Below are 144179 nucleotides of genomic sequence, written 5' to 3'. Positions count from 1 at the left end.
TGAAGGCCACAGCAAGTGTTTTTTTTTCTCATGTAGAAGTTTCTGAATAAATTCCGCTTCATATGAATACAAAAATAGGTCTGGTAATAACGTGGCACAATTTGTACCCACGTGAATTCCAACAGATTGTTGTAAGACCTGATCTCCAAAAACTACATTGATATTGTCAATCAGAAACTCAAGCATCTTTTTAATATCAACTTCAGAGTACTTGTGCGTACAATCAGAATGCTTTTTAACAAAATAATTTTGTAATTGACCAATGACAAGGTAAGTATATTTACGAGTTCCATTTTTATTGAAAAAGCAGCTGTCTTTAATGTCAAAAAGTCTGGATTTCAATTTATCGTGGGGAATGATTGTATAAAGTGTTGAACATTTGTAGGTTTTGATGTTATTGATTTTAGTAAAATTTTAAGATTTCAAAATTTCTAAACGTTCCTTGGAGTTTTTAAGTATCCACATCTGATTTACACCACTTCTCGAATATACTGTTGTACTGTACTCCTGAAGTTTCTCCTTCATTACAGTAATTGTAACAATAATGTTACACGGACGCATAGATTTCAGGATTTAAGCAATCAATAGTTTTTGATATGGTAGGGACATTCCTGGGTGATGGAAGTGGAATTTTCAATTATGCGAAGCACAAAAACAAATATTGTCGGAATGATCTCTAAACGAAATTTTCATCTTTTTCCTACATCATCGATCTCTCTCAAAATTCATTTAAAAAATGCTTCGTATAACACTGTACATATATCTTATGTTTTAATATAGCTCTTAACACGAATATTCTTTATGTTTGCAGGAGACGGAATTTCATGTACAAATATGTACTGCAACAACGATGCGGAATTTTCGACCTTTGATAATGATTATGATAGCGATCCCGATAGTAACAGAGCTCAGGCTTGGCGGGGAGCCTGGTGGTATAACCTGGGACATATGACAAACCTCAATGGCGATTACGGCAATAGTAACCATGGTCAAGGAGTAAACTGGTCTCCTTTTAAAGGATTGAGCGTAACTTTGTCACTTACTCGAATGATATGCTTAGGCGGGCCTGAAACGTCCATAGTTGCTGCAAAACTTTTTTTCAATATAAGAAGTTGAGAAAGATTTACATCAGCATGAATGAAGATGATGTTACATAAAACTTTAACTTGTAGAGTCTCCGTGTGGTTTTATTTATGCTTGTCATCTTCAGTTTTTACAAATCAAATCATCATATTCCATGAACAATTGGACTACAGTGTGTTTTTAATGAATTCCAGTAGCTCTTTAGAAAGTAAAACTAAACATTCTAAATCTATTTGCGTGAGGAAATGTATGAAGTGTAGAAATAAATTATATATTTAACATCATCTAAAGACAGATGCCATGAAATACTTTCTTTCACGAAAAGATTCCTTAATTATTGGTTAGCCTTATTAGTGATGTATATTTTCCTATGTCTCACAGGAGAGATGGAAGTCCCCGAAAGCTCCCAGAATCTAAAGATTTTGTAGGGAAATAATTAAATCTTTCAAGTATACTTTTTTACTATGACCTGTCGTCATGATTCTTGATGAGAATAAATTAAATTGGGGGTATGATTTAGTATTCATTAAATTTGATTTTATGGTACGTGTGCGGGGTGAAGGTGGGATTTACACATTCACCCTTATATCCTCAAACCAGAATGATAAATTAACTTCGATCAAAAACATATGTACAGCTACATTTCTTGGCTTTACAAACCTTTAAAGCATGAATTAATATATTTAGTGATTAAAACTTACTGCAACAAAAATAAAGATTGTTTCGCTCATATCCATATGATACGCTTGGCATTGTGTATAAAGATAGTGTACAAGATTGCGTATAATTATTTCTTTGATTTTGATCACCTCCAGATCTATGTTCTGTTTATTTCACAAACTACTGAGTATAATACTGATTGTTCTTATAATCATAGGTCTTGTGTTGTTTTTGTGTCAATTCCGATGTTATCCTGTGACATAATTGACTCATAAGATGGCGGTGGTTCCATAAACGCCTCATTTCCAGAACTGAGCTCTAACGGCACAGATTGTACGGAGAGACAGTGCATTGTATCTGAAATGACAAGATTAACATTTAGCATTCCTTTTTTTTTTACTTGAGAATAATCATTCGGGGTGCAATTCGTTAATTTTATTTGGAATATTTAAAGATCATTGAATACACACACATTCATACACACTGAAGTGTTTACGTGTAATAGTCCTTTGCTATAATTTTTTCCCCAAAGAACTTTCTTTTGCACTCTTTTGCCTTTTGCACTCACTTAATCGATCTTAATACTATAACACTAAAAAACATGATGATGAAATCGTTTTTGAAACATTATGATTTTCATCAAGCACCAAACATAGATAAAAATCAACTGATATTAAATCAAACATTGTTTCAAATACAAGTATAATCATTTTCGTCATCTTAATATGTTACCTGTATTAGAGGCTGAATACGACGTGTTTCTAGGCCGGTTTTGAATATTGAAACTGGCACTAGAACCTGTGCTCCACATAGGTTCTCTACCCGTGGCAGAGGTTTCTGCTTCCTCTCCTCGATTCTTATGCCTTGTAAAGAAAGTAGAAATTATAGACTTTAATTATTCAAAATTAGTTAAAATATTCATATGCTTCAAATGGTCCTTTTTGTGATATCTATCTCACGACGATCTCTGGCCTAAAATATCAAAAGAGCAAATGTATATTTATTGACTTTTTGATAAAGTATTATATTATAACCAAATGCGTGTTTAATTTAGTATTAAATAGAATGTAAAACGTGATAAGTTCTATATTAGTGATTATTTTCATGCATGGCTTATACAATTTGGAATAATTTGAGTAATAATATAAGTTTTATGAATCCTAGCTTTTTGTAAAAATATTTTTAAAATTGATAAATATTTTTAGTGCTTCTAAGACTTAGTAGTGATTTTCTGGCTGTGCGACAAAATTGGCTTTATTAATTTTTTACAAGCGTTTGAATGTTTCTTTAAATTAATAAAATAAAAATTTCATGCATCAAGTTTTTTTGTTGCGACGGTAACACATAATAACTTGCCTTGCTCCTCTGCAAACGCAGCAGAAAATTATGAAGCATACTACTATTCCTAACATACTATAGCCAGCAATATTCCAGTAATTCCATTTTCCTTTTCCTTTTTTACCTAAAAATACATCAACCATCACCACACGTAAAAACAGAAATAAGAGACAACTAACAGTTATGAACTCATGAGTCCTTTAAACTATAAGAATCATGAACAGGGCAAAAACACCAGTGGTGCGATCAGGGATCAGGGGGTCGAAACATAAAGGGTACTTAAGTCTAAGACCATACTTAAGTAGGACTTAAATACAGTCTTAAACTTCAGACCTTAACTAGAAACGTGCTAAGATTTGACAATCTTTGCAAAACTTAGGTGGCCGGTAGAGGTGACTTAAGTAGTGTCAACTTTCTTCAACATATATTTAGAACTATTTAAGGTTGACTTTCTATGCTAAAACATTTCTCTATTTATATTATGCATTAAAAAATAATTTTCTCTATTTAATATACTGGTATAAGATTTTTAGTTTTTCGTCGGGGGTGGGGATGTTATTCATCAATTTTTCCATTATCACTCTCTAAGAGAGATATTTCCTTATTCTTCTCTAAACAATAGTGAAAGAATTCTTAGACTTCATTGCTTCCATTGAAATTGACCGGATTAGACAACTTTCCAGATTAGACAACATTTAAAACATTTGAATTTAGGAAATAAAAAAGGTGAAGATAACGAACAGTGATCGATCTAAAAAAAAAAAAGAGATATATTATATCTTTCTTGAAATTGTTTATGCCTGAAGCTTTATTTCTATTGCTAATATTTGCTTGTATTGAGTCAAAGAACTTGGAAATTTCTCCATATGTAACATTTTTTGAATTTCTGTAGAATTTTATTTATTTATTGTTGACTTTTTATTCTTTGTCTTGATATTATGGTTTTTTACTTCCACCATTATTGTTTGTTTGATTTGAGTATGTATGAGAGTGTGATATATGTTTCATTATTGTTTGTTTGATTTGAGTATGTATGAGAGTGTGATATATGTTTCATTATTGTTTGTTTGATTTGAGTATGTATGAGAGTGTGATATATGTTTCATTATTGTTTGTTTGATTTGAGTATGTATGAGAGTGTGATATATGTTTCATTATTGTTTGTTTGATTTGAGTATGTATGAGAGTGTGATATATGTTTCATGATTTTTTCAATTAATCAACTGTATGGTACTTGTTAAGGTGTATCCATAAGCAGATTGTTGGACAATAACCTCGTCTTTAGCACAATTGCTGAATTAGTGCAAGGTAGAGTTTTCAGACAAAGTGTACATAATATTAACACAGGGATCAATATCAGAGTCAAACATGTCTAAGTTACCAATGTCTCCGAAATTCATAATGCTTAGAGCAGATTCTACATTTACATTGTACTTGTAAAGTAGTCTTTATTGTTTTTTCTGCTTTCATGAAGAAGACAAACATTTGCACATCAGTTATGCTACTATTTTTGTCCCCCGTTTTCACTGAAAGTTGGGGATATTAATTTGGGTCTGTCTGTGCGTCTGTCTGTATTTCTGTCTGTCTGTAACACTTTCGTTTCCGCGCGATATCTCGAAAACCCTTTGAGCTTTCGCAATGAAATTTTGCATAGCACCTTCCTATGGCCTAAAGAAAAACCCTATTTATTTTGAGGTAAAAAGGTCAAAGGTCAAGGTCATAAATTCATAAATTCTCTCTGTTTTAACACTTTCGTTTCCGCGCGATATCTCGCGAATTCTTTGATTGATTGATTGTTTGTTTGTTGTTTAGCGTCCCTCTCGAGAATTTTTCACTCTTATGGAGACGCCACCACTTGCCGGTGGAGGGCTACAAATTCTGACCTATACTCGGCACTTACGGCCATTGAGCAGTGAGGGATCTTTTTCGTGCCAGCACCTACTGCGACACGGAACCTCGGTCTTATCCGAAGGACCGGTCTCCACGTCCAACAGTGGGATTCGAACCCGCGACGTAAGGATAAACCCTTTACTCCGCGACTCTAGAGCAGACGCTCTAACCACTGCGCCACGCGGGTGACGCGAATTCTTTGAACTTTTGCAATGAAATCTTAAATAACAACTCCCTTTGGCCTAAGGAAGACCCCTATTGATTTTGAGGTCAAAAATCAAAGTTCAAGGTCGTAAATTCATAAATTCCGTCTGTGTGTAACACTTTCGTTTCCGGGTCATATCTCAAGGCTTTTGAGCTTTTGCAATGAAATTTTATACCATAACTCCCTATGGCCTCTCTCGCCCCTCTCAAAGTGTCCCCTCCCGTTTTTTTTATTTCATTGTATTAAAAGTCGCTTGGCACTATTTTTAGCACAGGGGCATATGGAAAGTTATTACGTATAATACAGGTTGTCGGCGGACAATATATTCCAATTACATCTGTTAGAACTGTTTAGTAAAGGCTAAATTACCCAACATGTATTGTGTAAAATTTTGACAATATCGAACGTGAATATAAACATTATATGTGACCTAATGTTTGCATTTAATTTGCTGTATAATCAAGTGCCTCCGTGGCCTAGGGTATGATGCTTGCTTAGCAAGCGAGAGGCCCGGGTTCAACTCCCGGACGATTCTTTTTTATGGTTTTTTTTTTTTTTATTTACTAAATGATACTATTCAACATATGAAATGAAAAAAATTATGACGTCTGGCGTGTCCAAACTCATAAAATCATTATTACAGTGTGATAAATATTCTATATATTAAAAAAGAATCTTCTATACACATATTAAAGAATAAGCAATCAAATCTTTATATCCATATTGGCATTTTTTATTTGCTTAAATATACATGTATAACATAATAATTCTACAAATCCGGGGGGGGGGGGTGACCCCCCTGAACTGCGCATGCTCTTCTTTTTTTCCCAAAGCGGGGGACACAAATTCTCTGAATTAGCTTGTTAGGTACAGTAACAAATATTGAACGGCTAACCAAAGTACGTCATTTCCTCATTTTATTCAAAAGCTGTGATCAATTAGTTGTCCAATGCAAGTGAAAGGGAACATTTAACAAATATCTTAAGATCCCATTTAGTTCTTTTTGCAACCAACCTTTTATTAAAGTGAAAAATTCATTATCGCATTAAGAAGCACATACATGTAAAGACCGATGAAAATGAATAAGCAACAATTACAAATTCTTTTGAGAGTTATTCTTCTGAACATTATTTTCTACCATATGTATTTTGTCTGTACAACATGTACAAGATTATGTATTCATTTCTGCATCGTGTACAGTAAAAACAAGTAAGAAACTATCCTGTCACTGTCTACTTCCATAGAGATATAATTATAATGACACATCATAAAATAAATCTAGATACTTACTTGAATTTTCTGCAGTAGGAGTGGTGATGATGTATTTCCTTTGCCTATCTATAAAGAAGCACATACCCTGTACAAGCTATGATTAAACGCCTTGTATCGAAATACACATTCAGTCTTGCTTAATTTTACGATGAAATTTAGTACAAACTGTCATTAAATGAACGTTATTGCTATTAATATTATAATACAAATGAATAAGTTGTTAACATAATAATAATTTTGATTTCTTTTTTCAAAACTAAAAAAAAATGCTTTTAATATAGCTATTCTGGTATAACATGTAATATTTACCGTGCTTTAATGTATTTATTTTGTTAATGACCAAGTGCAAGCATGGCATGAAACAGCACCATTCGGTCAATTGAATTTACACGTAAAGCTCTGGAAAGGTAACCGAGAGATAACTTTATGTCTAAATATACCCCAGGAAAATGTGGCATTAATCTTACTGTCACACATTGTCATTTGCAAGTTTTGAAGATTTTTTTGACAGTTTATCTAATATATGTCTAATTGTCTAAAGTCAGGAAGCATGGAAATTTTGTGCAAGATATACTGAAAAGTAAGTAAGAGTAAAGTTTTTTTCTCCCTTTTCGGCCTTTTTTGATTCCACGAACGTAAAGAAACTGTTAATTTGCGTGATGTTTTGTATTTGTGGCTTTTGGGGGAAAAACAATAAGTAAATGTTGAAAAATAAATGTGTGAATGAATCTAACTAAACTATATCGGGTAATTTTGGCCTTGCCAATACTTGGCGAATTTCTTTGATCCATCAAAAAATCCAACCAATTTGCAGCACGCTAAACTTAATTCTACAATATGTAGTTCCAAGGCCTTGATACTTACCACAGTTGAAGCCATACCATCCATGTTCACAACTTGTACAAAATCCAAGTTCACAGTCAAATTTAGGTACACAATGGCAAGGCGTCTGTCCGTTTGTTGGGCGATCTAAAATCAGCAGCATGAAAGCATTTTTGTTAACTATAAGTTTATCTACTGTTTTATATATGAAATATAAGGATAACGAACAGAAATCAAGCTCAAAAGTTCATTGAAACCATAGGCACTTTCTTATTTTAAAAAATAACCACATGCTTAATAATTCACAAGGTACACATAGACGCCATCTTGAATTTTTCTAGGTTAAGCACATCAGCTTGTAATTTCGTCTGCATGAAACTCCGTGATATTAATTCCCTGAAACCGTATTAATTCTGTAGTCAGTCTTTCGAGGTCTCAAACGGAGAGTGCAACCAAAAGAGTACATCAGACGTGCAAATAGTAAAAATATCTCGTCAACCTCATTCTAGATCTACTGCTTTAACAATCCGAAAAATCGCTAAAGGGGGGACGGAAGTTTACATCAATATGCTAATGGAAATTCCGTATTTGTCAGTTCTTGGGTAAATCTAAAGCGGCGTGTTGTAATTACTTTGAATTAAAACAAAAGTTTTTGATATTAAATTGAAAGAAATGCAAAATGTGGAGATTAAAACATTTGTTGTAAATATGCCTTGTAAAATATACAGATCGTTGCGCTTAACAGCCTTCATAAAAAGGGGGTTGCATGAATTTATGAAATAAAAAAAATGATAAAAAATCAATCGGAACGGATTTTCTAAGCATTAATTTACCCTGTTGCAATACATGTGCTTAAAATTTCAGTTCTCAACAATCACTGGAATAAATTGAGAGTGACACCCCGCCTAACACTATTACTTTATTGATTCAAAATACATTGTAAACATATTCTCACGAGTCATCAATAATGACAGTGGTATTAATTGTTTTTAGAGCGCGTAAGTAGGGCCTTAACGTTAAGCCGCATTCATTTCGACTCAGTATTTTGTTTCACAATAAAATTTTAATCGAGCCAATTTTCAACATTTATATGTATAACATATGATCGTTTTGATAAATTATATCAAGATTATTTTTTGGGGAAACAAAATGAATGTTCCTATATAACGTTTTGTTATACCTTTAAAAATTTGTTCCTATATAAATCAATACTAATAAAAGTCTAACATTTCCAATGTTTTACTGAGCGGGCATAAAAAAAAAAAATCGATGTTTGACCGCAGAGTGAGATATTGGACCTGTCGATGAGATGTTGGACAGCTTACGTCACATAATGGGCGGGTCAGCTAAATCTCATTTTCATTCGTGGACATACATGTATGTCAAAAAAAATAATAAATAAATAAAAGGTATAACAAAACATTTATTGACTGTGTTCTCGGGCAAAATGCGTTTTGTCGACCCTTCGAACCAAACTGTTTGCCTTCGGCCTAACGGCCTCAGGCAAACAGTTTGGTTCTTGGGTCCGACAAAACGCATGTTGCCCCCGAACCCAGTCAATAAATGTATAATATTACTGTCTAAAAGATTTACTTGGGATCTGTACAAAGTCAAACTGGTTAGTTTTAAATATTAATCTTACAAATATATTGACTCATTAAAAAAGGGCTTTCCCTAAGAATTTCAAGTTGAATGTAAACTTCCGTCCCCCTTTAGCGACTTCTCTGATTGTTGAAGCAGTAGATCGAGTTTGACGAGAGATTTGTACTATTTGCACGTGTGATGTGCCCTTTTGGTTGCACTCTCCGTAAGTTGAGACCTCGAAAGACTGACTACAGAATGAATATGATGAATTCAGACAAAAAAAAAAGCTGATGATACTGACCTACAAAAATTCAAGATGGCGTCGATGTGTGCCTTGTGAATTACTAGGTATGGGGTATCTTTTTAATAAAAATATATGTAACTTTAAGCGACTGTGATAGGAACAATACAAATTGGGAGCAGAGTAAACACTGGCCTCTAAAACATTAGATGTGGGATCAGGTGCCACGGAGGAATAAGTATCCTCTGTCGACCTCCTCGTCATGATCGGACAAACGGAAAAACAAGCTGTCCTAAGACAATTTCTTGTCAAAATAATGGCCTAACAATTTGACGTAAATGTAATGCATTGATATTCAAATCTTAAAAATATGATCATAAACAAACACTAATGAAATGGAATTAAATATCATAAAATTACGTAAAACGCATTCTTCTACGATAAATAAAACATATATCTTTATATATTTAAAATCAGTAAAATCGTATCAGAAATAAAATATAAAATTCTATAAATAGCAGATATCTTTTATTGATAATTTAGGCATAGCATAAATTTTGTGAAATGCATACTAAAACAAAAGAGATGCTTTTAAACTTTTGCAATTTTCCTAAAACTCTACAAAAAAGTATTTGAATGCATTTACAATATTTACAAGGAAATTAATTTGGAGACACTTTACGCTTGATTGAGAAGAGGCTGACATCAATTCAAAATGCAATTCAACGAGAGAGAGAGAGAGAGAGAGAGAGAGAGAGAGAGATTACCACAGAACAATCCTTCCCATCCAGGTTTACATCCTCCTATGCAAATGTTTTCTATGAAATCCGGGGAATCGAAACAATCTCTCTTTAACAAACATCTGCATAAATCTGTAAAGAAGAATCTTACGTTTTAGAATTGGTCAAAGATTTTCTGTTAGGTTTGGCTGCTCCCGATCACAGTTAATTCTATGTGCGGCATTCAGAATGTACTTCATTATGCAAACATACAACAGAAGGACTACTTTGTGTTATTCAAATGTTGTCATTAGTTGAGGTTTTCAATATATCAAAGAGATTTTTTTTATCTGCGGTTACATTTCTATTTAATTTTAAGGCAATTTTTTTTTTTCGTCTTCTATCATTATTTCTCCTTTACTTCTCACGTACAAAAACCGATAAGAAATATAAACATGCTAACGCTTCTCGTTCATTCCTTAACAAAAATACTCGTCCAATATGAATTCATGAGCATTGTCATCGGTCATGGTATTCTAGTGGTAGGACATTCGATTCGTGATCGAGGGACCCGGGTTCAATTCTCTTTCGCCGTGCAGCGTCAAACCTAAGACGTAAACATTGGTACTGAATGTTTTTTTGCCAAGCACCCGTCATTAGAAGTGAAAGTCACGGGTCTTTAGGAAGAGACTTTAAAAATCGAGGGCCCGTCTCACAGTAAGCGTTCACCCCTTATAATTTAATTTTCCATCATTTTTTGGGGTATAAAATGAATAAACAAAGATTAAATACTTGTGCCGATTGGTATGTATATCAACGACCATTACATATCTAGCGTTGGCCCGATTAAAAGCCCTCACTACTCAATGACTTGAGTGACGAGTATAGGTCTTTTGAAGCCCTTCGTCGGAATATGGTGAATGAGTGAAAAAAATTCTCGAAGTGGACGTAAAACAACATACAGTCAACCATACCTTTGTGAAACCTGCATGTTTATTATATAATTAATATTATGATTTTTTATGATGCTATAATAATTTGCCTTATGAGGTAAATACGGTCTTTACGCAACTAAAGGAATAATATTCATGCACACCCATGGTCTATAGTGAGTGTTCTAGTGTTTGTCGTTAGAAAACAACCGATCATATTTACCCAAGGACAAAGAAAATCGAATTTTGTTTAGTTTAACATGTCATATTTACAGCTAAAAAGAAAATACAGCCTGCGACACATTTACGGCCTGCTACCCTCTGATTTATAGGCAACAAAAATAAAATTTTAGGGAAAAAAATGGATATAATTACAGTGTGGATTGATCAATATTATGTCCTTATCCAACATTAAAATGTTCTGTAAAGTTTAACAAACCTGCAGCTTTGGCTGGTACAATGAAATGGAAAAACACAATCAGAATAAATCTCAATAAATTCATGTGTTCCTTTTTCCGTCTTTGAATTTACTTCACAATCACTTCTTTCTGTTTGTTTGTAACACTCAAATTATCATATACCGCTGCATAAACTGATGACATGACTTTGATATCTATATCTATTCATTCCTATCAGATAATGTAAATACAACAGATAAAACTGAACTCTATTGCAAATTAATAATAAAATGTCAGAAATAGTTAAAATAATTAAGTTTTGTTTAAAAGAAATAAAGAATCTAATCTTCATTAATGAATTTGAATATAAAATAAATCCTTGCAAAAAGTATTTTTATAGGTACGGAGATAATTAATCTCGAAGATAATTACTCTTAAGATACACCACAATTGTTGAATATCTAATATCTTTAATTAAAGCATTTCACATAGTGCTACCTGAAACATGGAGAGCCCTTTCCTGATACTCAGTCTTTGTCCTGGGTACACGGGGTGTATTTGAATTAGAATTTTTTGCTTGTCTCAGGTTAACTTCTGATACATATTTGAAAACATTTACACAATCTTGCATTAATCCTTGTTACACTTTGTACATAATGTTAACTTTTCTATGGACAAAATAATCTGATACAGGCTTTAAGTAAAGATATGTAAGCAAAAGACAAAAGTTTTTGTTTAAATGTTAAGAATGACCCTTGCAGCACGTTTTTATAATATTAATTTTTTTTTCACATTTTCCGTAGTTTCTTGATTGCTCGATATTGTGTAACAATATGAAAAAAAAAGAGAAATATTATAGTTCTACAAAAACGTCAACAGCTAATCGTTTAACATTGAATAACATTAACATTGAATATCTCATTCTTCTTAAAATACCAATTCTCTTGGACATTTTAATATAAAATTGTTTCTTTATGACTTTCTCAGGAAAACATTTCACCAATATATAATAATAACATCAAGCAATTTCAACTTTCAAGCACATTGTCTGACATGGTTGTTAACCACAAAATTTATTTATTTATTTATTTATTTATTGATACCAATTCTCTTGGACATTTTATTCAAAATTGTTTCTTTATGACTTTTTCAGGGAAACATTTCACCAATAATAATATCAAGCAATTTAAACTTTCAAGCACATTGTATGACATGGTTGTTAACCACAAAATTTATTATTATTATTATTTTTTTTTTTTGCTAATCTTTGTACAGATCCAACAAGCATACATTGAATTTTAAACAGACTGATGCGTACCTATGGTCATATAAGTCACAACTGCTATCTTTTTGGTGTTAACATTTGTCTTATCTAAACTTTTTTTTTCATTTTTTATACCTTTTCTCCATGATCACTGGGCTAGACATAAACTACTGGTATACTCTACTCAAAGAAATTAAGGGTGATAGAAATTCATGTTTCATTACATAGGGACCCTCCATCTCTATCGTCATCATCACTTTCTGTGATTTTATCTAAAAAAAACAAATAAAAAAGCAGCACCCCCTCCAGTAATCAGTAATTTCAAAGTATTTTTTAGGCGCTTTTTAGAATATGTAGAGGAAATTACATGCTTTAAAAAAAAATCAGATCACACCCTTTGACACTGCATTTATCTAATCGTGTCGCCTGCAAAGCAGAGTGGCACTTAGGAATCACTTTACCCGGCATTTGACTGTCTGACTGTCTGTCACACTTATGCGGCTTTTTTAGAATGTGTAGAGGAAATTACATGCTTTTAAAAAAATCAGATCACGCCCCTTGATATTGGGTTTATCTTAACGTGTCGCCTGCAGAGCATAGTGGCACTTTAGGATCAAATTACCCGTTATTGTCTGTCTGTCTTTCTATCTGTCTGTCACACTTCATACCTCGAGAACTGTAAGAGGTATGGATTTAATATTTTGCATATATATTTTTGGGCCTTAGGGCGTTTGTAAAATACCATGGTTACTGAACTCCTGACCATTGAACTTGACCTTTGGCCTACTTTTCAAAATGCATGTAATTCATGGTGCCGATATACAGCATATTTTTGACAGTTAAGAGATAAATCTATTACGATATATACATGTACCATGTGTATTCTTTGTCATATTTTTTTAAAAATACCAGCGTTTCAATCTACTTGACTTTTGACCTACTTTGCTAATAATTCATGTACTAATTTGTTTCTCATTAATTATTTTATTTCGGTATATAGAGACAGGAAGAGACTTTTCATAGACATTAATTACTTAGCATGTCATTGTCAAAACATTTTTGTGTTTGTTATCTCGAAATATTATTTGATATTTTTCTTTACTTTTCATTTTTCTATAGTCTATTTTTTTTTCTTCATGTGTGTTTATTTTACAACACATTTCCATGGATATAATAAACATGCCATTAATGTTTAAAAAGTATATAAATGAGATCTAGAGGAGTGTAGGTACCGATATGTAGTCCTACTGTTTGAAGACTTGAGATCAGAATTTTGACCATTGAATCAGTACATGTACATGTGTGTATTTCTAAATATATTAAACTAAGATAATACCAGCAATACGTATACTTTCCAGCGCAATAACCCGGATAAGAACTAGTAAAACAGACGGAACAAAAGCAATATACATGTAATACACTAAATTCTAAGGAATATATATATACAAAAGGAATCCATCTCAGCTCATTGCAGGCGAGAATAACTGTATCGAGTAACACAGAGTGAATAAGACTTGTCCTAGAAGAAAGTGTGCTATACTGAGGTATAGTTCCGCTTGACTGTGTTTCAGTTACAATGGAGTTTACAGTTTTCTTTTTATTTATTAGAGTCTTTTATATCAATAATGAACATGCATAAATGATCGATAGTTAAAGAAAAAATAGACCCCCCCCCCCAAAAAAAAAAGTCTTTGAAAAGGCAAGAATTTAAAACTATAAAATTGTGCCACCAGGTGGATTCGAACTACGACTCTAAAAAGTATCCGCAGAGTTATTATTCAGCTGTTATACCAACTTAGCTATTCTGCCTGTAAAAATACCTGGTATAAATGTGAACCAGGTTGTCAAAAACGGAATTCCTTAATCTTTGGTAAGTTTCTTGTGAATTTCGATCCTAGGGCAGAGATGCCCCTAAAAAATTCTCATCTTAAATTTTTCCTTACATCACAACTTATCAAGATATCATAATTCTATTTAGGGACAGACCTGTCCTGAAGGACTCTTAGGCCAAAATTCACGCAAAAATCGGTGCTTTAACGGACAAAAAAAAAAACTGTTTCGGCTAACTTTAGAGGTTAATTTTAAAGTTGCAAATAATAAATTTTAGGTTCAAAATACAAATCATCTATACGGAAGAAAGCAACTTATAAACATTGATTTTTTAATGTAACTTTTTCCGGAAAATTGTTCTCCCCTACAAATTAAATCCTTTGAAAATGTGAATACGTCCTTTAACATGTCTTTTAATTTTTGAGAATCAGAGTTTTGATAATTAGCAATAATTATACACGTTTATAAGCTCATGTCACTGTACTTTGAAACTGAATGATATACAGTTACCGCACAAACTGTAATATAATTGCTATGAAAATACACCCCTATTCCCAAATGGATCGTGTAGACTGAAAATTGTCGTAAAGACAGACTAAAATCTCGTTTGGAGGATTGTTGGAACACGCATTAATAAAATGAGAAATATAATTATTACTTCCTTTTTCGTTTTAGCTTTGAATGTTGGGGAATCATATTTCTATTTGATTGTCATATTTTTTCGTAATATTACTATCCTTGATTGTTTCTTTTTTGCAGGTAAATACATGTACTATAATGCTAGAAGCAAATAAATAGCTGACCACATTTACATTTATTTTTCATGACTATAAAGAGGATATTCAACGATTTGATGTTTGATATGGAATTTATTTTACGAGTGGGACAGAGTGAGGAAGCTTGAGTGAAAATATAAAAAAATCCTGCCTCACGAGTGAAATAAATTCCATATCCAACTACAAAACATTGAATTTTCTGTTTATTACATTTTCTTTGATTTCTCTTTGCCTATGTCTTTTCTGAACACAATGTTATAGGGTGTGACGTCATAGTTGAGCGGTTGAGACATCATACATGAAGCTTAGCAATTGTGAGATTGAAAACATTGTAACATGCATTTTAGCAGTATATTTGGGGGGAAATATACAGTTTTAGTCTCTATCAAGATTGTTCAGTTACTATCTCTATCTTCTGACAGGCCAGAAATCATTTTTACATACTTTGACATCCTTTCACGCTACTACAGAATATCATTTCGGTATCCTTTCACACTGTGAAAGAATATCACTTTTATTCAATAAATGGATCACAGTATTTCACTACTGAAAATGTAATAATAGTAGTAATTAATAATGTGTTATCCTAGTGTAAATCATACACAGTACCAATTTTGCACCAGATGCGCATTTCGATAAATTATGACTCTTCATTGATGCTCATGCCGAAATATTGGAAATCCAAAATATTTAAATAAAAAAGACTTTGAAGAGCTGAAAAAAGGGATGCCAAAGACTTGAGCCAAATAAGTCGAAGGATCAGAGTTACGCATGAGGGAGATAATCTTTAATTTTGAAATATTTTTTTTTTATATTTTACCACAGCAATTAAATATATATGCGTATTTTCAAGCTAGTACCAAAGTACCTAGCTACTGGGTATTAGAGACTTTCGGGGACTAACAGTCCACAAGCAGAGGCCTCGACGCTGGATTTGTAAATCTTTCACAGTACCCATTTTGATGCACCAGATGCGCGTTTTATTATTAAAATTATAACTCTTCATTGAAGATCATGTCGAAATGTTGAAAATCCGAACTATTTGAATTAAAAAGGTTAACAATGTTCAACTCAGATCTAGTTTATGTACATCTGTGGATAATTTTTTGTATCAAAACTTCATAGTTATGTACCATCACGGTAGCTCAGTCGGTAGAGCGCTCGCTCCGTGATCGGAAGGTCGTGTGTTCGAATCAAGGCCGCGACTGACCTAAGTAGATAAAAAAAAATAGGTAGCAACTGTTCCTTCGCCAAGCGCTCGGCACTTTGAAGTGAAAGTTGCGGGTCTTTCGGGTGGGACATTAAAAACCGAGATCCCGTGTCACGGTAGGCGTTTGCACGGTAAGGAACCCTCACTGTTCAATGGTCCTCAGTACCTAGGAAAGGTCTAAATTTGAAGCCCTTCACCGATATATGGTGACGTGTAATGGACTTTTGAGCTTGCATAATGTTCGTTATCTCCATATATTTCATCTCTATAAGAGTGAAAAATTCTCGAACGGAACGTAAAACAACATACAATCAATCAATCAATCATAGTTACGTATATTGACTCTATTTATATCATAAGGTGTACTTAATTTCGGGTGCATCTGAAGCTCAATCTACTGCGGCATAGATTTTAGTACATGAATTTATACGGTTCAGACAATTATAAAGTGTATTATATTTAAAGGATAATCATGCATCTTCACAATCTTTTGGACTGTAATCTATAATAAACCTCAAAGACAGATTCAGCTTGATTGTCAAGACAGCCACTTTAAAGATGCTTGGACACAGATTTGAAGTTAATATTTACTCAAATTTTCTGTATGATTTCATGACATATATGTTGCTATATCATTTCATACGAAAATTTTATAGAAATCTTATTTTATCTGGAAGTTATTGAAACTTTGAATTTCTGGATGCGTTTGATAGACACATCCTTGCACTTTCACAGATTTTAACTTTATCCTTATTACTTTAGAAAGGTAGCAATTTTGTTGTTTATTAATGAAAAATATTAAAAACTATAATGCAGAAATTTCAGAGTAGAAATGTAGAAAGCAAAATCATCTCACCAGTATTGTCAGTCCGTGCTCAGTGGTGTGTGCAGAGTTTAACAATTGAACACACCCGGTGAAACGTAAACATTAACAACAACAGAGCTCGTGCCCTGTTTACAGAAACAGTTTACGTTTCACAGGTGTATTAAATTTGTTAAACTCTGTACACAACTACACAACACTGAGTTAGGGCTGACAATACTTAAGTGAGTGGGTTTTGCTTTCGCACATTTTTACTCTGAATTTTCTGGATAAAAGATGTAATATTATTCATTCATACACAACAACATTGCTACTTTTCTTAAGTATTAAGGATAAAGCTAAAAATTGTGAAAGTGCAAGGATGTGTTAATCAAACGCCTCCCAAAATTCGTAGTTTTAATAATAATCAGCAAGTAATACAAGACTATTGGAACAATACAAATTGGGAACAGAGTATGGACTTCAAAACGTCAGATAATGGATCAAGTGCCATGATCATATACAAAAGACACATTATGTAAGTAACAGTACCTCTAAGGAAAACATGACCGGTAAACAACTTGCTATGCTAACTTTAGAATTTTGGACTTTACAGGACATCTTCCTTTTTTGTTTTCCTATAAAAGTCAAGCATAACTCATGAATCTCCAAATACATTCCACAGAATAAATTTTCATCTTTTTTAATCTTCTAATGGAATTTTCCATTTGTTAATAATTTGATCTGGTACATAACACGCTGTATTGAAAATGATACATTTCGTCATGATAGATAGAGTTTGTAAATTTCTTTTGACTTCTTTCAGCGTGGGTGTTTTCAAATCAACGATTTGTATTCATTTAAATTTTTGTAACTTGCCACTGCCGACTGAAGTTTTCGATAAATCGAGCAATACTCGTTCATATTGGTGAATAGACTTTTTGTTAAGCATGGTAAACATTTTTTTTTTATATTTAAAAATTACACTGAATTCTTTGTGTACAATTTCACTCAACTGAAAGCCTATCTGCTACTTTTTAACCAAAAAACTTTAACAATTGAATATTAATAAATAAATAGGATACTGCACAGTCACGTTCTTTTTTCCTGGAGGGATTATTTTCTGTATGAAAGCTGTCACGAATTTTCCCTCGAAATGTAAGGATAGAGAACAATGAAACAGTTACAACCAAATGCATAGAATATTTACGTTGTCCATTAAATTTGTTTCACTTTTCCACATTTTGTTTAACATATATATTAGTGACTCTCTCTCTCTCTCTCTTTGCGTAATACACAATCCTTCGGGACATGTTGTCAGAATGCTTACATGTAAAGCATTCCCGATTCTACTAATCCTTATTAAGTTTTAATTTGAATTCTAATCCAATTCCTCTTGGTGTGATTTTGCTCAAGTACTTTCTTCAATAAATGAAATATATTTTTTTCTGAATTAGGGGCTCTAATGAAATGTCATATAATTTCTTTAATTAAATCACTTCGCAGGATAGATTGCAAAGCACTTTTGAAAATATTGATGTTTTTTCCTATTATTACAAAACTGCTTTTCATTTTACCATTCAATATTGATACTGTTCGTCTTACAGCTCCAAGGTAACTCTTTTAATCAATTTTCTACTCATTTTGCAGAACATATTTAATTCAATCACTTCAACTGTTTGTTATGCAAAATTAAAGTTTGCATCGTTTCCTCTACTAGGAATAAATAGTGCGTTTTCTTTTGATAAAAACAGGTATACTTAGAAGAAAACGATAACAAGAAACTTACAGAGAAAACATGATTTTCCCTGTAATTTGAATTCATCTTAAATGTACAAAAATGCAACCAAAAAAGAAAAAAATATATATTATATAGTATATGAATAAAAGAGCTTTTAATAATCATATTTAAGATTAATTGCTATAGTAGATTAAAAGCTTTGTCCTATAATTCTTGAAACTTCCTTAATGTAGCCTTTTAAAAAGAAGCTTTTTGAAAGATTGTTTTACATGCACTTTCAAAAAGGCATCAACCATTATTTTAAGTTTAAGAAAAAAAAAAACTGAAATCAAATCCTTCAGAACAGTTTTGAGAAAAATATCTTCAAAATTATACATTTATGAGCTACTTTTTAACGTAAATAAATATTAGAAATTGTTTGAATTGAATTGATATACATGTAAATATCTGTCCTTTTTATTTTAAAGGAATTTTTATTAATTTTCTACAGAAATGTTCATTTAAAGATGTTTCCATATTCATAAAATACACGATCTGTCCTTACTTTGTTGCTCTGGAAAGTTAAAGAAGCCGGATAAACCCTTTTTGCAATATATATAAGATAAAATCTTTAATGAACCCTATCCTGAAGTTAAAAGACGTTCAGAATCAGCATTGCAAAATTAAAATAAATAATAGTTATACTGTTATTTCATGGAAAACGTCTTGAACTTTCGTTTGAGTAAAGAGTTGATTCAGAATAATTAGGAATTATTAGATTACAGATCAAAATGTACATATACAACAGCGTTTACGTATTGATCTAAAAAAAATATACACAGTTGAGAATAAATAGAGTCTCTCCAAATAAAAATTTACTTGTCATATCTTACAGTATTTAGCATTCTCAGTAAATTCAAAATTCTACAAAGACTTTGGAAGAAATGTTACATCATTTCTACGAAAAACATTCAAATAGCCATGTAATTGATGAAGGAAGCCCTGAGCCATATCTGTTCAGACTTCAATTTTTCATTTTCTACACGCCATATCTAGATTGGCAATACAAGAACAGGTTTCAACTCGTTATTGCATGTGCTTTGTTGTCCTGAAAAAAAATATCTTCAAAAGCAAAGTATTATTAGCCTGACAATGAATCTACCGGGCAGGGCTCGTTAATATATAATGGGAAAAAAGCAAAACCTTTGTTTCATAAATGCAAAATGTCCAGGAAATAATTGATTTACTACATTAATACTCTTGAATTCCTGTCACTTATATCTTAGAAAGATACCTAAAAAGGAACCTCAGATGGAAAATGTATTTTCGAGGTAATAGGAAATTGACAAACTAGGATTAAAAACAAATTAATTAAGTTACATAGACTCATATGCTAGAGTGTTTTTTGTTTTTTTTTTCTGTACGTACATACGAGTGCGTCAGAAAACGAAACAGACGATAATGTGAGATTACAGACAGAAACCAATCTAAGAATACAATACCATATACACAAAAACTATAGCGATTATGGATTAGGAATGAGTTAAAAGGCATAAAATGGCTTACGAAATGTGGTATTTAAGAAATAAGGAACATTTTTAAGCATTTACCGTATATAAATATACGCTTGGTCACGTGATTTAATCCCAAATATACATGTATGACTGATATATAACAAATATTTGCGTACTATTATTTTAAGCCGCTGTAATATTTTTTAAAACCTCAACGGTATAAATTGAAGTGTTAAACAGATCGATCACTTATGATGTCGTAGTGAAATTACTTCGATCGCTTATGACTTAATAATGTAATGTGGTAAAACCTGTATTTACACAGACATATATAGTACATACATACATACATACATATACATACATACATATATATATATATATATATATATATATATATATATATATATATATATATACGTTGATAGGTTAACTTCTTGGTACAGTAAAAATTCTTAATTAAATAAAAACAGAATTGTACAGTCCAAATAAAATAAAATCTATACTGTTAGCGCATTCAGCCATGTTGGCTCTTCAAGGACTTACTGAGAAAAGAGGATATATGTAATCTTTCAAAATCTAGAAATTTGAAAGAGTATTTTTTTAATCTTTGACAGTCAACTATTTCTTTACATATCCACTTGTTTTAAAGGAAGTTTTCACAAGTCATCAATAATGTTTCGAAATAATTTTGGTTGCAATCTTTCCACTTTCACTTGTTAAGGAAGTATACTCTTTTTCAAATTTCTAGATTTTGAAAGATTACATATATCCTCTTTTCTCAATAAGTCCTTGGGCACGAAAGTCTCATTATAACGTTACAATAAAATGTGTTTATAATGTAAAACGTTATATAGAATAATACGTGTTATCATCTGTTTTCTTTGAAGAAAAAATATTGCAAAGCAGAATTCTTTTTTCATTGTCGTTATCTTTATTTCGTCTATTTTTCTTCTGATCTTCATCAGGCCTTTATTTCTAAAGATAGATTTACATTACTATAAGATTAATAATAATAACAGTCGCACTTACTGCACGTCTCAACACCAAATTTTGTAAAAAAAAAAAAAAAAAAAAAAAAAAAAAAAACTCTGCTTAACCATGTTTGTATCCTATTAATTTCATGTGGTAATATTGGCACGCCCATGTAAAGAAACTTAAGTTATAGTTAGTTCCATGGACAATACTTGTGAAAAACAATGTCATTTCTAAAACCAACAAGCAAATGTATTTTTTCGTACGACAGAGGGATGTTTAATTCATTGTATTACCATTGCGTCACATTGTGGTTCCATGCTGCAATACTTCAATGACAATTCTTGGAAAAAAATTATATATTATTGAGAAACGTTTCGTCTGACCTTAAATGAAACTACGTCAATGACAAAGTTTAATGCACCAAATTCAACTATTTTTAATAATAACTAATCCTTTATAAAGGGATTTTCAACGAACTCTTTGGACGACCCGCGACTTCCTTACGTCAATCTCATGAAAAAATGTTTATTGTTTACCCTTTTGAAAAAAAAAAAATCAACAACATGTATTATAGCTTTCTATAAGAATTTATTAACTTGCAAATAATGAAAGTTTGATTTTTATGAAACATTTACATTCAGTGGAATAACCTTATTTGGAGATCTCAAGCAAATCATGTTTTTAATGACAAGCTTATGCCATTTGTTCGTAAAAATAAGGGTGACAGGATTAAATAAACTACAAAAAACTAATAAAACAAGGGATATTTTGTGAGCAAGATGATGAATGACGTCCAAACGCTTGTCAACCATCCTGAAGCAAAGGTATGGGAAAACGCAGACAAAAAATGCAGCAGACACTAGCGCCATCATACGGTTAAACTGAGCTCGAATTTTTCTTTGTTGTATTTGAAACAATGTAGGTGGAGCTACTCGGTCACCAGAAGTCACCTCAAATTTCAGATGTTTGAGAATTCTTACGTATAAAATGCATGTGATGAGAAAACAGATCAAGAAAAGACAAAATTGAGCTTCTGAAAAATAGTCTAATAAGTCGTGAATTATGCAGGCATCATATGTAAAAGAATATTCAATGTGTACATTTTCAAATATGATTAACGGAATAATAATCACACTAATTGGAAAAATCCAAGAAATTATCACCATAGCTATCAATGTTCTCTGTTTTCCGTCTGTTGTTCTGCGTGTTAAGGACTGATATCGTTTATAAGCCACCATTGGAAACGCACATATTCGAACATAAGTACATATCTGTAGACTTACTGCAGAAATTTTACACAACGTTTCACCGTATCCCATCTCATTCTTCAAACTTCCATATGCTAAGATAGGATATACGAATATACACAAAAACAAATCATTTGATGACACGGAAACAATCAGGAGCCCTGTCGCCGTCCTGAGTTTCTTTGTCGTCAAAATTGCAGTAATGAGGAGAAAATTCAGTACAAATCCCATGATGGAAACACAACCCAAGCAAAAGAAAATCAACGCTATTTCAGCAATGGTGTCATTGGCGTGGGTTTCATTGAGATCATGATAATGACCGTGGTCCAAATGGTCATCATGTTCATCATCGTGGTGGTCATCTCTCTCAAGCTCTGGTGTTGATGACAACGATTCCAGTATACTCTGTATGGTATTGTTCAGTACCATATCAGCATCGACTCAGGTGGCTTTTGATATTCCTGTTGAATCTTACCTGAAGCTTGCTTTTATAGTCAGGTAAAACAAACGTCAATTACACAAGCTTGCTTTGTTAAGTCATTGACGGACATGAAAAAACTATTGAATTAAATGATTCCAAATTCAATTAATCTGCGGTTACAGTAACAATTATCATCTAGTATGCGCGATCGAGGGAACCTTTTCATTCCTTTGAAAAGAATTCCATAGTTTGTTTGTTTTTTTTAAATATTAATATATCGATCTTCACAGACAGAAGGCTGAGATGAAATGATACCCAAGAGAAATATTTTTTCCATGTTGATATATCTTCCACATGTGTGAATCCTTATAGGAATAAGCTATGGTAGCCATTACTGAAAGAAACAAATATTTCTAATTAGTTTGATTTGTTTTAGGGTCATAAAGAAAACCTATATCTACTGTTTTTCTTTGCATTAGTCTTTTATCTTTTTCACAATATTGATTTGTATATTTAATGAACTTGGCATCTGAAATGTGATAGCAATCAGACATTCAAATTCTCAAAATAGGAAAACTAATTAGCATGTTTTCTATGTGCAATTGACAATTTAAACGAAACTGAAGTAGACATGGATCTTTAACCGTTGTATAGCCATAGAGATCCTGATATTTAGTGCGGGAACCCCACGTTTTTTGCCTTTGAAACAATAGTCGAGGAGTAAAGAACAACAGTTTGATTATCATAGTTTCATATGGTACACTTACACTTCAATCAGTATTTATGCCGCCTTCCTTCACGTACAGAATTTATTATTCCTTAAAAAAAAAACAATACATCAAATATTACTCATAGACAGAACTGGCAATGGAATTTCAAATAAAAATTTGCAGAATTTTGTCTTAATTTTAGATATATGTATAAAATGAATGATAAGTATAATTTCTGGATTCTGGTTTCACAATTGCAGATATATCAATGTATAGAGTTACTTATGATACAAGCAAAATGTCATCATTCTTTGTGGCCTGATCCTCATACATTGATATAAAATCAGCTGGGCTTTCTTCGTTGAAATGATTTATCGCCGACGTCTATTAAATTTAAATATGAGTAAAGGTAAAAATAGATCATTAGGCATTGTTTTTTTTACAATTTATGTTTGCGATAAAGTCAAATAATAAGCTACATAGTTAGAATACTTATGTGGAAGTTACGAAATGCAGTACTTATGTGTAGAATTGCGGCGACCGAGAATCGAAGCCGGGCATCCCGATAACTATAAGACAGGTAGCAAATGGGTTAGAGTCACTGAAGCTTTCTTCTTTTCCATTTCGTCTTTTGTTCAACGTTCACTAATTGTTAGGCCTTTGTTTCTTCATTGTTATTCATTGTCATTTGGAATTTCGAAGTGAAAAATTGATCTTTTGAACGACGACGTACCGTGTGCGCTAATGGAAGAAAACTTATTGTTAAATGTAACATATATAATCTTGAACTACAAAACATCTGGTGTATCAACAGAGAAAATTAAAAGTATGTTCAAGTTCTTTTTTTTTTTTTTGGTTGAATGCCAATGGTGACTTTTTTGTGTTTGTGTACATAGATAGTGTGTGTGTGAAGGTGTGTGTGTGTTTTCAAGGGAGCATAGAATTGTGCAGACGTTACGCACGGTGTAGGTACTGTAATATCAGAATTTTATATGTCACAAAGAAACTGGCGTTTTCTTCATACGTTATTAGCTGGAAATTTGTAATGAAATTAATTATATATATATTATCTACAGTATTAAAGAATTCTAAAAATTCCCTTTCTTACTGCCTAGAAGTATTCAAGATTTTATAAGGCTCTATTGATTATTGAACATTACGACAAAACTCTATGTCCAACGTTACGCAGATCATTGGTCGCACAACAACAAAAGATGAAAAGATGCACTTTTTGTCAAATATTTCTAATAAAATTTTGGAGAAAGAATATTGTGCATGTGTTCTTTGTGACGCTATTAAAATTATGTCGTCATTTTACAAATTTCAAGAGATTCGGCTGAATTCGTTGTGAGTTGGTAAAATGTCCAACAGAAATTAATCGTTCCCTGACATTAACATTACTAAAAATGATGAAGTGTACCGGATAGAAATGACCAACAAAGGTAAATTTTAATATTTAATCTTAAAGAACAAATACTTCTCAAAGTAATAATTTTGATACATATAGTATTACTACCCCAACATTAATATTAGGGAGGCTTTATTAAGTGTAGCCATTTTGTTATGCATGTACGGGTTACTGTACTCTTACTTTATACGGCTCATATAAGTATCTACTTATATGATTTAATGGCATAATTATGAGTAATAATTACATTAATTTTGTAGAACATCTAATATTCTAAGAAATTATTACATAAAATATACCTTATTCGCCTACGTAGAAAAAAAAATAGCATTAATGAAAATGTAGCCATTTTGTCACATGTTAGAAAAAACGTCATAATCAATATGTATGACGTTTGGAGCATCAAATTACTGTCGCCGTGCTCCTTTTCTAATTAACTGTAGACCCTTGGTAGCAAGAAAGGAGGGCCCTCGACCCCCCCTCCCCCATTTTTTAAAGAGCAGTCTTTTGTTGTAAATGTAAAAAGAAAATTTAATTATCACCCCCCCCCCCCCCACGGCCATTCTTGCATTTGTATTTGTTTCAAAGTGCTCGAAATCTCTACGCTCTTGGAATATTTTTTGTCCTAAAAAAAAAAAAAATTAGTTCAATAATATTTCATTATGTCAAATGAATAAAAGGACTTGGCAGCAGGCACTGCCTCTGTAAGACCATGCCATTAAACCTCCCCCCCCCCCCCTTCCTCACCAAATAGGACTTTCAAGTTTAGGCATGTAATTTAGGTCAAAATGTTAAATAGTTTTTTTACATGATAATTTATTACAATTTAATTAATTATAATTTTGATATATTTTTGTTTATCACCCCCATCCAACCACCCACATACATACTTTGAAAAACGGCTCTTGGAGGAAGCCTAAACTTTTTTTTTCATGTTACATAGTATTCAAGACTGGAGCCGAAAAGGCAAAATACTACCGGGAACTGAAAAATATAAAGGCGAAAGAGATTCAGATAAAAAAAGTACAATGAAAGGAAACATATTTATAATGCAAAAAAGAGAGAAAAACGATTAAAAGAGAAAGCTAATTCAACTGTTACAAAAGAGGCTGCAAGACAAAGGGACTACAGAGAGAGGAAAAAGAGAGAGAAAGAGGAACTTGAGAGAAAAAGGATTGAAAGAAATAAAAAGAAAAGAGAGTACAGAGACCGTTTAAAAAATAGACAGGGTGATCGTGATGAGGAGTTACAACTTATTTTTAATTCGAGAACTCAAAAACACAGGGCACTTAAAAAATTGAAGCAAAATTTACCCAGCACGCCAAAAAAGAGAGCAGCTTTAATATCTACCTATATATCCTCCCAGAACAGTCCCACTGCCAAACTTCTACAGAAATTTAACAAAACACCGTCACCTGATGATGTAAAGAAAATCAAAATGGCTGATGCCCTTCTCTCTGATATGAAAACTGTTATTAACGAAAACAAACTGAAAAGGTCCGATGATGCAAGAGCGGCAATTAATGTTTTAAGTGCAGCGGTCAGTGGCGAAAATGTACAAAAACCAAAATGCAGGACGGAGCTGTCTAAAAGGCTTGGATTCGACGTGAGACGAATGAACACAGGTATGTTCTCTCTCTCTCTCTCTGTATAAAAATACATGATTACATGTATTGCTCTATTTATCTGAAATTAAAATATGCACCGGGATTAGAAAAAAAAACTGCGAACGATAGTATTGTTCCGCCGCCTACCTGCAAGTCAATTTTCAAAAGTTGACGCATTTGCATGATTTTTCATATTTATGTAGATATTTATGTGAATCATCATATGACAAAACTTATTTGGGAAAACAAAGAGAGATAACTCTATAATTTTGGTAAAACTTGTTTAGAAATCAATGGAAACGGAAAATATCCCCCCCCCCCCCCGAAAAAAAAAATTCCTTTATACAGGTATTATAAATTGCTATTTCTTAAATTCACACAAAAGCGTCTGTTGTCTCAATGGGGGGGGGGGGGGGGGGGGGCATATGTTTACAGACAAAAAAAAAAAAAAGTCATTAATTTACTAATTTCAAATGAGATTACAAATAAAAAATGTACTTTATTAATGATATATGTTGAATTTTACATTAATTTAACATACGAAAAGATTTAAGGGTCATTTATTTATATTCATGAGTATTTGAAAATCTGGAGATGTTACAATCCCTGATTTCAATAAAAATTAATCTAACCCCCCCCCCCTCCCCCCAGAAAGACTTGTAAATAAGGACAGAAAACTTTTTTTACACTGTTTTTTTTTTAAATATAAACCCGTCACTAATGAACTCTTCTTTGCATTCAAATAAGTTTTAATGACAAAATTACCATTTATATTGAATTAATTGGGTTTAAAATGTAGGTGGGAATCGAGAGTTAGCGTTCGTAGTTCTTAGGAGTAAATGTTTTGTTTGTTTGTTTGTTTGTTTTTTAAATTTTAAATTTTCCTTTGTGCAGGAAAACGAATACGTCACAGGGTTCTTAGTACAGAAACTTCGGCGTGGACATACACTGCCAGAAAAACTAGAAGTGATGGTTTATCGGAGGAAACTAAAAAGCTAGCTTATGATTTTTGGATTTCTTCTGAAAATTCGAGACCAACTGCAAATAAAAACGACATCAAGAGAGTACGCATTGGACCAAAGATTTATATACGCCAAATGAAACACATTCTTGAAAAAACGCAAACTGAAGTCTTCCTAAGTTTTCAAGAAAAATATCCACACATTAAAATCTCTCAAAGAATGTTTGAAAATCTGAAACCTTACTTTGTTACTCCAGTTAGACCACGCGACCGAGAAACATGTTGTTGTAGATACCACGTGGAGGCAAGGTTTCTTTTTAAGAGTTGCATGGAATTCAGAAAACATAATACGCCAACAAGTGATCAATATCCTGTTTTTGAAAATCTGACTGAACTGATAAACAGTACACTTTGTCAAAAACCAGAGGGCGAATTATTCCATAATTTAGCTTGCGTGGAACGGCGTTGTGAAAACTGTGGAGTCAAAAATTTCATGTTATCAGAACAGGAACAAGATACAGAAAACTCCAACGATGTTCAGTGGATGAGATATGAATATGTTGAATCAAAAATAAAAAAACAAAATGACCAGAAAACTCTGTCTTGTTCAGAAGAGCACAAAACCCGGCGAAATGTTTGGGTATTTTCTTCAAATCATCTCCAAATTTGCAAGTCACGTGTTTCGCTCTAAGTGGCAATCGTGTCAATTGAATTTTCTGAAAGAAAATCTCGAAAACAATCATGTAATTTGCATTCATGATTTTTCTGAAAATTACTACTGTAAGGATAGGGTGGAAATTCAATCGAGCTATTTTCAAAAGTCAGAAGTATCCCTGCACGTCACTGTATTATACAGGCATCGTTTGCCCGATATTGATGGTCAGGAAGACGAGAATACGACTGAGCATGACCTTATACAAGAGCATTTTTTCGTAATTAGTCCCGATACCAGTCATGACCATAACTTTACACATGAAGTACAGAAACTGATCTGTAATTACCTGATTTCTATAAATTACCAAACTGAAATGATTCACGAATTTACTGATGGTTGTGCCTCACAGTACAAATCTCGTCACTGCTTTGGAGATTTGAGTTACTCAGAACAGGATTTTGGGTACAAAATTATCAGAAACTTTTTTGAAACATCGCATGCAAAGGGGGTCCAGGATGCAGCAGGGGGGCTAATAAAAAATCAAGCAGACATGGCTGTTTCTCGCGGAAAGTGGATCATTCAAAATGCAAAACAACTTTACAACTTTTGCATTCGTCATTTATGCTCTCTAAAAGACAGTTCTGCAGGCTGCAAGCGGCGAATATTCCGTTATGTCAATGAAATCCCCCGTAATCGTGGAAGGGCGTTCAAGTCTCTACCATCAGTTCGATGTTTCCATCAAATAACATTTGTAGAACCCTGCAAAATACGGGCAAGGAACCTCACATGTTACAACTGCAATCACTGCATCAACGACAAATACAATTTGTGCAGCAGTTTTGCGGGACCATTTAAGGACTACATTATGAAACATGAAAATCCAGTTGATTCAGCTGATGATTCAAATCTTGATTGCAGCACTGTTCATTCAGATCTCATTCAAAACGGCGTGATCATAACTGTATACACAGATGATGAAGGAGAGGATTACTATTTAGTACAGTGCTTACAAGAGGAGCGAACACTTGTAGAAACTACAAAAGATGAGTGGGGAAACACTTTTGATGCCGGTGTTAAAGCTATTGAAGGACTATATTTCGAAAAAATAAAGGGGGATCATCTCAATTATAAACTTATAATAAAGAGAAATGTTCTCATTCCATCTCTTGCTGTTCGCTATGTTTGTCTTCATATTAAATCAAGATATGGAAAATTTTCGCTTTCTGAAGATATGCACGAGGATATTTTGAGATCCTGTGAACTGTCAATCCCTTACTAGAAATTTAAAAGTCAAAATATTCTCTTTAGATCTAACATTGACTTTATTGATTGTAGCCTGTTATTTTCTTTTGATAAATTCTGTAGTAGAAATATATATTTAATGTGCACAATAAATAACGTAAAATGCTATAAAACAACGTTATAATGCGTGAATTTGACGTAACGTCAACATGTACCAACACCGTGCGTAACGTCGCAACAAAGTACAACGCCTGAATATATAAATTCTTTAACATTTGCTATATCTAAATTTCCGGTATAAAATTTCGTTTTTAAAAAAGGATCTTTTAAATTATATTGAGAAGTTGATTAAAAAATTAAAATTTTACTCTCAAAAATGAAATAAGGAGAATATATAAAAAGCTTTCGTAAAGAGTATAAAGCTTTATAAAGAGAATATATAAAGTTTTCTAAATGTTAATATCAATCTTCATTGATGGGATTTATGGTCACTTAGTTTATTTTATTTTATAATTGATTTATTATCTTTAAACTGTATATAACTGGTAAAATTTCGAAGTTAATTTTTCTTTTAGAATTGATTTCACATCTTTAAAGTATATAACTTTCTGGTTGTAACCTTTTAATTGTTTTTGCAGAATTTGAAAATTTATGTAACATTTATCTCTATCCTGTGTATGTTCTGGGTATGTATCTCTTTTGATAATTAGAATAATTAGATGCTGTCATAAGACAGTTATACCAGCACTCGTAGATGTTTGCCTCTAAATGTGCTTTCCCTCTTATTTAGGTAGCTATGGAAGAAGCCACAATAAGTCTATAATTAACACAAAATTTATACTGAACAGTTAAATTTGGTTTTAAAAGATCACGCTTATAAGGAAATCTCGGTTATAAGGAATTATTTTTACAAATTCTTTTATTTACAAATCCTTATATTCCTTAGAGGTATAAAAAGAATCCGAGTAACGAGGAAGCAAAATCTGAGGCCCCTGTGACTGCGTTATACTGCATATATATATATGATATAGGTAAAATAATTAGGTGAGTCGGTGGCCCATGGACCTCTTATATAAGTATTTTATATAAAAAATTCATAAATAGTCTGAAGTTACAGGATTTAATGAGGTAAATTCTTTTTAAAGGAATTTTTAATAGAAGGAATAGAAAGAAGGTATATCTTTCAATTGGCGACAGAACGTTATTTCTGTTGTGAATTCTGTCGAATATAATGCCAGATGTTAGGCTAAATATGAATCCTGAACACTTTGTCAAAATGATTATCACCTGCATATGGGTTTATATCTCTCAGCTGATTCCATACGCAAGAGCATGCTCTACGTATGAACAATTTCTAAAACGATGTAGGTTATTGACAAACAAGTTGATGAAACAAGAATTTCAACAGTCTCGTTTAGGGTCATCATTTCGTAAGTTGTATGGTCGATACAATGACCTTGTCAGCAAATACAATCTATCAATTAAGTCAAATGCTGACTGACGTTTTTCATACTTATTGTTAGGCCATTATTTACACACTGAATTGTCGACAGATTTTCCCGTTATTTCCTGATCATGACAAGGAGTACATGGCGGGTGTGACCGGTTGGCAGGGGATGCTCACTCCTCCATGGCACCTGATCCCACTCTGATGTTTTGGAGGTCCGTGTTTGCTCTGCTCCCAATATGTATTATTTTAATGGACCTTGAGCTTAAATACTGTTCGTTATTTCCATATTTCATGAAGTGTTATAGAAATATTGCAGAACCATATCAGAAATTGAAAACTACATGAACAATGCGTTATGGTTCCAGCTGACAAGCTTGTAACAATATCTTCTTTGTTTGTAAGGCTTAGCATTATACCTGTATTTTAGAAGAACTTGGTTTTAATTCTGCGTCTGGAAATCTAACATATATACCAAAAGTTCCTTTTCCAAGAAAGAAATTCTTCAAAATCACGATTCAGTGTTCGAAACATTAATATCAAACAGAATGAGTTCTATCTACCCTACGTATACTGGATTCCTAAACTTTATGAAAATAAAAATACATTGCCAGATCCAGCAAATGCTCTACCAAGCCCCTATCTTTACTCCTAACAAAAGTATTAATTGCAGTAATGGAGAAACTTCAGACGCACTGTGCTAAAGCATATTCTTGAAGTGGTGTAAATCAGATGTGGATTCTCAAAACGTATAAAATAATTTTAAGAAATTTAAATCACAAAAATTTCAAAACTCAAAAAAATCAAAACGCACGACTTTTCCACACTTTTGAATCCCCATGTGGACAACATTACCAAAATAACAATTTAGACCCTATAATTTCTTCGCAGAAATATTGATATGTCCACCCTAGGCCTGAAAGCCAAAGAATAGGCACTCAAGAATTTCGACCTTTCTTGGAAGAAGCATCACCATAATGGGATCCTCGCACTGCTCGAAACTTCAAAGGTGTGAAGACGGTACAACGTCTTCCTGGTAGATTTGTGCCTGGTTATAACCACAGTGCTAATAATGTATCAACTGTGCTGAAGGCTACATCTTGGGACAGCTGACAGCAACGTAAGGCCAGAGCTAAGGTCATCTTGCTCTACAGGATCATAAACAGACTGGTTGACATACCACAGGAACAGTACCTCCTTCTAAATGGCAGTCATACTAGGGGGCACTCCATCAAGTTCCTCTAGCCACATGACAGAATATTAACATACCAGTGCTTGTTCTTTCCCAGCGTAAGCTCTGATACTCAAACACTCTACGTGGGACAGTGGTTGAAAATAGCGCTATTGAAGCCTTTAAACAGAGCCTTGCCACCATCAACCTCATGAAATCAGCTGATCTTTACCTTTTTTCCCGCCGAAATATGGCTGAAATATTTCCGACTCGGTGTTAAACAATAACAATCAATTCGTAAATATCACAAATATTTCAACTTGAGCTCCATTACTTGAAATTTAAACTAATAAAATGCGAATTCTCTTTAAAGCAGCAGTTTTGTTTCCAAAAACTACAAGATATGTTGTGATATCAAAATTTGTTTATGACCTCCAATCAGTACACATCTGTTTTATTGTGCGATGCACTAGAGATCTGAAAGTGGAAGAAGTGAAAATATATATGGAATGGAATCTATTCAAGAAGTAGCTCTAAAGGTTTAAGTAGTTCAATATCAGGAGGGAAAATTAAAATGATAAAAGAGATTCGTGATTAGACAGGTTTTGAGCTCAGATAGAGATTTTTTTAAAATAACTATTAAAACGAATCAAGTCTCTCAAATTCAAAAAAAGGAAATTATTTTGTATTTTGTTTTCTTATTAATTATTAGTAATTTGGATTTTTACAGAAAACTTTTAAAGAAACTTTATAGAATTTCTGAGAAAAATATTACATCCTATTCAATATATTCGAATTCACTTAAGTAAAAACAAGCCTCATTTACGTGCGGTTTATGTCTAAAATCTATGTCTTTAGTTCCAGCTCAAATTGTCATATTTGAAAAAAATGGAAAGTTTTCTGGAATGAAAATAGCTTTCAAAACAAATTTAGCATGCAAAGCAAATGTTCCATTGTTTTTGTTATTTGACACTTCCTGTTGAATTGTGATCTGCGAGGGCAGATTACAAAATGCTCTTTGTAATAAATCCTTGTTTCAAACATTCACAGCGGAAGAAGCCGTTTTTCATGTTCATTTACAACTTCAATTTTTCATTTTCAACACGACATATCTAGGTTGAATACGCGTTAAAAGGTATCAACTAGAAATTGTATGCATTCGATTGACCTGACCCAAAAAGCGTTCCGTCGATAGTAAATATCACTTTCCTATAGAAAACAGGACAGGAATCGATAACATACAATGAAAAAAAGAATTATTTTTCTTCTTAAATGAACAATCGAGGGAAAATACTTTAAGAGGGTTACTGTAAAAAAACAAAGGATCCACGAATGTTAAATGTGTTTGCTAGCTAATTGGGAATTTAGAAGATAAGGAGGAGTAAAGGATAAAAATCAATTAGAATGTGTCATTTCTAGACATCTGGGTAATAGCTAAACCTGCTGAATTATAAATCCCTTTACTTTAAAATGAAGTTACTGTAACTGAGGATACGAAATATAGCTTTGAAATTAAATTGAGAAGAGATCTCGAATATTTTTGGGACATAAAGAGAATGTAACAAACATGTTGACAGCATTATAAAATGATTAGATTTAACTTTTACCAGTAGCAGTTTGGAAGTTCTTAAGCATCTTAAAAGTATCTTTAATTAGAAAATAATAATGGGCCCATTGTATTTGTTACTGATTCGTACACCTCCTTTTAACTGTGAGCGTTTTAAGTGATAAATTTCAAAGCAAAAATTGTGACTGCATAATTAAATCCTACGCTGAAAAAGTATATCTACAGTATGTGTAATAATTGTTTTCAAGTTACAAAATGTATAAGCAATTTTCCTGAAGGAATTAACTTTCATCCTCAAATGAATTAAATTTTGTAGACCAACAATGAAGGCTGGAACTTTTTCTTAACGGAAAAATGTGTAACTGTTTCAGTGATAAGCTTTTGCACACTTAGAAAATTACGTCTTTTAGACATGCATTTACACAATAATTATAAGGGGAACGGAGTTTGAAGAGTATATCTTTTTCCGACTTGTACTGCAGCATAGTTTTTAATCCTTATCTATGCTTGAATTGATATACTAAAGCCCTATTGTCATATGTGCTCCACTGTTCTGTCAAGAAGCAAAAATTCCCGATTACATTTAACTGGAACTTGGACTTTGCATTGGAAAAAACACACAACACAAATAACTTTCTGTGATACGAATTGTATATGTCAATCAAAGAAGCGTTGAACAAGACACGAAACGGTTTGATTTTTTTTCTTTTCCTCCCCTTGCTTTTGATAAATGCAGTGGAATATTAATTAAGATGCGTGCATCCATGCGTCCGTCTGTCTGTCAGTCTATGTGCGACACTTTTTAAAGATTCTACAATGAAACCCTATAGGACTATAGAATGGATCCCTACTGAGGTCTAAACGTCAAAAAAAAAAAAACAAGATTATCGTTTCGTATATTGCATAAAAGATGCTTTCTTTTAGCTTTTATAATGTAATTTTATATCACAATGACTTTAAAATAAATTATTAAATTAATCTTGAGGCTAAAAGGTCAAAGTTCATCAATTTATTTATTGCATAAAATAGTTTTTAGCTGATAACTTTCGTTTTCTTTGCGCAATTGTAATCCCGCTTATGGTGATGACTCTAACTTTAGAATGACCCTTATTGAATTTAAGGCCAAGGGAAAGATCAAGGTAAATCAGTCTTTTATATCTTCTGCAATTGTTTAAATCCAACCCCCACTTTTGTATTAAGATGGGGAGCACAAATTCCCTGTTTTAGCTTGTTTTTGTTTGTTTGTTTGTGTGTGTGTGTGTGTGTGTGTTTTGCATTGTCGTGTATTCATTACATTTTGAGAAAAGCCATCTTACAATTAATTAATTTTATATCATACTATGCATCATGAACAGTTTGACTGATTAATTTTCACAGCTTTCTGACGTAGATTTTGCAGCAAAGGCTGCAGAGAGACAGAAAAAAACCATGATAACACAGTTGAAGGTCTTGTTCAATATGAGGAGGTGACAATAACGAGGAGTGATCACCTGTAATCACAAATATTTACGATTACTGATGTACAAATAATTAAAATTATATATAATTAATGAAAAGAAAAATGCTCTACACGTTTACACCTATCCATACTACAGTGTATATATATGAAATCTTAACAAGGTGAATCATGCAGCAATTGATATTTATTTATATATGTTTATTATTCACATTTTTGTGTGCTTTATATTCCGTTTTCTGTCTATCGTTTAATATTTTATTTATAAAGGCATAAACATGGGATCTACATAAAATACAGAGAACAATCAACAAATTTAATGTAAGAATCACATGCCCATGTATTTTTTTTGTCAATTTTTATAAAATTATAAGCAAAAATATGCGTATGCTTAAATCTCTGTAAAATTTCACTTCTTGTTAGCCCGAAAATAGCTATATGTCAGCTCAACAGATCACAAGGACTGTCCAGAAATTTCGTGAACACTCATCTATGACTGTTCAAATCAGAGAAGCAAATAAGACTTTTTTAAAATCTTTTAGCACAAGCGAATGAAATTTCAATTGATTGAAACATTTTGTGACAATTTTGCGAGCATGCTTTTTCATCCTAGCTAATTCATGGACAAGTATTTCATCCTAATTATCGTATATATTATACTTAAACAAAAACACACAGCTTAGAATTTCTAGTTATCGTATATATTATACTTAGACAAAAACACACCGCTTAGAATTTCATCGACAAAGAATCTGGGGGGATAAGACGAGCCATGTGCCCATGCCCATTTTTCGGCTATGCAAGAACATTTATTGGAAAAAATCTCTCAATTGTTCGAATTTACTTAAGCATTTTAATGTTTACCGTAGTTTTCAAAATGATATTTATATTCTAAACAAGCTAAACAGTTGACTTTCATTTACTGTCACAAATGTCTAACATGGGTAAGGACTTCTATTAATTAATCTGCATATTGAGTGTTTACACTTATTGTGGAGATATTATAAAAATGTTAACATCGTATATAATGATAATGGTGATCTAGAAGCGCTTTTATTTAAAATAAATAAAACGGGAATAAAAGTATTCAAATATCTATTATAATTTTTATCCGGCATTTTAAATAATTTACTGTAAATAAGTTCATTACTACATGTATATATTTTATTTCCAGTGAAAAATATGTTATTCCTATAGACATTTTTTATAAGGTAAAACAAAATTAAAACCAAAAAAAAAAAAAAAAAAAAAAAAAAAAAAAAAAATCAGAGAATGACTCGAACACTTTCCTCAATAAACGTCCCTTTAAAGAGCTCATCGCTAACCACTAGACCACGGAGTCACACCAACATGTCCATTTAAATAGCATACAGTTCTCTATATTAAGCAAGCGTTTTTGGACTTAGAATTTTTTAAGACCACGGTGAAAATTTAAGTAAGTTAACTTAATTTTTTATGTAGAGTGGGTCTTCATACCAAATTTTTGCAAGTGTAAAAAGCAACATCTTTCCATTGCCTTTCATTAATCGTTCTCAAAAAAATGGTACGATGACCCACTCTATTTAAAAAATGTAGTTATATCATCCAATTTATGTCAGTTTCTGTGAAAATTGAGCGTGATGCCATTTTGTTGTGTTAATCAGAATCATTTTCGCTGTTACAGTATTCAGGTTTTCTCAAATTTATATGAAAATGGTAATAAGCATTACATTAATTCAACAAAAAGTGAAATTTTTGTAAAGTGAATTTATTGATTTTTATCGATCGTTATGTAGGCATATGGCTCGGCTTATCCCCCCAGTTTCTTTGTATATAACAAATTTAGCTGTTTTTTTTTTTATTATTAACTAAGAAATCCTAAATAAAATGTTATCTCTCGTACAAATAATTCATTTTAGACCTATTTTTTTTTAAAAAGATTTATAGCTTACCAAATCTTTATAAAAAATCATATATCATGACTTTCTAATTAGAATGTATATTCAAGAAAAGAAGCTTGATTTTTTACGAAACCTTTACATTCAGAAGAATAACTGGAGATCTGAAACAAATCAAATGTGTAATGATTAATTAATTCCAAGAAATTTATAAAACAAGGGGCATTCTGTTGGCAAGATGATAAATGACGTCCAAACGCTTGTCAACCATCTAATAGTAAAGGTATGGCGAATTAAAAAGGGCAGCTGACACTATGGTTAAACTATAATGATACGAAAAGACACAAAAACAAACCATTGTACGACATAAAAACAGTCAGTAACTCTGTTGCCTTCAAACTTTCTCTGGCAAGAAAATTGCAGTGATAAGCAAATCCTATGATTGAAACACAACCCAAGCAAATGAAAGTCAAGACTCAACACAGTGACTTCTTTAGCAGTGGTGCCATCGGTGTGTGTTTCATAAAGATCATGGAAATGACCATGGTCGTGGTCATTATCCAAATGTCATCATGATCATCGTCATCGTCATCCTTCTCAAACCCTGGTGTTGACGACAAGGTTCGCAGTATATTCATCATGGTCTTGGCCAATACCATATATGTTTATCTTCATCAACTTCGGCAGCTATCTGAGTTTCATGTTAAATCTACATGTAACTTGCAGCTTTCTATTATACTCACAAAGACCCATTAATGCAATTTTGCTTTGTTTCGTCTTTGTATCAGATGAAACCTAATGAATTAAAAATATAAAAAATAAATTCCATAAATCTGCTTGCTGCAACAAATATCATAAAATATCCGCGACCAGGGACCTTTCTAATCCATTGCATGATTTATTATTGTATTCATAAATTGATTTTTACAGAGAGGTCGAGTAAACCAGGTGATATGATACCGAAGAGTATCTAGTGTTCGCATGTGTCACTATTAATGGAAGAAAGCAATTGAACGATGACGTACAGAAACAATTAAATATTTAATTGACAGACATAAAGACTTTTATTGGTTTGATCTCACTCTTTCTCTCTCTCTCTATATATAAAAATATATATAACCGCAAGTTTCATGTGTATCAAATAATGGCAAATCGTCTGTACAGACACATAGGGGCAAACATAATTATATATGTTTATAGTTAGGGTGAATATAGGAAGGAAAGGGGAATACAAGGAAATATAATTAGTAATTTTAGATTTTTTTTTTAAAAAATGCACACCTGTTCCAAGTTTTGACTTATTTTTTCCTTAAATACACATTTATATATTGAGAACTAGATTTATTTTGTATGAGATATTTATAATAAATTAATCAGTGCAGTGTTCATGTTTATCGGCATCCTACGGTGGAAGAGGGAAACCCTTACAATCACAATGTAAATTTACCCGAATCTTCTTGGTACCTAGTCACACGCTTTAATCCAGTAAAGAAGCACATTAATTGAGCGATTTTTGCACAGGCATTAATTGTGTCTTACGACAATCATTGATCAATAATCACTGATATTATTATTTTCTATGGATATACAGCAAAATTTGTAACCGTATAGATTTTGTTTCCTGTTTTATATCTGCTCAACTCATAAAAATAGTAAAAAGACGGAACCGTATCTGTACATATCTGTACACAGTCCGCGGCGTTTAATGCTATACTTCAAAACAAACGCATCCCGCAATTATGCAGAGTAATAAGGTACATTGTAGGTAAAATATTTAAAGATTCATAAGTTTGATACATCTCCAGAGGCGTGAAAGATCTTATTCTATAAGACTGGCATTTGCACCTGTTGATATACACACCTCTCTCTCTCCATTGATTACTTGAAGAAAAAATCAAAATCTTCAGCTTTATAAGCCTTTATTTTCAGTGTATGAAATTCGATAATAACTTGATATTTTCTTCTAAACTATTCTAAAAGCAAAATAAGAATAAGCGAGGTCAAGACCGTTCGGAAGACAAGGTCAGAAGGTTATGAAACAATTTGAATAGCTAACATCATCAAAAGAAGGCAAGCATGACAAACATTATATGCCCAGCCATATTCATAAGAGAATATAAACAAAATACAAAGTATTATACTTTACATTGTACCAACAATATAAAAATATATATCTATATTTCTGATCATGAATGACAAACATACATGTACATATCTTAAAAAGAGCTAGGTTCACTTCATGCATAAAATGGCCCTGTTCTTGACTATCACCCTCTGTCCCATTTCATATATCAAAATAAAGTAGAGACTTAGTGCTCTCATTTCCTATAGCAAAATTTCTTTTTGAGGATCCAGGTATTGGAAAGTAGACTTTGTTAAAATGCAATGTTCTCCAGTTTTGCAGAAAACACGCGTATTTGACTAACTTTAGCAAAGAACTAAAATATGACCAGAGCCGTCGATCCAAAAATTAAACCATGTTTTATGATCTTCAGAAACAGATCTTTCATTATGTTATTGCATATTTTGGATCAGAGGTTGTGCTCTATATGAAATATTGAATAAAGTGCCCCGCCACAGCATGATACGGCCGTCAAATATTGTTCAATTGTCATAAACAGTTTAGAGTGCAACAAAATCATGTCAACTTTGATACAAGGATTTCAATAATTTTTCCATTCCTTATAATATTTGTTTATACATCTCCTGTGGTGTAGGCATTAATTATAACAAATATTATATTATAGATCCCCAACTGGCTGTGTTAGAGCTTGACAAATGCCCATCTGCAGCCCCCCCCCCCCCCCCCCCAGCTTTCAGATTTGCGAAACATGATGCTCTGAATTAGTTGATATTTTCAAAAAAATTAAATAAAATTATCATATTAAACAATATCAATTTAGTCTTAACAACTTAATCTATATCAAATTAATATTAAAAATAAAAGGCTGGCCATCAAATGACATATGCTATAAACTGACAAGCAGTTCTTCTGTCTAATTCCCAAAGGATACAGATAAGAGCTGGTTGATCAGAGATCCTCCAACAGAAATGATTGAGACAGCTAGCCTTCCTACACTGAACTCATTAACTAATCTTTAACTGGATGCATGTCCACTCATTATTCCCAACGGATGAATGGATCTGTACATACTATCTGCTTTGTAGTGCAATAAAAATGCATATTTATGTCATTCTGATATTAAATTTGAAAACAAAGATTTATAAAAAGAAAAAAAAAACTTGTGTAATCTTGATGCAACATTTTTAATAAGGTCCCTGTATTACTCTTAGATTTGACCATAATTAAAACATTTTTTAAATACTTGATTTTTGTTAGATTTAATGTCAGACTAGTTTTAAACTGCAATTCATACAGACAACAAGCATGCTGATTCCAATACCCCCCCCCCCCCCCCCCGAGTATAATTAGTTTTAATTATATTATACAATATCAAATTAGTTTATTATACAATATCAAATTAATTTATTATACAATATCAAATAAGTTTTAATTACTTTTCACCAAATTCATTTTAAAAGTTAGGCTAGCCAACTATTTAATCCAACACGGCTGATTCTTTTTGCCCAGTTCCCAAGAGATACAGATAACATCTGCTTGATCAGAGATGCTTTACCAGTTAGCTCCTCACACTAAACTCATTAATTTCTCTCTAATTTGACGTGCAATTTTCTGTTATCAAATTCTTCTTGACCAGTGCTTGATAATTACACCCATGGGAGAGGTGGAATTTCTCTTGTAACATTACATTTGTTATAGTAGATTGTAAAGTATATAATGAAAAAATAAGTATTTTCTTGATTTAACATTTTTTTAATAAGGATACTGCAACACTCTTGCATTTTTTGGGATTGTGTAATCTAATAGTAAAAAGACAGGTTTTTTTTAAATTTCACTTAAATTAAAGGTCACAGTGACCTTGAAATAGATCGCGACACACCATCTACCTAAGATGCATAAATTGACCAAGTTTGATGATTCTAAGTCCAATAGTTTTCTAGTTATGAGCCGGACAGGATTTTTCCATATTTGGCCATAGCATCTTCGTAAAAGTTCAGGGCGACCTACTTTTAGCCCACAAGAAGTGTCAGCTGACAAAGTTTGATAATCCTAGGCCTAATAGTATTAAAGTTATGAGCCAGACACGAGAAAAGCTAACAGACAGACAGATGGACGGACATAAACGCCATAACATAATACGTCCCGTCTAAAGACGGGCATATAAAAAATACTTCAACTTTTGGACATATTTAAAAGAATTTACAGGATATGGTAAAAATGACGCATTTCATGACATCATAATGAATTGACTAGAGAGAAAATTACGTCATGTTCAGTAGAAACATGGTCACCAAGGGTCCAAGTGATAAATACTGCACTGTCAGTCAAACTGAGCAGTTTTGATTTTTCAGAAATTTACAGGGCCAAAAAAGACCCTAAGTGGCCCTTGCTCTTTGTTGATGATATCAATACTTAAAAGATTGTGAAAAATTAGAACAGTCAAAAATGGATAAATACCACATGCTAGTTTTTCCAGAAAAGGTACTTAAACATTGATTTATCTTGTGGATCTAGAGGTGTTTGAAAATTTATTAACAAATCAAACTTTGATTGCTCATCATATTTTTGAATGAATGATAAACTAGCCACACTCTATAGACTAATAAAACATCAAAATACTAATCATAATATTGCGTCTGATTAAATTGTAAAAATTAATTGCAACCATCTGTCATCTTTGTGAGACTTGACTCTATTGAGATATTAATTAAAACAAATATTATATTAGACAATGTCAAATTAGTCATGTTAGTCTTTAAAACTTTATACCAAAATAATTTGATTTTGGTTGTATCCATTTCACTGGATGAAATAAATACTTTATTTATAATTGTGTTGCCTATCTCACGACTTGCTTCAAAAACCACCTGCCATTTCTTTTAAATTTTATATAATTTGAAGCCATTTTTAGGTCAATGTATTTTTTACATTTAATGAATGAAAGAAAGATTTTATACAGGGCTAGCTAATCACTATCATCATGCAGACTGTCACCTCAACTAAATTATCAATAAAAATGGCAAAGCCTCATTCCAAATAAATGTTCCGATAGTGAACATCCCTGTATTCAACATTCAAAAAGAGTATGGTCCAGGTAATGTTACAATCATTTTGGACTTGTTAAAAAAAAACTTAAAACTTAAAAACTGTCCCTGCTTCAAAAACTCAACAAGTGCTCATGCCTTTATTGCATTAAAAATTTCTAATAATAATCTATCTAATAAGATAATCGAACATATTTTTTAGACATATAATTCAAAATATTGTGGGAAATGCCCATATTTATAGTGTTTGTTTTATAAATCCAGACTCAGAACTCCTTTTTCACCCCCTGAATTTATCTCTCTTTAGATAAATGTTCACACAATAACATACATATACACATGTATATATACATATAATTATGTAGTCTTCATACAACTATGACCTCCCCCCCCTCCCCCCCCCCAAAAAAAAAAATCTCTCAAGTATACATCAAAAAAGCTCAAACTTGACAGAATCTTGAGCAATTCCTAACCAGAGGAGAAACTCTGCCAGTTTTAATCTGTCCTCTGCCTTCAACATGTCAAATGGTTCCGTGTACATAATTATCCCTGGATCCTCTTCTGTTCTCCTTTCTCCATTATATATGCTATCTGAATGCTTCTTTGATATTTTCAGGAAAGCAAAAATTAACTACAAAAGAATGAAGAATGAGAAAAATTATTGTTTGTACAAGTAAAAATTTACTTTTATCTTACGTTTGCACGAATAAAAAAGCTTACTTTTGTTTCCATACAGAGGACTCCAAGAGAATTGGGAAAAAATACAGAGTTCAGTGACTGTCCAAAAAGCTCTGCTCCAAATTGTCCTAAAATGCTTTTTCCAACTAGATCTCTTATATCTATCACATTCTCTGTTACTGGAGCTTTTTTTACCTACAATTTAAGGATAAAAAAAAAAATAAATACTTACACACATTTGGCTATAACTATGCAGGGTGCAAATAAGCAGTTATTTAGGATGAGTGAAAATTGGCTGAGGACAAGTTAATGTTATGATCTGCTTGTTCTTGGTAACGAGTTGGATTTTTCCATGATACTTTAAAACAAAGGGCTCCTGGGCCATAAATTACCTCTACCATAAACAGAAGTTCTTCAGATGACATTCCAGAATCAAAATGATAGACCAGATCAGGAGAGTTCCTCACTTTCTTACAGTGAAAACGAAAAATTCTCTTGGGGATGTGACTGAAGGAAAAAAAAAATTAAGTTTCTAAAGCAGAACAAAGTCATTATTATATTAATTTTCAAGGTAGATCTGTAATACATGTAGTATTAATTAGATATTTTTGGGACAGACCTCATTCTGTTTTTTTGGGAATTTTGTCAAAAATTTTACAATGGTGGGAAGGCTAGTATACAGTTAAAAAAAACCTACCTACCTACCCACTCTAAAAATTATAGGTCTGCAACTGCAAACTAAGAATTTTTTAAGCTTGGACTTAATTCTTAACTAGAAGTCTTTGTTGAGACTGTAGCTCTACTGGTTTGTACTTACAACAAAGGTAGAGAAAAGTAGCAACTGGACTTGAAACTTGCAAAAGCAATAAATAGAATAGGCCTAGTGATCCTTGTTTATAAAGTCTCTTTTTGTGGCAAGATTAATTGCAATTAGACTAAAACTGTAGGAGGAGTATCCTTTTAAAAGAATTTTAGAGAAATTTCTATTTTAGACACCACGGCAACTAGTGTTGTACCAATAATCAGAGAACATCGATTGTCGACAAAAAAATGCTACTGATCCCGATGATCGATTATTATTTTTTATAATCGATCATTGGAAACGTACTTCCTATAAAATGCATTCCGGAAATATCCTTTCCTGCTTTAAAATTTATTTCTTTGTAATGAAAGAAAATACCATCCGCAACTGTTATTTTTATGCTAACAGTGCCTGGTTCATGGTTCATAGGGTCATGCAGAACACTTTTCACCATACTTAAGTGTTACAACGCCAACTAGCACAAAGCAGAGGTGACTAAAAACCAAAATGGGCATATACAAAAAGTGTAAAGGAAGCTAAACAACAAAGAAAACAATACATTATATATTTTATTTATTCATGTTAAAGAAGTAGTATGATTGATTGATTGATTGTACGTTGTTTTACGTCCCATTCGATAGAGACGTCACCATATACCTGTGAAGGGCTTCAAATTCTGACCTTTACTTGGCACTCAGGGCCATTGAGCAGTGAGGGATCTTTATCGTGCCTGCTGTGACATGGGGCCTCGATTTTTAAGGTCTCATCCGAAGGACCCGCAACTTTCACTTCAAAGTACCAAGCGCATGGCGAAGGAACAGTTGCTACCCATATTTTATTGACAGGTCAGTTGCAGCCAAGATTTGAACTCACAACCACCCGATCATTGAGTGAGCGCTCTACTGTGCTATGGTGAACAGTAAGAAATAGCATGAAATATTTTTTATAGTCTGCTTTTTATATAAAAAAAAACTATGATATCCGATTATGATCAGTAAAATTGCATTGGAAGCAGTAAACGATTCCAACTGATGACAACTCCTTTCATTGAAATCAAAAACCAATACATAGCATTATGTGTCTTAGTGTAGTCTACTTGTGTGCCAAGTTATATTGAAATCAGACCAAAAATGTAGGAAGAGTAGCGTTTTGAAAGTATATCGCAGAAATTTCTATTTTTAGTAACCAAGGCAACACCGTTCATCAAAATCAAAAACAGATACAAAGAATTATGTGACTGTCTTAATGTTATCTACTTGTGTGGCAAGTTATATTGAAATGGGACCAAAACTGTAGGAGGAGTAGCGTTTTGAAAGTATTTCACAGAAATTTCTATTTTTAGTAACCATGGCAACACCATTCATCAAAATGAAAAATTATGCATATTAGTGTAGTCTACTTGTGTGCCAAGTTATATTGAAATCAGACCAAAACTGTAGGAAGAGTAGCATTTTGAAAAACTGTTTACAGACAGACAAACACAGGTAGATGGATGGACGACGGACACCTTACTATCACATAAGCACTTATGGTCTCTGACCAGTATAGCTGAAAACTAGAATGCCTATTAATTTTGTCATAAACAAAAATGATTTGAGTTTACCACTGAGTTAAGATGATGCAAGGCTGAGAAAGTTGAAAATACAAGTACATGTAGGCCTACTTCTCTTGATAGACTCTACAGATTTGATATTTCCTGAGCAGATAGGAAGATAGATCTCTATCAAAATATCATGATATATTTCTGGGAAAAATAATTGCATTTCATGAACATTTCAGTGGCTAATTGCACAACTTCTGCCAATTTTGCCAACAGTGAGAATAATTTTCCTCAAATTTTTGGATATTACTGTACAATATCTTTGTCTTACATTTTTTGTGCAATGCTGTAGATTTTTGTGCAAGAGTTCTAAAGTGAGGTGGGTTAAGGATGAAATAACTGAAATAAGTTATGATTTGTTGAATTTCAAGTTGTGAAACTGTAAAGGTAGATTCCTTTTATGGCTACGACTCTTTTCTGTTTACTAAATACCCCTGGTACAGAATGAACAAGAGGCCCATGGGCCACATTGCTCACCTGAGCACATTGGCTAGGAAAAAAAAACAAAAATCAATTCAGTATTTAAAAGTTTACTGGGGGGGGGGGGGGGGGAATTATAAACTACCTGATGATGCTTCCATATCAATATAAGAATTGGCTTTGCTGTTCTTGAGCAGAATATTTTTCCTATATATTTGTTTGTAAAAATTTGATCCCCCATTGTGGCACCATCCTACCCCGGGGACTCTCATTTGAAAAAAAATGATTTTACACTACCTGAGGATGCTTCCATATCAATATGACTAATCATGGCTTTTCTGTCTTGAGAAAATTTTATTTTTATATTTCTTTGTAAAACTTTGATCCCACATTGTTTTTTTTTTAATCTACACTACCTGAGGATGCTTCCATATAAATATGACCAATCATGGCTTTGCTCTTCTTGAGAAAAAAGAGTTTTAAAGAATTTTCCTATGTATTCCTATGTTAAATTATGATCATCCATTGTGGCCCCACCCTCCCCCAGGGGGTCATTATTTGAACAAACCTGAATCTACACTACCTGAGGATTCTTTAATACAAATATGACCAATCATGGCTTTGCTGTTCTTAAGTAGAAGATTTTTAAAGATATTTTCCTAGTATTCCTATGTAAAACTTTGATCACCCATTGTGGCCCCACCCTATCCCCGAGGGTCATGATTTGAACAAATTTGAATCTACACTACCTGAGGATGCTTCCATATACATTGTGAATATGACCAATCATGGCTTTGCTGTTCTTCAGAAGTGTTTTAAAGAATTTTCGTATGTATTCCTACGTAAAACTTTAATCACCCATTGTGGCCCCATCCGACCGCCAGGGGTCATGATTTGAACAAATTAGAATCTACACTAACTGAGGATGTTTCCACATAAGTTTCATCTTTCCCGGCCAAGTGGTTTTTGAGAAGAAGATTTTAAAAAGATGACATTATTTTTTCACTAATTCCAAATTATCTCCCCTTAAAAGAGGGTGTGGCCCTTCATTTGAACAAACTTGAATCCCCTTCACCTAAGAATACTTTATGGCAAGTTTGGTCGAAATTGGCTCGGTGGTTCTTGAGAAGAAGTCGAAAATGTGAAAAGTTTACAGACAAAAAGCTAGACAGACAGAAGGACAACAGACAAAATGTGATCAGAAAAGCTCACTTGAGCCTTTGGCTCAGGTGAGCTAATAAAGCACATATGGATTATCAATTATCTTCCCTCAAAAGAGGACTATTAGTTTCTAGTGTTTTACTAACCCTTTTAGTAAAAAGAATATCCTTCCAAATAATTCACAATAGTTTTTGAAACTGTTTTCAGTGTTTTGCTTCTTTTCACCTGAAGAATATTCCATTTCACCTCCAAATAAAACCCTTTTGGTCAAACTACTAGTCTCCTTTACAAAATCAATTATAGCTGAATTCACCATTATGACAGCCTTTTGTACAAATTTCTCCAAAGCTGGTCCAAATGCTCTAAAAAATTGGAAAGAAAAGAAATATTTCATTTTCTCAATAAACCATCAAGGTTTCATCAGACACACCTATTCTTGATAAGAAAGTTTCTTAAATCAGAAGTCTCTGATGAGATTGAAGCTTTGTACTTGTAATAAAGGACTTGGACCTGAAACTATGCTACAGCAATAAATAGAACAATGATCCTTGGTTTAGTCTCTATTCATGGCAAAATTATCGAAATCAGACAAAAACTGTAAGAGGATGAGTAGGGTTTTGATAGAATTATTTCACAGAAATTTCTATTTCTTAAATAACCATGGAAACACTGTTACATGTAAAAGAAACATAGGCGCTTGGGTCAAGGATAATGCATATTTTCTATATAATGTATTATCGAGGAAATTCGAACTATATTCGTAACATTTTTTTAAGAGCACAGTGGTAATTTTTAGTTTTTTGTAAATCTTTCTGCTTGATATACACTAGACTGTCACAGAAATTTGATATTGTGCACATTTTAAGAATGACATATCCCAACCGTATACTAAAAAGAAACAAGGCTTGCAACTGCATTCGCCTTTCTTTTTAGTATACGGTTGGGATATGTCATTCTTAAAACGTGCATAATATCAAATTTCTGTGACAGTCTAGTGTATATCAAGCAGAAAGATTTACAAAAAACTAAAAATTACCACTGTGCGCTTAAAAAAAATGTTACGAATATAGTTCGAATTTCCTCGACAATACATTATATAGAAAATATACATTATCCTTGACCCAAGCGCCTATGAAAAGAAACTACATGTTGTGTTTTGTTGCATTTTTTATTGATAATTTTATTTATTGATAAAAAGAATTGTGGCTAGCCCTCTTTAACCTGAAATTTAGCAAATTAGGATTAAAACTTTAAAAGTAAAGTTTACATGTATAACTGTTATGATATTAGGAAAGTAAACAAAAAGCCCATGGGTCACAATGCTCTGCCTCACATGAGTTAATATGGCCATGCTGTTCTTCATCAGCAGTTTTTTTTTTTCTATCACACATTCCTGTGCAAAAAATTGATTTCTGTTGTGATCCCACCCTACCCCCAAGACTCATAATTTGAACAAACTTGAATCTATGTTATCTGAGGATGCATTTGTGTGACTACTAAGTCATTACTTTGCTGTTCTTGGGAAGATGATCTTTATAAAGATGTCATCCTACCTCTTGGGTCATGACTTGAAGAATTTGTATCTATACACTACCTGAACATCCTTCCATATCAATACAACTAATCAAGGCTCTGCTTATTTTACAGAAGATTTTTTCCTGTCTATTACTGATGTTAAACTTTAATCCCCCATTGTGGCCACACCCTACCCTCTTGGGTCATGATTTGAACAAACTTGAATCTACAATACCTGGGGATGCTTAAATCATACATGTAGCTCTGCTCCTCTTGAGAAAAAGATCCCCCATTGTGGCCCCAACCTACCCTGAGGGGTCATGATTTGAACACACTTGAATCTACACTTCCTGAAGATGGGTATTTATCAATATGACAAATCATGGCTCTTCTGTTCTTGAGAAGAATTCTGAAGTTTCCCAATATATTCCTTTGTAAAACTTTGATCCACCATTGTGACTGCACTCTATCCTCTGGAGTCATGATTTGTATAAACTTGAATCTACACAAATGTAATGAAGTAATGAATGTCTCACATGAGTATCAACCTTTTTGGCCTAGTGGTTCTTGAAGAGAAGTTTTTTTTAAAAGATGCCACCACATTTTCACTAAATCTTCATTGTCTCCCCTCAAAAAAGGGTGTGGCCTTCCTTTGAATATTAAACTCCCCTTCACCTAAGGATGCTTTGTGGCAAATTTGGTTGAATTTGGCCAAAAGGTTCAGGAGAAGAAGTTGAAAATATGAAAAGTTTACAGACAGATACACATACAAATGACAGACAGAATGTGATCAGTAAAGCTCACCTGAGCTTTCAGCTCAGGTGAACTAAATACTAGAGGCAAGTTCAGCAAAGAGCTTCTTTCAACTGAACAGTGAGGGAATTTGCTTGTGCCAGCACATAATGCAAAACAGGAAATGGGTTTATAACTAAAGTCTCACCCACGGCCTGGGTGGGCCAACAACAGGTGATCAAAATTATACATAAAAATATCTAGAAAAATATCTATAAAAATCTTTTCTCAAGAACAAGAAAGCCATGATTATTTGTCAAATTAAAACAGAAGCATCCTCAGGTTGTGTAGATTTAAGTTTGTTCAGATCATGACTCCAGGGGGAAGGGAGGAGGTGGCACTACAGATCAAATTTTACAATTAGAAATACATATAGGGAAAAATCTTATAAATTTTTTTAAAGCCATGATTAGTCAAAGGAATCTGGAAGTATCCTTAGTTAGCATAGATTCAAGTTTATTCTAATCAAGACTCCATGGGTAGGAGGCTAGGTTGGGATTATTTATATATAGTCAATTCTCATTATATCGCGGGTTCCATTATATCACGGTATATTCCAAAAATTAGGATATATAACGTTAGCTCATATCCTTTTTGTTGATGGACTATCTGTCTATCGTCTGAATGTTGACTTCTGCGATGATTAAACAGCATGGAACACCCGTTGGAATTTTTTTTATTGAAATAAAACGTAATTTTACAGATTTCAATTCCCGTTTTTATTTTATTTAGACCATTGAATTTATATCCTAGTAAAAGCAATAATAAAGTTCATATTTTGAAAGTCTTTAGTTTGTATTATTGTTTAGTCTTCATGTAGATTTACATTGTAAATTTTAAAATAAAAATTGTTGTTCGTGACAGCGCCAAGCTTCCATGTTTTTCAGTACCATGATACAATGAGACTCTCCACTTTAGGAGGTAAATAAGACATCCTGTTTTAAAAATAGACCACATATTAAACGAAGCAAGCTTGGGAAATAATTAGCCACGAAAAAGTTAGGCCATTGTATGGTTTATGAATAGCATTTGATGAAAAGTTAAAATAAGAATTTGGAATAACTTTTTTTTTATGCAAAAAATAAGTACTGCGATATAATGAGACACCAGTATACTTAAACTTTATTTAGAACTGTTTTCTGTAGCAAAATTGCTCAAGTGAGGAATGTGGTCCATGGGTCTCTTGTTTCAATTACCCCATCTTGGATTTATGATATAAAATTTCATTGCAAAATCTGAAAGAGAACTAATTAAAGTTTTCATCTGGAAACCATTTCATGTTAAACAGTTGTATTTAAGCATTTCAAATTGTGAAATATTGTCCTTTAGACCTCATTCATTTGAGGACTTTTTTGAGTCATGCAAAGCTAAAATATAAAATTTCTTTGCAAAATCTAAAAAAAATAAATACATTTACTATCTGGCATTCTAGCAGCTAATCAATATGTCACTCTTTTATGTCATGGAGTAATAAAGTTTAAATGACAAAATTTTAAAATTGCATCAAAAGGAAACTAAGCAAAGACAGAATAACAAATAAAAATAGATGGTTCAACATTTAAGGGGACAGTACAGTGCATCTAATAAAAAAAAAACAACAACTTAATAAAACATTTCCTGATAGGATCTGAATTTTTTTAACTACATGTATTCATAAAAGTATAAACTTTTAGAAAATTACAAGTTTCATAATCAAATAATTTCAATTATTCCACTAAAATTAATGATTATTTATGGCCCAGAGATTGTTGAGGAGAAGTCAAAAATGTGAAAAGTTTACAGATGGCAGACAGACAGACAAATGGACAAACAGTTACCTTACTTTTTATCAGAGAGTATTGGCATTTCCCTCATGTTTGCTCTTTCTGCTATTTCTTTCATTTCTTGCTTTACTTTTTTGGCAGTCTTTTCTTTATGATCCAGTTTGCGAATATTTTTAATTTCAGTCATGTCATAGGAAAATGTCAACATTTCTTCAAGTTCTTTCTTCAAAATATCACTTACTTTGCTGATATCTGGACAAAAACCCTTCTCTTTCATAAAAGCATCTTTTACTTCTTTGACAAATTTGTCTAATGTATGTGGTTTCTTTTCATAAAAGATATTTATATACATCAGATCTTTATAACCCCAACGACTTGCTGGATAGTTTCTTTTATCTTCACTTGAAGGTGAACTCTTTAAGACATTTGAATCTACTTCTGTATCATCTCCAGGTTCAGAACATGAAGTATATGTTGATATAGAAGATGGTGAGTGTTTCTCTCTTGGGGGCAAGTCATCTGTCTTACTGGAGCTTGGTGTTTCAGTTTCCAAATTCTTTAAGAAACAGAAAAATGCAAATTTAAATAAAAAATGTAGATATCAATAAAAGAGGACCATATGCCACAGCCTTCAACCATTGTAACTTTGATTTATAAATATTTACTTTTCCAACTGTTTTGTCTATGATAACTCTTTGAAAGTTAGGTGTGTTTATGTCTTGTTTAAGTAGTAATAATTAGTAGTCACAGTAGTATTAATGTCACTTGATTTGTGGCTATCTTTGAAATGCAGTGATTTCTTTTAATATTTTTATCTTGGTTATCTTTAATTGATTTTATAACAGTCTTGTCAAGAAGTTTTCTATTAAAACAATAATTCAGTGTGTCTATCAATAACCATTGAATAAACATTTTGGGGGGAAAAATGGTAAGATATCAGATTTTAATTGTAAGACTAACATTTTACAATGTAAATAAAAAAAAATCTCTCAGTGACCTTAAAAAATTGTTTCAGATTCAATAATACAAAGAGATTAAAGAACAAAATGCAATTGAAATGTAATTGAATAGTAATGGTCATCACTGATTTTTTTTTAAAGTAATGTGTTACATTACAATTACTTGTAATTGAAAGATGGATCCATTACACATTACATCCCATTACCTTGAAAAAATGTAATGAATACAATGCATTACCATTACACATAAACATTACCCCAGATCTGCTGGACTTGACACTAATTTTAGTTAGTGTTTTGGGAGTGTACACGTGATATGATGGTTATGATTTTAAACGTTTATTAATTAGCTGCAAATTTTCCATCACCAGGAGCCTATTTGCACAAGTATTATACAATATATTTAATAAAAAAGGAGAAGAGGTTATCACCCAGATTCTTATCATGTTTAGTTGACACGATAGATAATTCTGAGACAATTCTATTGCAATTATATGTATTATTTTTTTAAGAATATGCCAGTATTTCATAATATTGGCCTATTTTCCTGAGTCTCGAAAAATGATGGACGGAAAGGGGTAACACTACACTGTACATGCCTAGCTGCAATAATGTAGCCCTCTCCAATTTTTTTTTTTTTTTTTTTTTTGGGAGAGGGCTACAACTCCTTAGGATCTCCGTAATGGTGCAAGTGCGGGAGTGATTCACTACCGCACAGATTTCGGCTCAAATTATCAGTAAGTGGGTATTTTATTAACATATCTTACCTGAACTCATAAAATGTAGTTATGCAGGACATGAATTGATCCAAAAATATACAGAACAATCCATATATCGGTTATTTTTCGTGTATGTCAACATCACAACTTGAATTTATCCGCCATGTTTACTGACCTTGATCGATTTTATTTTGGGACAACCAATGAGAATTTGGGATCTAGGGGTGCGGATCTGTATGGATTTCCCTTATTATAAGCATAAATATCACTGTTTATGATAAAAATATCACGTGGAATGCTTTTATTTATTGATGTTTAGTTATATCATACAACACAAACATTTATCAACACCGACATTTACATTATCAAGTGATTCTAAATTTCAAGCGCAAGTCTCAGTACATCACGCGAGAACTGTCATGGCTGCTGAGGTGAACAACTGGAAAACACGTATATTTATTTTACTTGGTTTTCGCGTATAAAGGGCTATGATGTTGATAGTGAATAAAAATTCCGTCTTATTGGAAGTAAGTTGAATGCAAAAACAATTTATTTTGCCTGCAGTCGCCCGTATCTAAAAAATATATTTGCACCATTACGGAGATGCAGTGGAATTGTAGCCCTCTCCTGAAAATATCAGATTAAAAAAAATCGGAGAGGGCTACATTATTGCAGCTATGTACATGCCCTGACCATTTCATGGCAGAGGCGTTATAATCATCAGGTTTGAAGAATGAGCTACATTTTCTTATACACTGTATTTTTTGGGTTGAAATGTTGATGGGCAAAAATGTTTTTTTTATCTTTGGTTGATACATCTTAACCTTGTGTTAACGTGTCAAAATTCTTTTGCCAAGACATCTTGGTCACACCAAAGTTGTCATTGGGCTTACATGTCTTAGAGCCCAGGTAGTTGACATTTTTCCCTTTAAAGAATATGATTTGCTACTTCTGTTAACTCCATCTAAAGTGTTTAACTACATTGCAAAGGTGGACTAAAAATGTTTACCAAGCTTGGATTTTCATCCTCTGTAACATCTCTTGCCTTCCTTTTCCGTGATTTCTTTGGCAATGGCTCATGTATATTAGAGACCATACCTTCTTTTATCTTCAAAATAAGCAAAAGACATAACAATTAGAATCAATTTCACTCATAAACCAAAGACAAATGCATTATAACTTTAATTAAATACATATTAAACACCTTGCAAAAATTAACCAAAGGTCCAATGCATTAACAGTCACCCTAGTGTAATACAACCCTGTAAATAGGTAAAGGATCAATAATTTTATAATAACACAAAATAAACTAAACTTAAACAGAAATATATGGAGATAACGAACACTATTCAAGCTCAAAAGTCCATTAAGTAATACAAATTTTGGAGCAGAGCAAACACGGACCTCTAAACACATGCTAAAACATCAGAGGTGGGATCAGGTGCCATGGAGGAGTAGGGAAAGGGAAAGGAAAATAGGATGATCATTGATGAACAAAACAATTAGTTTGGTATATGTGGTAACAACTCAGAGCTTGCCTGTATATGTCAGTGCTATGTATATACATATATACACCCTATCAATTTTACCAAACAAAACAAGACAATTGTGCTTCAGCATAAAACATGATATTCACAAAATATACAGTATTAATCTACATACAGATGGGTTATTTTTTGTTTCATTTTATTAATATATTCTTTACAAGTCTACTTCAATGTTAAAAATCATGAAAGTACTTTTCTTATTTAACATGTATTAATGCATTCTAATTTTGTATTTAATTATCTTATCAGGTTATCAATTAAATTATTTATTTTTCATCAGTGAATAAAATAGGGGTATAACTTCTCTAAAAGCAGTGTAGATACATGTATTCCCATATATGGTCATAATAGAGCCCCACCCTAGCTAACTCAAATCCCTCTAAAACATCAGAGGTGGGATCAGGTGCCATGGAGGAGTGAGCATCCTCTGTCAACCAGTGCACTGCAATGCACTGAATGAGACAACACCAGCAACAGACCACTAGAGCTCACCAGCTACATAAAGGGGACCAGGATGATCATCAACATCTGGAAACCATCAAAGTGGACCATTTTCCATACGGCTGAAAGGACTAGTAATGATGTCGATGGATGGCACCATAAGAGCCAAGAAGGCCTGTGTGCCTTTCTACCTGTTGCTAATTATTTAGTTTACAAGAAAATGGCTTGCATCTCTAACCAGCTTAAGATGATAGAAGTGAGGGAAAACTCTGGCGATACCAACAGAAGACAACCAGACTGCTTTAGTGCTACATCAACCAACTCTTGGAGAACTACACCAAGGGATCCATCAGCATCAACAAACTATTGCTGAAATGTGGACAGATTTACAGACAGTAAAAGAAAAGGAAAGTGGGCTAAGTGAAAATGTGGGAAATAAACATGAATGAATATTTGAGTGGAAGCTGCTTTCTTGTCTTTGAGTGCTCTAATTAGTACATACATAAGTTATGCTTTTAAAATAAAGAAAATTTATACTCAATGTTATGACTTCTAAAGATATGAAAATTAATTGAAAGATTAAAAGGTCAAGAATCTACAAATACATAATGAATTTGAAACTAGTTCTAATTGTAATAGAGACTATTACATAGCTAGGTATCCAAATGCTCCCATACTCCCTTTTCCTTATTTAGGGAAATAACAATGCACATGTAGCACAAGTACATTACAGATACAGACTGCTCATTGTCTTGATTTAAATGATTTTTTTAAAAACAGAAAAAGTTTTGCATTTTATGCAGGGGAAAACAGGAAGACAAATAAGTTCAATGAGACTATGGTGCAACTAATGGGCCCTTTTGAAAATGAATATACATTTATATGATGTTTGTTATGTAAATATAATTTTTCATGTATAAGAAGCCCAGATACAATGTAATTTACCTGAGTGTATTTTTGGATCATTTACATCAAAATTTGGATTGAGCATTGTAACTGAGTGAGGTAATTCACCTTCTTTAATTGTCCTATAAAGTGCTTCATATAATAGAAAGCAGTTTTTCACATTAACCAATGAGATTTGTTATTTTAAAATAATAGAATATAGACTTACCTCTTAGATGTGAAAAATATGCACTATGAGCGTTTTGAAAAGTAGGTCAAAGGTCAAGGGTCACGACGTCGGTAACCATGGTAATTTACAAAAGCCATAGTGTCAGGCAATATATGTGCAAAATATCAAATCCATACAACTTCTAGTTCTCGAGATATAAGGTGTGACAGATGGACAGACGCCAGGTAAAGTGATCCCTAAGTGTCGTTCTTCTCTGCAGGTGACACAAAAATTATACAATACTAGCCAACATTCACTACAGGTAAAACGACTGTATAGTGTAGTTTGGATATATGTGTATATCTAATTTTAAATTTAATTATAAACACAGGAAAATTTGTGGTATGAAATATCGACGAAATGTTGTCAATAAAAAAAAAATGTTTTTCAAACTCCTCCATTTTGGGAATAGACGCTCCCCCCATGTAAATGACAAAATGATAAGTCTACATAGATTTACCCTTCTATACTATAAAATCAGACTTGCTGATTTATAGTATAGAGGGGTAGACCTATGTAGACTAATCATTTCGTCACTTACAAACTTTTGTATGGACTCTATATGGGTGGAGTAAGGTGGAGTAAAAAATTACCAAGCTTGGATTTTTATCCTCTGTATGTTTTGCTTTCCCTCTCTGAGATTTCTTTTTCAATGGCTTACGTTCATTACTGTCCATATCGTTTATCTACAAACAAGACATATCAATATTTATTTAGCATGTATAGAATCAATTTCACTCAGACACAAGGTTGTGTACAGTAATCCAACAATGGAAATACATGTTTTGCTTAAAAGTATTCAGAAGCTGCAATGTTAGGAACTATGACCAACTATATATCTTTGATTTGGGTTGCTTTTTTGATAGTCCATCATGTCCATAGTACATAATGATATAGACCTATATATGAATAGCCAAATACTTGCGACTTTTTGTCTCTTTCTTACAATAAAATATTTTTGTGAAAGACTGCATGTAAATAGCTTTATCAGGTTATTTTGAATAGCTTAATAACCTTCATAAAGCTACACATGTAATTCAACAGTTCAAGCTAATAAACTTAATCAATAGAGCATGTAGAGTGTGCTGGACCTGTAAAAGACAAGTGCATTAGCACTTTGATAAATAGAAGTTAAGAACCTACAAAAACTCCTTCGGTTACAGTTATTAAAAATCTTTGTTCTTAAATTTAAAACAGGTTCCTCGAACAGGTCCCAGTTTCCTAACATTTGTATACTGCACATGTGTACATGGATATTGCAATGGCTTGAAGTCACCTTTTAAAAATTAAATTTATCGCTTATAGATAATGAAGAACAAACCCGAGCTTTTTTTTTCCACATAAAATGTCTTGAGGTATATTAATTCAGACGATTAATTATAACAGTTGTCATATATTTACATCCACTGAATATTATTTTCTTTATTTCTTATGAAAACCATTGCCGTTTGTCAGTCAGTAAACGCCACTAAGCAAGCTGCCTGTATAGCTACAATGCAATATTTAACATGTTTAATTTTACTTTAAATGGGTTTTTATACAGATATATAATAAAAATAAACAATTAAATTTATTTCTTTGTTTGTTACTACGGAAATTAACGTCGATCAAGGTGAATTCATGCAATAACGGTTTTTCTATGAATATCTAGCAAGGTGACTACCCCATAACGGATTTATACCGGTGGTTATACCGGCGAAAATCTAGCAAGGTGACTACCCCCAGGGATCATGATTTGAACAAACTTGAATCTACACTTCCAGAGTATATGCTTATGTATTAATATGACTAATAATGGCTTTGCTGTTCTTGAGAAGAATATTAAAAAAAAAAAAATTTCCTATATATTCCTATATAAAACTTTGATGCCCTGTTGTGACCCCACCCTATAACCCCGGGGGTCATGATATAAACAAACTTGAATATACACTACCTGGGGATGCTTTTGTATTAATATGACTAATAATGGCTTCGCTGTTCTCTTTTTTATTTTTATTTTATAGATATTTCCTTTAATGTAAAACTATGACCCCCTGTTGTGCCCCCCCGCCCCCCCCCCCCCCCCCCCGTTGAGTCATGATATGAACAAACTTGAATGTTGAATTACAGTATATGATGAAGCTCTCACATAAATTTCATCTTTTCTGGCTCTTGAGAATAAGATTTTTAAAACATGCTGAAATTTTTTTTTGAATTCTTAATTATTCGCCCTTAAAAGAGGGCAAGGCACTTTCTGAGAACAAACTTGAACCCCCTTCACCAACTTCAGATGCTTTATGGCAAGTTTCGTAGAAACTGGCCCAGTGGTTCTGGAGAAGTCGAAAATGTGAAAAGTTTACAGACACCAGACCACACGACAGACACCGGACACTCTTCGATCAGAAAAAAAAAAACGTTATGGTGTGAAGTCACCTTGCAAGATATTCATATAACAGGCCCGTAGAAAGCAATTTCACCTTGAGGGGGGCACACCCATACATTTTCAGTTGAGAGAGAGGGGCACTATCACCAACTACCAAAAATTCCTTGATAAGCCAAAAAAAGTCATTAGACTTTATTATTGAGGGAGCATAAGCATACAGAAGCTATTTTTTCTATAGTATTCTATATATCGGCAAAATTATTGGGGGCACGCCCCCTCACCCCGGTTCTCCTTGTCATGATCGGGTAAACGAAAAAATTCGAAGAGAATTCAGTGTGTAAATATTGGCCTTACAATCCATTAGTATGAAAAACGTCAGTCAGTATTTGACTTAATGATAGATTGTATTTGCTGATAAGGTCATTGTATCGACCATAGAACTTGCGAAATTATGACTTTAAACGAGACTGTTGATATCCTTGTTTCATCAACTTGTTGGTTAATAGCTTGCCTCGTTTTAAAATTGTTCGTAGGTAGAGCATGCTCTTGCGTATCGAATCAACTACATGTAGAGCATAAACCCCATGTGCAGGTGATAAGGATATATTGCTACATACATAAGGGAAGTTGATAGAAAAGTTAGAGTCATAACGTAAGTCGTTTTTCATAAAGCTTTGTTGTTAGCTAACCATTAACGTCTGGTTCTTGTAAAATATCCAAATATGAAATAGATGTGTAAGACTCTGTATTGTCTTTTATTTCAAGTTCACTGCATAGAATATATCGAATCGACATATGAATGGAAGTAACTATTGTTAACTGATTATATACGTCCTCGATACATTGTATATCTAAATGTCGAAATGAAGGCCACAGCAAGCATTTTCTTCTTCTCATGTAGAAGTATTTGAATAAATTCTGCTTCATATGAATACAAAAATAAGTCTGTTAATAACGGGGCGCTATCGGTACCCTCAGGATCCCAACAGATTAAGAAGACCTAACCTCCAAAAACTACATGTACATAGATATTGTCAATTAGAAACTCGAGCATCTTTTTAATATCAACTTCAGAGTACTTATGTGTACACTCAGAATGTTTTTAACAAAATAATTTTGCAAATGACCAATGACAAGGTAAGTAACACTAAAAAGAGTTCCATTTTTACTGAAAAAGCAGCTGTCAACAGCTGGTCAAACATCCTGGGCTTTAATTTGTCGTGAGGAATGATTGTATAAAGTGTTGGGTATAGTTGTACGTTTTGATGCTATTGATTTTGGTAAAATTTTGTGATTTCAAATTTTCTAAAAGTTCCTTCGAGTTTTTAAGTATCCACATCTGATTTACACCACTTCTCATATAAAGTTCGATATTCAAGAATGTATCGTATCGAAAATATAACTTCCAATACGTATCGGGTAGGCAGTTTTCCTTATAATTCTGTGAAATGGTTGGGAATTTCAATCACCAAAGATTATATATAAAAGTATGGAACGCCGGGACTGTCTTATATGAGGATTAAACATTATATGCAGTGTTCTCTTCATTATATGTGGTACTATTTTAATTATATGAAGTAGTTTTGACAGTATATCGTGTTCAATTTTCATTATATACAGTACTTCTTTCATTATATGATGTAGATGTGTCATTATATTATGTACATTTATTATTATATGAGGTGTTTTTATCATTATATGAAGTGCTTTTAACATTATATGCGCTAGATCTAACATTGTATGCAGTGAACACAACAATATATTATGTACTTCTCACATTATATACAGTATATTCATCATTATATGTAGTATTTCTGTTATTATGATGATGCTGATCGTTAAATATTATGTCTGGTCCTGTTAGCATTCCGTGCGGTAGATTTTGCATTTCGTTATGATGTACACACAGTATTATATGCGGTGCTTTCTTCTTTATGTGTATGATCTTTCGGAAGCTACCTTTCGGAACTCTCTGTTAAAAATTTCGATACCTTGAGAACTCCGACCTTTCCTGTTGAATTCAGTACAATAAAAGCATGCGTATATAACAATTAATAATCCGTGAACAGGTTGAAATGTTTTTTAAAGATATGAAGTATAGGGTAATAGAGTAAAATAAAATCCATTCTATTTCATGGTATGAAGTAAAGAGAGGGGATGGGGGGTTGTTGATAGAAATATTTTGGGAGTGGAAAAAAATTTGAGGCATTTTCTATATCTTTTTTGTGAACAATATGACTTTCAAAAAGATTCATATCATAAATAGGACATGCAATCAATGTCAAAAAAGATAATAAAAAAAAAAAAACAGGGGCGTCGGCAAGAATTTGACACTGGGGAGGCGGACTGGATCGAAAAGGGGGGAGGGGTCCTAACCAACTAAAATAAGACTTCAGCCAAAATCTTGATATTTTTAATTTCTGATTAATAAAAAACAATTAAACATGCAACCAAAAAAAAAATGTTTTATGTGAATTAAGTTATATGCACTATAGATAAAAAAAAAACCGGAATATTTTTAATTAGCTACGAGCTAATGTTTTTTTTTTTTTTTTTTTTTTTTTTTTTTTTTTTCCGAAACGGCATAGAAAGAACTTTGAAGGGTTTATGAGGTAAAGATTCAAATACATATAATTTTCTATTATTGTATAAAATTTATTGTTACTCGCCGAAAGAATGCATAGTTATGAAATTTAAAATGAACAGGGTGATTAATCCTTCATAATCCCCCCCCCCCCCATTTTTGAAATGCAGAAATGTGTATGAAATTAAAAAAAAATCATCTGAAGTAGTTTTAGATAGTATTTGTTACCCAGTATTTTAGTATATTGCTTAATTTTAATAGCTTACAACTTCGATTCATCAAAGATTTCCAAACATCGATAGACCAATTCATTAGACAATGAACAGGCCTGTTATACGCGAGGGGAAGGTGTCAGGAAGGGGTGCTCTAATTTTTTTACCATGCAATTTCTCCACTTTTTCTGAGAAGTTTTTTTTTTTTTGTTTAAGTTTCGATATGTAGAAATTCATTAACTAAGACGCTGCTGCCCCGCCCTCCTTTCGTACACACTTTCTGTTGCTGTCAGGTCGAAATTGGGTAAATTCCAAAAGAATTGAAAAGAAAAAAAAATCCGGCAACTTAGAGAGCCCCCCCCCCCCCAAATAGAATTTCCAAAAACGTTGCTAACTGTGGAGCTGATGAAGAATTTGTAGCAAACTTGCAGGTAGATCGATGGATACCATGCTTATTGTTTACAAACGCCAGGTACAGGTATATAATTATACACGCACACGTACATCCCAATTTGCGTCTTTGTAAACAATAGCTTTCACATTTCGCCGCTCCATTGACCACAGATATTGCCATTATAAATGTTGTAATTTTGTTTTTCTCATTTATTTTTCTTTCATTTTTCATTTCTTTTTTTGTGTGAGGGTGTGTGTGTGAGTGTGTGTGTGTGTGTGTTTTCCAAAATTATCGGGGCGGCGATCGCCGCCCCTTTGCCGACGCCCATGAAAAAACTAACTGCATTCCTACGCCTTCGAGTACGCAGGGCTTTAACAGCTTATAGAAAACACTACATGTATTTACTTATTTGTTTGTTTTTTAGGGGTGGGATGTGCTAATTTTTCACAATGTAAATTACCCTTTTATACCTCATTTTATTTGGTACAGGGGGCTCTACATATATATATATATATATATATATATATATATATATATATATATATATATATATATATATATATATATATATATATATATATATATATATATATATACGTTGTATTACTGGGTAATTTTACCACATATCTTTTTAAAATCTTGAAGTACAACCCACGACTCAATACATTTTCTGTTCTGAAAATCGTTTATCTTTTCCTGATACATTACATAACATTCACATAGTATTTAACTAAAGACAATTTCAGCAATTTTTTTATACACCATAGTTAAACAATTAATACCTAGAACAATAAAATTATTTCAGTAATACATTGTAATAAGTGCATCTCTCTCTCTCTCTCTCTCTCTCTCTCTCTCTCTCTCTCTCTCTCTCTCTCTCTCTCTCTCTCTCTCTCTCGTAAACTACTGAAGTATTGATATGACTTCAAAATTCCTTTAATATAGGGATAAATATTGTGTGGTATGTGATTATTCCGCGATGCTTTGGCTGACGTATGGTTGATTACCAATTATTAAAGATAACCCAAAATCATTAAGAATTTTCATATCTAAGAACGAAAAAAGGTAGAACTTTCTAAATCTAACAAGGGGGTTCCGAAAGGTAGCTTCCGAAAGATCATACACATAAAGAAGAAAGCACCGCATATAATACTGTGTCTACATCATAACGAAATGCAAAATCTACCGCACGGAATGCTAACAGGACCAGACATAATATTTAACGATCAGCATCATCATAATAACAGAAATACTACATATAATGATGAATATACTGTATATAATGTGAGAAGTACATAATATATTGTTGTGTTCACTGCATACAATGTTAGATCTAGCGCATATAATGTTAAAAGCACTTCATATAATGATAAAAACACCTCATATAATAATAAATGTACATAATATAATGACACATCTACATCATATAATGAAAGAAGTACTGTATTTAATGGAAGTTGCACACGATATACTGTCAAAACTACTTCATATAATTAAAATAGTACCACATATAATGAGGAGAACACTGGGTATAATGTTTTATCCTCATGTAAGACAGTCCCGGCGTTCCATATAAAAGCGTTACGAAGTGGAGTCATCTTTTCACAGTTCAATAATTCTAATATAAAAAAAGGAATGGCGAGAAATCACCATGTAAGTTTTGCATGTAAAAAATATTTTAGCCTAAAGTGTCCTTGATACATGACCTATCTATTTTATTTTCTGATTTTCTGTTTTTTTTTTTTTTTTTTTCTTTTTTTTTTTTTTGTCTGTTTGTTTGTTTGGTTTTTTTTTTTGTGAATTTTTCATTTTTTGTCATATGAGAAAAAAATTGCTCGGGTTTGTTCTTCATTATTAGATATAAGCGATAAATTAAAGGTGACCATTTGATTCTTAATTAACGCAAGCAAAATAGCTCCATGCCGATGCTCATGATGCTGTCACTCAACACATTGTGCATTATACCAAATGTCCCTAAATATTGCCGTGCATTAATCAGTCGCCACTTTTCCAAGAAAACGGAATATTTGGAGTGGAAAGAGAATCTAAAATATGCCTTAGAAAATCATCACGAACTGTATCTGCGACCCATAAGGATAGTAAATCCGGTCCATTGGACAAGTTTTTCCAGAGCCCCTTTACAGCACAGAAGATTAAAACTTGCCGATAATGATGCAATATTACAGACTAAGTTTTCCACTGTTTTCAGTAGAGGATTTGAAGATTTAAAGGTTTATTTATGCAACGATGTCGTGGACACTGCTCTGTGTCCGCTCTCTGCACTGTCCGTGTATTTGACAGAATTGCGTATGTACCAAAATTGTTTATTTATCACAGATACCCAGTTTAAAATGATTTCAAAGACTGGGTTTCAAAAAAAAAAGAGACAATGGCCGAATCCTGGTTTGTTTACTTTTATGCGTGCGTCTGAAAATATAGAGCAGCTGTGGAGTGCATGATCATGATGACATCTCCATTCATTGATACATGTACTAATGTAGGGTTGTGTTTCGAAGCTATAAAAACATTAGAGCAATAGTATACAGTTATGGAATGGGTATGAGGGAAATAGCAAATTAATTGTTCTCCAAGGGAGGGAAATAGGCCTAGTTTCCTGCTGAGGGGAACGATAAATTTGATATTTCCCGAGTACCCATTCCATAACTGTTTTATTATACCAAAACAAACACACTACACAGGAGATTTATTTTAAAACGAGACTTAGACATTTTTGAAACAATATAGAAGCATTTATATAAATAATCACGAATGCATGTGATTCTAATTTTGTTAAATATATAATACATCAATACGAAAAAAAAATTAAATTATTTAATTATAACAGAATAAATTAATTTCACTGACATTTCGAAGGATTATCGTTGTCTTCAATTTGCTATAGTAAGAATTGTATGATTTTGACATCGCATGTCGAACATCTTCGCTAGCCAAGGGTTTCTGATACGCTACTCTCCTCATAAGCCCTTGGCATACGGTGTTTTAAAAAGTTGGGATTTTTTTCTCAAGTTGTGATTGGAGTTGATCGACATCGTTTGACCAATCAACAATTGTTTTTTGTAAATGACATTATTTGCGTTCGGGATATATCTTGACTAACGATCCGTTAGATAACATGCCATTCTATGAATAGCTATATGGTGTCATCCAATATCTTAAGCTACGTGCAAAATATGTGATTCAGAATCAATACTGAAGATCTTGATTTGCATTTTAACATGTTTAAATAACAAATTAACATAACTCAATACCTTCTTGTTAATTATAATTCTTTTTAAACATTATTTTTTAAATACGCTTTTTATTTCTGTCGATGACACAATCTATGTGTACCTGGTAAGAATCATGATCACATGATGAGAACAATCCCGTCTTTTGTCAGCACCGAATGCCAAGGGTTTATGAGGAGAGAAGCGTATCAAACCCTTGGCTAGCGAAGATGCATGTTGAATTGTTTTGACGTCATAGTTACGTTGCTAATACCATTACGTCACAGACTCAAGATTCCTTGAATGCTCCGCCCACTGTTCATTTTAATTGGTAAAAATTATTAATAATAAATATTCATGAAGGAGTAGTCCCTGGGAGTAGCTCTGATATTTCAGGGAGTAGTCCTCAGATGGGGGAAATAGTATCTTCTGGGGGAAATGGACAGTTTTATGGTATTGATTTCAGTGACATATAGAGTAATAACAGTAGAGGTATAATAATGTGTTGTAACGAAAAGAAAATCAGTGACTTTAAATATGCTATTAATATATTCATCTGATGCAAGTCCACGGTTTTGTTACAAGGTGAAGTACATAGACGTATTCACACGAAATCTGTAGTGAATGACCAGCTTCTACTGTATAAAGGGAAATGTTCGCCCCATTTTATTTTCGCCCCCTTCACCCTTGTCAAAATTGGGCGAATTTAAAATGGGGCGAATTCAAAGAAAACGGCATTATCTCAAACAGAACTGTGTGAGGGCAAATTCAAAATGGGGCAAAATTGTTTGCAGGTGTGAAAGAGGGGAAAATAAGATGGGGCGAGAATAACCTTGTATACAGTATTTGTTTACAACACAATGAGGTCAAATAGATGGGGAAGCCCGAGATCTCAATTCTGTTTAATTCTTTTTTAAGGTCTATAATTTCTTTTGAATGCCAATAAGTTTACCATGATATTGTAGATTGTTGTCTATTAGTAAGTTAAAATACATTCTAGCTATAATGAAGGAATGTTTTTAGGTCACTTGGGCATCAGGTGACCTACTGCTATTGGTTGGCATCTGTTGTCGTCCTTTAACAACTTCTCATGAAAAACTACTGGGCTGATCTTTACCAAATTTTGGTATGTAGGATCTTTAAGAAATCTTTTATTTACTCCTGGACATAATAGGAAACAAACTAGGTGAAAAGTAATGGTGAGCAAGGAACTCTTAAGACCAAAATTGTCATTTTCCTGACCCCTAGGTGGGGGGTTCTTTTTCTAGAGTGTGGCCATATTTATTAATGGTCATATATAGTACATGTATATTGAAAGTGCAGTATTTCTTTAAGAGTCATCTTTCTCTTCTCCTTGGCATATAGAAGAGAAACTGAGTATGTAGTATTGATAAGCAAGGAAGTCTTGACCAAAATTATAATTTTCATGACAAACTAGGTGTATAGTTTTGGTGAGCAAGGAACTCTAGACCATTATTGTCATTTTCCTGACCCTTGGATAGGTGGTTCTTTTTCTAGGGTGTGGCCATATTAATCATATATTGAAAATGCAATATTTCTTAAAGAGTAATCTTTTTATACTTCTTGGCATATAGAAGAGAAACTGAGTAATATATTATTGAGAAGCAAGGAAGTCTTTACCAAAATTATAATTTTCATGACCCCTGAGGTATCAGTTTTGGTGGTTTTTGTTTGTTTGTTTGTTGTTTAACATCCCTTTTGAGAATTTTTCATATGAAGACTCCACCACTTGCCAGTGGAGAGCTGCAAATTTTGACCTATACTCGGCAATCAGGGCCATAGAGCAGTGAGGGATCTTTTTAGTGCCACCACCTACTGCGACAAGGGACCTCAGTTTATACGGTCTCATCTGAAGGACCGGTCTCCACGTCCCAAAGTGGGATTCAAAACCTGCGACATAAGGATAACTCCTTATTCCGCAACTGTAGAGCAAACACTCTAAACCACTGCACTATGCGGGTGACCAGTTTTGGTGGTAGGACATGGCCATATTACATCATAGAGTAAAAATGCGTTCATTGTTTAAAAATCGTAACTTCTCCTAGACAATCTGAGTTTATGGTAATGGTGAGTACGAAACCTCTACTGATAATTGTAAATTGCATGATCCTTAAGGACAGGGGTGTGGTTGTGTGTGTGTGTTGGGGGGGGGGGGGTAATTGCGTAAAAGCTTAAATACAATCATGTTTAAAAATTCTTAGCTATTGTTTATACCAAAAGGAAACTAGTTATTTAGCTACTGAATTGTAATTTATTTAACTGGTTTGCAGGGGTTGGCCAGAAAGGGGGGGGGGGGGTTAAAGAGTGTTATTGCATGTGATGCTTATAAAAAATCTTTATCCCTAGATATTTGGTGCAAATGATAACTGAATAAGCATGAAGATAGGATGATAAAGATTTTAACTGAGTAATACTTTAGAGAAAGAGTTGTGGTGGTGATGGTGGTAGTGGTGGTGGAGGGGGGTGGGGGTCAATTTGCTGACATGTACTGATATATTAAACACTGTATTCTACTATAAATAATTCTAGTAATGCAATCTACCATTCCCATATATTTTGATTCTAAATGCCCAGGGAGGAGGAAACTTGGCATATAAAATTATGAGCCTAAAATTTCTGACAGGTCCCTTCATGGTCTTCGATACTCAGGTGACCTTTAAGGCCTGTGGACCTCTTGTTAATGATTATCAGCATAGTTTTAGAGGCAATACCTTGTTTGTTTTTAATTTGTTAAGAAATTGTTGTAAAAAAGAAATATGTTGTTTGCAACAATGCGTCTGGAGGTAGTCAATAAATTCAGGTCCCATTTATTTCGTACCGCATAATATTTGGCCCCACACCAAAAATTTAAATTTTTACCATATGTACAGCTTTATAATTTGATTCTTTGTTCACATGTTCGAATTAATGAGGATTTTCAGTATAAAATATGACTATGTTATGAGACACCAGTGAAACCCTTCTGGCTCCAATGGGATATTGAGGGGAAGACATTGTTGGCAAAATTTAAGCTTTGAAAGAAAACATTGAATGTTTGTTCAGTTTCTTTTCCATTTTGAATAGAATGGTCCAATACAAACAGTTTCCCAAATTTTAAAATCTTATTGATTTGCATAAGGGAAAAATAATATTGTCACCTTGTTGTAGAACTTTCTATACTTTGATGATTACAGGTGAACAGGAGGAGACCTTGAAAGAAGGACTCAGTAAGTATGCCAAAAATGATATACCTGAGATATACGTAGCAGCTCTTCTGACCAATCATCTCCTCTCCTGTCTGGTGTATGGAAATGAGTACTTGATTAGTAAAGATTATCGGAGAAAACCACCACTCTGTCCTTGCAGTAATAATGACTGTGGAAAATACATCACATATGGAGAAACAGGTGTAGGTAAGTATCCAAAACTACATTTATAAAATTTAGCGTGATTTAAAATTTAGCATGTACAGTGTTTAATGTTTGATATTTCTAATAATTTTAAAAACCCTGCTAGTTTTCTTTGACATTAAATATATCAAAATATTGAATTTTTGCATAGTCCTCACAAAATACTCATTATTCAACAGAATTTATAATTTTAACTTCCAAGAAATAGCATGGAATATATGTATGTAGGTCCTATTGTGTAGCACCTGCCCTTTCACCCACCTGTGTGACATTTTTTTTATTGAGTTTAAGGGGCCTAATACCACTGTCCAAATTTAATGGAGTTTGAAATGAGAAATGGCTCTAAATTCGCTCTTGAGTACATCTGGGTGGACAAATAAAGAATTCTGTAGACACGTTTTTTTCCTTAGATTTCTTTATGTGAATTTGAAGTTTTGACTCTAAGTAGGACAAAAATGTTTGAATAGATAATTAAGTCAAAAATAAATATTTTATTAATTTTTGAAATGTGTGTCATGTAACACATGACAGACATATAACGTAACATGACAGACGTATAATAAAAGGTGACATGATCAAATTACATTTCTGATGCTTAGCAATACAAATAATCTGTAAAAAATAAATTTAAACAATTTCTTAAACAGTGCAATTTTTTTTTTCACTCTTACGTAGATGAAAAAAGATTTTTTAGCTACTTTTGATGCACAGACTGATGACCGTAACACTGACAGACTCCTCTACTTAGCTAGACAAATCAACCATAAACTTTCATTATTTTATCAAAAAGACAATGTTGCCGTAAGAAATGGACATTATTCAAATTTTGATTCCTTAAAGATTTTAAATTTGAATTTTTAGGTCACCTGAGTTACTAAGGTGACCTATTACTATCCATTTTTGTCAGTCGTCATGCGTCGTCCGTCGTGCGTTAACATTTAAACATTTTCAGCTTCTTCTCTGAAACCGCTCAACCAATTTCAACCAATTTTGGCATATAGTATCTATGGGTGAAGGGGGACAAAAATTGTTAATTTCATGGTCCCTGCCCCCCTGGGGCCTGAGGGGTGGGGCTAAAACCACCAGAATTAATGCAATCTTTAAAAATCTTCTACTTTACTCCTGGACATCAAGCAGTCAAACTGCTGGCATGATTGCAATAAGCATTGAGCCCTCTACCAAAATTGTGAAATTCATGGCCCCAGGGTCAGGGGTTCTGGTGCTAGGGTGGGGCTATATAGATCATATAGTGAAAGTGCATTATTTCTTTGAAAATCTTCTTTTCTGCTCCTGGGTATTAGATAAACTAACTAAGTACATAGCTTATAGTTATGTAGAGCAAGACTGCCTCTTCCAAAATTGTGAATTTCATGGCCCCTGGGTCAGGGGTTCTGGTGTTAGGGCGGGGCTCTATTGATTATATAGTGAAAATGCATTAATTCTTTGAAAATCTTCTTCTCTGCTCCTGGGTATTAAATAAACTAACTAAGTACATAGTTATGTTGAGCAAGAGTGCCTCTTCCAAAATTGTGAATTTCATGGCCCCTGGGTCAGGGGTTCTGGTGTTAGGGTGGGACTCTATTGATTATATAGTGAAAATGCATTAATTCTTTGAAAATCTTCTTCTCCGCTCATGAGTATTAAATAAATTAACTAAGTACATAGTTATAATGAGCATGGCTGCCTCTTCCAAAATTGTGAATTTCATGGCCCCTGGGTCAGGGGTTCTAGTGTTAGGGCAGGGCTCTATTGATTATATAGTGAAAATGCATTATATCTTTGAAAATCTTCTCTGATCATGGATATGGTATGAAATAAAGTAACTAAGTACATTGTTATGATGAGCATGATTGGCTCTTCCAAAATTGTGAATTTCTTGGCCCCTGGGTCAGGGGTTCTGGTGAAAGGGGGAGGGGGGGGGCTCTAATCTATTGATTATATAGTGAAAATTCATAATTTCTTTCAAAATATTTTTTCTACGCCTGGTTATAAAGCAAAGAAACAAGTGTATAGTTATGATGAGCAAGGATGCTTTTACAAAATTTTTAAAACTTGTGGTCCCAGGGGTTTTGTTGTTTCTCTGAGAAGGGGGTGGGGGTGGGGGGTGGGGGCTCTATTTGATAATATAGTGAAAATGTGTTCTTTGAAAATCTTCAACTAATTGCATAGTTATGATAATGAGGGTACCTATTCCAAATTTGAAAATTTTCAACATCTGGACCATTTAGTCAAGTGTTCTGGTCCTGGCCAGGGCTCTATTAATTTGTATTCTATTGAGTGAAGTTATTCCCCTTTGCCATTCACTTTTGATAATTAATCACTGTAGATAATGTATTTGAAAGGTTTATAGAATAAGAGAATTATGCAAGAACATTTATTGTATAATACAAAAAGTACTTTCATAGTTTTAATGATCAGGTAGACTTGGAAATAATAGATGAATAAAAATGAAACAAAAATAACTTATCTTCTTAAATGTTCTTCAAAGGCCAAGTGAGGCCATTGTGAGAGGTAATAATATAGACATTTTGTTAAAAGTCTGCATGGTAATAGTGATAAATGGGGGACAGATAGAAATATACTAGACTAATTATTCTGTTGATCTTAATCGTACTAATTTTCTTGCTATTGGGCAACAATTAAAGCTTCATTTATCAGTTAATGGATCCTCTAAATTGTTGTACTCAGGTGACTGTTAAGGCCCTTGGGCCTCTTGTTAAAAATAAATCTCTGCTATAGGCTTTGTAACATACAAAATTTCCACCATGTCTGTCATGTTACAATATTTCTTGAGCAGTACCTGTTTGAAACGAGCCAATAAAATTTATCATTCAAAGCTTATCTTTTTTTCTTGGAAATTATAATACACAAGACGTTATTATTTGTGAAAATACTAATGAAATTTAAAAAAATAAATTATTTCATATAGATCAAACCTATATCGTAACATGTACGGATGCACGTAACCCTGACAGACTCATTTTAAAAACTGCAAGAAAACAGCTACAGAATTGTTTTGTTTAAGTTATAAAGACAAATTTGCCTTATGATTCATTAATATTCTGAAATAAAAACACTTTTTGATTTAATTCACTGAACGTATAAATCTGAATGCACCTGTTTGATTCACGTAACATGAACAGACATTCGTTTTGTCCGTCACCGTTACGATAGTATTCAGGCAATGTCTGTCAACTGGTATGCTATGTAAGAAATGTCAAATTTTAAGTGTTTATGTAGTGATGAAGAGCGTGCAAGTTCATAATTTAAAAAAAAAAAAATCTAAAATACACCTACTAGTTGACAATATTTGATGATCTGTGTTTGAAATCTAGGATAAAGCCAACTTATAATTTCATGAACGTAACATACTTTGTGTAACGTAAGACTTGACAGACAAACTTTCGTGGCTTCTCGGGCTCTCTCTGTAGCTCTTATCGAAATGTAAACACATTTGCATAGAACACTGGAGAAAATTTAAATATTCATAACCTTTAAGTCAAATGTATAAGAAGAAGCATCTCCGAGCTCCATTCTTAAAATAGAACGTAACGCCCACTTGCCATGACAGACACAGGAAGCATCCAACAGATTTGTTAATTTCTAAGCACATGTGCTTTTCTGTTGAATCTGCGATCACTTAATTGATATATAGGTAAATTTCTATCAGTAGACAAGAAAGATAAAATAGTTTGCATAAACAATGGCCCATTTTATAACAATGTACCAGGTGTATTGAGACTGACAGACGTTACGTTCAAAATATGAGAAGAAATAAATACCAATTTTTCTTTTATTTGAGACATAATGTGCATTAAAATACCTTTGTATGTTAAGTTTATCCTTCCTAAACAGTAGTGAATGAAGATATTCTGTGTACAAGGTATTATCGCCGTATATTTGTCTTTTGTTTTGACATGGTTGAAAATGTCCCCCTACATGTACACAAGCATAATTCTAGTGGAATTATCAAATTCATTTCAAGAAAAAAACATAAATTGATGAAAAATTCTGCTTATTTTATCTTTTTTATATATTTGCAATATACTTTTCAATATAAAACATTTTTTATTTCAATTTTTTAAATAATCTATTTTATATTCCTGTTGTTAAAATCATAGGTCAAGATGTACTCAAAAGCAAATTTAGAGCCAAATTACTTCATACCCCTTGAAACAAGGTTGGGTGTGGTAAAAATATATCCCATTTCATTTAGAAATGAGTGTAGTGTATAGAGCATATGAAAAGTATTTCAAAGAGATGAACTCAACATACGTGTCTTACTAGTACTCCACTGCAGCTTTAATTTATATTGTGGATTGCACTTAGTGTGTTTAATTTTAGAATGCTTGTTGAAGATGTTTAACACATTATCTCTAACTGTCAAAGCAAGCTATTAACCCTTTTTATACATTTTTTCTTACTTACACAAACTCAACTTATGAAAAATTTTCTTAGAAAAATGTGATATTTAATATTCAAGTACAATACCTTTAAGACTCATAAAGTTCATGTCAGATGCAGTAAGTTCTATGTTTGACAGACATTTAACTCTTTTTTAGCTCACCTGAGCTGAAATCTCAAGTGAGCTTTTCTGATCATCTGTGTCCATTCGTCTGTAAACTTTTCAATTTCTTCTATAAAGCCACTGGGCCAATTTCAACCAAACTGAATTGCAAAAAAGCATTTATGGTTGAAGGAAAAATGAAGGGCTATGCCCTTCGCCTAAGGGAGATAATAATGTAATGATGACTTCTAAAAATCTTCCCCTCTAGAACCACTGGGCAAATTTCAATCAAACTTGGCACAAGGCTTCCATGGGTAAAGTCAATTTAGATTTGTTCAAATGAAAGACTATGCCCCTCTCTAAGGGGAAATAATTGTGAAAGAGAAAAAATTTACTGAAAGATTTTAAAATTTTAAGTAAACTGCCACAAGTTATCCTTGACTTTGGGTGATTCAAGTCACTCAGGTGAGCGATGTGGCCTCTTGTACTTAACATTACTTATTGTCTAGAAAAACAATACAGAGTTTTGGGGAAAGGGATTTAATGCAACAGAAATGCTGAGGATAATTTTTAATGTGGTAAACGAGCTTTATTTGTCGAGGAACTCTTTGAAGTTTTGCAAAGATATTGTCTTCGCAAGTATTTCTTGTTGTGAACCAGTCTTTGACCCCTTTTGCTTTAAAGAGATGGCTCATTCCTGGTGAAAAATTTATCAAGAACAAAACAAAACTATAGTTAATGCAAATACATTTATTTTACAAGAAAAGAAATTCTGGTACAATCTGATTAAAACCAGAATTTTGAACTTGCATACTAACTTGCTTCACTAACATTTAACATCATCCAACAGAGGGTCACATCAGTGGTACATTGTAAAATTCAGAAAACCTTACATGTAAGAATTATATAGGTCTTTAAATTCCACTTTATAGCTCACCTAAGCTGAAAGCTTGTGTGGGGTTTTCTGATCACTTATTGTCTCATCTTTCCAGACATATATATCTGTCTCTAAACTTTTTGTCCCCAGCAGTAACAGGATATAGGGACATAGTAATAGTAGAGGTCCGTCCATTTGTGCATCTGTGAGTCCATCACCTTACTTTTTGGTCACAACTAATCCTAAACCCCTGGATGAATTTTATAGGATTGTTAGGCAACATTTGTGCGTAACTCTGCACCACTATTTTGATTCAGCAAAATTTATAAAAGTCATTGGACTTTGAACATTTCTAGTGATTCATTTTGAAAATGGCTATTATGGATCCAAGGAACCACTCTTAATGACAGCAGTGCATCCCATGCCAAAATCAATGTGTCCAGATCTTAGGGTGTACCTATTCAGATATTACAGAAGAAATTCTGACTATAAAAGGATACAATCCTATTCAGATATTACAGAGGAAATTCTGACAAACTATAAAAGGATACAATCCCTGAAAGTTCTACTTTCCTATTTTTCTGTTTGCCCATTAATTTCATTCACCTTTCATTCAGCATGCATTCACTATTCATTCAGCGTGCGCTCACCATGCACTAACATATACTAGGATTGAATATTGTTCACTTTTCCACAAGGGGAGATAATATGAAAATAGCAAAATTACATTCTCCAGAACCCATATAATTAAGTATGTCCAATTCAAATACAGCTTTGTGTTTATCCACAGTTTTTAAAGGTAGAATGATCATTTTAATCCCATTATCAAACCTGAATACCTGAATAATATGCACAATTGAATTAGACAAAAAAGGTAATAAAGGTATAACTTTTATTGTTTAATATAGGTACTCATACATAACTGCACAACAAACATGCAGGTGATGTTTATTTCTCTGATGTGATGGCATCTCTCATTAATCATGGTTTCAGGGTTAACCTCTTGTCATCTCACTCTGATCCATGCAGTATTGATAGTTTCCCTCATTTTTCATTTGACATAAAACATTCAGTTTAGTGCATCCCCCTTTGTTCACCTTACCAATGTGGCAGCAGTCAGATGGTGGGAGGATACAAACAGTGACTTCATGAATTAGCACAATAATTACTCTAAAAATTTTCAAATCACTTAGCATGTAGCATGCATGCACTAAATTGAACCTTTTTTTCTAAAGTTCAGAAATAAGAATGTTATATAATTATCTGGATGGAAAAACAACTCACCCCTCCTTGCTTAGTGCATTTTGCTGAAAGAGTACAGCTCACAACTAAATTGTCTCATCCAAATATAGACATTATATAGACATTCATAGATTTGATGACCCACTGTTGTCTTGTATCATTCAATTAGAATGTGAGAATTTTTTTTAGCATTAGGTAACTTGCTAACTTTCTATGAAAAAAATCTAGTATGCAACAACAAACCAACATATTGGCAATAGTCTCTATTAAATGTGATGACTTCTATTTAGTTTGAAGATAAAAAAAAAGACACCTTCTGATTTCAATCTATAAAGTTACTTTAACTTGTATACAATTGAATTCGCAAAATATAACAAGTTGAAGAGTTAAAAATTATAAGCATAATGTATGCAAACTTGTGCATTACACAAACAATAACCACAACGTAATTTTTAAATCACCACACTAATACTGTGGTCAAATGCACACATCCCAGACTTGCAAAATTAAAATCAAGGAGAGGGTGAGCCTATAGCTTGGGTCTATCAATTATTTTTCTTTGGGAAATGGGTAATCTTGGATGATCTAGACACATGTTACTGTCTAGGTAGATGTGTTCATCAGAGCAGAAAATTATCCTGACTTTGAGATAATACATTTTAATTCACTTCAAGGTAACCAGGGTGTTCCAGATTACCACTTTCTTTTTATATCATTTAAAGAGCAAACATCATTGGGACTCTGCAGAATAACTTGGAAATAAATGGGGTATTTGAGAAATCGGTGTTCAAGATACTGAGGATTAACTGTACTTATTTTAGGAAGGGTGTGGTTGGGTTCTTTTAAAGATTTTGAACTGACTCTTTTCTCAATCAAGAAAGACAATCGAATTTTAATATTTCTTATTTTTTTAACTCGGAATTGAGCACCACTAAAATATGTTAGACATTTTATAAGATTTCACAGTCATACATTATATTCATATTTCCCTCTTATCTGTCATAATCATGTAATCATACAAATTGTATCAGCTGTCATTGTGAATGGTTTTGTGAATAAGATGACATACATGTTGCAACGGACTTTGCTGCCATTTGTTCAAGCAACATGTCTTACTACATGTACTTTCTCTTATAAATCTAATCATTTGCAGAGGTATAATCAAAATATAAATGCCCTAATGCTACATGTAGCAAGGGATTAATGAATCTTTTGCAATTGCAAGCTAAGCAAATGCCCCTGACAATAGTTTTGCATACTGTCCAGAAAATAAAATCTGATACTTTGTAGTGCATTTGTAGATATTAACAAATGATAATGAAAGTGAATGATTTTGTAGTAATTGAAGATCTTAAGTTGAAGTGTACAGATTTCTTTTAAGTTGAACTTGTTTCTTCTTTTTTCTTTGGTAAAAAGGTTTTAAAAAAGGAAAAGGAGAAAGTAGTAAAATTTTTACTTTCTTGAAACTTAACAAATATTGATTTTTTATAGGTCACGCAGATATATGGTATGGCCGCCCAGATGTGGTAGTGATTCCAAAACCGAATAATGGCTATATGGTTCCACTTTGGTATATCAATGAGGAAGAAGAAGATGAAGAGGATGAGATAAGAGATGTGCATCCCCTGGAAATCAAAGTTCAATCCAAATTTAAACATTTTGCCTCACAAGTTTTGTCTCAAGCTATCACTTTTGCATTTTACCAGTCAAATGTCATAAAAAAGAGAGGAATTGTCCCATTGACAACATTAGTGCCCTCTCTTGTCCTAACACCTAGACATTATTACATTATCTTGTATGATTACAAGAATGACATTCTATTAAGCAGTGGACATCAGGACTCTTCCTTGTGGGATGATACTAATGACTGTAGGCTCAATTTATCTGCAATTCTTCATATTTGGATGGTTCTGAATTATAAAGACTTTGTTCCAACATTAGATACAGAGGTTATACATCATTTTGCTAGAAGTTCAAATATTCACAATATTTTAGAAAGTCAAAATCTTTTAGAGGAAACTGAGAAAATTTCACGCAAAAATTCTCTCGTAACCAGTAATACAAATGACGATGATGGATGTGTCAGTGTTAAAGACATAAAAGATTTTATAAAAGATCCACATAAAAGAAAGTGGTATTGATATTCAAACAAAACATTGTTATAATTAAAAATGTTCATGTTGTTAGCCCTTCCTTTTCAATTTTTAGCCTGATGGAAGTCAAATCAGTATTATGCTTGCCTTGCCCTTAATTTGAGGTTTACAAGAATTATGTATTTTTAAATTGGTACTGCAATGCATAAAGTAAACATTGAATTGTCATTGGCAATAATAAAAAACAATGGAAAAAATTATGTACAGTTGGACTAAGTACAGTTCTATTGTTTTAGGAGACTTTGTATGCAGAACAGGAACCATTTTGGAAAATGTCAGCTTGAGTAGACCTGTAGAGCTGTCAATTTGTTTTTAGAAGTCAGGGTCATTGTTTTATTTCAGTTTACACATGTGGTTTGCTGTGTATGAAATCATATCTAAAAATATGGTTATTGACTGTTAAAGGTTTTAAAGTGGTAAATTTTAAGGCTTAATTAATATACTGATTACACAAAATGCTGTGATGCTTGCCATTTAACTTTGTTTTACATTTATTGTTAATGACAATACCATCTACTTAATCCAGTTTTGGAATAGATACCTTTATTGTTAGTGAAAATAGCATCTACATAATCCAGTTTTAGAATAGATACCTTCAATAGTGTTAATATTGATCACATTGCAGGGTTGAAATAGAAATAGAAAATTGAGAATTGTACAATTATACACTAGAGAATTGAAATAGAAGGGGACATTTAAAAAGTAGAAGGGAAACTGGCGTTCCTCCCCTAATGGGGAGTTTAAGGGGAATACCAAAATAACCAGGGGATTACAACATTATAGGCGGGAAAATTCCCAGGCCCCGGGTCTTAGGGACAACCCTGCATTGTCATTGGCATTTAATTTTGTAAAGATTATCTTTCTTCAGATCAAATGATGTCAAAAACACTTTTTAAAGCAAAAGATACCACATTCCAGCATAAAACTTTCTTGTAAGGTAGAGAAGCAATGATATACGGGAAACAAATTTTGGTTTGTTTTTATACGCCCGTCTTTAGTTGAAAGACCTTGAATGATGTCAGGGATTTTTTTTTTTTTTTTAAAAGAAAGTTCTATCGCAGTATAAAGCTTTGTTGTATGCTAGAACAATATTCGATACAGATGGAGAACTTTGGTATACATTTTAGGGTAAACAATTTGGTTGATTTTCTGCAGTTAATTTATTAGGTGAAATTTTGTCATGTGCTTCATATCACACTACATTTGATTTGAGGATGGGTAGCACTGTCTTTGAATTTGAATATAAGTTATATTTGAGGTTCACTATATTTGACACGTTATGGGAGAAGTAAGTGATTTGAACAGACATTAAAATATCTTTTCTTTACTTGATTCCTAAACGTCATATAAATCCTTACGAACAAAGACTTGCTGCGTCCAGCAAATGTTCTACCAAGCCCCTTTTCATGGGATGTCACTCCTAACAAAGATCTTAACTGCTGTTAAGGAGAAACTTTAGACGTACTGTGCTACTGCACATTCTAGAAGTTGTGTGAATTGGATGTGGATTCTTAAAAAAGTCGAAAGAACTTTTAGAAATATTAAAATCGCCAAATTTTTCGAAATTCAATATCATTAAAACGTACATATTTTCTACTCTTTCCTCACTATAATTAAACACTAGGCTTTTTGATATCATGGATAACTGCTTCTTCAATAAAAATGGAACTCGGTAATTTTTACGTTGTAATTGGTCATCAGCAAACTTACTTTTTTGAATTCACTCTAATTCTACACGCTAGTACTCTTAAGTTGATATACAAGGTAGTACAAAACACCCATGAAACACCCTTCTCACGTACACTAGAAAAAAGAATAATATCACTATAATGTCAATAGTCAATGATCTTTATAAGGAAATCATTAATCAATGAAACGTGAAATGAAAGGCTATTGACAGAAAAATTGATGTTACAGGAATTTCAACAACTTCGTTTAAGGTCAGCCTTTCGTAAATTCTATGTCGATATAATGACTTTAGTACAAAAACCATATCTGCTTGAACTTTCAGTAAGGCGTGACAATCTTGGCGATACATAATTAGCGTCTCTCAAATGGTGACCTAGATTCTCATTGGTTTAGAAATTCATATTATTAGCAACTTTAGATTGTTGTTAACAAACAATGAGATGACATAAGCCACTCCTCTTTACTGTAAGAAACGATAAATCCGGTTCCTTGCGTCACTCGTTGACGTCTGAACAATTTTTATCCCATGTGTATTTCACCCGTGAATGAAAAGCTGTGTAAATTTCACTGTTGATGAGTTAATCTGGCAACCAATGAGAATCTAGGTCACTATTTGAGAGACGCTAATTATGTATAGCCGAGAACATCACGCCTTACTGAAAGTTCAAGCAGAAATGGTATTTGTACTATTAACAAATATAACCTACCATTTGGTCGAATTTTGGCTGACGTGTTTCATGCCGATTGTTAGGCCTTTGTTATTATACCAAATTTGACAAGAGATATTCCGTCCACCTGATCAATACATAAAGCTCACGGCGGGTGTGATCTGTCGACAGGGGATACTCACTCTTCCTAGGCACCTTATCCCACCTCTGGAATTTCCGGATGTCTTTGCTTTATGCCTCTTTATAGATTTGTATTGTCTGTAGATTTCTTTTGAGATCGATTACTGTTCGTTATCTTCAGCTTTTTCAATTGGAAGTTACTTCAAAGTTTTTATTCTGGTAACTTTAAAAGGTTGCTTTCCGCATCAACAGTCACGTAATTGTGCAAGAAATAATTTCATAACAAGAGGCTCATCGTTCATCTGAGTCTAACTGTTCATGTTGCACTTTAGAGTTTTTTTTTTTTAAATCTCTCTTTAAATAATCCAATAAAATGTTTATCCCAATATTGTGACCTCACCCTTCCTAATCTGTACTATGATTTGGACAACCATAGGTCTACACTTCCTACATTTGTATATGAGGCTGCATGCATTTTAATATGCATATGACTAATCATAGCCTCTATCTTGTAAAGATCTTAAAACTATTTTTCTACATTCTGATGCAAGAATGTCTAATTCAGAGGGCTTCATTTTAAAGATATGTCAAATAGTTTAGATAAATGTTGACTTTAAAAGTGATTTGACACTTTGGTTTATTAGCGCATATTCGAAGCTGTAGGTTCGAAGCTGTCTTGAAATGATATTTTTTTTTAGTATTTCACACTTTTTTTTACGAGCGCTGCTGTCTGAAAACTAGCACATAAATGTATTTTCATTACCTAAAATTTATAGGTAAGTTGCAAGGAAAGAATGTCAAAGTTTCAAAAATTTCACACAAAGACTTTTCGGACATAGGTCTAAAAAAATATTCTCGTGTATACTTCAGGTTCGTTCGACCCCTGTGCCGTGACCAAAAATTGTAGGATCAATTCCGATGCTCATTCTGTAGCACATTTGCCAAACATTTTCTTAATGCTGAGTATCTATTGATACACACACACACACACACACACCCTCACACACACACACCCTCACACACACACCCACCCACACACACACCCACATATATATATATATATATATATATATATATATATATATATATATATATATATATATATATATATATATATATATATATATAATTCGGACAACCCTCTTCAAATGAACATTCCTTAAAATTTCAGACCGTTTGAAGTATATTAATATTGATTGAAGAATTATGCATGTTCGTATGAATTGATTGCTTGTGCTATTAAATAAATATATGCATGTTTAAATAAAAAAAATGTTTCGATAAAAAATAATGATGGATCAGAATTTCTTTTTAAATGTCATCATGTAACATTTTGATCTCTTATACCCTGTATGACTGCCCTACCTTCGGGGACTTTGATTTTGTGACAAAAGGCTTCTTTTGCAGTCAAAACGTTAATGAATGTCCTTTTCATTAATATTGAGCTTCTTGTGAAATGTGTGCAGAAAAATTTAAATTTATATTCTTTTTCAAAGTTTGGAGAAAAATTAATTGATTTTCAAATTTTAGGAACTTAATGACAGACAATCAGTCAGAAAGAGGAAGCGTTCATATTTAAATCAGTTCGTTAATTATCTGCATGCACTTCATTTAATTTGCCATTTTCAAAAAGTGCATAATTAGTAAATTAAAGCTTTATACGCTTTAAGCGGTTTAAAAATAGAGTTGGAAACTTATATATTTTGTTAACCAAATAAAGTTACGAAAATGCCGTAAATTACACAACTGAATTCGAACACTGTTTTAAGATGTGAAATTATTCATTTTTCAACAAGGATATTTATATTAATGTATCATTTGACACCGTCTTGAACTTAGCTTTAGATTGATAAACAACAATGGCGTAAGAAGAAGAGGTAGACTGGTTGCTATACAAGTAACCCTTTGAAAGTCATATACTTAATTGTATTATATCTTTCAAAGGAACCAGTACTAACCATCTACTCTGCAATGTCAGTTAATTAACATTTTATTCATAATAGTACTCATGATGCAACTTACCTTGTCTTTTATATATGCTTTCCAGCGGACATGTGTGTTAAAGTTATTTAGTACGTACTTCCCTCATCAATATTCATGAAAAGGCAGCATATCTTAACTGCAGATCTTGCTTAATTGCTTTATAATTACAAAGACTTAGAAAAAAATATGTGGAAAGTATTATTTTTTTCATTACATGACAAGTTTCTCAAATCATTTTGTCATTTTTTCCCACATAAAATATCAGTGTTTTTGATACCGAGTATAGATTTACGATGGAATGCCACACCAAAATTTTATTTCATAGATCTTTTAAGATATCCCATTTCAATTACGTTTTATTTAAAAATGCGATGCTTTAGGATTTAAAATTTGCGGTTGATAAATGCATTATAATATGAATATCGGAAAAAAAAACGTGTCAAGAAAATATGCTCTCTCTCTCTCTCTCTCTCTCTCTCTCTCTCTCTCTCTCTCTCTCTATATATATATATATATATATATAGACGTCCTTCTGTTTTGTACAGGAACATCTTTTTCGCACCTATGATTGTTTTGACATACATGAACTCATCATATCTTAAAGGAAAATGCACTGCCCACCTAATATAGTATAATGTCAATGAACACAAGCGCTCCCTGTTAATCATTGTTTACAATTTAGATATGCATGGAAAATAATACACTCAAATAACTTGGGTGCGACGTGTAATTTTCACCCAGTGCTCGTTGGGATAACAAAGTGTTGTGTCATTCATCCGATACATTATTAGATTTTCTACTTTATTGAGGTATAAAATAACATATCATTATTCCCAAAAAGACAGACATTATCAGTTTCATTTGTTTTTTCAAAAACATTTTGACGTATTTTACTCAAAAACAGCTGCAAGCTGACAGAAAATAAGACAACACAGTAGAAAGTCTTTTTTTTTAATATGAAAAGGCGCAAATAACGAATAATGATCACAAGAAAATACAATTGTGTGTTTAAAATAAATTAACTTTTGATAGTTGTTGTTATAATGATAAGTGCAGTATATAATTAATTAATCAATCAAAATATTTCAAAGACATGAACAAAAATGTTACTTATGTCCTCATACGACTTGTAATCTTGAAATAATTTTGTTCTCTTTGTGTTTCGTATGCATTAAATCTGATTTAAACATATTTTATTGTAATTTATAATTACAAAGGGATTGGGCAGAAGTTCTGAAAACTTATTACGCCCTCTCCATATTCGCGAGTTAAAGAAGGTTGTACTATATTATACTATATTATACTATTATACATTATATATATTATACATTATACTATATTAGGTGGGCAGTGCATTTTCCTTTAAGATATGATGAGTTCATGTATGTCAAAACGACGTATTATCAATTAACAATGGCTATTTTCATTCTTATGTCGATACGATATATCCTGGTGAACTTGAGATAAAAGATACCACAGAGTCTGACACATCTGTTTCATATTTGGATATTTTACTTGAAAAAGACGTTAATGGTAATCTAACAACCAAGCTTTATGACTTTAACTTTTCAAGCGTCAACTTCCCTTACTTATGCAGCAATATACCTTCATCACCTGCATACGGGGTATATATCTCTCAGCTGATTCGATACGCAAGAGCATGCTCTATGTATGTACAATTTCTAAAACGAGGTAAATTATTGACAAACAAGTTGATGAAACAAGAATGTCAGCTGTCTCGTTTAAAGTCATCATTTCGTAAGTTCTATGGTCGATACAATGACCTTGTCAGCAAATACAATTTATCACTGAGTCAAATGCTGACTGACGTTTTTCATACAAATTGTTAGGCCATTATTTACACACTGAATTGTCGATGGATTTTTCCGTTATTTCCCGATCATGACAAGGAGCACACGGCGGGTGTGACCAGTCGGCAGGGGATGCTCACTCCTCCATGGCACCTGATCCCACCTCTGATGTTTGGAGGTCCGTGTTTGCTCTGCTCCTATTTTGTATTGTATAATGGACTTTTGAGCTTGAATACTGTTCGTTATCTCCATATATATTTTATTGTGAAACTCGCGGACATTTATCGCACGCGAATAAAAGTTGTTTTACAGTGTAAAAATACACATAATTTAAATAAATAAAGAAAAAAGCAACTTATAATACTTAGAATGAGAACCGCAATCCAGGTATTTTCAAATTTTGGGAAGTAATTAAAGCAAGGCATACATATACATAGATCTTTGTTAAAAACTAATTTAAAAAGGAATTACAGTAACTATGCTCTAAAAGTTATGGGAGTTGTCCAGAAAGTTCGTAGACACAAACCCTAACTGTATAAATAATGTGAAACAAATAAAATTACATGTATTTGTAAGCTTTTATTACAATTTACAACATGTATATTAGGAATATTTTGTCTATAAAAGAGAATGATAAACAACGTCATATAATTATTATGTCAGTTCGTATATGCATGGCCCAGTCAGTGTAGATCTTGCATTACTCAACCTGACTTCCGAAACATGGGGTACATGACAGTGTACTATTCTATTTAAAACTAAAACGTCAAAGAACTGTGATATAAAGCAAAACAAAACAAAGAGGGCTTCTTTTTTTTTCTATTTTCCTAGAGTCCCTCAAGCTGTTCTTTCGATCAATAAATTGCCTATGCCCTCTAAACACTAATGACTTGCATACAAATTGAAATTTTCATATCAGTTACAGATTATTTACGCGTTATTTACTGTATTTCTGATGGAGTAATTGAGAATCACTCAATACCTCATGGCAACACATTCATGTCTGCTGAAACCCGATGCCTAAAAATTTATATCCTTTAGAAAACATTATTCAGTTGCAACATGTATTGACGTTATACCTCCAGCTTTCAGATTTCTACAACATTCAAGAATTATGACGTTTTAAAACGATATGTTTAAAAGAAAATGTCGAGCCCCATGCTTCAGTATCCTAGCTCATTCAGAGAATAGTACCTAGAAAATAACACGCTGAAAGTAATTTCATCTACAGATTTTTGTACCAAGCTATTTTTTTTTTAAAATATCAAATCTGAAAAGTGAATATCAACGATTTCTATGACCAATCCTCGTAGAAGTGTTCCTTTTCGTAGATATACTTTTAAATAATGATTAATAGCTTAAACAATTTTAAAGAAAAATGTATCAACACTTCTTAATACAATGTTTTTTTTTTTTTTACTATGTAAGAATAAAGTTTCAATTTTATGAAACATTTACATTCAATGGAATAACTTTATTTGGAGATCTTAAGCAAATTATATTTTTAATGACAAGTTTGTGCCATTTGTTTGAAAAAATAAGTGTGATTGGATTAAATAAACTGCAAAACACTAGTAATACAAGGGATGTTTTGTGAGCAAGATGATGAATGATGTCTAAACGCTTGTCAACCATTCTGAAGCAAAGATATGGGAAAACAGAAATGAAAAATGCAGCTGACATGATCGCCATCATACGGTTAAACTGAGCTCGAACTTTTCTTTGCTGTATTTGAAATAATGTAGGTGGCTCTACTTGGTTACCAGATATCACTTTAAATTTCAGATGTTTGAGAATCCTTATGTATAAAATGCATGTTAATAGAAAACAAATTAAAAAAATACAAAATTGAACTTCTGAAAAATAGTCCAATAAATTGTGAATTATACAGGCATCGTATGTAAAAGAATATTCAATGTGCACCTTTTCAAATATGATTAACGGAATAATAATCATACATATTGGAAAAATCCAGGAAGCTATCACCAAAGCTATCAAAATTCGTTGTTTTCCGTCTGCTGTCCTTCGTGTTAAGGACTGATATCGTTTATACGCCACCACTGGAAATGCACATATTCGAACATATGTACATATCTGTAGACTTACAGCAGAAATTTTACACCAACCTTCACCATATTCCATCTCATTCTTCAAACTTCCATATGCTAAGATAGGGTATACGAATATACACAAAAACAAATCATTTGATGACACGGAAACAACCAGGAGCCCTGTTGTCTTCCGGAGTTTCTTCGTCAACAAAATTGCAGTAATGAGGAGAAAGTTCAACACAAATCCCATGATTGAAACACAACCCAAACAAAGGAGCACCAGCACTATTTCAGTGATGGAGTCATCGATGTGAGTTTCATGAAGATCATGATAATGACCGTGGTCATGATCATTGTTCAAATTATCATCATGATGGTCATCTTCCTCAAGCCCTGATGTTGACGACAGCGTCTCCAATATTCTCTGCATAGTATTGTTCAGCACCATATCGGGATCGACTGCTTTAGCTATTTGTTATTCCTTTGGTAGCTTGCTTTTATACTCAGGTAAAAAAAAAAAACCCACAGTCATGCAATTTTGCTTTGTTTCGTTTTTGTATGAGATGAAGATGCAATGAACCAATGAAATTAGTGATTCCAAATTCAATAAGTCTGCTGTAACAAATGTCATTAATTCGCTATATAGAGAACCTTTACATTCCATTCAAAATATTTCCATAGTATTTTAATATTAATATATCGATCTTTACAGATTGTAGCATTGGTTAATTAATACCCAGGTGTAACTTATTTTTTCATATTGGTATTTCTTTCGTATGTGTGACTGTTTTTTTTTAGGTAAATCATGGACATTGATTACTGACAGAAACAAATAAGTATTCACTTTAATTTGTTTAGAGTCATAAAGAAAACCTAACTATACTGGTATTTCCTTTCATATTCTTTTATTTACTTTATAATAATGAATGGTAAAGCTAATTTAATGAATTTGACCTTAGATTTTCAATAGCTTCAGAACAAACAGGATTTCTTAATAGGTAAACGATCCAGAGTTTATTATATCTGTATTTGACAATTTTGAGGAAAATTGAGTAGATATACATTGTCAATCGTGGATTTTATTGTTAATCTTTTTAATACACGTATTTTTAATTTCTGTGCTATATAAATGCTTGAGGAAATAATATATATAAACAAGATGTGTTTCTGGTACGCTGATGCACCCGTATGGCAGCTTGTGACGAAGGTTAAAGTTTCTTAAATGCAAGTCAAACTCCAGATCAAAAAATCAAAAATGTTGGTACCAAAAGAAAGGTCTTGTCTTGAGGAATTTACCTGTGAAATATGAAAGCACTAGTACAAACCGTTGAAAAGTTATATTGAAGATTAAAGTTTTTTTTAAAGTAAGTATAACGACAAGATCAAGGTCAAATGGTGCCCCAAGGGAAGTTCTTGTCTCAAGTGATACACATGATCGTGAAATCCCTAGAATCAAACGTTCAAACGTTATGGCCAATGTTAAAATTTTTCAAAAGTAGGTCAAACTCCAAGGTCAATGTCAATGCCAATGTTGGTACCCAAAGAAAGGTCTTGTCACACGGAATATACATGTAAAGTATGAAAGCACTAACACCAACTGTTCAAAAGTTATGGCAAATGTTGAAAGTTTTTCAAAAGAAGGTCAAACTTCAAGGTCAAAGGGTCAGAGTTGTTGGTATTTAAAGGAAGGTCTTGTCACAAGGAATGCATATATAAAGTATGAAAGCCAGAACACCAACTGTTCAAAAGTTTTGCCAAATTAAATTTTTTCAAAAGTAGGTAAAATTCCAAGGTCAAGGTTAAAGAGTCAAAGATGGTGGTATTTAAAGGAAGGTATTCTCACAAGGAATGCATATGTGAAGTATGAAAACCCTAGCACTAACTGTTCAAAATTTATGGCCAAGGTTTAAATTTTTCAAAATTGAAGTAGGTCAAACTCCAAGGTCAAGGTCAAAAGGTCAAAGATGTTGGTATCCCAAGGAAGGCCTTCTTACAAAATATACACTTGTGAAGTTTGAAAGCCCAAACTCCAAGTGTTCAAAAGTTATGGGCAAGGTTAAAGTTTCATCAAATTTTGCAAAAGTGGGTCAAACTCCAAGGTCAAGGTCAAAAGGTCAAATATGATGTTTCCCAAAGGAAGGTCTTGTTTCAAAGAATACACATGTGAAATATGAAACCATAGCTCCAACCAATCAAAAGTTATAGGCAAGGTTAAAGTTTTTGCGGACAGACATACAGACAGACGGACGGACAGGGCAAAAACTATATGCCCCCGAATCTTCGATTACGGGGGCATAAAAATACTTATCATTTCATTCCAGTTTAAATTATTCTATATCCAGTACATACACTACATGTATATATTATTATGAATATTGTGATATAATCTACGGAGTAAACAATTGAAACGTGATAGGAGTAATGAATCAGCAAATTAGTAGCTTATACGAGAGGTGATCAAAAAGTTTGTGGACTGGTGCCAATCGATATTATGTGAGACAGAAATATAAAATTTTGCACACTTTCTAATTAGGTTATTAGGTTATATTATGTTTTGCATTTACAGCATTTAGAAAATTGACGTAAACATGCTAACCAAATTTGCACTAAGCCTGATTTTTTATTGAATTTTTAAGAAAATAGACGCGTATGACTGCAAAGAGCAGTTACATTTAATTCATGTCTTATGATTTCCCTTCATTTTGGTATTTGTAATAAATTAACGGTAATATGTTTTGGCAATGTTTCAAGTTTTTAAGTATGAAAATTGCACGAGAGCTCAAGGTATATATAAATTCCTGGAAGGTTACCTTCCAGTTAAGGTTAAAATTGCGTTTATCTCCATTTTTGTTTGTCACTTACGCTAAAAAGTTAACCTTGCCTCTTTCTATTTTAATGAAAAGGTACCAAAAGTCTCTAAAACATCACTTAATTCTTCTTCTTCATATTGTAAGAAACTTTTGCTACAAGTGTTTAACACAACGATACATTTGTCAAGTCAGTATGAAAGCATTTTTACGTAGTGTTGATTGAAGTCGATAATTATTGTTCCTCGAAATATTTAATGAGTCTATTATATAATCGCTGTATTCATAAAATACACTAGATGACCCTTTTGGCTCAGTGCCTCTTCATTTATAATTCCAATCCTTTTAACCAAAAAGAAAAATGTATCCCTAGTAAAATCTACAAGGGATCATTATTCTACGAGGGTATTTTTTCTTCAGATAGGGTATGCATATTTTTAAGGGTGGTGTAGTTTTTTCTACAGACAAAAAAGTCATTTTCGATGTCGAGTAATCGGTGTCATTTTTCGATGACCAGGAGTCATTTTTTGACGTCGGAAAATGAATCCCTGTTATTATTCTACAAGGGTGATTATTCGTCTTTACAACGACAGAAATGAAACCAAAAGAACATACGTTTTGGGGGGAAATGTAAAAAATGTAAAAACTATAGTTGGTCCACAAATTTGACCATCCCTCGTATATACATGTATTTTACTTTTACTGTTGCAAGTAAAGGTGAAGGTAAATTGTGGACAAAGATATTTTTTTTTGAGAATATTATGAACTTAGAATAAAATATAAATATAAATGGAATGATATATGGGTAACCGTGTCCTACAAGTAAAAATGAAGAGGTTTTGTCTTAAATATGTGATTATTGCACAGTTTAAATATTAATCGCATGTCTTAATGTTGCGATGTAAAAACAAACTTTAGTGCTATTGGAATTGAAACAAAATAAATTTATTTGAAAGCTTTTGCTTCGAAAAACTACACCTATACATGAAACAGATATTTTTGCTTGATTTCTCCAATAATTGCAAAACAGGAACCAGTCAGAGAATAATACAGAGATGTGTACCTTAAGCTTTCTTTGAAATAATACCAGCCTACATCCCTTCAAGGATAGTTGTTTCCATACCTTCCATCAGAGATTAGTTCAATCCCATAGGAAAGTAATTAATTAAATTACAATTATTTGTCCATAACATTTACATGTAATTGAATTACCTCACAAGAATTTGCCACTACCATTGCAAGGATTTGGAATCGGTGTAATTAAATAACAATAACTTTGCAGATGTAATTCACTAAATTACAATTAAAAAAAAACTTTATTGTCATTTTCATTATCGAATGACGAAAACTTACTGGGTATCTTTGTTATAACCTGTGAATGCAAGTATAAATCTATCGCCCGCAAACTCAAACAATTATACCAATGGAGATAAGTCTATTTATGTAGGTTAATTTACCTTTGGAAAGAGATACAACTCTCACTGAGATAAATTTTTATATTTATTTCTGAATGAAATTGTCAAGATAAAAATTCATTTCCTCAAAATCAAATTTTTACTGCGAGGTATGCTTAAATTTTAAATTAAACATGTTAAATGCATTTAAATTATGATTAACATTTTGGGAATATTGGCATTAAAACCTTTTTTTAATTGAGTGCCACATGGACAATGAGTCCGCATTAAGATTGTGAAGAAAATATGATTTAACAAAAATATTAAACAGCCATCATTGGTTGAAAGACTTCCGTTAAAAATGAATAATTTTATTTATATGAAAATATTTCTTTTGATATACTTTGAGTACACCACGGAAGACAGAAATGAAGTAAGCACTTTCTTAGACCCTACCAACTTTTTCGTTTTACACAGAGACAAGAATGAGAATTGTCATTCTCTCATGCTATAGAAAAATTACTGTACTCGTACTTAACATAAAGCAATTCCTGTAGAAGTTCACAAATTAAAGCCGTCATTTTTTCTTTGTACCATTTAAATCGACCGCCCCATTGTAAAAAAAAAAAAGAAAGACAAATAAATATCTCTTCGTTAATTGTAATAAGAATCAGATTCCTAGGTGTCTTCTAAAATGCATTAAATCTGCCTTTATTTCAGTAATAAAATTAAACGCCAACTAAGTTAAATTAAAATTAATCGTGTTATTTTGGCTATGATATTGTTAGCTGAAATACACGATCACCACTGTGAAAATTACAGATTGACAAAAGAAATCACTATAAGTTTGAATGAAAATCTGTATCAATGACAAAAATTATTGAATAAGAAGGGTGTCTAAATTCAAGTTTTGGCTATCTCATTTAATATCTGGCAGGTAATTTAGAGGTTGAAAAGAAATTGTTGTGTAATATGATATAAATCTGCTTTTTCAACTTGGGCAGCAGATCTCACAGATTTCAAGGGAAAATGTGTCAGAAGTTTATCACATGATTTTGGGTAAGATCAGTATTTCGTATGCGAAATTGATGAATAGAATAATGATTAATTGACTGTATGTTGTTTTTCGTCCCATTCCAGAATTTTTCTCTCATATAGAGATGTAACCATATACCGGAGAGGGGCTTCAGATTTAGACCTATACTCGGCACTCAAGACCATTGAGCAGTAAGGGTTCTTTATCTAACCAAAGCCTGTCGTGAATCGGGATCTCGATCTTTGAAGTCTCATCCGAAAGACCCGTGATTTTCACTTTTAATGCAGGGCGCTTGGCGAAGGAACCGTCACTAACTATGTTTACGTCTTAGATATGACGCGGCGCGGCGAACGAGAATCGAACCCGGGCCTCTCGATTACGTAGCGAACGCCCTACCTCTAGGATACCGTGACCGGTGAGTGGAATAATGAAACACAACTTAAAACGTTCGTTAAAATTTGTAATCTTCAATAATGTTTATTTCTTCGCAAACATTAATTTTCTATTGGTCATTATAGAAAGTTTCATTGCCATCAGGCATTTCATCTATATTTTCTAGTTTATTCTAAAGAAAAGATATTATGGAAAACATTAAATTCATTATAAGAAATATTCAATTACATGCTCTTTTTCTTTAAACTTCAAGTTTAAATGAGTATATGAGTAAATTTTTCTTTAAAGAGAGGACAGTTTTAGATCTACTGCTCAAAGACCAGAAGAGTTTAAGTAATAGTTAGATGTCCGTCTTCAGGCCGTCTGTCTGTTTGTCTGTCTTTCTGTTTGTAAACCATTTTTTTTTTTTTTGCAAATACTACTCCTCCTACAGTTTTTGTTCAATATCAATATAAACAAGCACAGAAATAGGATACACAAAAATAATTCTATCTCTTAGTTTTGACTTCGATGAACGGTGTTACTAAAAAAAGAAATTTCTGTGAAATTCTTTCAAAACGCTTCTCTTACTGTTTTTGATCGGGAGGCCTAGGTTCGTTTCTCGTACGCCGCGCCGTGCCAGACCAAAGACGTTAATATAGGTAGTGATTGTTCCTTCGCGAAGCGCCCGGCATAAGAAATAAAAGACACGCGCCTTTTAGATAAGACCTTAAAGCCGAGGTCTCGTCTCACGGTAAGCGGTGGAACAATAAAGAACCCTTACTGCTCAATGGCCCTGGGTGCCGATAATAGGTCTAAATTTGAAATCCTTCACAGGCGTGAGGTGACGTCTCTATGTGAGTGAAAAAATTCTCGAATGGGACGTTAAAGAACAATCAATTCTACAGTTTTAAACCCATTGCAATATAACTGGGTGTGCAAATACTTTAAGATACATAATTCTATGCATGTTTCCTTTATTTTGATGAACGGTTTTGCCATGGTTACTAAAATTAATAATTACTGTGAAAATCTTTTAAAACTCCTACCTCTCCTTCAGTTTTTAAATGGATCATAAGTATAAAATAAAATTGTGTTGATGGAATAAATGGACACATTTGGCTCTTTTATGTGTGTGCCATACTATACACGTGTGCTTAGGAAAAAAAGTTAATGACCTTTTTTTGCATTTTGTAGTTAAATGGTCATACAATGATCTCTTAGCATTGGAACAATTAACTAAAGCAATGAGAATATTTTTTTTTTTTACTTAACCGGTATTTCCGGCGACGGGCGTGCATATTTCATCCGCATTGCAGTCCAAGCCCATGATGCATTCTGCGGAACATTAACGTTAGGAAATTTCTGTAATTGTCGTTGGTACATTGTAACTTGAAAAGCAGCAAAGACTTGTCAGCGTTGGAGATATAGAAGCAATACAATACTTTATAATTTTATCGGTTATCTTCGGTTATCTTATGATAAACAGAAATTGCAGTCCTTGAAAAAAGGACTGAAATACGTGGATCATATGCATATATTTGTAATAGAAATCTGAAAGATTCCGGATAAAAATCATATTATTTAAGCTGTAACAATATATGATAAAAATTGGGTTGAAATAGGCATCTTTAAGAGCGACCATGTGGCCATACACCCCCGCTCCTTCTTTCCACCAGTTCAGGACAACTTGCTTCCAAGTAAATGATAAATTGAGTGTGTTCATTATCTTGAGATAAGTAATCATTATACATGCATTTAATAATATACATGGTGAAACAAACAGTAAAAATGTTTTTATTTATCATTTAAGATCGTACAGGCATATAAAAGGGATTTTCAAGTTGGATATGCCACTAATTAAAAACGATTATTATTCAAAATTGTTATATTTAGACATTTAAAATCTAGCAAGTAAATTAGTCATAAATTAAGTTATGACAGCATTACTTTAAACATATGATCAATGAAATAATTTTGTTTTTGAAAGTGATATTTTTATTGGTTTTTAAAGGGGTGCGATCGTATCCAATGCACCTCCCCTTTCCAACGGCCTTACCCTCGGTGAGAGGAAAGCCATGGAGTGTTATGCCCCCCTCAAAGCTATGTGACACAGCTGTATATGTATAATAACTCAAAGGTATGTGATACAACTGTATATGTAAAATAACTCTACTGACACTGGTCAGGATGGAGGAAAATTCTGACTTTAAATTTCCTGCCTTTTTTGCACTACTTTTGAAAATGTATAAATATATGTATTTATGCAATTTTCTCTACATCATTTATCATAAATATATGAAAACGCAGAAAAAAAAATATTACACGTGTCACAGCAGGTGTCAGTAAACGATCGTTACCGTCTCTGCTCAAATCTGAGAATCATAGATACATGTACCTTTGCAAAAGAATTTTTTTAACACTTATGATCTTACAAAATTAATGCAGTTTTCCATGAATTTATTTTAATAGGAATTTGAAACTTTGTCATTTGCTGATTAAAAATGATGATATGTGGGGGTCATTGTTCTGGAGTAGCAAAATTAAACTGGTTCGTAAGGAAGTAATTTAGGCAGTAACTCGTGTATACAGAAAATTCACAAACCTTGAAAACTAAAAAAAAGTTTAACTGAAACAAAATATGACTTACCATATCAAGTATTTATTTGTGTTAAACTTTTTCATGTCAAAAAGCTGTTCTAAGGGTTTATTATCCTTAACAAATACAGATACAGATACAATCCTAAATGTTTAAATAACATAAACTAACAACCGATCTCCTTCATTAATTCATTTAAACATCATGAAATAATATATCTTTTTTGTTCTGTCTTTGTGTTATGACCATCCCTTAAAGATTCCCAAATATACAAAGGAAATTTAATGTCGTCTGTAATTTGGCGAGCAAAAATCACTTCCGGAATAAAATTAATTGCTTTTTTTTGTTGGAGTAACATGATACATGTAAACATTGACTTGCGAATTCCAATTCTCGAGATTTGACGTGCACGAGTCACGTGAAATATGGAATATGCACTAGTAAACATGTAAACATACAAAAAGAAACTATTAACCGTTGACAACTATTACGCCTTTCAAGGTTGGGGCTACATGTAATGATACAAAATCAAGTGTAAACACAAAAAATGAGACCATTGTCTGCATGTATATATACAATAATCAACTTAAAACTCAAATGAAACTCAAAAATATTAAGGCTATACTTATGCACAACCTCATGCAATTTATAACTACTTGTATGTAACAGCTGAAATTGTTTTTCCTCACTTTATCACCTTACACTGTATATCAAAACACGATTATAGCTAAACGCTTGTGACATGTGAAATTCCTTTTTTCTGCACATTGTTTATCATGTTAGAATTGTACCAACTCCTTCATTACTAGCATTTGGGCTACAAACATGACTTCGTTATAAGCACACTTTCGTTATATATGTATTCGGTTTACACATGTTTAACTGTACTTCTGTAATGCTAAATAACATCTGAACCTTTCAGAATTTACAGTATATCACAGGATGAAACTCTGACATTCAGTTAACTGAATACTCACTGAAAGGTCTGGAAAGATCACTGAATGAGAGAGCTCTTCCGTTTAATTACCTTTCAGTAATTTTTCAGTCACCTTTCAGTTAACTGAATGACAGAGTTTCATCCTGTGTAACTATGTTCTAGATCCGGCGAATCATCATACGGGAACCAGTCAGAGACGTGGACCATCCTTTGAAATAAAACCAGCTGATGCCTTTTCCATGATTATTATTTCCATATTCTCCATTCAGATTTGACCGATGTCCATCGTGATACCACCAGGCTCCTAGCCATCTTTGGGCATGATTTGCAGAACCTTCGCTGTCATTATCATTATCAAAGGTCGAAAACTGGGCATCATTGTTACAGTGATCGGTTGTACATGAAATTCCATCCCCTGCAAACATCAAGCATTATTACAAAAGGGATTTTTTTAATTAATAGGTGATCAATGATTCGTGTTACTCTCGTCAAATGTAACAAAATAAACATTGAACATACACCTCTGATTAGTATATCTATATTAAGGAGGTTCGATCCTGAGCTTTTGAACAGATTTCGGTCTGGATCTTAAATTCTAAAATTATGCATCATTTTTAAGTTCTAACATTAAATCTGGATTCTACAATGCAAATTAAACTATATCCAATGAAAAAACCGCGATTAAATTCCATCCTAATAGGATTAAGCCAGGAACTATATTTTGTGGCGGAAGGTTTTTTAGAAGAAAATAATCCATTTTTCCCTTTTGAAATATATACAGTACTGTTAAGTTTAGATTCCTATTTTTCCATGCTGGTTTCACACAGAGCTGTTTTTTGCAGTGAATTGTTTTATGCTGGTTCTGAAATATCTATTTAAATATTTCTTGTGAATTCTTTCAATATATTGTGACAAATATAGTAATTATATTCTGAAAGTCCAGGAAAAAACTGAACCAATTTTAACATAAAATTAACACTTTTTAGTAATATCTAAAAATTTACATCATAGACCCCACTTTTATTTTTCTTTTCTGAATATATAAGATAATTTTGACCAATCTGCCTAAATTCAGCAAAAGTTTAAGACTTTAGAATAATTTTCTTGCTTGTTAAATTTTTAATGCCAGAAAAATCACATTTTGTGAGTGCAGAAAGGTCAAATAATTCATTATAAGCAGCAATTTGAAACTTTTTCTTAGTCACAATTTTAATTTGTCCTTTTTTTAAATAGACTAATAGTTTATTTTGTCCCATGATTTATTTGGATAAAAACATTGGAGGGAAAACGTCGAAGATGTGATTTTTGATTAAGACACAAATTTCAGTGCAAAAAGGTCATATTAAATGTACTGTAGCGCCAAAAGAAGCATTTTGATCCCCATTTTTTGTTTTGATTTTAATTAAGCTATGTTTCTAGAAACTAAAAATATACTTGACAAAAAAAGTTTAAGACATTAAATATCAGGATCCAACCTCGTTAATGCATTAATAAGAGAACGCAAATAAAATGCTTCCTTCCACTAGCATACATGCAGGTAACATGTTATGAAATATAAAATATCAAAGGATTTTTTTTTTTCTTTTTTTTTTATTTTTTATTTTATTTATTTTTTTTTTTTTTTTTGCTTTCGGGAACATCATTGAATTGAATTTGATTTATATGAAACTATTCAATTGCAAAAAAAAAAAAAAAAAAAAAAAAAAAAATGGATTAAATCCTTTTGTCAGTGTTTACCTGCTGTTCCACTGTAACCAGACACATGGATTCGGTAGTTGTCATCCTCCCCTGCTATATAGAAACAACTGTACTCAGCATAAACCGATTCTGCACCGTATTTTAATTCCACACGAAGAACTGTAAATCCATTTGTAACCAGGAAACGGATGTTGTCTAGACCTTCAAGCATAAAATAAAACCAAATTAGTGAAATAATATGTTTTGAATTAACTCTTCAGTGACATCGAACTATCTCAATACATTTTTATTGTATTTTTAAACTTTTATTTTTGATATTACGAACAATACATACTAATCGTAACAAAATTTGTCAACAATATCTATGAATTGTATTTTGTTAAATATTTTATTCAACAATTGCTTCCAGCAGGAATCCCTAGGAAAATTGCTCATTATCATTTTTTATTTGTGTAATCAGTTTGTAGCTGTTGCTTGTATTCAGTAATGGCCGCTAAAATAGAAGCATGTCATGTGAAGTGACAGAAAGGGATAGATACATGTATATACATGTATACACACCTATCCAGAACTCAGTATTGAGGTCACCAAATCCACTTTTATATTCTGCCCATCCCCTGAAGAAGTTCACAGAGCCATCAACTCTTCTTTGTATCATCTTAAGTGACCCGCCGTAATTAAGAAAATAAGAAACTTGATTAACATCACTTAAATTTACAGTAAACATATATTACTTTTCATCATATCGTAATATGTTGACGGTGCGACCGTCAGGTTTAATTTAGATCGGGCTCGATCGCCAAACTGCACGTGACATTTCACGTCTAGACTCTGACGTCACATGACGTCGTATTTAAGTTGCATTACCAAACCGAAGCCTGAACATTGTTGACTTTAATGAAGAACGTTTTATTTACTATTTATCTGCAATATAGCCATTAAATCAAGGCGAGTTTATTTTTTTGATAACTGTTGTTGTTTTTCTCGCGAGAACGTAGCTTAAACAAGTAATGCATTGTGGGTCCAAAAGTTACTGCGGAAAAAAATTCGTTTGGACAATGTGTAAGTCCGAATTTTCTCTTCGCCCAGGCGTTGTCGTTAGAGCTCGCTGCGCTCGCTATAATTGTCACAGATTGTCTATTTGTAAATCTTTAACAAGTCCAATAATTCCATAATAAACATTGGCACTCATTTTATTCTACAATGATTTTATTATCTAAATGAGATATATATATTCCTCTGGTCAAAATATCAATTGATTGATTGATTAATTGTATGTTGTTTTACGCCCCATTCGAGAATTTTTCACTCATATAGAAACGTCACCATATACCAGTGAAGGGCTTCAAATTTTGACCTTTACTCGGCACTAAGGGCCATTGAGTAGTGAGGGATCTTTATCGTGCTAACGACTGCCGTGGCCTCGGTTTTTAAGGTCTCATCCGTAAGACCCGCAACTTTCACTTCAAAGTGCCGAGCGCATGGCAAAAGAAACAGTTGCTACCCATTTTTAATCGACTTAGGTCATTCGCGACCGAGATTCGAACTCACGACCTCCCGATCACGGATCGAGCGCTCAACCGACTCAGCTACCGTGAAGGGTCAATCTCAATTGACATTACATGCAGAGACATTAATTTGTATATACTTTTCTTCTTATTCTTTGAATAAAATTATTAAGAAAGGAAACAATGTCTTATGGGAAAGTACTGAATACATGATTTTTTTCTGTGGTAAAATCATACCGTCCAAACATGACCTCCAGTGTTCATACAGTTGGCTAAGATTACACGCCCATATAAATTCAATTTGTAACTCAACACTCCTCCGACAGAGGGCGTGGCGGTGCTACAATCACATTCTTCAATCAAAATAAATCAGATTATTAAATAAAACTAGAAACACTAATTGACAATTCAATACGTAGGATTTAAGAAGAACAATCGTTTATCAATGAAATTTAATCAAATAGCTAATTATGAATACAGTGTCAGTTAAAATTATGCATTCTTCAGGTACATTTTGCTACAGATAGAGACAAGTAAATGATATATTCCAACTTAATCTTTATATGTAGATTTTAAGTTTATACATGTATAAATTTTGTGGATACCCTTAAAATATCTTCATTTATAAGGTTTTATTTTTCAAATATCTATTCAATAATAAAATTATCTAGATATTAATTTAAACTTGAAATTTTCAGGATAAGGGATTGAAATTATTACAATTAACTTTTTTTGCACCCTCTATAATTAATTTAATTCATATAAAGAAGTCGTGGTAAGCATATATCAGACAATTTCTTCATTCGCGCTATGATAAAAGTATTTGGTATCATAAAACTCATATTAGATTAAAAATTGTTTTCATCTGTTATGGCTATTGTCAATATGTTCTTAAAGTTTGAAACATAGCATTTTTGAACATGTTTATCAAATCATTAACTTTTGCAGCAATGCAGAAATTTGAGAATGACTGTTTCCAATGAAAAAAAAAATGAAAACAATTATTACATAAGTTACAAAGGAAACAAAACATTGAAAGACAATTTATTTCATTTATTTTGATTAGATTTTCAGAGAAAAATTCTTGTAACATATTTAAGAAGAAATGATAGATTTTATTGGTTTGCAACGCCTGCGAAAAAAAAAAATCCCAAAAGTGATTTTCAAAGAACACTATGTAATTCAATTTTTTCAAAGCACATTTCTAAATTATTGTAATGCAATTTTTATGGTAAAGATGTGGTTTAAAATACAATATTTCAGGAAGTTCAAAACTTATCCCAAACATACAGCGTTGCAATGGGAAATATATGAAATACAAAGACTTATCAAAATATTCGAAGACTGGCGCCAAAAAATCAAAACCGCTAAAGGTACGTCAATGAATTTTTCACATTTAGTCAACATCATATTTTCTGTCTACGGAATAAACTATAAGACCCATGTTTTATCTTTGAATAAATTGTAGATGTTTCCGCAATGGTATGACCACGCGGTGCAAACTCAAAATACGACGCGTTTATATATATATATATATATATATATATATATATATATATATATATATATATATATATATATATATATATATATATATATATATATATATATATATATATATATAATAAGTTTCATCTCAATCGTTAACTATGCGTGCCAAAAATTTTAAAGTGGTTACAGAGAATGAATACCTATTAATACTGTTATTTCTAATTTTCATAAGATATACTGATATACTGATCTTTACTGTATTGGTCTAAAATTAATAAAGAATTACTTGTTGTTCAGCTTTTCTTGTACTCTACTTAATTTAAAGATACATGTATTTATCCACACTTTTTACAAACTGTGATTATACACATCTATTACACACTGTAATTATACATACCTGATACACACTGACAGATCTTTCTTCGTCGATTGTAATAGGAGACAGATCCGCAGGTGTGTTCCTGTTAAAATTGAAACAAATTCATTAAATCTGCCTAATATGAGACTGCTTAATATGAATAGCAGTAAATTCAACGTTCTTATCATAAAATCATTTGTATGCGCCTTTTTAAAGGTTTAATAGCACTCTAATTTGAATATCTTTATCATAAACTTAAATAAAATCTGAAAAGCGATTTTTTTTCAATTTTTTTCTTCTTTCACTGATACTGACCACCAATCACAACTGTAAATATTTAGATTCAAATGATTCTAGTAGCAATCTCTAGATATGATTTTAATCTCAAGAGGAGTAATAAATAGAGGATATTCAATGTTTTGTAGATGAATATGGAATTGATTTCACTCGTAAGACAGGATGTTTTGATATTTTCATGAGTGCAAAGCACGAGTGAAAATATCAAAAATTCCTGTCTCACTAATGAAATCAATTCCATTCATCTACAAAACATTGAATTTTCTGTTTATTACATTTTCTTTGATTTTCCCTTTGACTTGGATTCTTAACAACATATTTAGAGAAACTTTGGCAGTTTTAGTCTCTGTCAGGATAATTCATTTACTCTCTCTATCATATAACAGGCCAAGGATTTAAAAAAAAAAACACTCTTCGTGAAGGGAAGGAAAATCGTGAATTTTACCGCACTTCTGATATTCTCACGCTGTGAGAATACCATTTATGATACCCTTTCACACTGTGTCAGAATGTCACTTTTATTTAGTAAATAAATTACGGTATTTCACTGTTGAAAATGTAACAAGAGGCAGAATTATTTAAAGTTGTAGAAAATCTTTACTGATGACGTCCTTCTCTTTTTTTTTATACTCAAGCATCTTAACCATAAATATAGCATAATACACTTCAGGAAACATGTAGATCTATATTGGGGGTGTTATCAAAGGTATATGGAACATGTGGAAATTTTCACATCAACACTTATACCCCCCAGTTCAAAAGTGGGAGGGTATATAGTGATCGGGATGTCCGTCCGTCTGTACGTCCATCAGACCGTCTGTTACGCTTTAGGGTACATGTACCGATCTCTTACCCTCAACTCCTCTTATACCACTTAATGGAATTTAATGAGACTTTTACAGAATCTTTATTACATATTACATTGTGCACCTCCTATTTTACTTTTTGATCTGACACATATTTCGGGTCTCCCATAGCAAAACATGGACTTTGCCATTATAATCATATGCGAGGGGGTATCATTTTGTGAGCCCAGTGCTCTAAGTACCTCAAGTTTCTTGTTTATGATGATGTAAGCTGGAAAGAGCATCATCACTGTTAACCGTACACTTTGATAAAAGAAAACACAAGAGGTCTGAGGAAAGTTCCGTATCAATGACAATGCTTTAGTTATTTAAAAGATCATAGACGAAATGACAAACTATAGTCTGAGCTACCTAATCCATTATTGATTGCATCTGGCAGGTAACTCAGTTGTTGTACAGGAATTAATGGTGCACTAAACCATAAATCTGTCTTTTCAACACCGAAAGGAGATCTCACATTTTTTTTTAAAAGGACACGTTGTCGGAAGTCTTTACCATATGGATTTCTTCAGTTCATGGATCAGTGTGTTACTGCGATATTGTTACAAGAAGCAATTTAAAACTTTAGTCAAAACAAATAGTCACAAATACAGTATTCCTTTTACAACGTTATTTTATTTTGATCATTAAGAGAATAGTCTCATTGCCATTCGGCATGCGTATATTATCTATCTTCAATGCTTTATCATCTATGTTTTCTAATTTATTCTAATATAGACATTGTGTAAAACATTCAGTCCATTTCATATATATAGGATATGAAATTTACTTTAACTTAAGGATTACGTTAACTCACGGCTCTTCACTGAGTGGCCAAAAGTTTTGCAAAAAACATGGCGTCATTGCTTGATGAGTTGATTGGGCATATTTCGAAAATAATTATAACATTAAAAATATTTTACTTACTTGTGTTTCTAGTATTAGGAGGCATAGCCTTTCTGAATTATCATTTACCGGAATTACTGCACGCTGGCTTCGTATATATACTTGATAGAGGCCATGTCATATTCTTGCGTTCTTGTGTACTTTTGATTCAATCTATCTCCCGGTAGAGTTTAATTTTAATGCAACTCCAGACATTTTCTATAATGTTTAGATCTGGTGATTGTACAGGCCAAATAAATTTCTGAATTCTATTTTCCTGTTCTCATGCAGATGTCTGTCTTGGTGAATGCAGAGTAGCAATGTCATTTTTGAATACAAATTCTCTATTTCCATAAGCATTTGCATTTTCTGGCCAAAATAGGTATCAAGTAATTCTATATTCTTCATTGAGTTCAAATTACCACTAACAGGTACGATTATACTAATTCCATTGTAAATTATACACCCCCAAAACATGCATCTTACTTTGACTGGCGATTTACGCTGATTCAGACGTATGTTTTCTACTTTACCAAGGCCTTTTTCTACAAACTAACAGATTTATTCTATCTATAACCACCCGCGTTTCTTCAGAAAAAATAACTTTCTGCCACTGTCCAGTGTCTCTTATTTCTACACCACAAAATTCGCCTTTGTCGAATCACTTTACTGATGATCAAAGTCTTCTGATATTTCCCCTTTTGTAGCTTTTCTGTTTTAATCTACAACGAACAGTTCTAGCTGATACTTTTACAGATACTGTGTTGTTAAAAGCTGCAGTAGTATCAGGTGGGGATTGTCTCCTATTTGTTTTAACCAGTCCGAAAGTTTTACGATCATCCCTGTTATCAGTCAGTCTTGGCCTACCACTTCTCCCGTTGTTTTCCACACTTTCCGATTCATTTAATTTCTTTAAAATTCGCCAAACAGTGCTTATATATGTATTCATAGTGTTCGCTGATTTGGTTTTTATTCAATCCTTCCAAGTTTAAATCTACGATAAATTCTTTTACATCGGATGACAATTCTTGTTTCTTCGCATTTACATTCTGTACATTCCTTACAATATAGGAATTTCTTTTGCTGTTTCTTAAATATTCTCGATTCCCCAAGATGTAATGTTTGAACAAGTCATCCATCCCGATTAAAAAAAAGAATACAAATACCAAGATGACGCTTAAGGCAATGACGTCGGTCATGTTTGTTGCAATACTTAGAATAGAAACCGATTCTTTAAAGCAAAATGTCGTTAATATAAAAAAATGATCAGATGATACATTAATGTGAGCATCAAAATTTTGAAAAATCTATGCAACAACCAAAGGTTCATTTATGGTAATGTAGAGGAAATCTAAACAAAATTTTTATTGTTTTTAACAAAGTTTTTTTCTAACAATGTTATCCTAAAAGTTATTCTTTTATGTGTATTAGATTTAAGATCGCCCGATTTCTGCATAAATATATTTGAAGTTGTACTAAATATTATGGCTGGATTATGTAGTTATTTATTTACAAAATTTCAGATTATAGCCAGAAGAGTCATATTTGATATTTTTGCGATATATCTTTTATGTAGTTTGTTAATCATCCAGCTACATTAATGTATTTTGAAATAGCACGATGATTTTCAGTATCATTTTATTTTTTAAAACAATCTGAGAATAAAAGGATTTTCATTGCAGACTAATTACTTTATTTTATTAATAGATAAATGTGACGTAAAATGATATCTTACCATTTCGTGACGAGTACAGGTATTTGGACCATTAACTAAAGAAGTTGAAATACTTTTACTCAGTCGGCAAATGGTTCCCGCCACGGATGAGCATATTTCCACAGCATTGCAGTCCAAGTCCTTGTAGCATTCAGAAGCACAATAACGTAATGAAATTTCCGTTATTGTTGGTGAGAGCTCGTACAGCAGCAAAGATTCATCAGAGTAGGAAATATTTCCACGATATACAAATTTTCCATTTTGTCGATAAGCCTCAATATTTGTAATGTTAACACATTTTATGAAAACAAGAAACGTTAATGAAACAATATATTTCATTACAATTTTTACTGTGATGAAAAACATTCCAAAACACAAAGTATGCTTGAAGAAAGCGTTGATTCTTTTAGATCAATAACTTTTCTGATTGGTTCCCAAGACAAAAAGTTTAAGGTCAAATAAGTAATATCATCGTGCCACTCCACTTCACAATAACTCAAAATCACTTCATTTTTATTATGACACTGGTTAAGATGGAAGACAATTCCAATATTTTTTTATTAATTTGTTTATGACAGAAACAGGGAGGAGTAAGAGGCCTTAAAACGTGACCAAGTTGTACATTTGACGAGCACAAATAGTTCCTGGATATATACATAATTTCTTACTCTCTCCCATTTAGTATATATTTTGATAACCTTCGTAACATTCGTCACAAATCATAAATAAACTCAGAAAAAAAAAATGTTACAAGTATCACAGCAGGTGTCAACTTTGCACCTAAACAAATTCTCTCTGCTCAAAGACCATAATTAAGCACCAAGTATCATCGATACGTAGCTAGGTAGGTGAACATTTTTAACACTAATGATCATACGAATGCATTCTCATATCTAAGAAAGAGATATTTTGTTAAATGCACTTTACTACATTCAACTCGTACATGTAACTAAGATACAATTTATTATTCAAACACAATTCATTAATTTTCATTAATATTACATGTGAAATGCATTTTTTTAAATTAGTTTTCACTTTCATTTATAATTGAAATTTAAAAATTGTCCATAAAAACAATGTTAATGGACACGTAAAATTTAATTGCCAGCACTTATGATGTTATGAGTTATTCGGTTTAGTCAATGACGATGGGTTTGTAATTTCGGAGGTAACTTGTACATAGAGAATATTCAGGAAGGCGATACACTACATTAACAGTTTTATTAATAATGAATAACAGAAACAACATTTTACCAGAAATATCAATTCCTAAATTAATTATGAATATTTGATATTGGATACCGTATTTTCTTTATTTTTACAATGCGATAAAACAGTCGAATGACTTATTTCTAGCAAGAAATCAATACAATATAATTTGAAAAATCAATATTCAATTTAATATTTTCAGAATTTAGGGCAATGTCAAATCTAATATAAATCGCCGATTCCTATCCCATATTTTTGAAAGAGATATTATTGAACAGTTGTTGAAATTGAACCGTATATGTTATAATCTTAAAACAATCACGTACAACGAACAAGAAGGTGAGACTTTTTAAATGCAGGTTTTTTTCTTAGATACATGTATTATTCTTTCGAATATTAATATTTGAGTCAAACGATATGAATCAAGAGGCTCATGGTCCTTGGAGGTCACCTAAGTATAATGAGTTCCTCAAGCTTTGGCATCATTTGCAACACCTGAAACTGCAATTCTGAACTCGTATGGAACAAAATACTGTTCTTTGAGGATTCTATAATCATAACCTTAAATAAACCTGTCTCAAAGAAACCAAGTGTAAAAAAGACACCTAAAGGTACACCGTATTACATATTTAAGTATTTCAATATAATTCAGTCTCATCCTAGGGCATGAACAATATCCCAAGGGTGGTGCATTTTGGAAGTTGGGTATGAATCAATGGTTATAATGCAATCGTTTGTCAGCTAGATGTCTTCGTGTAAAGAAGAATGTTTTTTTTTTAAAATGAGTAATACATTTTCAATGATTTACCAACTACTCCCAACCCTGGTAGTAGAACCATGTGACTGAAGTCCTCGATTTTCACAATTTGGTAAAAGTTGAACATGCATTTTCTGTAAGCACCAAAAAATTACCATGGGGCTTTGAAACGGCATGTCCCCAATTTGGATGAAATTTCCAACAAAGGTGCGTCTTGGTAAGAAGCTACCAAATATGGTATCAGAAGTTCTACACGTGCACCCGGTTGCCATGGAGATGGATCCATTGAATTTGGCCATTTTTGGCCCTTTTGACCAAATGAAAACATGAAAATTGAGGAAATGTAAACTCATTTTTATGTTTAAGTAGTACACATAAACATGAATCATTGTATCATACAATAATATGAAGTTTTAAAGTATACAGGGCATATAATAGTTTTTCAAGAAATATATCCACTGTAGGAAAAGGACGTGCAAAACGACAGGGTTTTGAAAATGTGAAAAATGGAAAATTAAGTACTTTTTTAGAAATATAAGGCTAAATAGAAGAAAAGGTCTATGGAAAATTTCGAAATCTTATGTGTTATCATACTTCAGGATAAGTAATGTCATCTGAAAAAATTTCAGTTGGATCTCAAGACTATTTTTAGAAACATATATCTATAAATATATATATTTAAAATGTAAAAATTCAAATTTTGGCAGAGGTTTAGAGGCCATTGCTGGATAATTAGGAAATATATTGTAAAAATCAATATGTTAATGACAGAAGCTGGACACCACTAATTGGCATGCACCATATTTGAACAGGGTTCCCATTTCTATTCATAGCGACAACCACCTAAAAATAGATACGTCTTAGCATATGAGGAAAAATGACAATTTTCTATCATTTAGAAGCTTCATAGAAAAAAGTATTTACAAATATACTACTCTCCACAATATGTCATCAACAAGAACAAGTGGTCATACAAAATTCACATAATCCTGAGGTTGGGCTCTCATTTCTATTTAAAGCAACAATTGTTTAAATATAGACATATGGCAAAATATCGGGAAAATGAAGATTCTTGCACTATTTCAGACATTACCAATGGAAGATTTGCAGACTTATTGTTATAAACATAAAATGGCTGACAAAGTACTAGTCAACATTAACTGAAATACAGAATAATCAGTTGGGGGGGGGGGGGCTTTCTTTTTATTGTAACACATGCCCAAAAATAGATACAGTACCGATCAGACACAACCTAACACCAAAGTGAACCCAAGGCGCTCCTCGGGTTCGCTTTTTGGGTTCGCTCGGGGTGCGCTTTCAGAAATTTTGGGTGCGCTCAGGATTCGCCTTGGGTGCGCTTCGGGTTCGCTCTGCGTTCGCTCGGGGTCAGCTCTGGGTGAGCTGGAGCGAACCCGGCGTTCGCTTTCTGGGTTAGCTTTACGCACTCATGCGTGAATCGGACCAGCTTTAATATTGCTGCAGTAAGCCCCGCCTTTGTATATTCCAAATACAGTAGTGAAAGCGATCATTGTTATTTTTTTGGCGATCGAAACATGTACACATAAGTGACAATATTGAGAACGTTGATAAATTTTCCAGAATTTCGCCGTACATTCGACGTAGAATTATCACTTTTATTTTTCTTAACTAACAAGTATATCGCAAAAAAGAAGGAGAGGAAGAAAAGGTGTTGAATTTATTTTCGATGGATCGGATGGAGTGAAATTGATGAGTAGCTGAACAAAAAGCTTTCGAATTCATTTGTTAACATTGTTTATGCGTGAATAGTTTTAAAATCAACTGGAACTTCCAATTGTAATTGCAATTGCTAAATCGTAAATTAAATGTTTGAAAGACAAACAACTGAATTATGATCTTATCTATGAAATAACTTAGACATATTGTACACGTAAAATGCTAAGTTTTCATTTTAAATTTAGCAGGTTACATTTAAGCAAGATTGTCGTCCATTACATTTAGATGTAGGTCGTGATTATCACTAAAACTTCTCAAAAAGTGTAACTCGAGTTTCGTTTAACTGATTGTTTATAATTTAATTCTAAGCTATAAATCATTGTTTTATAGGGCGAGTTTTAAAAAAAAAAGGAAAAAGAAAAAAGAAAACCGATAATTATTCACCTTATAAGAATATTTTGATTAATTTTATAAAAGTTATTCTTAAATAAATGATCATTTAAAGAGTTTGTGTTCCTTACTGGATCACCCCCCCCCCCCCCCACACACACACACTACATACATGCTGGAGCGGCAAGTTAACGATCAAAATTTTAAATGTTTTAAAATAAATTAAAACAAGAAAAATCTCTTAAACAGGTGGATGATTACCGACACTTGATGACATTGGCTTCACTTTGAAAATATCATTAAGTGTTAAAATTAATTAAATAATTATGACGATTAAAAAATTCAAATACGTAACTATGTAATGGAAAAATACATGTACTTTTCATATCAACGCATTTTTGTAAGTGTTCAATTTACTAACGTATATATACAAGGCACACTGTACGTGATTTTTTCATGTCCAAGTGCAAAACAATATACAATGTACGCGTCCTATTTTTTGTATATGAAGTATTTCAAAAACTACATGTAACTACAAGTATATGTAAGAGGTTGGTGTACATTTACACCCGTACATATACATCGACGTGAAAGAAAGTGATAAGCATTTTTGTGGTTTTTGGACTGATTTGCAAGTAGTTAAAAAATTTCAAACATTAAGTCTACATGTAAGACATGTAATTTGAATTGCCAAAATAATCTTTCACTGTATACATGTATATAAATCAAGCTTTACATAATGTTTTTGTCAAAGATTAATCAAAATAATACCATGGTAGTTGAAAAAGAAATGAGATTCTTTTTTCTAATTTACGATTAACATACATGGACACTGATACTGTACATTTATTTTTTTTTTATTTTCAATTAAGGAGATTAATAATGTTGATGTTGATCTGGATTTAAACGAAAATATAAATTAGAAAAAGAAAATTGAATGAAAGTACGTACATGTACATGTTCTTGTACAGTATCTTGATATGATGAAATGCTATAATTTGTCAAGACCATTTTTTTCTTCTTTATTTTTAGTAACAATTGTAATAACCATTATTGCATTTTTTCTGTTATATATTAAAGTACGTATTGTCTGATAAATTTACGCAATGTACATGTACATGTATGTTAATAATTAAATGGATTTTAAAAATAAAAAATACAGAAAATAAGTATGTCAATATAACAAGCTACCTGGATAATTAAAATATAAATATACATTATTTTTTAATCATGTTAATGATAGTATCACATTGAACATTTACACGTTTTGGTTGTACGATGTTTTAGTTTACATAGAATGACAAACTGGCATGCTGACTGGTCGACGCGCTGATTGGTTAACACGTCTTACATGTATCGCTAATCCTGATTGACAGCTCTGTTACGCATACAAGCTTTCATACAATTTTCTCCTTTTCTGGCCCAGTGATTGTTGAGAAGATTTGTAAATGACCTCATCCTATTTTTGCCTTTTCTTGATTATCTCCGATTGGAAAGGGGCCTCGCCTTTCGTTAGAAGAAACTTGAATGCTCTTTATCCAAGGATATTTTGTAATAAGTTTTGGTTGAAATTGAACCAATGGTTCTTGAGAAGTTCAAAATGTAAAAAAAAATATACTCGAGGCACACCCACACAAAACCAAACTATGTAAAACCAAATGTAAAATACTGTAAATCACTTTTTTTCTTAGGGTAAGATTTTCGTGGCTTGAGGAAAAAATATTGTTTCTAGGGGATTTGATTTCGTGGGCTTAGGATAGACTTCGTACTGTTGTATAGAATTTTAACATTTCGTTGGGGATATAAATATGTGAGTCTCTTCAAACCAATAAATAAACAAAAAATTAACCTTTATGAAAATTAGTGATTTCAAAGTAGGCCATGATTAATACATTTTAGATTGTTTTTGTAATTGCATGTAGTTTAAAACAATTGTAGCTTTAAGAAGGAGTGGAGTAATTGTTAGAGCGTTTGCTCTAGACTTGCGAAGTTAGGAGTTGATCCTTACGTCGCGGGTTCGAATCTCACTGCGAGACGAGGAGACCGGTCCATCGTTTGAAACAGTATAAACCGAGGTCCCGTGTCGCAGTTGGTGCTGGCACGAAAAAGATCCTTCACTGTTCAATGGCCCTGAGTGCCGAGTATAGGTCTAAATTTGCAGCTCTCCACCAAGTGGTCGTCTCCATATGAATGAAAAATTCTCGAAAGGGACGTTAAACAACAAACAAACAAACAAGCATAAAGAAAGGAGTTGTATCATTGTGTGTTGAATGTAACCACTTGTTCTTAATGGGCAGTATATTTGCAACTAAATTTTTTTATGAAGCTTATTTATTGGTTGAAAATTATCATTTTTCCTCAGATGCTAAAAGATATTTGATTTCGGGTGTTTGTTGCTAAAAATAAAATGGAAACCCTTACTGATTATTGTGCAGTTGAACTAATAGTGACTAGTTTTTGTCAGTCACATTATGTTTGTAACAGTCTGCGAATTTTCCATCACTAATGCTTCAAATACAGCGAATTTCTGTATGCTTTTTTTTTTATAATTTGTGGCGTCTATTTTTAACTCACTTAAATTAAAAGCTCAAATGAGCTTTTCTGATCACATTTTGTCAGCCGTTTGTCTGTCTCTCCGTCTGTAAACTTTTCACATTTTCGACTTCTTCTTCAGAATCACTGGGCCAATTGAAACCAAACTTGCCACAAAACATTCTTGGGTGAAGGGAATTCAACTTCTTTTAAATGAAGAGTCACGCCTTCTTTCAAGGGAAGATAAATAAGAGTTAGTCAAAATTTTGTGTCATCTTTTAAAAATCTTCTTCTCAAGAACTATTTTGCCACAAATGTAAAATCTTTCGTGAAACCTTCATTACATAATCTTAATTAATAATTGTTCAAATAATGACCCCCGGGCTGGGACAGGGTGAGTCCACAATGGGAGATCAAAGTTTTACATAGGAATATATAGGAAAAATCTTCTTCTCAAGAACAACAAAGCCATGGTTAGTCATACTGATATGGGAGAATCGTCAAGTAGTGTAGGTTCAAGCTTGTTCAAATCATGACCCCAAGGGGTAGGGTGGGGCCACAATAGGGGATTGAGATAGGTATAAATAAAAACAAAGCATTTAAATCTTCTCTAGAACAGTAAAGACATGATTAGCTAAACAGATAAGGAAGCATCCCCAGGTAGTGTAAGATTCAAGTTTGTTTCACTCATGACCTCCAGTAGTAGGGTGGGGGGCACAATGGGGGATCAAAGTTTTACATAGGGATATTTAGGGAAAAATCTTCAAAACTCTTCTGAAGAATAATAAAGCCATGATTAATCATATGAAGCACCCTAAGATAGTGTTTACATCATGACCCCTGGGGATGGAGTATAGGGCAATAATGGGGTTACTCTTTTGCAAAGGAAAATATAAGAAAAAATCTGTAAAAAAAAGTTTCTCAAGAACAACAAAGCCATTATTAGTCATAATGATATGGAAGCATCCCCAGGTAGTGTAAGATTCAATTTTGTTCAAAACATGACCCCAAGGTGGCGCACATCTTTAAAATTTTCTTCTCAAGAACAGAAAGCCATGATTAGTCATATGAATATGGAAGCTTCCTAAGACAGTTTAGATTAAAGGTTGTTCAAATCATGATACATGGGGGTAGGGTGGGGTTACAACAGGAGGTCAAAGTTTTACATATAAATATATACGAGAAAAAATCTGCTAATGAAGCACAGCCAAGCCATATTGACCCAGGTGAGCGTTGTGGCCCATGGGCATCTTGTTTATAGAATTGTTGCTATAAAAAGGAATTGAGAGCCCCACCCCTTCATTGATGTTTTAAGTGTTGTATGACTACATGGTCTTGTTGATGACATATTGTGGAGAGCAGTAAATCTGTTATTTTCAATTTATCTACATAATCACAGTAGTGGAAAATTGTCATTTTCCTTATATCCCGAGACCTATTTATTTTTTGGCATGTGGCACTATCTATAGAAATGGAAAACCTCCACTGATTATTTTGCGTTTTAGTTAATGTTAACTAGTACTTGTCAGCCGCACTATGTTTATAATAATAAGTCCGGTAATGTCTGAAGTAGTGCAAAAATCTACATTTTCCCGATGATTTGTGATTTGTCTATATTTAAACAATTGTTGCTATAAACAGAAATGAGAACCCACCCACAGTATTGTGTTAATTTTTGTATACCCACTTGTTCTTGTTGTTGACATATTGTGGAGACTAGTATATTTGTAAATACGTTTTTCTATGAAGCTTCTAAATGATAGAAAATTGTCATTTTTTCCTCATATGCTGAGACGTATCTATTTTTAAGTGTTTGTTACTATAAATAGAAATGGGAACCCTCTTCAAATATGGTGCATGCCAATTAGTGATGTCCAGCTTCTGTCATTATGTTCCCCAAACGAAGTTTGGTAACATATTGTTTTTACTCTGTTTCTTCTTATTATTATTACCGTTCACGGTAGCTCAGTCGGTAGGGCGCTCGCTCCGTGATCGGGAGGTCGTGAGTTCGAATCTCGGCCGCGACAGACTTAAGTCGATAAAAAATGGGTAGCAACTGTTCCTTCGCCATACGCTTGGCACTTTGAAGTGAAAGTTGCGGGTCCTTCGGAATGAGACCTTAAAAACCGAGGCCCCGTGTCACGGTAGGCGTTGGCACGATAAAGAACCCTCACTGCTCAATGGCCCTGAGTGCCGAGTATAGGTCAAAATTTGAAGCCCTTCACCGGTATATGGTGACGTCTCTATATGAGTGAAAAATTCTCGAATGGGACGTAAAACAACAAACAATCAATCAATCAATCAATCTTATTATTATTATTAAGGTCTTCCGTCTTCAGCGGAAGACCTTCTTGTTATTCTTAGGTTTCTTTTCCACAGTTTTTATTATTCTTTTTCTTACCGATTTTGTGCACGAGAGTTCTAGGAAACGGCTCGCTTTTCATAAAACTTTCAGGTCTGATAGAACATCAAAAAATCTAGATATATATTTCTTTGTTTTGATGACGTCACTTCCGGTTCCATGATTTCTGCATTTTAATGAATTTTAGAAGGTAAGTTTGTCTGCGAGTTCTCTCAAAAAGTCTTAAGAGAGAAACTTGAGATTTTCAGCGATGATAGGACAATATATGTAGATGTGACAAACGTATTTCATTCTCACTGGTATTGCTGCACGCCGACGCTCGCTATGGCCCGAAAAAAGACATATCGAGAATTTCAAAATTTCTAACACTTTTTCTACAATATCTTTTTACCTGGAAATATTTTGTTAGAACATATAGAACAAAAGTTGTGTAGAATGACACAATCATACAAAGGATATCAATAATAAGGGACTGGCCAAAAGGGGGGCCAAAAGTGTTTTCCTAATATCTCAAAAAGTATTGAGAATTTGTATAACATCATAGAAGCAAAGTTGTTCAAAATGACAAGTAGCAGCTAAGTAGATCATAAAAAGTCCCCAAAATGACGTCACTTCCGGTCAAACCGGAAGTAATGGTAGATGGCTCATTCTTGCTCATATGACCGTGGATGTCTCTCGATCTCATCTCCTTGAAATTCAGACGGAAGACTTGTTTGTTGCTTTGCAACAAGCTCGTCAAGTTATTATTATTATTCTTTTTTTTTCTTATTTGTTCTCCGGACTGTTTTGTCCGCGAGTGTTCTCGGAAATCCAATTGAGTTGAAACCTTTTTAGGGTTAATAGGCATGTTGTGTAGATGTGCGGAACGAAGGTCATTTTGCGCGCACGTGCATGCACGTGCGTGCGCGTGCATTGGGTAAAATGACCAATATACTTGATATTGCTGTAACTTTTATATTTTTTGATGAAATGCTTTGATACTTAGAATATAAGAATATATTAAAAGTGTAGACAAAATGACATGGTCAACATGCACATGCATGCACGTGCGCGCATGCGCAAAGCGTAAAATGACCAATATTTTTGATATAGTCGTATAGTCGCATAAACATGCACGTGCGCGCGCGTGCAATGCGTAAAATAAAAAAAAATATTCTTGATATAGCCGTAACTTTTTATATTATTTATAATATGCTTTGATACTCAGAATATTAATATATTAAAGCATAATTAAAAGAAGACAAGATGATATGGTCATCAAGCACATTCATGCACGCGCGCACGCGTACAATGAGTGAAATGACTAATATTATCGATATAGCCGTAACTTTTACATTTTTTGATGAAATACTTTGATAATCAGAATATATCTATACTTTAGAAGTGTAGACAAGATAACGAGATCATCATGCACATGCATGCACGAGCGCGCGTGCAATGCATAAAATGACCAATATATTTGATATAGCTGTAACTTTTATATTTTTGGATAAAATGCTTTGATATTCAAAATATTCAGATATATTAAAAGTGTAGACAAGATGACATGGTCATCATGCACATACCTGCACGTGGGCGCGCGTACAATGCGTAAAATGACAAATATACTTGATTGCCTTTTATAATGAAGCTCACAGGGAATTAGACTTTTCAAGGGAGTTGGGGAGCGTTTAGGGAACATCTGTAATGGTCCCCGTTACAATTAGCACTAGTTAACATATTGATTTTTACAATATATTTCTTAATTATCCAGCAAGTGGCCTCTAAACCTCTGCCAAAATTTCATCTTTTATATTTTTCTAAAACATATCTATTTATAGATATATGTTACTGAAAATAGTCTTGAGATCCAATTGAGATTTTTTCATAAGATGTCATTACTGATCCTGAAGTATGATAACACACATACGATTTCCAAATTTTCCGTAGACAAATTCTTTTTTATTTAGCCTTAAATTTCTCAAAAAATACTTAATTTTCCATTCTTCACATTTTCAGAAACCTGTCATTTTGCACGTCCTTTTTCCTACTTTGGATACTTATCTAGAAAAACGATTAAATGCCCTGTATACTTTATATGTTCATATTATTGAATGATACAATGATTCTCATGTTTGAGTGTACTACATAAAGATAAAAATGCGTTTACATTTCCTCAATTTTCATGTTTTCATTTGGCCAAATTCAATGGATCCGTCTCCATAGCAACCGGGTGCACGTGTGGAACTTCTGACACCATATTTGGTAGTTTCTTAACACGACGCACTTATGTTGCAAATTTCATCCAAAACGGAAACATGCTGTTTACAATGTTTATGGGTGCTTACAGAGAATGCATGGGAAGTGTTTATTATATTCTTGGCAACAATTTGCACGTTAATTTCAATGAATATAGAAGATATTCAAGATGTAATGTAATATCAATATATATCAATAAACAATTGTCCATCTCAAATGTATATAAATAACAAGTTTAAAAACTTCAATGGGAATTGAAGTGGGTCGGTACGTGATCAAATCTACAGATAATGCCTTTTTGGCCTTTTCCATTTCCCCGTGAAGTTTTTAAATTTATTTCTCAAATAATTTGAATTAAATAATCTCAATATATCGTACATTTCATAATTATTTGATATATAGATATGCTAAGTTGAGGACAGGGAGCAAGTCAAAATTTAGTAATTTAATCGCAATATACTTTAAAATGTCTACAGCCATAACTCTTGAAAATGGCGTAAAAACAAAATAAAAATTAAATATTCGAATTGAGTATGGTTACATTCTTCCATGTGCCAAATTATTTTATCATACATTGTTTCGATGAATAGAAATCAATTGCTGAGAAGTGGTCCTTATTGAAAAGGGCAAAAGAGATGACGTCGTGGGATGTCAGGTAGCAGCGAGTAGCGATACAACTTTGTGTTTCACTAGGAAAAATTCTATAAAAAAAATTCAGAAAAAGCTGGGAGAAGCAGAAAATACACCAAAAGTTAGCCCAGCATGCTTTGTATAAATGTCAATGGATTTTTTTTTTTTTTTTTTGAGTTTTAGAGACTCTGTATTGGACGACGAACGGCCTTCAACGAAATGAATTATCAGTACAAATCTGGTCAAAAACCCTTAGTAACGTCATTGAAAGGGATGTGTGGCTCACAGTTGTGGAACTAGTAAAAGCAGAGTTAAGTTGTGAAAAAAATGAAGACATTGACGACTTCTCTTGATACTGGAATAATCGTTAGCAAACTAAGTATAAAAAGGCAGAGAAACTTTTATGAATAAATGGGTAAGGCGCCGAAGACCGTGAAATGAAGAGGATGCATTTTTATCAGAAACTGTCATCACATTTAGGGAACACCCACAAAATATATGTTTTTACATATAATAATCTGATGATCTTAAATGTCTTAAAAATAAAATGACGAAGAGCGACATTTACTTCGTATTTTTTGAATGACCTTCGTATAGTTAACTTTAGTTTTCTATAGGATTTTTTTGTTAGCGTGCTGAAAATTCAATAGGCAGTTTTAGATAGTCGCAAATTAAGCAAGAGTCATTTCCCGTTGTTCGCCATAGTGGAGGTCAACAAGCCCAGATTCCTTCATTATTCAACCAATTTAAACTTGTCAGACTGGACAATGAGGTAAAGATAACACAGGTTTTCCTACGAATATAAGCTATCAAAGCCTTCCTTTAATTCATAAGTTTAGTATCTTATAAATTTTTGCCCTTATATTTTTGATACACATTTTTAAAATTGGTTGCAGAAAGAAGGAAAATTCACTAGTTTGACCTCCAAGATGGCGGTCAAGGGAAATAACTCGAAGGGAAAATTCGTCACACGAAAACTATCTATTCCCCACGTTTGCGCGGGATTTTATATTGTCTCTTGGGAAAAAAGCATGGCATTGTCTTAAGATTGCTCAAAATAAAGTAATGTTCGGCGAAGATAAAAAAATTGAAATCTAAATTCAAATTAGCGGAGGATTTTGAGATAAATCCGAACACACACTAAAAATGATGTATACAGCAGCAAGCCTCTGTTTTTTTAAAGCCTTCATGCCATAAGCGAAACAGAATAATATCAGAAATTTATCGAGGTTGAGAGATGTCGTTTTTTTTTTTCAAATAAATCTTTTATAAACAAACTATTCCATTTCACTACTGAAGTGTCGTAATCTTAAACCGTGAAATTGGTTTGGGTTTGTCAACGTGTTTTATTTCGTCTCCATAGGTCAATTTCGCTTATTTTGAACTTCAGTTATATTGCAAAAAAAGTGTTTTCCCTTATATCTCATATATCCGAAGTAGACTGTAATTAAATAATTATCTGCATGAACTGTATGCATTTCTGCAGATTTATTAGCATAAGAAAAAACTGTCAAAGATTATTAGACATAAAACAGGTTGTGTCACTTTACAATTATCTCCTTCATCATCAAAGAAGGTACTTAACAATTTGGGGGTATGTCATTATGAGAGATTTCTCGACTGAATGGAGGCGGTATCGATTCCCCAGCCTTCTCAAGTTATATGTAGAATTTATGTGTGTTCTGTGCTTTGATGTGCATTGTATGTTGTTTTAGAAAAATATCAGATCATACAATCGTATTATTCAAGTTACCCCATACAACCATAGTTATTCAAGATCGTTTGACAAAAAATCATCCACAATCAAAAATCTAATGATTTTCTACTGAATCCGTGAAGTAATGACAGACCAAAATTGAAAAGATCTGATTTTCGTAAAACAGACTTTGAAAATAAAATTATAAATTTGATTAGAATATTAATAAAACTGAAAATGCTAAGAGATAAAGTCTATGTGTTACTACCGAAAGTTTTGCTTCAATTATGGATAACTGAACATTTTATTATATGAATTAAAAAAAATCAAAAGCAGTGGTATCTCAGTTTATAAACATTTCTCAGTTTTTTTTTATTCAAGACCTCTCAGAGGTACATGTACAACACATTATGAAGAAGTTTCTTTTTAAAAAAGTAAAAAACAGAGAAAGAGAATGAGGGAATAAAGGAGCCAAACGTACAGAAATGATTTGTATTTTAATTAGGATCTTGTATTTCATTTAGGATCATATAATTCTGGTGATATATAGTTTTGATTTTGTAATAGTGTGAGATAAGAAGACATTCTCTCTATAATTATGCCTCAATTTCAATAATTTGCAACTAATTAATATATTTATTTCCTGTTACTGTTTAAACCTTAGATATGCAAAAAAATGAAAGGCAACCCCATACGAGACTATAGCGAAAGAGACACAATGGAAATGGAGAGAAAATCAACCTAAAAAATAGGTTTTGTGCTATACTGAGAGAAAGAGAGCTAAAGGTATTCAAAGTATTCTCTTTTTATATAGCAAGACAAGTTTTACAGGCAGATTGATTATTGCACATCAGGCAAACATTTTCAATTTCATTGAAGATACAAGGACTCATCAAGGAAATCGAGGATGAATATCTGGAACTGAATTGAACAATTTGGTTACTAGTACACGTTAAAATACACCTTCATTAAAGTAGAGATAACTCGAGCTTTAGGCTTACGTTGGAAAGGTTAGATGCGGTATATGATCTTTTTTCATCTGGATTTGTATTACTTTAGGGTATAATTCTCTTTTAATGGTTTTTCGTACATTTATTTCACCATAAAGTTTACTAATTTTTGTTATCGCTAATGTTTTAAAAAGAAATAATTGAATTAACATATATTCATTTCACAAACAGTAATTCAAAACCAAAACATCATATAATGTACAATATTCTGTTAAGTTTATATCACTGTATACTAATTGTATAATAAGTACTAATTATTAGCGGACCTATTTTAATATTCATGTGAAAAAAAGAAGTCTCCTGCTGTGGCCTTCATTTCGACATTTAGATATATCGACGACGTTTTATCAATTAACAGTATTCATTTTTTTTATTCCTAAGATGCTTCCATATATCCTTTTGAACTCAAAATAAAAGACATCACAGAGTCAGTTTCAGATTTTGGATATTTTACTAGAAAAAGACAAAAATGACAACTTTCAGTGATATTTTTTTTCTTACACACGTAAGCACGTTGGTGCCATTTTGACACTCTTCTATTTTTTATTCTCCATACTTTTATCTGTAAAATTTGAACCTGTAAAATATTCACTTTCATCTGATGACTTTTTTTTCAAATTTATCTGTAAAATTTTAACTTCTTCCTGTACAATTAACTCTGTATTCTGTAAAAATTACATTTTAAAATGTAAAAAATTACACTACACTTTAATCTGTAAATTTATACATTTTAATCTGCAAAATTTTCATATAATTTAATGTTGTTATGAATAAGAATTTATTTAAAAACTTCTACATGAGAAGAAGATGTGGACTTCAAATCGACATTCTGATATATCGACGACATTTTATCAAATAACAATAGTTATTTTGACTCGATATAAAAGACACTACAGAGTCTGTCACATCTGTTTCATATCCTAATGTTTAACTGACTATAGACAATATTGGCCAACTACATTGTAACAACTAACAACTAAATTGTATGACAAACTAAACTTGAGTTCAGTTTTTCTATCGTCAACTTTCCTTATTTGTGTAAAAATTTTCCGCTATCATCTGCATATGGTGTTTATATCTCCCAACTTATTCGATACTCAAGAGTATGCTCTGAATACGAACAATTTTTAAACCGAGGCAAAGTACTGACAGATAAGTTTATGTTACAGGGATTTCAACAACCTCCTTTAAAATCAGCATTTCGTAAATTCTATGGTCGTTATAATAATCTTGATAGCAGATATAACCGAACACTGAGTCATATTTTTCCTGACAGATTACGTATCAATTATAAGCCTTTGTTTTTATATTAACTTTGACTACAGAATATTCCGTCTAAGTGATCAATACATAGGGCTCAGGGCTGGAGTGACTGGTCGGCAGGGGACGCTTATCCCTCCTAAACACCTGATCCAACCTCTGGAATTTCCAGGGGTCCGTGTTTTATCCCCTGTTCAACAACTGGTAGAAAATATGTGTCATAAAATAAAATCTCTTACCATTCCCTATCAAGTACGGGTATTGGAACCATTAATTGAGGCAATCGCAATACTGTAACTCAAACGAAAAATGTTTTCCCGCCACGAGCATATTTGCACAAAAAGATATCTTCAATTGTCGGCGATTAATATGATATCAGCAGAGAATTTTCAGAGTAGGAGATACTTCCTCAAAACAGAAATTAACCACTTTGTAGGTAAGCTTTAATTTTTCTAATGTAAAAACCCTTTTTGAATGAAATATGAATATAACGAATAGTAGCCAAGTTCATTGAAACGATACAAATTGTGAAATGAGCAAACATGAACCCGTAAAACGTAAGAAAAACGGTAAGGCTTTTCTGAATGATTCCCGAAAAGTAATGCTTAAGGTCATATGCTAGATAACCATGATACTCCAACTCAATAATGCAATAATACAGTAACGTGCAGATGTGCTAATCGGACTGTCTTCACTAAAAGTCAAGAATATACAAACTCCATTGAAAGTTTACAAAATTGTTACGCAGGACATAGAAAAAAAGATCTATGTTTAATGTTTACATAATCTATGGTTTTTCATAAACTAAATAAAAACCAAGTCTTAACAAAAAGAGTCTTATCCAGTAATAAATATTCTATGTGCGAGTCTAATTATCTTAGACCGAATAAAAATTTTGATAAGTTTAATTCCAAACTAGTTATAACCAATAGACTTGGTACAATAATCCAGTAATATACTTACAAAAAAATATTATATTTCAATCTCTGAATAGAGTTAAAACATTGCAATTTTACTAATACTACCGGTATATTTGTCTCAAATACTTTATTCCTCCACTGAAACTGGTCAGAATGGAAGAAATGTTTTATTTTTATAGGTGTATTTTTCCCACAGAAACGGGGAGTAAGAGAGAGCTTGATTATTTTATCAGTGCAGAAATTGCTAACAATAGTTTATGAACGTGAAAAACATATTATAAACAATATAATTACTAGATTATCACGCAAACAAAACAAAAAAAAAAAACAAAAAAAAAAAAACAAAAAACAAAAAAAAAAACAAAAAAAAAAACAAAAACAAAAACAAAACAAAACAAACAAACAAATATATTGCTTGTATAATCAGAAACTGTTCAAAGTCTTATTTTTAAACGTTTTTTAGAACCATCGGCAGCCTTTAATTGAAAATATTTTTTTAGTTCACCAATCTTATTGTAACCTAAATGATTATTATATGTTACCGTTTTAAACAGGTTTTATTTCTGTTTTCCTATTCTGCTACTGTATATTTCATCTGAACATTTCAGAATTTACAGTAGGTTCTAGGCTTGGCGAATCATCATACGGGAGGCAGTCAGGGAGGTGTACCATCCTTTGAAATAATACCAGCTTATGCCCTTTCCAAGGTTGTTGTTTCCGTACTGTCCATTCAGATTTGACCGATGCTCATCGTGATACCACCAGGCTCCAAGCCATCTTTAGGCTTGATTTACATTAGCCTCGTAATCGTTATCATATTATCAAACGTCGTAAACCGGGCATAGTTGTTACATTGCGAGGCTGAACATGAAATACCATCACATGCAAACATCAAACATTATTAACACAGGAAAATGTTTATTAATAAAGATCGAGGTCGCCCGCGCGGCGCAGTGGTTAGAGCCTCTGCTCTAGAGTCGCGAAGTAAGGAGTTGATCCTTACGTTGTGGGTTCGAATCCCACTGTGGGACGTGGAGACCGGTCCTTCGGATGAGACCGTATAAACCGAGATCCCGTGTCGCAGTAGGTGCTGGCACGATAAAGATCCCTCACTGCCAAATGGCCGTAAATGCCGAGCATAGGACAAAATTTGCAACTCTCCACCGGCAAGTGGTGGCGTCTCCATATGAGTGAAATATTCGGACGTTAAACAACATACAAACAAACAAACGAAAAATTAATAATAATGTAATTTAGCATTTTTTTATTGAAGGGAAATGTGACGCATAGTCTTATTTGTTTACAAATAAGAGAACCAAATAAACTTCTTCTTTCCATTACCATACAGATTATATTGTAATATTAAAAAAGATGTCAAAGCAATTTAATTATTTTTCCGGAGATATCTTTCAAGTTGACTTAATTTGTTTTACTTTTATATGTCACTATTCTTTCTTAATGTAAAATTGAATACTTCAGGAAATGGAATGGATTAAATCCTTTTGTCAGTGTTTACCTGCTGTTCCACTGTACCCAGACACATGGATTCGGTAGTTGTCATCCTCCCCTGCTATATAGAAACTATTGTACTCAGCATAAACAGATTCTGCACCGTATTCTAATTCCAAACGAAGAACTGTAAACCCGTTTGTAACCAGGAAACGGATGTTGTCTAGACCTTCATGCATAAAATAAAACCAAATTAGAGAAGAATATGTTTTAAATTAACTATTCAGTGAAATCGAACTATCTCAATATATTTTTATTGTATATACTTTAAACTTTTATTTTTGATATTACGAACAACACATACTAATCGTAACAAAATTTGTCAACAATATCTTTGAATTATATTCTGTTAAATATTTTATTCAACAATTGCTTCGAGAAGGAATCCCTAGGAAAATTGCTCATTATCATTTTTTTTTATAAGTGTAATCATTTTGTAGCTATTGTTTGGATTCGGCAGTTGCAGCTAAAATGGAAGCATGTCTTGTGATGTGACAAACAGGGATAGATATATACATGTATACTATCCAGAACTCAGTATTGAGGTCGCCAAATCCAGTTTTATTCTGTCCATCCCCTGAAGAAGTTCACAGAGCTATCAACTCTTCTTTGTATCATCTAACCGACCCGCCGTAATTATGAAAGAAGGAAAATAAGAAACTTGATTATCATCACTTAAATTTACATTAAACATATATAATTTTTCATCATATCGTATAAATGTCACAGATTGTCTATTTGTAAATCTTTAACAAATCCAATAATTCCATAATAAACATGCTACTCATTTTCTTATACAATGATTTTATTATCTAAATGAGATATATTCCTCTGGTCCACAATATCAATTGACATTACATGCAGAGACATCGCAGTACAGTTAAGGCTACACATGAAGATAATATGGTAATGAGGTCATAATGAGGTTGACGTCATGACAGTTGCTCCGCCTTGATAGATCCATATAAGGAAATAGAGCTCAAAAAAGCTATTTAATGATGATTGCGAGAATTTGTAATGAATGTCTGTATTTTCAGGTTTAAATAAGTAAACATTAGTGATTTTCTCTTATATAGTAACAACACGTCTTCGAAATAATTCTCTTTTTATTGTGTTGTTTGGCTGCATTCGGCTTCAGCCAAGCACTTGCACTCGGTGACACGGAGTGTTGTTTACATCTAAAAAAGTGGGGAACAGCGGCTGAGATATGCAGTGGATAAAGGCAACAATCAGGCAATCTTTAAAGAGAATAGGGATAAAATAGGAGACCTGGGCCTTCTTTATCTTTTTGATGAGAAGATGATGACGTTATTTCGGGAAATCATGGAAAACTGAGACGATCCGCATTACCTCCCTAGGTCCCTTTCTGTTCATTAAGGTGTGTATGTGCATAGGTATTAACATGTAGACATACTATTCTTTACATCGATGTCAAATAACCATGAACATGTACAATAAGATGTATTATTACAGTCCGTCACAAACTGCAATGCAGTAAAACTGGCATTTACATCAGCTAGAACTATCAAAATAGATGCATCAATTTCTCCACTGGGTATGATCACACTAAAGCATTTCACATTAATTTTATAGTATGCCAGTGTTAATTTTTTTTTAAATGTTGTATAGGTGAAAGAATTAAATGTTATCTCTAGTATATTGATTTTTTTTTTACTTAAATTAAGTATAGCTACCAATTCTACTTTTGCAAATCTCATAGGTTTCAATTTCCCAAAAAAGTTTTGTATCAAAAGTTTATTTCTATTTATTTTATGAATTTCAGAAAATATAGTATAGCATGGTTTGTTTTGTACAATGCAGTGTCATTTCATTCTACAATAGTAATCATTATGTTATTCACTCATTACATATATATTGTGTTGTAGCTACTCCCAAACAATTTGAACAATTCATTCAGGCAGCAAGTGTTTCCACCAACAAAATAACAAGAGGCCCAGGGGCCACATCGCTCACCTGAGCACTATGGCTAGGAAAAAGCAGAAATCACTTCAATCTTGAAAGGTTGAAAAGTTTAAATATAAAAGAGGTTGGGGGTGGGGGTGGGGGTGGGGGTCATGAATTGAACAAATTTGAATCTGCATTATCTGAGGATGCTTCCATTTAAATATGACCAATCATGGCTTTGCTGTTCTTGAGTAGAAGATTTTTAAAGATTTAACCTACGTATTCCTATGTAAAACTTTGATCACCCATTGTAGCCCCACCCGACCCCCGGGGGTCATGTTTGAACAAACTTGAATGAACACTATCTAAGAATGCTTCCATGTAAATATGACCAATCATGGCTTTGCTATTCTTAACAAATTTTTTTTTAAAAGATTTTTACTATGTGTTCCAATGTAAAATTTTGATCGACCATTGTGGCCCCACCCGACCCCCGGGGGTCATGATTCGAACAAATTTGTATGTACACTATCTGAGGACGCTACCATATAAATATGACCAATCATGGCTTTGCTATTCTTAACAAATAGTTTTTTTTAAAGATTTTTACTATGTTTTCCTATGTAAAACTTTGATCGCCCATTGTGGCCCCACCCGACCCCCGGGGGTCATGAGTTGAATAAATTTGAATGTACACTATCTGAGGGTGCTTCCATATAAATATGAACAATTATGGCTTTGCTGTTCTTGAGAAGAAGATTTTTGAAGATTTTTCCTATATATTCCTATGTAAAAATTTGATCGCCTATTGTGGCCCCACCCTACCCCCGGGGGTCATGAGTTGAACAAACTTGAATCTACACTACCTGAGGATGCTTCCTTGTAATTATGACCAATTATGGCTTTGCTGTTCTTGAGAAGAAGATTTTTGAAGATTTTTCCTATATATTCCTATGTAAAACTTTGATCGCCCATTGTGGCCCCACCCGACCCCCGGGGGTCATGAGTTGAACAAACTTGAATCTACACTACCTAAGTTGCTTCCATGTAAATATGAACAATTATGGCTTTGCTGTTCTTGAGAAGAAGATTTTTGAAGATTTTTCCTATATATTCCCATGTAAAACTTTGATCGCCCATTGTGGCCCCACCCAACCCCCGGGGGTCATGATTTGAAGAAACTTGAATCTACACTATCTGAGGATGCTACCATATAAATATGAACAATTATAGCTTTGCTGTTCTCGAGAAGAGGATTTTTAAAGATTTTTCCTGTATATTTCCTATGTAAAACTTTGATCGCCCATTGCGACCCCACCCTACCCCGGGGGTCATGATTTGAACAAATTTAAATCTACACTACCTGAGGATGCTTCCACATAAGTTTTGATGTTTTCAAGCACAGTGGTTCTTGAGAAGAAGATTTTTTAATTATGCTATTAATTTTTCGCGAATTCTTAATTATCTCCCCTTGGAAGAAGACGTGGCCCTTCATATGAAGAAACTTGAATCCACTTTACCCAAGGATACTTTGTGGCAAAATTGGTTGAAATTGGCCCAGTGGTTCTTGAGAAGAAATCGAAAATGTGAAAAGTTTACAGACGGACAGACGGACAGACAACCGGACAGACGGACTACAGACAAAATGTGATCAGAAAAGCTCACTTGAGCCTTCGGCTCAGGTGAGCTAAAAAGGTATGCTCCATATAAGCTATAAACCATACATATTCCTAGCAAGATTATTGAAATGTTTTGATAATAAAAACAGTAGAGTCATGTATATGTTTTCCATGTTACTCAATGCATTGTTTTGAGTATCACTTTTTAAAAACGCCAATGAACTTTCCATAATGGTATTTCATTTTGTTTTCAGAATTGATTTCAACCAGAACTGTTTGAACTATTTTTTGCACCTGCTCAGAAATCCCTTCACAGCCTGCCTTTGAATTTGAAAAGCTGTTTTTAATTAAATAAATTTTCTAGATAAATAATACTTTGAATTTTTAACAGTACAATGGGGTGAAAGTTTGAAGGCTGTTAAGATTTGAATATCTTTACTTGAATAAATTCTGACAGGCGCGTAGCTGCCTATACGCAGATGTGTACAAATCGTTTTCAAATTAAAAAAAATGGGATGGGGGAGGGAAGGGAGAGATTTGTGAGAAGAGAAAAAATATCAATACCATCCAGCAAATATTTGTGTTTCAAATTATTTTATCTCGACATACTGTTTCGATTCAAATTCAAATTTTACATTACCATGTCTTTATGAAAAAAAATTGTAATGTTTTATTATTTAAATCATTGCCACAACCAAATAAAACATTTATTAATTTGTAATTCTTCAACAACACATTGATAATTTTTTAAAGATCTTTGAGAAAATATCAACCGTTGATAATGTGATCCACTAGAATATGATTTGAAATATAACATTATTTTTGTTAATAATTGAAATTAATTATATTTGTTGCTGAAAGTTAAAAAAGAGTAGATGATCCCAATATATCATTTTAAAAAATATTCAGCCTCTACATGTACAATAAATTTGCACGGAAGTATTTTACTGTGTTAAAAGCAATATTAAGTACTATGTCTTGTATTTTCTAAAGAAAATCGAAATGGCATGATTTTGAATGAAATATTTGGTAAAACCCATGAGCTTCCAGGGACTTCGCCCATGGGTCCTCATCAGGGCTTCGCCCTGGACCAACTGGGGGTCTCAAAGCGGACCCCAGCCGTTCTCTGCGTACATTTCACTTCCATTCTGGCTACGCGCCTATCTGTGTTTTTGGGTACCAACAAGATCTAAATTTCAGCATGTATATTGTGTTCACCTGTTCTTTAACAGAGTATATGTTTCTTGATTACAAAGTTTTACTTTGATTATCTTGTTTGCGCATGGATTGATAATAACTCAAAAAAATGAGACTAAAGCCCCCCCCCCCCCCAATTTGTGCTACAATACCCAAATAAGTAAAACCTGATGTCAACACTGTTTAATAATTTGTTTTTTACGTGCAAGTAAGGTATATGGTATCAAAGGAGCCAGAGGCAAACTGGTGATGGGGTGGGGGGGGGGGGGGGGTAGATCTGTAATGAGAAAGGAGAACAGGTACATGTAATTAAATACAGGAATAAGCTCCCCAAACCCTTCCTCCTGTTCTTGAAACTTTTAACGTAGTCTAGAATCCCTAAACAGTTGACGGTTTGATAACTAAAATAATCACATATGTAAAAAAAAAAAAAACTAAGTTCTGTCGGAGATATTTTTTCTCTGTGTCTGCTTGGGGAGAATAAATATTTTATCATTGATAGCGGCTGTCTATTCTTTATTACAAATGATTGAATCTTTCAATATTTTTTAACCATGGGTATTTTCCAATTGATTTACATGATAGATGTTACGGCAAATTTGAGGCCTATTGTTGACGAACGGAGGAAATGCGGTAGGTGTCAAATACGTCTTGTGTAGAGTATAAAAGAACGAAGATATACAAAATAAAGTCAAAGATTTTTTTTAGACATACCGATTTGATTTAATGAAATAAAGCCTAGCACAGTCCGTAAGTATTATTTGTTCAAAATTTGCGAGGTACACACACTCTATTAAGTACCACAGATTTATCTCCCACGCTGGGTCAATGATGCGTTTGAAAACTATATTTAGAATGAATGTGTTAAGATTTCAATTTTTAATCAAAAAGTGCAAGGGCAAGGCGACAATCCAAGAGGTAGGTTTTTATTTTAAATTCTTTATTTTACTGTACAGTTTTTAAAAAGTGATGCTCATTTCTTTGTAATTCATTTGGCAATTTAAAATTCCCGATTAAATGATGAAAAATACCCTATTTTTGAATACTGGTGTCTGTTTTCAATGAATAACTTAAATATCTCAGAAATCTGACTGAATGAGCATCAGTTTTACGATAGAATAGATACTAAGGGACACAATGAAACATTGTGCAGTTCAAATATTGTTTGCCTTGCCCTTGCACTTTTTGGTTAAATTTGACATTTCATATTTTGACCTAAAATCGGAGCTCACGTGACTGTAGAGGGTCACATGATGACAAAAAATACCGATGTTAAAAGCGATGGACAAACTCTTCATCAAGCCATTAAGATATTTCAGAATTTCAGATAGAGTTTCATGCTAAAAAATAAGACGGTTGAACTTTAAGTGTCTCGTTTTTGGTGCCTTTTTATAGAAAATGTTGCCTTAACTGTACTGCGATTAATTTGTATATACTTTTCTTCTTATTCTTTGAATAAAATTAATAAGAAAGGAAGCTAAGTCTTATGGTAAAGTACTGAATACATGATTTTTTTGTGGTAAAATCATACCGTTCAAATATGACCTCCGGTGTTCATACAGTTGGCTAAGATTACACGTCAATGTAACTTCAATTTGTAAGTCAACCCTACGCCGACAGAGGGCGTGGCGGTGCTACAATCACATTCTTCAATCAAAATACACCAGATTATTAAACACAACTAGAAACACTTATTGACAATTCAATACGTAGGATTTAAGAAGAACAAATGTTAATCAATGAAATTTAATCAATTAGCTAATTATAAATACAGTATCAGTTAAAATTATGCATTCTTCAGGTACATTTTGCTACAGATAGAGACAAGTAAAATGATATATTCCAACAGAATCTTTGTATGTAGATTTAAAGTTTGTATAAATTTTGTGGATACCTTTAAAATATTTTCATATATAAGGTTTAATTTTTCAAATATTTATGCAATAAAATATTATCTAAATATTAATTTCAACTTGCAAATTTTCAGGATAAGGGATTGAAATTATTACAATTAACCTTTTTTGCACCCTCTATAATTAATTTAATTCATATAAAGAAGTCGTGGTAAGCATAATAAGATAATTTCTTCAATCTCGTTATGATGAAAGTATTTGAAGTCATAAAACTCACATTAAATTTAAAAAAAAATGGTTTTCGTCTGTCATGGCTATTGGCAATATGTTCTTAAAGTTTGAAACATAGCATATTTGAACATATTTGAACATGTTTATCGTCAAATCATTAACTTTTGCAGCAATGCAAAAATTTGAGAGTGACTATTTCCAATGAAAAAAAGTAAATCAATTATTACATAAGTTACAAAGGAAACCAAACATTGAAAGACAATGATTTATTTCATTTATTTAGATTAGATTTTCATTCAAGAAATAAAAATAAGTATAAGTTGAAATGTAGCCAAATAATAGAGAAAAATTCTTGTAACATATTTAAGAAGAAAAGATAGAAATTTATTTGTTTGCAACGCCTGCGAAAAAATAATCCCAAAAGTGATTTTCAAATAACACTCTGTGTCATTCATTTTCTTCAAAGCACATTTCTAAATGATTGTTATGCAATTTTTATGGTAAAGATGTGATCTAAAATTCAACATTTCATACAGCGTTGCAATGGAAAATATATGAAATACAATGTGTTAACAAAATATTCAAAGACTGGCGCCATAAAATCAAAACCGCTAAAGGTACATCAATGAATTTTTTCCACATTAATTCAACATCAACATCATATTTTCTGTCTACAGAATAATCTATAAGACCCATGTTTTATCTTTGAATAAATTGTAATTGTTTCCGTAAGCAATGGTATGACCACGCTGTGCAAACTCAAAATACGACGTGTTATATATATATATATATATATATATATATATATATATATATATATATATATATATATATATATATATATATATATATATATATATATACACTATCCATTTTGTCAATTGGTTGAGACATTGTCTAATGTTGGCGAACACAACCACTCCCTGTTAATTTTTATTTACAATTTAAGCTAGATCTGCATTGAAGTTACATGTAATACACTCAGATAACGTGGATGCGAATTGTAAATTTCACCCAATGCCGAATTGGACAAAAGAAGTGTTGAATCATTCATTTGATACATTATTAGATTGTCTGCCTAATTCAGGTATAAAATAACATACCATTATTCCTAAAAAAAAAAACCGGACATTATCAGTGTGCTTGATTTTTTTTTAGCTATTGACGTGTTTTACGCAAAACAGCTGCAGGTAGACATAAGAACAAGGCAACGCAGTGGTTATTAGGTCGTAGTTTTTTTTAATACGAAAAGGTGAAAATAACGAATAATGTTCATCTGTAATTACGACAATGTGTTATAAACATAATTATCTTTGACACTTGGTGTTATAATGATAAGAGTTGTGTATATTAAATCAAACAAAATATTTCCAAGACAAACAAAAATGTTCATGTTCTTGTAATCTAGGAATTATTTTGGATATGTATAGGTGTAAGTTTGCCGTTTCAGAAAAGAAAAAAAAAATGGATCCCCCCCCCCTGAAACTTTTTAAGAGTGTTTACAACAAATATCTTCATTTAGCTACAGCATTACGCTTTGTGAGATGAGTTTTCATATTAAAAAAGGATACAGAATCCCTAAGCTTTTGATACATGTGTGATTAAAAAAAATATGGCCAACTACTTTGTATCTACGTTACATTACATCCACAAGGTTACTAAAAAAAATATCAGAGGTTGCAATAGTCAATTTTCTTTGTTTAAAAAAAAACAAAGATTCAGGGAGCTTAGGAAAAAAGATCAACAATACAGAATTAGCAGGGGAAAAAAAGAAACAAAAACAAAATAAAGTTAAATGGTTTCCAGGAAATATCCCCCTCTAATAAGGTTATCCGTTCATCAGACCAGTCACAATTAATTCCTTTATCTATTTCTTTATTTGATGATTTACTTTTTTTTTTTCGTTAGTTCTTATATTTTTATTTAACTTTATCAAATTTTTATTTATAAACACACACTGAATTTAAATAAGTATTTTAAAAGGAAAAATCTCAAATCCAGGTATTTTCAATTTGTGGGAAGTTTAAGGCACAGGCATATAAGCATATATGCTTAAATCTTCGTAAAATTTAACTTATTTTACAGGGATTTTAAACAACGCTTTCAAAGTTATGGGAGTTGTCGAGAAAGTTCGTAGACACTTTTGCTTGACTGCTCAAATATACCGAAACAAATAAAGAAGTTTTAATAAAATGTTGATACATGACAAATATTTTGTTAAAAAGAAAAAATCATAAACAACTTTATATAATTATTATGTCAGTTCGTATATGCATGGCCGAGTCAGTGTAAAACATACATTTGTCAACCTGACTTCATTATCATACATTGCTTTACTGTATACATATCCTCTTAAAACTAAAACCTTATGGGGCCGTGATATTAGTCAAAAATTAACAATAAGGAAATTTCTTTTACTTTTTTCAGAGAACCCAAAGCTATTCTTTTGGTCAATAAATTGTCTAGGCACTTAAATACACCGATGATTTGCACACGGTTTGTAATTTACTTATCATTTGAGCGTTATTAATTTCTGAAGGTGCATTTGAGATTCCATTCAATACCTTACGACAGCACATTTATGTTTGCTGAAACGTGATGCCAAAAAATATACTCTTTATGAAGCATATAATCAGCTGCAACATAATGTTATGCCTTCAGCTAATGAATTTATGCACCATTCGTGAATTCTGACGCTTTAAAACGATACGAATTTTGGTATGTTTTAATTGATTGAAAAGTTTGCTAAAAAGTAACGAGCCCACTGACTCACTATCCTAACTTATTCAGAAACTTTAAGGAATTTCACCTACAATTTTTTTCTACCAATTTCAATTTTCTTTTAAAATATCAAATCTGTAAAAAGTGACCGTCAACAAATTCTATAGAAAACACTCTTAGAAATGATTCACTTCGTAGATATATTTTACAAAAATGATTTTAAGCGTACGCATAAAAAAGATTTATCAACACTTCTATAAAAGAATGTAATTACAGTAAAAGAATAACGCTTTGCTGTTTACGAAACATTTACATTCAATGGAATGACGATATTTGGAGATCTCAAGCAAATTATATTTTTAATGGCAAGTTTGTGCCATTTGTTCGTAAAAATAAGGGTGAGTGGATTAAATAAACTACAGGATACTAGTAACATAAGAGATGTTTTGTGAACAAGACGGTGAATGACACCCAGACTCTTATCAACCATTCTGAAGCAAAGATATGGGAAAACAATAATGAAAAATACAGCTGACATGATCGCCATCATACGGTTAAATTGAGCTCGAATTTTTCTTTGATGTATTTGAAATAATGTAGGTGGCTCTATTCGGTTACCAGATATCACTTTAAATTTTAGATGTTTGAAAAGCCTTATGTATAAAATACATGTTAATAGAAAACAAATTAAGAAAATACAAAATTGAACTTCTGAAAAATAGTCCAATAAATTGTGAATTATACAGGCATCGTATGTAGAAGAATACTCAATGTGCACATTTTCAAATATGATTAAGGGAATAATAATCATACATATTGGAAAAACCCAGGAAGCTATCACCATAACTATCAAAGTTCGTTGTTTTCCGTCTGTTGTCTTTCGTGTTAAGGACTGGTATCGTTTATACGCCACCATTGGAAATGCACATATTCGAACATATGTACATATCTGTAGACTTACAGCAGAAATTTTACACCACGTGTCACCGTATTCCATCTCATTCTTCAAACTTCCATATGCTAAGATAGGGTATACGAATAAACACAAAAACAAATCATTTGACGACACGGAAACAATCAGGAGCCCTGTTGTCTTCCGGAGTTTCTTCGTCAACAAAATTGCAGTGATGAGGAGGACGTTCAACACAAATCCCATGACGGAAACAGAACCCAAGCAAAAGAGCACTAGCACTATTTCAGTGATGGTGTCATCGATGAGTGTTTCATGAAGATCATGAAAATGACCGTGGTCATGATCATTGTTCAAATTATCATCATGGTGGTCGTGGTAATGGTCATCATCCTCAAGCCCTGGTGTTGACGACAACGTCTCCAATATACTCTGCATAGTATTGTTCAGTACCATATCAACATCGAATGCTGTAGGTATCGGTTATTCCTTTGCAATCCTACTTGTAGCTTGCTTTTATACTCAGGTAAAATAAACCACAGTAATGCAATTTTGCTTTGTTTCGTCATTTGTGAGAATAGCAAATGATTGTAAATTCAGTATCTGCTGTAACAAATGTCATCAAATATTCGCGATCAAGAGAACCTTTTCATAAGATTGGAAATATTTCCATACTATTTTAATATATATCTATCGATCTTTAGAGATTGTAGCCTGAGTTAATTAATACTCAGGTGTTACTTTTTTTCAATGGGTATGACTTTCGCATGTGTGACTATTTTTTTTAAGTAAGGCATGATATTGATTATTGACAGAAACAAATATCTAATTAATTTATTTTGTGTTAGAGTCATAAAGAAAACGTAATTCTTTTGGTATTTCCTTGCATTTTCTTTAATCTACTTTACAATAATGAATGGTAAAGCTAATTTAATGAATTTAACCATAGATTTGCAATAGCTAGCAAACATGCAGGATCTCTGAATAGGTGAACGAATTAAAGTGTTATATATCTGCAATTTTAAGGAAACTTAAGTCTATATACATCTTTAATCGTGGAATTACGATACAGATGGTGACCTTTGGTGGGGAAACGCTCCATATCCTATAAATGAATCAATAGCCTATGAAAGCAGGAATGAGAGTTGGATTATTATAGCTTCAGTATGTGAACTCACACTTCAAACAGATTTTATGATCCATTTTCCCGGTAGGAAATTTAGTGTTTCTTAAACAAGCGACACAAGAAACGTTAATTTTTGTAAGAACGGTTTTAAAATAATTTTATCTTAAAAGAAAAGTTCAAAAATGTATCTCTCATTAAAACAAGCAGGATATAGGCAGGATTGGCAATTTAATAAATGAAATTCAATTGCAATATCAATTAAAAATTCTTTGATTTTTTTAAATAAATGTAGATACAATTTCGGTGTTATACAAATGCTTGAGAAAATTCAATATATAAAAATTACTCATCATTTCATTCCAGTTGAACTTGATCCATCATCAATACTTATATTATTATTATGAATATTGTGACATAATCTAAAGAAAAAACAATTGAAACGTGATGAAAGTAAATGAACTAGCATCAGACTTTGAAATGACACCCGATTTTACATCTCCAATTCACAATCACGTTTCCTCCTAAATTTAACATAATGACGTTATATTACATTTTCATTGGAATAACCAGCCAAAGTGTGATCCAAATTATAGGGAGATCTATTACGCAGACCACCTTCCATAATGTTTTCTTTTTTTGAAATTAGGGTAGAGGTCCTTTTAAGCAATGACGTCAGTTTTGTTGTGACTGCGTCACGTCGAGATTCGCTCAAACAAGAGAGGAAAAAAACGTTTTAAAGTAGAATCCTAACACTGAACAGAAACAAAGTATTCATAGTAAATAAAGGTGCCTCAAACATTTATCAAGATTGCTTGACGGAAAAAGGTAATATTGTTAATTTTGAAAGAATCTGACTGTGTGAAATTGGACGAAACAAGATACTAAAAATTGTTGAGATGCTGGGACACTTAAATTTTGAATTAAAATTACATGCTGTAATCATTTATCTTGATCATCAATTTTTGCAGGCCCGTTGTTCTACGAGCTCGAGGGGGGGGGGGGGGAGGTGTTTCAGTGTTTAATGCTGTAGACACTATTGTAGCCTATATACATGTATCATTCAAATGCCTTGCCCATCCACCCACCCTCACACACATCCTCCCACACGCCCGTTGTTCTACGAGCTCGAGAGGGGGGGGGGTCTCAGTGTTTAATGCTGTAGACACTATTGTAGCCTATATACATGTATCATTCAAATGCCTTGCCCATCCACCCACCCTCACACACATCCTCCCACACGCACACTTTTTGTTGCAGTAGGGTGGAAAGTGTGCCATCTATTGCATTAAAAGTTTCTCAACATTTTAGAGGAATATTCTAATCCATCATGAGCTTTAACAGTTAATTTTTTCTTGTTTGTAATTGTTTTAGTGGCTGCCCCTACCCCCCTTTGATATATGTTGCTACAGGCCTGTCTTGTTTTTATGTCTATCGCACTATGATCCTCAAGAAAATAAATCACTTATTAGGTTTGTTACTAACTGTCTACAGAGATATATTGGATTGATCAATCTCATAGACGGCTCGGCTCCGCTTAGCCGCTTTGTAAAAGAACAGGGATTGGAACAATTAACTAAAGCAGTGGAAGTATTCTTGCTTAACCGATAAATATTTCCTGCAACGGACGTGTATATTTCAACCGCATTGCAGTCCAGGGCTTTGTTACATTCTAGATTTTTAATGTATGGATATTTCTGTAGTTATCGTTGATAATCGGAGAGTAACAAAGACTTGTCAGCTTCCTTCACAGATGTGATTAGGATCACTATATACATGTAGCCTGAATAATGCTGAAACACACCAAAAAACAGTTACGCCATTCGCTGGAAAGAGGTATGATACTATTTGGAAACAGTTTAAAATCACCCTTTGTTTTTCTGCTACAGATTAATTAGCTCGGGTTAGGGAGGGATTCTTGTCTGGTTTCTGACTAAATGAAATATTCAAAGTATATATGCTTATATGTCTTACATATTTAGTTGTAAAGGATTTAAAAGATTATGTTTTTCTTTCCTTCTTATAATTGTACAACTTTAAATAGAAATGGTAAACTTAGTTTGAAATCTAGCAGGGACTAAGTTTTTGGTAGAGAGGCGGCGTATAAAAATATCTCCTTTTTCTGCTCCTTAAGATTACCACAGAAGAATGAACTTAGTTAAACTTTAAAACAATTAATGATTATAAGACATTTTGTGAAGAAACTGATATTATCATAACTAAGGACTAAAGTTTTAGAATATATCACATAAATATGATTTCCTAAACAAACTCCAATCTTGATAGCATTATTGAAGTTTCAAATCTAAGAACAGATTTGAGCAAAAAATCAGAAAAAAAGGGGTTTTCGCTCTTACTAAGCGGTCAAATTTTTCTGTTTGTATTATTTTGTAGCTCTATTTGACCACTTCTCCATATGTGAAAATAGGAAAAATTAAAATATATGAAGATAATAATAATATCTACTATTCCCTAAAAAATTAAGAAAAATAGAGGGTATTCGGGTTAGACAAAATCTATTTTAGTTTAATTATTTATCTTGATTTAGTAGAATCATCTGATAGACCCTATATGGTAAAATCTTTTTATGCAAAAAGTAAAACATGTCAAGAAAAAAGCTAATGACGGTCAAATTTAATCTTATGGATACCATCACTTGGTGATATAGTCTTCTTGAATATGTGAACATTTCATAAATTTTTAAATACATTAAATTCGAGAGGAATCCTTCCTTAAAATATCGAAGACGCCACTTGCCAAGTAAACGTAATCATAGGACCTGAATTCAAATTGTTTTGAAAGGATCTTCTCTTGTTTATCTAAGCTCTAATGATTCAGATCTTATTGGAATAAGTTTATTTCAAATGTTATTTAGCATATACCTCCTGGCGACCATACATGTACAAGATTATTAGGTCATCCATGTCATTCGCTAGGTTTCTGGAAAGGGGGTGCGGGAAAGGGTCTGGGAACCGGTCCTCTTTGCAAAGACAGAACAAAAAGATATATTTTTCATGATGTTTAAATGACTTAATGAAGGAGATCGGTTGACGTTTATTTTATTTAAACATTTTGGATTGCATCTTTATATCTGGAGATATCTTAATATATACAGGGAATCTATTGTCGTCTTTGACGAGAAAAAATACTTCCGGGATAAAATTACTTGCCTTTCTTTTTTATTGCTGGAGTAACAAGATAAACAGTTCACTGGCGAATACAAGTTCTCGCGATTTGACGTGCACGAGTCGTTTCACGTGAAATATGGAATGTACAGTAGTCAACATATAAAAACGCAAGAAGAAACAATTAATTGCTGACAACTATTACGCCTTTCAAGCTTGGGGATAATGAAACAAAACCAAGTTTAATACAAAGAATGAGACCATTGTCTGCATGTAGCTATAAAATGAACTTAAAAGCCTAATAAAACGCAAAATATTAAGGCTATATTAGTGCACATCCTCTGAGAAAATATAACTACTTTTATAATAGTTGACATATTGTTTTTTTTTCTCATTTAATGACATTACATTGTATATTTAAACACAATTATAGCTTAACGCTTGTGTTATGTGTAATTCCTGTTTTTTTGTTGTTTTTTTTTATTGTATTTTTCTGTAAATTGTGTATTATGGTACACTGTACATGAATCAACTCCTTGTTTACTACATGTGGGTTAGGGGTATGACTGATAAGCACACTTTCGCTATAAATGTACTCGTGTTAAACATATCTTACAATAGTCCTGTTACATGTATGCTTTATAACATCTGGACTTTTTAGAATTTACACTATATTCTAGATCTCGCTAATCATCTTACGCGAACCAGTCAGAGAGTTGACCATCCTTTGAAATAAAACCAGCTAATGCCTTTTCCATTATTATTGTTTCCATACTCTCTATTCAGATTTGACAGATGTCAATCGTGATATCACCAGGCTCGTAGCCATCTTTGAGAATGATTTGCAGAAGCTTCACTGTCATTATCATTATCAAAGGTCAAAAACTGGGCATCGTTGTTACAGTTCCTGGTTGTACATGAAATTCCATCACCTGCAAACATCAAAAATAATACGAAAGTGAATTTTTCTATAAATAGGTGATCAATGATTTGTTTTACTTTCATCAAATCTAACAAAATAAGCATTGTACATACACCTCTGAATTAGTGTATCAACATTTATGCATGAATAAGAGAACCCAAATAAAATGCTTCCTTCCACTGTCATAGATGCATGTAACATGTTCTGAAATATAAAATATCAAAACAATTTATTTTTGCTTTTGAGGACATCAAGAGAATTGAATTTAATTTATATAAAACTATTCTTTCCTAATGTAAATTGAAGAAAAAGAAATGATTGATTGTGTGTTGTTTTACGTCCCATTCGAGAATTTTTTACTCATATAGAGACGTCACCATATACCGGTGAAGGGCTTCAAATATAGACCTTTACTCGGCACTCAGGGCCATTGAGCAGTGAGGGATCTTTATCGTGCCAACGCCTGCCATGACACACGGCCTCGGTTTTTAAGGTCTCATCCGAAGGACCCGCAACTTTCACTTCAAAGTGCCGAGAGCCTGGCGAAGGAACAGTTGCTACCTATTTTTTATCGACTTATGTCAGTCGCGGCCGAGATTCGAACTCACGGCCTTCCGATCACGGAAAAAGAAATGAAGTGAATCATTTCGTCAGAGTTTACCGGCTGTTCTACTGTGCCCAGACACACGAATTCGGTACTTGTCATCCTCCCCTGCTATATAGAAACTGCTGTACTCAGCATAAAGTGATTCTGCACCGTATTCTAATTCCACACGAAGAACTGTAAATCCGTTTGTACCCAGGAAATGGATGTTGTCTAGACCTTCAAACATAAAATAAAACCAAATTATTGAAACAATATGTTTCAAATACTCCAAGAAATTATTCAGTGAAATCGAACTATCTCGATACATTTTTTATTGTATATACTTTTAGCCTTTATTTTTCATATTTCTAACAATACATACTTGACAAAATTTGTCAACAATATCTATGAGTTATATCTTTTAAATATTTTATTTAACAATTGATTCCAGAGGGAATGCCTAAGAAAATTACTCATTATTATTTTTATGCGTGTAATCACATTGTAGCTATTGCTTGGATTCAGCAATGGCCGCTAAAATGGAATCATGTTACCCGATTTGACAGAAAGGGATAGGTATATATACTCACCTATCCAGAACTCAGTATTGAGGTCGCCAGTTTTATACTCTGTCCATCCCCTGAAGAATTTCACAGAGCCATCAACTCTTCTTTGTATCATCTAAGTCGACGGCCGTAATGAAGAAAGAAGGAAAATAAGAAACTTGATTTCATCACTTAAATTTACAGTAAAGATATATTATTTCTCATCATATCGTATAATTGTCACGGTTTGTCTATTTGTAAATCTTTAACAAATCCAATAATTCCATAATAAACATGCTATTCATATTCTTCTACAATGATTTTATTATCTAATTGAGATACATTTCTCTGGTCCATAATATCAATTGACATTACATGCAGAGACATAAATTTCTAAATACGTTTCTTATTATTATTTGAATAAAATTAATAAGAAAGGAAACAGTCCTATCGTAAATTACTGAATACATGATTTTTTTGTAAAATTATACCGTCCAAACATGACCTCCATATTACATACAGTTGGCTAAGATTACACGTCCATGTAACTTCAATTTGTAGGTTAACACTCCGCCGACAGAGGGCGTGGCGGTGCTTCAATCATATTCTTTAATCAAAATACATCAGATTATTAGATACAACTAGAAACACTAAATGACAATTCAAAATGTAGGATTTGAGAGGAACAAACGTTTATAAATGAAATTGAATGAAATAACTAATTATAAATAGAGTGTCAGGAAAATTATGCATTCTTCAAGTACATTTTGCTACAAATAGATGCAAGTAAATGTATATTCCAATAGAATCTTTATATGTAGATTTAATTTTTTTTTTTTTTTTAATAAATTCTGTGGATATCCTTAAAATCTAAACTAAAATTATTTATCTAAGTTCTTTCTTTCATAAGGCTTATTCAAATATTTTTGCAATAAAAAAAATTATCTCAGTATTAATTTCAACTTGAAACTTTGAGGATAATGGATTGAAATTATCACAATTTACCTTTTTTATGCACACTCTGTAATTAATTTCATTCTTATAAAGAAGTCGTGGCAAGCATTATCACATAGTTTCTTTAAACCCGCTATATTAAAATATCTGATACCATAAAACTCATATTAAATAAAAGATGTGGTCTAATTTTCAACATTTCAGAAAGTTCAAAACTCATTCCAGAAATAGAGCGTTGCAATGGAAAATATATGAAATACAAGGGGTTATCAATAAGTTCGATGACTGGCGCCACAAAATTAAAACCGCTAAAGGTACATCAATGAATTTATACACATCTATTCAACATCATATTTTCTGTCTACAGAATAAACTATAAGACACATGTTTTATCTTTGAATAAATTGTAAATGTTTCAGTAAGCAATGGTTTGACCACGCAACGTAACCTCAAAAAATGCGATGTGTTTTTATATAGTGAGTCTAAAAGGAACAAATCTTCAGATATGAGCATTTGTCATTCAATAATGAATTTAATTCACTAGATGTGACATAAATGTGTCGTAAAATGAAAAATTTTACCTCATTTTATCTGTTCTATAAGATCTTATCGTAAACTAATAGAGGATGATAAAAACTAAGTGGTTAAGAAATGACGCCGGAAAAAAGGGGGAGGGGGTATTTTTGCCGCAATCTATAGTTCCACTTTTAAAAACATAAAAATAAACAGACCGGAGGGAGACAGAATTAGTCCAGATTACCTATTTTCAAACGGCACAAAAGATTCAAAGAGAAGAGAGTTATTTTTAATGCGATTCGCGGTCCGGGTGTCAAAAGTTAGGTCGAAAATTGACGTTGCCAGCGTGCGGCAGAACTTAAACTTCGATGAGCGGATAAAACTGCCAAAGTCAACTGAGGATCTTTATCTTAAGTACAGGACCATTTAAAGTATGATGTTTTGAAATCAGCTGTTAATGAAATTTTATTGCTATACCTTTAAAAATTGGCTCTTATATAAATCTATACTAAAGAAAGTCTAACATTTTCAATGTTTTACTGAGCGGTAATAAAAATATCGATGTTTTACCGCGGAATGAGAATGGACTTGTCGATTAAATATAATGGTACGCTAACGACACACTGTAGGCGGTATCAGCTAAATCTCGTATTTGCATTCATTAGCGTTTGACAGTGACAGAATTGTCCAAGTTTTACCGCAGTGCGGGTAAAGGAAATTTACATCATAGAATTAAGCACAAGATATATGTATGTCAGAAAAGGTATATCAAAACATTTATTGACACAGTCAATAAATGTATGAAGTCATGTAAACAAGACGGCTTTCAATCAGTATTTATTACTAGGGTATCAAGAAATATGTTTTGATGAAGAAGGAGCGGACATCGAGAAACAACATCTGACTGTTTCAGACATCATAAAACAAAACGACGACAGGGCCGGGATATCATGTAATATCTTTTGTATGTAACGAAAAATTGGTAAATTATCAAGCTGAAAATATCAACACTTCTTGAACTTTTTTTGATCCTTATAAATTTTGTAATCACAGCCTATATAGTATCAATTTCATAACATCGATACACGAACTTTTTTAACACCTCTGTATAAAAAATCTAAAAAAATATTAACTTTCCTTTGAAAAAAATCCTTTATGTAAAGTCAAAACCTTTGATATTGATATCTGAGGACAATCCAACGACTTTCCGTCCTTGCAACAATGCAATCTCTATCTTGTTGCAAGACACAATCACGTAAGCTAAGGTTCTAATATTATTACAATTTTAGGAAAGTTGAACATTTTTCCTTCTTTGTAACCATGGCCAAAGCATTCTTTTCTTCGTCAAATTCGATCAATATATATTATTCAACTTTAATTCTATATGCTTGATATAATTTTAGATGATTCGGATAATATATTTTTGATTAGAAGTTAAATTATAAATTATCGAGAAATAACTTCTTTAAACCATTACACCTAATTAAACTGTAAATGTGTGTTGATATGATTTTTACATGGCAAGTATAATATTCATTTTTGGGATTATATTGCTATAACTTATTAACCTAAAGTCAACTATTCTAATGAAAAATAAAGATTACAAACAGTAATCAAGCTCAAAAGTACGTTGGGACAACACAAATTGGGAGCAGAGCAGACATAGACCTTTATAAACATCAGAAGTGGGATTAGGTGCCTTGGGGGCATCCCCTCTAATTGTTTCTATACAGTTAGCGATTGATTTTGATTATGAAAATAGTAATTGTGTTTAGTTAATACTGAGCGTTTTACAGCATATGAAACGTTATCTCAAATTTAGCCATGGTTACCAACTAAGAGATATATTCCAAAAAAATTCTTTGCATCATAAGTAGCAGCTAGGTAAAATGTTCCCATTCATGCGAGGGTTCAATTTGATTTCCGTCCTTGTTCAGACTTATTATTAGTATCCAAAGTATCCGAAAATCTAAATATTAATTTTTTTCTGTAACCATGACAGCCAAGACACATAGCAATTAAATATTGATCGCTTTATGTTTTTGGCATCAAACAATAATAATGAACAAAGTTTCATCAAAGTCGGTGACTATGCGTGCCAGAACTTTTTAAGTGGTTATAGAGAATTGATATTAATACTGTTATTACCACATTTCATAAGGTAAACTGATACAAGATCTTTACTGTATTGGTCTAAAATTAATATAGAATTACTTGTTGCTTGGCTTTTTTGTACTATACTTAATGAAAGAAACAGTCATGTATTTATCCACACCTTTTACCAAGTGTGATTGTACACACCTATTACACATTGTAATTATACATAAAAGATACACACTGGCAGATCTCTGTCCGTCTATTGTAATAAGAGACAGATCCACAGGTGTATTTCCTGTTAAATTGAGACAAATCCATTCAATATGTCTTAATATGAATAGCAGAAAATTCAATGTCCATATCATAAAATTATTTTTGTACGCTTTTTAAAGGTCTAATAAAACTCTAATTTGAATATTTTTATTATAAACTTATTTTTGTTTTTATGATGATGTTAGCTGAAAAGAGAATCATCATGATCACTTTCAAACACACACATTGATTAGAAAAAAAAACACAAGAGGTTTGAGGAAAGTTCCGTATGAGTGATAATGCTTATTTAAAAGAACATAAAGGAAATGACTAACTAGCGAATGAGCTACATATTAATTCATTATTAACTGCATCTGGCAGGCAACTCAGTTGCTGTATAGGAATTAATGGTTCAACACCGAGAGAAGATCTCACATTTTTTTTTTAGAAGGACACGATGTCAGAAGTCTTTACCACATGGATTTCTTCGGTGTCATGGATGAGTGTATTACTGCAAAATTGTTACAAGTAGAATAATTAAGAGCAGTTTAAAACTGTAGTCAATACAAATAATTTTGAATTATCACCTGCCGGACTTGATGCATACATGCTTCGTATATTTACTTGGGAAAGGCCAAGCCATATCCTGGTCACTGTTGTAATGCCTTCTTGTTTACTAAATTTCTGAATTCCATTTTCTTGGTCCCATGCAGATGTCTGTCTTGACAAGTTAGTGGTAGTATTGTTATCTTTGAATATATATATATATATATATATATATATATATATATATATATATATATATATATATATATATATATATATATATATATATATATATATATAAAGCACTAAAAATGACCAACGACACGAACAATAATAATTGTCAAATTTTTGGGACGACCTGTCCCTTCCTCAGGACAAAGAAAAAAGTCATAAAAACAAAGGAAATAGAGAAGCAAAAACAACTAGCACTACTACTAAACTACCAAACACTAAATATTTACAATGTTACATGTTTAATATGGAGTTTATAAACAGTTGTGAGCAAAGAAATCCGGAGCGCTATGAATTGCGCCCGGTCTATCGGGTGTACTCTGGTGAAGTGTGATTTACATAATTGAACGAATTAATTATCGCTAGTTAATTACGACCAACAGTAAATCGTACATTGTCTTATTCTCTCAAAATAGCGTAACTCTACATAATAAAAAGAAATTAAAGAAAGATAATATGAAAGGACAATTATGAAATATGAATTTGGATATATTATAAATTTGGAAATCGGAAAAAAGAAATAAAGAAAAATGTAAGCTGTAAATATTCGGGTAGATTGTTCCAGGATTGCTAATACGAATTAACGGTAAAGTTTACACTATATAGAGAGAATGAACTTGTTTGCTACAATCCGGGATTGGGTCTAGTTCACGTTCATCCTGGTGAAGTCATTAAGTTTATTAATACCATTAGGGCGGAATGACTTCATCCTGTGCATCCAGAACTTTTCCTTGCCTTTTCTCTGCGCGTCTGTCCATCTTGGATTATGGTCAATAACCACTACTGTCATGTCCTCCCATTTGTGACCTTCAAAGTTGAAATGTTCCCCAACGGGTTCATTGAGTTTTTTGGTCCTAATGGTAGAACGGTGATTATTGACTCTCCTGCGGAGATCTCCTGTTTCACCAACACACTGTTTGGAGCAAACTTTGCAACTGATGAGATAAATGCAGTTGTCTGTTTGACAGGACAAATTCCCTAGTATTTTGTAGCTGCGGCCTGTAACGGGGCTGTTAAAACTGTCTGTGTCAGAGCTGTACTTACAGAGAAGAAATCTTCTGTCAGAGCAAGTTTTAAAGCCCCCGTTAGGTAATGGATTGTCCAATCTGGTTCTTACTACCATGTCCTTTAGGTTCCTCGGGCGTCTGTATGCAGCCAATGGGGCCTCCTTAAAGACATCTGCCATTCGTTTATTTGAGTGGAGAATTGGCAGATTCTTTTGAAGGATACCGCTGAGCTTTTTAAGGACGGGATGTTATGTGGTTACCAGAGGGACCCTGCCGCTATTGTCTTTTTCCTTGTAGCGTAATATGTTTTGCCTGTCATGTCCCGCCATCTCATCAATAGCAGTTTGTACGGTGCGGGCATTGTAGCCTCTCTTGCATAAATGGGACTTAAGGAGACCGCTTTGTTCTTGATTTAAGGCAGGGGATGAACAGATGCGCCGAATTCTGGTGGCTAGACCCTTAGGCACACCCTTAAATGTGTGTGGGGGATGACAGCTAGTTGGCATAAGATACAGATGGGAATCTGTTGGTTTCTTGTGGAGACTGAACTCGATTTCACCATCAGTCAAGGTAGATGTAGTATCTAGGAAAATGTTTTTCGAATTAGATACGTCTACTGTAAATTTGATAGACTGATGAAAGGTGTTGGCAAACGAAATGAATGCCTCGAGGCTCTCGCGACATTCCACCCACTTCATCTCTATATCGTCAATGAAACGCAACCAGCTAAGGGGCGTAAATGGTGCTTGAAGTAG

At 32.7% G+C, this 144179-nt stretch overlaps 3 protein-coding genes and 3 pseudogenes across 3 annotated transcripts; 2 read left to right on the top strand and 4 right to left on the bottom strand.

The window, feature by feature from the left end:
- The first annotated feature begins 26045 nt into the window (after window positions 1-26045).
- LOC133194991 (uncharacterized) lies at window positions 26046-29526 on the top strand (annotated as a pseudogene).
- A 13022-nt stretch (window positions 29527-42548) lies between these two features.
- On the bottom strand, window positions 42549-56837 carry LOC133194517 (uncharacterized). Its single transcript, XM_061330458.1, has 8 exons — window positions 56789-56837; window positions 56239-56331; window positions 53553-53651; window positions 50925-51421; window positions 46942-47157; window positions 43205-43319; window positions 42855-43007; window positions 42549-42765 (listed from the first exon to the last, which is right to left on the bottom strand). Exons 2-8 carry the CDS (start codon window positions 56320-56322, stop codon window positions 42565-42567), a joined length of 1365 nt encoding a protein of 454 aa, XP_061186442.1. The 5' UTR covers window positions 56323-56331; window positions 56789-56837; the 3' UTR covers window positions 42549-42564.
- Window positions 56838-63127: 6290 nt separating this feature from the next.
- LOC133194516 (uncharacterized) lies at window positions 63128-77090 on the top strand. The gene is made up of 3 exons (XM_061330457.1): window positions 63128-63504; window positions 67619-67837; window positions 75952-77090. The coding sequence occupies exons 1-3, from the start codon at window positions 63129-63131 to the stop codon at window positions 76599-76601; spliced, it is 1245 nt and encodes a 414-aa protein (XP_061186441.1). The 5' UTR covers window position 63128; the 3' UTR covers window positions 76602-77090.
- A 16189-nt stretch (window positions 77091-93279) lies between these two features.
- LOC133194989 (ficolin-1-like) lies at window positions 93280-103215 on the bottom strand. The gene is made up of 6 exons (XM_061330880.1): window positions 102898-103215; window positions 99175-99238; window positions 97524-97639; window positions 96340-96436; window positions 95818-95979; window positions 93280-94495 (listed from the first exon to the last, which is right to left on the bottom strand). The coding sequence occupies exons 1-6, from the start codon at window positions 103213-103215 to the stop codon at window positions 94239-94241; spliced, it is 1014 nt and encodes a 337-aa protein (XP_061186864.1). The 3' UTR covers window positions 93280-94238.
- Window positions 103216-120198: 16983 nt separating this feature from the next.
- On the bottom strand, window positions 120199-121702 carry LOC133194988 (ficolin-1-like; annotated as a pseudogene).
- Window positions 121703-136444: 14742 nt separating this feature from the next.
- On the bottom strand, window positions 136445-138390 carry LOC133194987 (ficolin-1-like; annotated as a pseudogene).
- Between the last annotated feature and the right edge of the window lie 5789 nt (window positions 138391-144179).

Source organism: Saccostrea echinata, unplaced genomic scaffold (genome assembly GCF_033153115.1).
Source record: "Saccostrea echinata isolate AGI-Se365-2 ecotype Australia unplaced genomic scaffold, CSIRO_AGI_Sech_v1 ptg000029l, whole genome shotgun sequence".
In the NCBI taxonomy this organism is placed as follows: Eukaryota; Metazoa; Mollusca; class Bivalvia; order Ostreida; family Ostreidae; genus Saccostrea; species Saccostrea echinata.
This window is presented reverse-complemented; position numbering and strand designations above follow the sequence as displayed.

Bases quoted from the DNA above. Each gene is read 5' to 3' on its own strand.
- LOC133194517 (XM_061330458.1), bottom strand. From the start codon at position 56,322: ATGGACAGTAATGAACGTAAGCCATTGAAAAAGAAATCTCAGAGAGGG. The intron at 47,158-50,924 runs GTAAGGTAACTG...CCAATTTTTTAG, and splicing joins CCAATACTCTCTGATAAAAA to AGCATTTGGACCAGCTTTGG. The intron at 42,766-42,854 runs GTAAGCTTTTTT...ATTCTTTTGTAG, and splicing joins TCCTCTGTATGGAAACAAAA to TTAATTTTTGCTTTCCTGAA.
- LOC133194516 (XM_061330457.1), top strand. From the start codon at position 63,129: ATGATGCTGTCACTCAACACATTGTGCATTATACCAAATGTCCCTAAA. The intron at 63,505-67,618 runs GTATGTACCAAA...TGATGATTACAG, and splicing joins CGTGTATTTGACAGAATTGC to GTGAACAGGAGGAGACCTTG. The intron at 67,838-75,951 runs GTAAGTATCCAA...GATTTTTTATAG, and splicing joins ATATGGAGAAACAGGTGTAG to GTCACGCAGATATATGGTAT.
- LOC133194989 (XM_061330880.1), bottom strand. From the start codon at position 103,215: ATGAAATATATTGTTTCATTAACGTTTCTTGTTTTCATAAAATGTGTT. The intron at 97,640-99,174 runs GTATGTATAATT...TTTTGATTGAAG, and splicing joins GATCTGTCAGTGTGTATCAG to AATGTGATTGTAGCACCGCC. The intron at 96,437-97,523 runs GTATGATTTTAC...GGGTCACTTAAG, and splicing joins CTGGAGGTCATGTTTGGACG to ATGATACAAAGAAGAGTTGA.